Here is a 106,543-nt window from a genome sequence, read left to right on the forward strand (position 1 = left end):
AATGGTGCAGTTGCATCAATACATGAATGGATCAAAATAAAATCTAAAAAGAATGAATATCTCCATTTGAGAAGAATAAAATGATATTGAAAATTAAAATTCAAAATTTTGAAATTTTAAAATCAATGGTGTTGGTATCTCTAAAAAAAATATCAATGGAGTTATTAGGCAAAAGTGTGTGTGCCATTGCCGTGAAACTCAACGAGGTTGAAAGGGAAGGGATGAATTAACTTTAAACGCACCGATGTTATGCAATTCTCCTGATTTAACCACACCTAAAAATTATTAGTAATTAATCTTAGCCATTAATTATTATTAAGATGAAGGGTTAAGATTTGGAGTAATTCTTTTGAGTTACTCTTGGAGTCAATATATCCATCCTCTAGGTATAAATATGTAACCGTTTTCATTTCATTAAAAAAAAAATACTAAATCATGTAAAAAAACAAAATAGTTGCAACTAATATAAACAAATATGTTGTCACGACCAAAAAAAGTAATCTAGCACAAAAAAAAAAAAAAACAAATATGTTGTCATATTTTTTAAATTATGTGTTGTCTTGTAAAAAACTATCAACTCAAACCACACCAACAATTAATAATTGCTAAGCAACACTCTTGTTGACAATTTTTTTTTTCTTTTTTTTTTTTTTGCAAATTTGATCATTATTGTGTGACAGAGGATATATTAAAATGTATTAAAAAATATAGATGTATGAGATTGAATCCAATTTATGTTATTTATTTGAATAAAATAATTTGTGGTCTCACGTCAAAAAAGAAAAAGAAAATAATATGATTTTGAAGAAATGAAACTTAGATAATTAATGTTGCGTTTATGTTGCAAATCTAAATTAATATCTATTAATTTTTTCAGTGAATTAATATCTATTAATAAATAAATAAATAATCCTTCAAAAAATAAAAAATAAAAACAAATATGGTTTGAAATTAATATAATTTACTTAGCATTTATGTAGTGGATATCATTTAATATAATAGCTTTTAATTTATAAATAAATAGAAGATGAAAAATATGTAAGAACACAAACATTTTAATTTAATTTAAGGAATATGATTACAAGAATATAAAAATGTTGTTTTTGAAGTTGTGTATTCAATTTCTTAACAACTTAAAAATTTAAAATCGTTCTTTTCTTTGGTGGTGGTCGGGGTTTGAACCCTGAACCTTATATATATTATGTATTGTCCCTATCAACTGAGCTAAACTCACATGACTTAAAATTGTTCTTTTCGACGATTTATATTTTTCGATTATTTAACAAATGTTCCGAGGACACGTATTAAAAAGACCGGAAGGAAATTTCTTTGAAAAACGTTTATACTAGTTAGACAAAACAGAATTGACTCAAAGTTTAAATTCATTTTTTTTTAGATAGACGAAATGACAAAGTCATTATAAGCTCACACACATACGTGAAGGTACCGGGGTTCGAACTCCGGCCATGGCATTCGGCCTAACAATTTCGGTATTTTACCAAACTAGAAATTGTGGATAAGTTTAAATTCATTATTAAATATTAAAATATGAAAAAGTGACTTAAATTAAAATAATTAAATGTTTTAGATACTGCATTTAATAAAATAATAGCTTATTTGTCTGTCACTATTATAGAATTCAACTACCCCGAGTATTTTATTTGCTATATAAACACATAACTATAAGAACTACAACATCTCATAGCTTCTTTGTTCTTTCTTCTCTTAGCTTTTTTGTTGTATCTTTGATCTTATCTTGATTCAGAATGACCTCGAAGAGGACATCAAGAGGGAAACAAAAGCTAGATATGAAGAAGCACGTCGCGGAAGCAAAACATGAAAATTTGAAGACATTGGCAAGTTTTGGCTATTGGTCGATCAAAGAAGATGCTGAAAGCTACCAATATGACCAAGTAGAAAAGGTGGACACAGCTTTAGTGAATCTCACTAATAAGATTATTAGTCATATCCTCGTCAACGGAGGAGAGATTAATCATCAAGGTATGTGTATATATTCTAGATTTCATCTATTAATGATGTCAAATGATTTCATTCTATGTTTTTAAGTCTAATTAATTTAAGTAAATGTGGTTATAATTTTTTTGCAGCAATTTCTTCCATAGATGAGCTTAATGGAGTCAAAACAAATCCTCCTTGTGTCTTTGGTGCAAGTAAGAATTCTAATTCCAAGTTTTTGTTTTTCATTTAAAAAAGTCTAACATCAAAATTCACACACATCAAATATGTCGAAGAGGGGTATTGTGGGTTACTCTCGGCCCAACATAGTAAATATTTTGATATGCAATTATCAAATCAATCTTTTACAATCCGTGTTGCACTTACATGAGTTGTTTTTTTCTTTTGTATTACCACGAGAATACATGCAAACATTTAATTTGAATATTCCATGCGATGAACCTAACATATATTATATACAGTCTTTCCTCCCACTGAAGCCCTTGGATCGATCCAGTATGATCCAAAAGGTAAAGGCAAGGTTGTTACTGCTTCTCCTGGACTAGCAGCAAATCAAACACAAGGACTCCTCAACCTTGCTGGTGCAAGTGAAAGTGGAAGTTCAGAATTTTAAGTTCAATGTGGCCATGGATCCAACTATTTTCTCATTTGGATGTGTTCTTGAATTTTACTTACTTGTATTGTGTCTCCTATGTGTTCTTTGGTTTTTCTTTATTTAATTGCATTGTGGTCTTATTTTTAGTGTGGTTGTATTGTGTCTTCTTTTAAACTTTGGATATTGGATGTATTGCGTTTAAGTACAATCGTACTATTTTTAATATAAATTTTATGATGATGATGATGCATATTTTAATGGACGTTTAAACTTATATGATGACGATGACGATGACAATAAATTAATGGGCGTTGAGTTTTTTTTGTTGGTGTAATCGGGTATCTTCCGCGTGCAACTGCGGAGATCAATTCCTCGAGTATTGTGGGACCTAAATAGACGGCAAGCTCTCCATAAGAGTTTTAACGTTGCTGCATGCTCAAGGCTGGATTCGAACCAAAAACCTTGATTAAGTTAGAAGAGACCCGTTCCTAATGGACGTTGAGTTTAACAAAAGAGATTAGATTCCTACAATTTTTTTTAGTGTTTGACATGTTGAAAAAGTTGTTTAAAAAAAGAAAAATGGAAAATAAAAATCATGAATGCTTTAAATCATGGAAATAGTATATAATTAAGTTTTTTTCACAAATAAAATTGTTTCTTGATAAATATATATGGATATAAGCTAATATAAAACTTTGTTTTTAATTATTTCCTCGATAATTATTCTTATTTATTAAATATTATATAATTTAAAATATAATTATTCTTACTTCTTGGATATGCATATTTTAAAGTCCGAAACATGCTTATCATAAATTATTAAAAAAAAAATCCATTCTCTAGACAACTTTATTGAACTTAACGTCTACATGAAAAAATCAAAAATTAAAAATAAGAAGAATCTCATTTTACAGGTTTAAAATTTGTGTTTTTCCTTACAAAGTCAATTTTTTAGACGACGTCTATATTACATGATCAATTTGAACAATTAACTCAAAAAAAAAAAATTAGTAGATAGAAAAATAATAATAAATTTTTAAAAAAAAAATAAAAGATGAGGAGTAGAAGGAGAAAATAATAAATTATGAAAAAGTAAAATATCAAAATGACAAAGTTACCCTAAAAAATTGATTTTAATTAATTGAATGAAATATACTAATTTAATTATTTAAGTAATTAGTATTTTTTTTAATCATTTTTCCCAATGATTCATGTCATGGTCTCACGTTCAATTCCTTAGTGCCACTTTTCGTGGACCAATCTATATAGAGTTTGACTCTGATTTTAAATGGACCCATGCAAGTTAACGATTTGATTGGATCGTTTCGTTCCTTGGCTCAAATACCAAATGAGAGAGAGAGAGAGAGAGAGAGAGAGAAGGAGAGAGAGAGAGAGAGAGAGAATAACATGGTTATACGTTGATGGTTGCTCTTTTGATTCTCTATGTGGAACAATATGTGCATTCAAAAGTTATCTTCCAAAACCTTTTAAAACATAAAAATCCATTCGAAAGTTATCTCTGGAACAATTTGTGCATTCCTGGAGACTAAAAGAACAACATCATGTACTTTTTCTATTGGGCCGCTAAAAAATTCATCAAGGACAATAGAGTGTGATATGATAAGGATCCCAAAGGAAAATCTTTAACGCTATTTGTAAAACTATCAAACCCTAGCTGTCACCACCTTTTTTCTTCTTGTCTAACAAAAAAAGATAATTTAGTGTCAATTTTGATTCAAAATCAACTTTCTGAATTGTTTTTCCTTATTTTTAGTTACATAAATGATCTCCACATGTTTTCAATTTTCTTTTGTTTGTTTCTGTGTTTGCGTCGTTTTTGCACGACTTTATTTGTTTTGATTTCCCTTCTTTATGCAGTGTGTTTTTTTCTTTCTCGTCTTAGTGCAGTGTTTATTAGATTCAGATTGAAGGATTAGCTCTGAGCAAGTGCAGATCCAATCAATGACTTTGGCGTTGTCAATATTGCAGATCCGAAGACATGAGTATTCTGGAGACTTGAATATATGCATAGGTACTCTGTCGTGTTATGTTATTAACATGGATGTTGTGAGTTTGTTCGCATATCCATTTTCTTTAAAGAAGATTTGTCCTTTTTGTTTTTAACGACTTTGAATTTGTATTGCATCGATGTACTCTATCAATTGGAATGAATAAATATTGTTTATTTTTTTGTAAAAAAAAAAACTATAGAAATTATTGTTTGTTTTATTATTTTATAGTTTATTTTTCAGATGCTATTTTGAATAGTGTTTGTATTTATAATTTATAAATTATAGTTTTTTTTCCTTCTATATTGGGTTTTATTATTTTATCTAAAATGTATTTTTACCATGTATAATTTATTGCAATTTAAAATATAAAATAAGTATGTTTTAAATGTAGAGACAATAAATTAATAATATATTAAATTAATGAATTTCGAATTTAAATAAAAAATACCCATTATAAATTAATGATATATAAAAGATATGTTAAATTAATAATTTTAAATTACTAAATTTTAAATACTTAAATATTAATCGATATAAATTTATCAGTCTGCTGTACCGGTAATTTTACCAAACATTTGAAGAATATCTTTTTATATTATTTTATATTTATCAGTCCGTTGTACCGGTAATTTTACCAAACACTTTACTAATTTATCATATATCAGTTACCATCGATTATAAGATATTATCCATCAACCATAAATTATAAACTATCCGTTAGATTACAAGCTGCTGTTATTTTTACCAAAGAAAGAAAAACCTTAGTGCTATGAAATGATTTGAATAGTTGGTCTCATTGATATATTTAGTGCTTGTTGGTAATGGTACAAGTTACAAGCATGACCCTTTTTGAGGGTACCAAGGGGCGGCAACGCAATGCATCAAATAAGGATACAGCCAAACAGGTGCGCTGCATTTTGCATATTTTTTAGGGGAGCATTTTGCATGTCCTTATAAGTTAGTACTCTCTCCGTCTCTTAATATAATCTTTTTTTGTTTTTTCATATTTTTTAAGAAAAGTTATTAATAAAATTAATGTGTTTATTTTGTGTGTTAATATTACCTTATTATCATTTATTTGTATGTGTATTAATTTTGATTTCTCTTATATTTCAAGATAAGTTAGTAGTACTACCTCCGTTCTTAATTATAAGACTCTTTTGAGAATTTTTTTTGTCCTTTTTTATAGGACCCCTTTGCTATTTCCAACTACATTAATTATTTCTTTACATATATGCCCATATTAATTATACATCTTTTTCTTCAATTAGCAATAAATAACATGTTGAAAACATAAACCATTTCTCTCTTAAAGGATAAACTTGTAAAAATAATACTAATTACAAACATATTTAATACAAATATTCACTATCTTAATTCCCGTTATTTTTTCAAAAGAGCCCTATAATTAGGGACGGAGGTAGTACTCCCTCCGTTCCTTTTTAAGTGTCACTTTTGGAGAAAAAATTTGTTTCAATTTAACTGTCACTTTCAAAGTTCAATGCAACATTAAATGTTGTTTTACCAATATTACCCTTAGTTATTTATTGTGGAGAGAGAAATATATAAAATGAATAAGACTATTATAGTAAAAGTATGAAGTATTGTATCAAAAGTAGTAATATTTATTGATTGTATTGGTGTGTGTAAAATGTCAAAAAGTGACAATTAAAAAGGAACAGATGTAGTATTAATTAGGAGTATGTTTAGGAAAAAAATAATAAATACATCTAATAATTTAAAAAAAAAAAATTATATTTAGAGATAATTTTTTAGTCAAATGAGTAGTTATATAGGGACGGAGGGAGTATATTCTTGCTTTTGAACATTAACTCAAGAAAAAAAAATCAATATATTCTTGCTTGATAAGCTGTGCTCCTCATCATTCCGGAATTTTCTTCCAATTGTTTACGGTTCCGACACCTATCATTCTTCTATGTAGAATTTGATTAGGTGTAGTCAGCAATGGGGCAATCAGCACATCGGAACTGTTACATTAAGATTGGTCGGTTCAAATCTTTAGATAATTTTATATTTTTTTATATAAAAAATTTGAGGTTGAAATTTGGATCATCCCATCTTTACCTGACAAGTTTAAGCATGATGACGGCGTGACCTGTTTATGATCGCACACAAACTTGATCCGAGTAATGTATATATGTATGCAACTATATGCAAGCAAGAGCTGTATTTAATATTTATACAGCAAGCATCAACGATACTAGAGTAATCCACAAAAAAAATATTTGGACTACTATAATTTAGAAAAGAGTCTATATGAGCCGAAATTCAAGAACTTAAAACATGATAATTTAGTTGCCAAACACAATTTTGGTGGTTGAAAAATTGAAATTGCCAAAATCGCATGGGATCAAAATTTTCTATCATGAAGTCAATTTGCTTCTAAAAATAATGATTTTATCCAATTTTTATTTCAAAACAAAAAAATTGTGACAATCCACTAAAACAAAATATATGATTCTAATTGGTGTCTATCAATCAAATTGACAATTAATCCATAACAAACAAGAGCCATAAAGTCAGATAAAAAAAACGGAATTAGTTACATTATCTTTTTGAATTAGTTTCTTATTTTGGAAAAGTAAAAATATATAGAATTTAGAAAATAATTTTTGGATCAAATTTACAAATAAAAGATAATTGATATAATTTGAATCCTTAATTTTTTTGTAAGAAAATAATTAGATCTTTAATTTAATATTATATTTGAAACAAACTCAAACGTAAAGATATGTTTCAAATCAATAATAATAATAATATATATATATATATATTTGGAATTAATCTATAATTAAAGGAAACAATCTCAATCAAATAGAGATTTTTAAAATTAAACCAAAAAGATAAATAATAATTAAATCAAGTGATAATTTCAACTGAATCTTAAATCAATAAAACATGGAAATTTGGTGGAAAAAAAAAATACACACCAATTCACAAAAGAAAATGAGTTTTTTCAAGAACTTTTTCATGAACTACTCACAATCAAATCAATTATTTGTGCAATCCATGCATCACTATTGAATTCTTCAGGAATTCATGGAGAATAAAATTGGTTGATTTTTAAGTTCTTTAAGAACTATGCAATAAATTTAAACCATAAAATAATTATCCAAGCAATCCTTCCTTCATAGATTAACATTTTTGAATTCTTCAGGAATTCAAAGAGAAAATATTAAGTTCTTCAGGAACTATGCTGTTGAATTCTTCAGGAATTCAAAGAGAATAATATTTAGTTCTTCAGGAACTAGTGTTTTGAATTATTCAGGAATTACTAAGGAATTCACAAAGAATATTAGTGAGTTCTTCATGAACCACACTTTTGAATTCTTCCAAAATTCACATAGAGTAATATTGACTTCTCCAGGAACCATATAATAGATCTCTTTGATTTTATAATATGAGATCAATTCTTATGCAATACTTCATGATTACATATGGAATAAATAAACACAATAATATAATACAATTCACATAATAGTGGTTCAATTATAATAGTATAGTCTATAATCATCGATATGAAAATTAAAACTTATTTTCATATAAATAGATTAAAAAGAATTACATACCTCAGTTGGTTAGAGTCTCGTGCTGATAACGTGTTATGAAACTATTAGAATAAGAAGAACAAGATTAGAAGAACAAGAACAAGATTTAAGAGAAGTAGAGAGAATAGAGAGAGAAGAAAGATGATTATATTATTCTCTTGTGATATATAATTAGGTTACATATGAGCTCTATTTATAGAGAAATACAATGACTTGGGGAGCAACCAAAATATGGCCCAATAAGCTGACAATATGATCCAATAACCCAATTGCTATATGGACATCCACTTGTAATATTCATAACAGTTTTTGAGTTGTACGATTGTATCTAATCGAAAAAGGTTTTTATTCTCAAATTTATTGCTTAAATGATATAAATGTATCCAATTAACATTTAACTCACGCTTAATCAAGATTACTTTAAAAAATCAATTTATTCAAAATTAATTTTTGTCGTAGGAACAAACATTGTTCAGCTAATACCACAGCAGTAGATTTGATTGATAAAATCACGGCACTCGGTAGTACCATCATTTCGTATAAGTTTCAAAGCGTAGTTTTTTGCTAAAATCACCTTGATTTTGCTAAATTCACCCCATACAGAAAGAAAGAAATAGAAAAGCTAAGATATCATTACTAGTGATTAGTGAAGCTAATTTTTGCAACACTAATTTTGTTAAAAACTACATACATGGGTTGGTTGTCTTGTTTTTAACCAAATTATGGCTATGAAATCATAAGATTATTCTGGAGGTACAGATTACACAAGTCAAAGAAATAGAAAGATAATCTAATTATTAAGTAACTTTATGACATATGTATAAACAAAAGACTTAACAAAATCAAGATGAACCATTCATGATTTATCTACAATTCTACTAAAGAACACAACTCAGCTTAATTTGTTGATAGAAAAATTGAAAAGTTTAAATAATTAAAGTGTTACAAATATTAAATATCTACCAACCATAAACCACCTGTGAGTACTTGTTCTTAAGCCATCTGAAACTCTTTCTGAAAGATCCTTTGACTTTACCTTCAACAGAATACATTTTATAGCTAGCAACCCTCTTCTTCCTCTGAAGTTCAGGATCAGACAAACTCAAAGACTTTGAAAAAGAAGAGCCAGATGAAAAGCTTTTACCTTTCTTCAACTTCAAATCCTTAGGAGTTTGTTGTACATAGGAAGAACTATAGCTTCTAAGATCATAAGGCTTAGATGGTCCATAGTAGCTTTCTATCTGCATCATTTGGCCATTGGCATAAGATTTTGATCTCTGAAAATCTTCCATGGGAAATTAGGTAGGAAGAGATTGAAAGGATTTTTGTCTTTGTATAACTTTAAGGCTTAAACTTTTTTCTTATATTAAAACTAAAAAGATGATTAAAATTTATGGAAGTGGTGAAGTGGGGTCCAATAAAGACCTTAAGAGCTTTGGTCTATATGGCTATGGTTTTGAGCTGGCTTACTTTGAATGTTGAAATTTAATTTAGATTTTTGTGGGAGTATTAAATTATGTCCACTGTTACTGTTTTCTTATGGAGAAATTTGATATATTATTCATTGTCTTCTAGATGGCGTGTTTAGTGGGGAATCATGTACATTGTGTAATGTTTACGCTTTTGAATTTGAATTGCCAAACAAAAAAATTCTTGTGTAATTTGCTTTTGACCTAGACAAAGCATTCTGATCCCCACTGTTGTTATAGAAAAGGTCAAAAACCTTTTTTCATGGTCCCATTTTTAAGAATAGAAGTTAAAAAATTTCAACTTGGTGGTCCTTATGTAAATTAAACCGAAGAAACCTTCCTCTTCAAAATATTAAATACTTTCCCTTACAGTTTTTTTTTTTTTGTTGTTGTTGCTCCACCCATTTATGAGGGGTTCGTCTTTTTGCCATGCCCAAATTTGTCTTAATTACTTTTACTATATGATGATCTCTGGAAGTTGTGATTCTAAAGCTTCTCTTCATGATTGTAACCTCTCATTTAATTTCTCTTTGAACTCTCCAATTAGGAATCATGTGCTTCATTGTGTATAAGTACATCCACGACCAAGGCATATACATAAGAGCTAAAAGTTGAGATTTGATGCACTCCTATTGTTATTGGATATTTTTTTGCGATCCATCATACTCAAACTAGGTATAGCTTCTTCATACATATTTTTAATAACTCGAACATGAGCAACCTAAGAGCTTTTCTTTTATGGGACATTATGCAGAAACATTGATTTCTCAACACGCTATACGTCTTCTAACAATCAATGAAAATATGTATAAGTCTCACCATTTGTTGTACTAAGTAAATTGAATTGATAGTCAACTTCTTAAGCACAAAACCAAATTGACTAACAATACTTTTTTTTGAATGATTTTCTTTTCTTATACAGTTATGATAGGTGTGTGTTCACATGAGAAAGGTTAATCTTTTCCCACTATGGAAAAGTTGGATTCAATGATTAGATTAAGTGAATAACATATTCTTAACATGCTCTCTCAACACTAGATTTTTCTTCACACTATCTTCCAACAATTTAAAAATTATGAAAATTAATTTTCAGAAATTAAAAAAATCGAAAAAAATTCAGATAATTTTTTTTTAAAATTCTGTAATTCATTTATTGAATGTTAGAATTTTTTTTTTTGAAAAAAAAAAATATTTCAATAAAATTAAAATTTTGGAAACTAAGATAAGTTTTTATTTTTCTAAAAAGAATATTTTTTTTTAAATTTCGAAATAAAATAAGATATTCTGAAAAATAAAATAAAAATCCTAAAAAAAATATTTTGAAATTAAAGTTTTTTTATTTTTCTAAGAAAATAAAATTCTGGAAAATAAGGTTTTTGAAATAAAATTATGAACAATTTTTTTTTCATTTTTTCAAAAAAAAAAATTCTAACATTCAATAAATGAATTACAGAATTTAAAAAAAATATATATGAATTTTTTTATATTTTTTTAATTTCTGAAAATTAATTTTCAGAATTTTTAAATTGTTGGAAGATAGTGTGAAGAAAAGTCTAGTGTTGAGAGAGCATGTTAAGAATATATTCATCACTTAATCTAATCATTGAATCCAATTTTCCCATGGTGAGAAAGAATTAACCTTTCCCATGTAAAATGCCACCGTTGTGATATGTTAAACAAACTTATAAAACCCTTAAATCCAATGGAAGAAAAAGTTCGAGCGTTACTTTGATATTGCATTTATAGGTTTTATTCACGGATTATTTATTTTTAGTTTCGCAATATATCTTCTATATACAAGGGTCAGAGAGGTCAAATTCATGACCACATGTTTAAAATATGAATTGCTCACCCTCATACCACTTCAATTTGATATTTATATGCTTATATGATTTGAATCAAACAAACATTTTTTCATTATAAATATTTTAAAAATTGGGTTCGACCAATATCACATTAGTGTCTATCTCTTTTTGTGTTATCAATTTCCTTGAGAAATGGAGTTGATATCTTCTTCATTTCTAAAAAAAACAAAGAACACAATTTATGTGAGAGATAGACCCAAATGTGATATTGTTGAAACCCAATTTTTAAAAAGTGTTTATGCTTCTAAAAAAAATAGTTTAATTTCGCGAAAAGTAGTTTTTGAGACGAGTGAAATTACTTATATGATCACAATCATTTAGCTAGGCAGGTTGTTTGAACACACTCGCACAAAAATATAAATCACTTACTTTTTTATTTTTTTGAAGGAAAATCACTTAATTTTTTTAAAAATGCATATCATTTAATTATTTTATTTTTCTACATTTTTTTCAAATATGTGTATTACATCATATAGAAGAAGAGGATAACTCATCCAAAGAAAAATCATTGCTTGCAGCTCATGTTACTTAGATACATATTATTAGCTACACTAATGTGTATTTTAGCTTAGTGTGCTCTCTATCTGATGTATATATATTCCTTGTAACTAACATTTCATTCGATAATAATTCATTTCCTATTCTATTTTCTCTTTCCTAATATGGTATCAGAGCCCTTTTCTAAAGAGGGAAAGGTTGTTACGATCCAATCCTAACCGTTTTTCCGCGGCGTGTTCTTCACGATGATTCTTCATCTTGTTTGTTTTTCTTCTTGATTCTTTGTGTAAGATTGAATATTCTGCATTCATTTCTTACCTTTGTTCTTGATTCTCCAAAAAAAAAAAATCGATTCAATTTGTTTTTCGCATTTACACCTTGAATCTTCGTTTTCTCTGCACTTTTTCGCATCTTCTCTGTGATTGTTCAATTTCATTTCTCTTCATCTTCATCATGCCTCCAAGAGGTATTCCAGCACATATTCAACAAGATATTGATGCTGCTCTGTTTGTTCATCTGAGCGAAGGACCTCATTCTTTGGTTGTTACTCCAAAATTCAACGGCACCAATTATCTTGCTTGGAGTCGTTCTATGCAACGTGCATTAGGAGCAAAATGCAAATTAGGTTTCATCAATGGTGAAATTTTTGTACCTGATGCTGATGATTTGAATCGTACTGCTTGGAAATTTGAGAAAAAATGTCAAACGAGTGGAGAAGAAACGCTTTAATTACGAACTATTGAACAAGGAGTATATACAAAATTACACAAATCATAAAGGAATTAAACTTATGAATCATATCATGAAGTTATGATAGAGAGTGATTAAACAAACATTAAGAAAAGAGACTCGAGTTAGAGATAACTAATTTGAATTTAGAATTGGAAGATCATCTATAGAAGAGATCTACTTACCTCGACGTATGATGGAACGATAACAGACAAATAAAAAAAGACTTGCACTTAGTTTTCATTGATTTGGAGAAAACGTATGATAGATTGCCTAGAGATATTTTATGGAAAGCCCTGAAAAGGAAATAAGTTATAATTACTTATACTCGAGCTATCAAAGATATGTATGAGGTGGATTCAGCTAGTGTGAGGATGCAGGATGCGACCACCGACGAATTTTCCATAACAATAGGATTGCACCAAGAACCAACCTTAGGATCATAAATTTTTACTTTAGTTTTAGATGTACTTGCAAAACACATCCAAGAGTTAGCATCGAGATGTACACTCTTTGCATATGATGTAGTTCTGCATTGAGAGTCGAGAGAGGAATTGAATGGGAGGTTGAAGACTTGGAGACAAGCCTTAGAAGCACATTATGGTTTCCACTTAAGTAGAAGTAAGACATAGTATATGTAATGTAATTTCAGCAAAAGGTGTAGTAGTTCTATCTTAGAGGTGAAAGTTGAAGATCATATCATACCACAAGTTACACATTTTAAATATCTTGGATTCATAGTACAAAATGACAGAGAAGTAGAAGCATATGTAAATCATCGAATTCAAACTGGATGGTTGAAATGAAGAAGAACCTCCAATGTTTTGTGTGATACGAAAGTACTGCTCAAGTTGAAGGAATTTTTTTATTAGACGGCGGTTAGACCAGCGATGTTGTATGGAATAAAATGTTGGACGGTGAAGAACCAACATAATAATAAAATAAGCATATTAGACATAAGAATGTTGAATTGGATGTGTGATAAGATTAGATCGAATAAGATTAAAAATGATCATATTATAGAGAGAGTTGGGGTAGCTCTTGTAGTACTCATGTTCTGCTGGATGGTTGAAAATAATAAGATATATCTTTGGATTCGTTTGAACACGAAGTGTGCCCATATTGTCCGTAGAGATTTGGTGTAATGATTTGGAGTTTTAAGTTATTTAATATAATTTTTTGTAATGTTGTCAATTTGTGTATTGTTGGATTGTTGAAGAATTTGAAATTTTTGTGTATCACTACTTTAATGTTAATTTGTGTAATGTTATCGAATCATGAATGATGAAGTTTTGTTGCTGATTATGAGCGATAATTATTGTTGGATAATTTACAGTTTGTTGAATGGTGTTTCTGATTAACAAGTGTCTAAAAATGCCCTTTTGCGTCGTGGTTTTACATTCAACTTTTACAAACTGCATTTATCTCTGGAATTGATAGTTAGTTAACTACCGTGTCTAACAACGACAGTTAATCTACCTTAAGCCAGGGAACGACATTTAAATGTCGCTCGTAATGTTTTTATCAGTTTAAGATACCTGAAAACATATAGTCGATACCTAAATAGCAAGAAGATTGCTTTTTAGGCCCCCCCAATATCTCTTTAGGCCCCCTAAAAATACAAAAATAACCTTTATAATACATCCGGTAGTTACATACAGGTAGTGCATTTTAAATTTTCACATTTTACACCTTCGGTATGTACATACCGGAGGCATATTTACAAATTTTCACGTTTATCGTAGTTATGTTCTGGAGGAACATTCATTTTGCGATTTCTCAATTACACCTCCGGTATATATATACCGTACTCCACCCACGTTGTTATCTGTATAAAATGGTGCAGTTTTTTAAGAGTTATTTTCTAAGCTTCAATATTGTTCCATACCTTGCGTTTTTTGGCCAATTTTTGTTGTGTTTTCATTACAATTAATAGAACAAATTGCGTCAATCTTTACTCAATTGCAATCATTTAGAAGGTAAACCTTGCTTCTTCCTCTCTCGTATTGTTTCTGCATAATTTTTTTAGAGTTCTGTCATATTCAATGAAAAGTTTGATCCTTTTATTTCTGTAAATTTTATGCACCCTACCAAAAGTTTGTGAATTTTCCAACATAGCAGAGCATGTACATTTAAATAACATAATGCGATAAAAGCGAAAATTTGTAAATGTGCCTCCGGTATGTACATACCGAAGGTGTAAAATGTGAAAATTTAAAATGCACTACCGGTATGTAACTACCGGATGTATTATAAAGGTTATTTTTGTATTTTTAGGGGGCCTAAAGAGATATTGGGGGGGCCTAAAAAGCAATCTTCAAATAGCAATTACCATGTAGCTGGGCCAAAGAACACAAGGCCTACATATCTGCATTCACAAAATACGGGCCCTTTCGCCAATTCGATCATTAGTGTTATTCACCCTCTATATTTTTGGTAACCCCCCAAAAATTCATTATCAGAGTTGTTCCTTCTGCTAGTGTATTTTATCCCAAAATTACTTTTGAAAGAATTTTTTATAGTAGCTAATGAGGGTGAATTTAGAATTTATCTTGCTAACACCAACTATTTTATTCATGCATAATTTTTTCAGATGTAGTTTTAGTCCCTGCTGTTAACCCAACATATATTTTTGAATAATTTTTTATAAGCATATTTGAAAACTTTATAGAAAGTTTCTCTATAAAAATGAGTTTAAAATTTGATTTTTTAGATCCACATTTTCATTATTTTTATCTTGAACTCTTGTCGTTTGATTTTTTTTTTTATTTAGTTCATTTTTTGTTAAAAATCCTAATTTTTTAAGAGTAAATTACACTCCCCTCGCCTAAGAGATGCTTGAATTACACTTTCCTCCCTTCTTATGTTAAAATATACACTTCTCTCCCTCGAAAAGTAAAATCTATACTCCCATCCCCTTTCAGATGCTTGAATTGCAACCCCCTCCCTTAAAAATAAATCCATTTCTTTATAATTTAAATGTCAATGATAATTAAATTTAAATATTTTGTTATTATTTATAATTTAGAGTATAAAATTCGGTTAACCATACTTTATCGACTTTCATAATTTTTCGCATATTTTAATTTTATTTTTGGTTGATTCATATTTTATAATAGGGTTTAAAAATATATGTTAACGAAATTGTGAATAAAAAAAATAGCGAAAAATATGTATTCAAAATTTGATTATATTAAAATGGATCCACAATACTATTTTTGTTCAAAGTATGTTAGATTATTATTTTTTGCTAGATTATTAGAAATAAAAAAATATTGAGGGAGTAAAGAGTAGATTTTAACATAAGAGGGGAGGGGAATGTAATTCAAGCTTCTCTCAAGGGAGGAGAGTGAAATATTTTCTAATAGGTTTTGAAAAAGAGGGGAGGGAAGTGTATATTTTAACATAAGATGGGAGGGGAGTGTAATTCAAGCATCTTTGAAGGGAGAGGAGTGTAATTTACTCTTTTTTTAAAAGAACTTTTTATGTTTTGGATATTTCTGCAAAAAATCATTCAAAGATTTAAAAGTTGAAGCTACATCCTTGACCTACAACTGAGGTCATTTTTGAAGCTCGGATACGTTATACGAATGCTAGTGCAAAACAAATATGTGGATACTTGAAGTTTTAAAATTTATGATACCACGTTAACAAAAATTTTACATTAATACTTATACACATGTAAAATACTTGAACGAAAAACACTTTGATTACTCTTCACAATTTATGGAAAAAAAAATATACGTAATCAAAATAGAAAGTGTCGAGTTTTTTATTTTTATTTTTATAGAAATTAAAATCTATTTTCATTCTTATGTTAGGATATCAACAAAAACATCGTTAAAAATAATTCATTTAATATTGACTAATTGAGTCTCTTTTCTCTCATTCCTTCAACGAAAAAAACGTAACTTTTAAATCTGATTTATTGAAAATCCATAACATCTTCATTGCATTCTCACAACCTTATCTCACATTTTTTTCTTCCTTCGTGCTTTGTAGGATACGTACTTGTAAATTATCTTAAAAAGAGAGATGAAAGTTAAATATAATTTCATAATTAAAGACTAAAAAAAATGAAAAGATAAGAACAAAAGTAAAAGACAGTATAAAAAGAATACGAAAATATCCTCAGCTTCTAGTATTGGTGCACCGCCATAGTGATCCAATATCGGCGTGCACAGTTGACACACACAGCAAAAGATGTGAAATGTGTGACTCAAGCACATGGCTCCAAATTCTGTGGTAACATGCATGCATGCTTGCAACCCCACTCATTCACTATCTTTCTCTGATCACTAACCAAATAAAAAATTAAAACAAGATTTATACACATTCATTCATTTGTGAATCTGTCTTTGACTGTTTTTGTTTTGTTTGCCACTTCCCAATACACTGGAATGTGTTGTGCTAGTGACTTGGTTAGTAGTTGGAGTATCGAATTCCAAAGGATGTGCCCATTTCACCATTTGTGCTACTCTCTCATATGAATCAATGCCCCACCACTACTTTTTATTGGAATCAATAGTCATTGTAACATTTCCCCAGCCACAAAATATGTGCGAACTGAATAGAATATGTCCTAAATGATTAATGAAGCAATTATCAGTGGAACTGATAATCAATCCAACAAATGAGTAGTTTAATTTGATCCATGTACCAAATTAAATGAGTTAAATTTGAGAGGATGTGGACTTTCCTTGTCCACAACATTTGGTTTCTCCTTCTCTCGTGTGCACATGGAGTTAATGAGTCTTAACATTATCCATCCTCTCTCCACACACCAAATATGGTTAAATTCTAGAAACCTTAATTATACGGTTTATATATATTCACGGCCTTTCCTTATAGGGGAAACATATAACATTACCATTTGTTGTTATATACCCTCTCTGCCACACATATCATTGTTTTAATTCAAGCATTGCAAATTTCATTCAAATTAGGAAAACTTGGCAATTTAGTTAATATCTCAATTTTATATGCTCTTTGTAAATGTATATACTATTTGTGGTATTAAATTTACTATATACATTTAATAGGAGTACCATATAATCTGCCCTAAAAGGATATTACAACGATAATTAAACACAAATGCGTGGCAGATGAATACCACCAGCACAATCTAGCAAACCTAACACATGATACGAAATCAAATTGCAAAAAAAAGTGACGGGTCAAGCCGCTAGCCTCATCAAATCAGAGATGAATCTGAATAACTTTAAATCCATATTTTTAGAGATGACATATGCACAGATCATTAACACGGACAAATTTACGGAGCATAACGAACAAGTGAAGGACAAATTAGAAGTTTTTTTTAAGGTAGAATGAAGGACGAAGAAGATGAGCAATCAATTAATTTTTTTTTGAGAGCAACATCAATTTTATACTTTTCAATTTTAAAAAAAATCTTTAATACTTTAGAGTTTTGTTACGTGTCGATAATTTGTGAGAATTAAGAGCAAATTCAAGTCTTCAACGCTGGTTTTTTTTTCCCGGTCGTTAGAGTGTAGTAACACAATTTTAACTTTTGTTTGGTTCCTTGAATGGAATTCTCTAACTTGGACAGCTCATACTTCAGCAAGCAACACTCTAGAAGCAAAACTTCGTATACAATTTCTTTTTAGCAAACACAACTTGGACAGTTAACTTTTAAATATTATAATATTAAATATAAATAAAAAAGTTCTTAGGAGTTGTATCATTAAAATACAAATTGAGTAAGTTACTTTAAGATGATATGGGTTCAATAAAATTCACAAAATATTTTTGTATGAAGTTCTCCATCAAAGCCGTTCTAAGAATTCGAAGGACATAATGTGCCTAAAACTCAAAACACGTACGTATCTGCTGATAATTCCTTCTAACATAACATTAACGCTAATGATTTTACTTAACGTCAGTAATGTTCTTACTTTATTCTTTAAAGAAGTAATGTTCTTACTTAAATAAGGCATATATACTTTAAACTGTCTTAGCGGCGCATTGGATCTATGATGGGGTGTGTTGAACACTCTTGCGAATTAGCTCTTTAATAATACGACAATTCCTTCCTTTCTATCATTCCTCTTGCATAGTATTAGTAAATTAAATTAAATTATTCAAAGGAAGGGGACCTGCCATTATGGTTCCATGTGTTGGCCTTCAATTTGATCTGCAGCATATTATGTGCAAAAATCAAGGGCACCATGGATATTCCTTTAATATGATATGATGATACGAAATTTAGTTAGTTCTCGACACGATATCTTAGAACAAGATTCTTTCGTTCTTATATAAATCTCATTATTGACTCTCTCTCATTCATAAAAAAGTAGTGATAGAATGTTATCTATACAAAGTATGAATACTTTTCAAAAAACATGTCTTAAACAAGTTATCATTAGACACGATTCAGAATAGGATATTATTTGATAATTGGAAAATTAAACATGTTATGTTCTTGTTTTTGTTGCTTCAAAAAAAATGTTTTATGTTTTTGTTGTTCCTTTTGAACAGCCCAACTATTGATTGAAGTAAATCAAGAATAGAGTGCAAGGTAACCGAATGAAACGTGGTTGAAGTACAATGTGGATGCCGCATTTCATTACCGTAACCATGTTACATCTTTTGCGTGTTGTGTTAGAGACTCTCGCGGGCAATTTATTCGGGCTTAAACGAAACAGCAGTGGGAAAACATGACTGTATTGGAGTGGGATGCAGTAGCCTTACTCGAGACCCCATCACTTTGCTGATGTGAATGGATAAAACCGAGTTGTCTTTGAGTCCGACTCATCTACTCTAGTGCAAGCTCTATCTACTCTAGTGCAAGCTCTTTACATTCCAACTTCGAGGTGAAATTTGTTAGGAGACAAGCAAATATGGTTCCTCATACTTTAGCTAGGGCGACTTGTTCTTGGGTTATTCGCCATATTTTTTATTTTTATCTTTCTTGTATTGAACAATGGTTGATTAATGATAATAGTTAATTTTGCTTCGATGAAAAAAAAATCCAGAAAATATTGGTTGTTCGTTCATGTATATAATTGCGAAAGTTTCTTGTGCCTAAAAAAAGTTTCTTGGCCCCAAAAGTTAGGACATCTAAGCTAAAGCAAGGCATTGTAGACACGCAGATTAGTTACTGTGGTGATCAGTTCGATCGAATGATCCAAATCAATCCGTATTTTATTTGAATTCCATTTAAATTTGGATTCAATTCGAACAAATTTGTGAACTTGATCCGTTCAAATTAAAAAAAGAATTGTTAATGTTTAAATTTTGTTAATATAGTTTAAGACTTTTATTTAATTTATAAATGTTTCAATTAAATTCAAGTGTTAACATTTTGAATTGTAGAATTTAGTGCAATTGTTGAAATTTTCATGTAATAGCATGTTATTTATCAAATTAGCTAAGAATGTCTCCTTACATAATTTGGATACCGAACATTCATGATCTGGATGGAAATGAGTCGAATGACTTATCCATGACTCTATTAGTGAGCTCTCTCCAGGGATTCAAAAAGATCTTCTACCAGAGGCTTTCAATGGAGAATTGCTTCCTTACCTATTAAGTTTGAAGGTTGGGTTTGTACTTGATAATATAGGCTTCCTCCTACGCTTTTGTGGTTTTCAGGACCCAATCTTAGGTGTTATAAAATCATATTTTGAGAAATAGTGGGATAAATTGTATGGACTCTGATTTTGACAATGTTTTGGATAGTCTCAATGGTACAATTCAAAATTTTGGTATTAGCAGTTTTATTAGCAAGGACACAACATGTTTTGGCGAGTGTCCATTGAATAAAAATGTTCAAGATATAGAAGTGAAGTTTGACATAATCACGAGCTAGAAAACATTTTTTTTTTTATAGTGTGTATATATTATTTGAGAAAATAGCAATGAAAAATTAGATTAAGTGGGATAATAAATTTGACCAAGTGGTTGGGACCTAATGGAAAAGATTTTCGCTGATCAAGCCATTTTATTCCGAACTCAAGGATTAACATTACGTAATAAAAAAAAAATCTCCTAACATTTGGGCTTCTTTTTTTTTTTTTTTGAAGGGAACATTTGGGGTTCTTTTCCTGCTGCCTATATTAATCATGATAACTGCTTAAAATATTTTTTATGCAGTATAAATGTTATTATAATTAAAAACAAACAAAGGAATTATACAGTACTCCTTTTATACCAAAATAATTGTTGTTTTAGCTTATAAATGTATTACAATATAAGTCTCGTTTTGTTTTTTTTTTTCAATGTGGTGTTAATTATTTTATTTTGTTATGATTCTACTCCCTAAATTAATATTGTCTGCACCAATATCTAATCATTATATTTTACTATTCTTTTATGAAAATTACTAACAATCAATATTTTACTATACATTTTTTGTCAAAAAAACTTTTTACTATACTTTCATGTAATAATTCATGATAATAATTTGCAACCGTGCTACATAATTCTTGAAACATACCTAAAACAAGATGATTCTTATGATCTTGACGGTGAAATTATATTTGAATAATTAAAAGTCATTAGAGAAGTTTTAACAGATGAATCAAAATAAAGTTATATGATATTGAATTCTATAAAAACAATTAAGTATTTTCCTAATGCATGCACGATGTGTAGAATAAATTTTTCTAAATTAAAATTGTTATAATATTATGTTTTATTTAACGTGTCACAAAATAGATTAAATTGTCAAAAAAATAGATTAAATAATCTTCTTTGATTTATCTCTGTATAAAAAAAGTCTTCCTTTTATACCAAAACACAAAGAATGCCTCGAAATTGCACAATAGTATCAGCAAGGCAAACAGAATCATTAATGATTTTGCTAAAAAAAATGTAGGAAAAATGATCTTCAATTTTATTATTTTGCGCGCTCTCAAAGTTACAAGACAGCCATGAGTAGGATATATGAAAGCATGATTGTTGCTTTTTTTTTGGACTCTATTTGCTCTTTATCTTGAAAAACAACCTTGAAAAATTATCTTCTAAAACCTTTTAAAACACAAAAAATATCGTTCAAAAGTTAAATCTCGAACAGCTTGCGCATTTGTGGGGGCCAAAAGAGCAACGATGTCAAAGGATTGGAGGGTTTATGTTTTATTGAGAATCACAAGATGTGTTGGTAACAATGAATAAACGAGTCTATTACCGGGTTAATTGCATTTGGGCGGAGAGATTGTAAAGATAAAGTTTTCCACACTTTTCTCTTTTTCTCCTCAGTAAAATATTTATATTATCAAATAATGGCCAGTGGAAGATAAACCCACATTTATTCCTTACATTAGATAATGCAAGCAAATTCTTTTTGGGCTCTATATAAACCCTTCCACACCCTTCATCTCTTCACACATCTCAAAGTTCTCCTTTGTTACATATAGAGGAAACAAGGACTAATTAACTTGTTGTCTCCCCCATTACCAATTATCTCCCATAACATTCCAGAAATGAGGGTTAATTAAGGGTAAGGGTAAGGGTGGTGACAGAAGAGAGTGAGCACACATGGTGTTTTCTTGCACGATTATGTTTCCTGCTTGAAGCTATATGTGCTTACTCTCTATCTGTCACCCCACCACCATCTCTCTCTCTCACTCTTGTTCGTTTTATGTTTTCATACCTATTTCTCTGTAGTTTATGACACTAGTTTCACTTGCACAATCCACCGAGATTCAAAATATAACTTTTCAAAAGAAAATTAGTTCTTTTTATCGTTTTCCACTTTTTAATGGTTGGACTAACCCTAGATTTCAACTTGTGACTTCATTACTACTTTAAGGCAATAATGCTTCATATGATTCAAATCTCATTCATTTATTTCACAGGTATGTGCTTTTTTAGATTGTCTATGTTCCTGTATATATATAATTGATTCTTCTTAGCTCTCCGCATGCTACCTAAGGCCCTAGCAGTTAATCACTTCATCAAGGCCATACTGAATGTGTATTTGGTCAACTTTCTTCTACTATTTAGTTAAGTCTTTTTTTTTTTTTTTTTTTTTTGTTACGTTTTTAGTTAAGAGTCTTAGTACAAATTAATTAATTAAATTATCTGGAAACACCTATAGTTTGTCTTTGATCCACACTGCCAAGAAACATGGTTTGTTTTATTATATTTTATTGTTTGGAAGTGTATATAGAGTATAGACCACCCATCTAAAGATAAGAGAGTAACCAATTGGATCATTTGTCGGTTATGAAAAATCTTATCCTTAGGGCTTTGAGTTTTCACTGTTAAGAAGAAAATTGATCACCAAATTAAGCGATTTTGAGCACTTTTATCCTCCTTCAGATCTGGATTTCATTTTTATTTCAATTATCAAGCCCTTAATTTTCTTTTACATTATTTTGTTATTACTAATATAGCCAATCTGTTTTACAGAGAGTAAATAAATAAATGTTTATGTTTATTTTTTGTGTTTAGGTGATATTAAACGAAATAGATCTATATTATACAGATCAAATTAGCATTATGAAAATGGGTCCTTGTGTACAACCTTCCCTATGCTTGCGTGTATAATTTTGGTTGTTGTTGTCGGTTGTATTCTTCTAGACTTTTGTTATTATCTCTTGTTGCATTTTACTTTAAACCTTGTAATATATATTTGTACTCAGTTTCTTTCTATAGGAGTATTTGATTTGTCGTTAAAGAAAATAGCATTATAAGAATGATACCAGCTGTGTAGGGTTTGTTTATTTTGAATTTTGTTTCAGAAAATGAAAATAGAGAAATTTCATAGTTATTTTGAGGTGTACTACTATCATGCAAATTGTCAATGTTGACTTCTCTCTTGTTGTTTCTTTCATTTCACTTTCATCTTATTAATTTAATGCGTTTCTGTTTATTAATAATTAACAGATTTCTTTTTATACTAGTTCCCTTGGAACAAAAATTAAATGATTATTTTTCATCAAAAATATTCTCAAACACCTACAATTTTTTGTTCTCTAGCCTGAGAATTAAAAGATGTTTAACAAATAGAACTAATTTCTTCAAACATACAAAAAAACTAATGTACAATTAAAAGAAAGAAGACAGTAAAAGCAGTGTCCATTGTTGCAATCTTTTTTTTCTTAAGGAAAAAATAAATATTGCAATCTGATAAGAAATAAAGTGGTACTCCAACTCATTAATTTCATGTATATTATCTAGATAAACAAATTTTTAGACATGTTCACTGCTATTTTTTTCTTGCTTTACATGAACAAATAAGCAGAAATTGTTGTAAAATTAAATTTTATTTGGCCCAATATAAAGTAGAACAATATTCCATTTTTTTACATAAGCAAAATTAATACGGGAGTCGATACTTCAATTCATTACATTTAAAATTTCAATATGCATGCAAACTCCCTACAAATAAATCATTTGTACTGTTTGTTGTTTAATTTGGTTTGGATAAATTTTGTGGTAAAAAATTATATGATCTTAAAATAACATGTGGATCATATTAAATGTAGTTTGGATTGAATCGATTTATTCTGATTTAATTAACCAATTAATATTTGCTTTTGTTAAAAAAATATTAATATTTTCTAATTTAAATATGGTAAACATGTATAAAACATACATCCGAGACTCAACTCATCTAAAAGGACAATTCAAAATTTGAACACTTTTATTCAGAGAAAGGATATCTAATGGATGACTAATATTGGTCCGATCTGACGGTGGACACTCATATTTTTAATAAATTTTGATATAAAATTATTTTCATTTTTCATTTTTTCTTATTAAAAAAAAAGAGTAAAGGTCCACCTTTGGACTATTTTTGAGATCATATTAGATTACATCCAATAAAATTTGGTTAAGTGTTTTTCAGTTTCTTTAGATCAATTTTCAGTTTTTATTTATATGTGTGAATATACCTATTCGCTATTACATCTATCCTTAAATATAGAATCCCTTGAGTGAATTATGGAAATTAAGAAAGTTGTTTGTGATATTAAATTTGTTAAAATTGATATAGCTTTTACAAGTTTATTAGAGAATTAATAAATGTTTACATTAGAATATTAATTATAAATTGCATAAAAAGATGTAACTTAATTAGGGGTAAGTTAGTAATAAATTAATTAAAGTATTTTTTTTACTAAAAGAAGAGATACATTTATTCGTTTAAATTGGTAGAGTGCGTCATAAACAAACACAAACTTAACATTGCTAAAAATGAAATTATAAATATGCCAATAAATTTACAACATCTAAATTAATAGTATAAACAATAAAAAATTTAACAAAATCAAAATGATCGAAATGCACAAGCCTCCAGAATATCATGTTGACGATCTTGTCTTTTACTAAGACCCTCCACTTTCTGTCTAAATTCTTCCTTGTTCTTCATCACCCCGGATATTTGAAAAAGTTTATATTTAACGAAGGAGATTTTTTTTTTTTGAAGGAAGGTAGTATATTATTTTATTGTTAAGCTAATAAATTAATTAATTCCATATGATATCTCTATATATTGGTGAATGTGGAGAGTAATTCATCAACCTGTCCCCAAAGATCCCCTCCCAGCAGAAGAAAACAATGGAGTACTACGTTAATTAATAATTAGATGCACTATATAAGCATGCAAAGGCTACCACAAATTTCGCAGGTGCTATTGTCATGAAATCTTACATCTGTATTATTAATTTAAACGGATAGAATTTTACTCTCTTGAGTCACTGATAGATTTTCACATAAAGTTACTATATATATTTTTTTAGGATAAAGTTACTATATACTTAAAATACAGTACTGAGCTGTACTGATTTGAAATAATAAACTGCATATAGAATTTGACCATGTCTACTAAAGGTTCCTTTCTATGTTTTCCATGACAATTATAATTAACAAATGGAACATAAGAGTTCAACTTGATCAGCGTGTTTGATTCAATACCTAGGGTGGTCCTTGTTTGTTTTAGAGGCTTATGAGATGGATGTATAGAAGAAGTAGGGTTAGGTTCCACAAATAGTTGAACTGTTTCATTGACTGATCAATAGAAAAATTTCACAATCAACAAAACATGCTCCCAAGTCCTGCTAAAAGCAAAATAAATATATTAAAAAGCACATATTTTTTTGTGTGACCAAGTAATCATCCACCGGAAAGATTAATATTTTAAATCAGATAAAATCGCAATGGTCCACAAAACTCTCATTCAAAAGTTTTAACCATGAATGTTCATATAAAATCGATCCAAATTAAAATAAAAAATCAATACAAAAAATTGAAAGCTACAAAAAATTATTATTGGGTGTATTTGGATGTTCTTTTGTGAAAACTGTTTAAATCATATTGAAGTTCAAATTTCTTTTTCAAAACAGAACCAACAACATACATGAATTTTAATACTTTTAATATTTTTCATGTTCGTATGATATTTTGTATTAATCAATTATTTATTGAGTTTAAATTTTTCATTTTAGTCTTCCTAAAAATGTTCTTCGACTTTTAGTCCTTAATTGAAAAGTTTTACATCACCACTTTTGATCATTGTTTTTAAGTAAACTCATGTGTACCATTTAAAATTTTGAATTTTTTTCGCAGCCATGTTTAGTACATTATAGAATTGTTGTTGCAAAATTGTAAATTTTTTAACAAGAGATGGAATTAAATATAAATTGTAAAAGTATGGAACAAAAATAGTGATGAAAATATTTTAAAAATTAAAAGTAAAAGAATTTTTTAAGAGAATATTTTCTGTGGTGGTCGGGGTTTAAACTCCAAACCATGCATATATTATGCATTGTCCCCACCAACTGAGTTAAACTCTCGAGGACTTTTTCAAGAGAATATATTAAAAAGTTAAAATATCTACAGAGATAAAAAAACAGCTCAAATGTTATATTTTAATAAGCAAATTGGATATGATTTGAGTAAAGACAAAAGCGGGTACATATATGTAGCATCAAACCGTTCCTGCTCGAAAACAAGATAAGGCATATACCTATTTTTGTTGTATGCAAAGAATAAAGAATAGAGACAATTAATTGGAAACAGGAAAGCACGCAGAAAATATATATATAATAAGGTACACATTTAATTTGTCCATAGCAAATAGTATCACTAATGGAGTAGGAGTAGCGTGTTCCTCCACTCTTCACTTCTTCATACATGTCATGTCTTTGAACCGGAGACTTTTGTTTGATTCCCTCGTACGTACAAATTATTTGCATCTATCTATAGCTCTTTTGATGATGGGAGACATTGAGAGTAATGTTTAGCTTTTAAATATTACAATTTGAGTTAAAAAATAAATAAAAATTACAATATCAATCCAACCAAGTATATACAAAATACCTGCTTCACATTCCATGTTATGCACTTCACAATTTACTTCCTTTTCGATTTTCATATTTGGTTTTCTGAATTCCTTTCTTCGTACTATGTCCGAATTCTACAAAATTTTCCTTAGATATTTCCTCCCAGTTGGTCAAAATCAAATCCATATTATTTTATTTAAGAACAAAATAGCTACTATTATAGAAAACTATGCATTGAGATTGGCTCTCAGGTTGAAAATACATTGATAAATCTGAATAGTGTCGATTTTATTTTCAATACTCTCTACATGATGGATAAAAATCTAGCTGATCCTACGGACGGCCTTCAACAATTGATTTCAGGTAGGCATAGGAGGTCGTAGTGAATGGCTATTATTCTTAGTATCAGTAAAAACTTGATTATCATTAAATCCAAGGCCTCTTAATCTATTAAGCTCTGGAAGCACAACTGATGCAAGATTTGGCCTATCTTTCTTGCAGAGTTCTGCACAATTCAATGCTAATTTTGCAAATGATAGAGCCTCTTCAACTGGCCAATCAGTCACCGCAGAATCAAGAATCTCTGAAAACTGGTCCTTTTCAATTGCCCTTTTAACATGATGAGAAAGTCCCATAGGAGGCCTGGCTGTGATTATCTGCAGTAGCATTATCCCTAATGAATATATATCTGATTTTGGTGTTAACATTCCTGTTTGTTGATACTCGGGATCAATATAACAAAATGTTCCAGCAGCTGAAGTCATGTAATATTGTGTCACGCTGTCAGCTACAGAAGGAGGAACTAATCTTGCGAGACCGACATCAGCGACTTTGCTCACGTAATTTTTGTCTAACAAAATGTTTGATGGTTTAAGGTCTCGATGCACGATTGGCTCTGGCTTTGTTTGGTGAAGGAAAAGAAGTGCAGTTGCAATCTCAGCTGCTATTTTGAACCTTTTTTGCCATGATAGAGGCTTAGAGTTATTTTTCCGAAATAATCTATCTTCTAAGGTACCGTTTTCCATGTACTCATACACCAAACAACAATGCTCAGGACATGCTCCAAGGAGGAGGACCATATTTGGATGTCTAATACTGCTTAGTACCTCAACCTGTGCATGTAAGGAGGAAAAAGTATATTGTCATAATTGTGTAAACATATTCTTGTCATAACAAAAAGATGAGTGGCAGTCAAAGTTTAAGAAGTGGAAAAAGGTAAACAAACGTTGTCAATAGCAATTTGTTCAAACTCCGCTGCATAACAATGTTATAGCGTGCTGCTACTATTTGACAACATTTTACACTAAATAGCATATCCCGAAATAACAGTGATTTGTTCAAATTTCGCTATGTTATAGTGCCATAGCACCACTATAACCGTTATATTAAAAAAAAAAAAAAAAAAAAAAAAAAAGGGAAAATTTGCATTATTAAATGGTTAATATTTAGGGTACAAAGAAAAAATGTTGATGCATATGATTACCTCTTGGTTGAATTGCTTCCTGCCTTGAGCAGCTTCAGGATTTAAGAGTTTGACTGCAACTGGTGTGTGATGAAGGTGACCTTTAAACACAGGTCCGTATCCACCTTCACCTAGTTTCTTTGATGGTGAGAATCTCTCGGTAGCAACTTCAATCTCCATCATAGTGTATTTTCTATATCGATTATCATTTTGAGCCAATGCATTCAATACTTTATTCCTCTCTTCTGCCTCTTTCCTAGCCTTCATCTCTGCCTCCTTTCTTCTTTGTGCCTCCTGTTCAGCCTTCCTCTTGGCTTCCTCTGCTGCTTCCAATGCAGCTTTGGCTTTAGCCTTCTCCCTTTCTGCTATTGCTAGAGCTGCCTCCTGAGATAACCTAACTTCCACAACCTTTCGTCCCTCTTCCTCTTTCCATCTACGAATTTGTTCTGCCTGGTAACAAGAAAAATTATTGTTTTACATCAAAAAATTTGATTTCGAAAAAAATGTCATTTGCTTTTTGTATTTATTTTTCAAATCTGTGCAAGTTGAAGAAGATATAGAGATAAAACATATGGTTTCACGTACAGTGTCTGTATTTTGATGTTCGTACAACACACCTGTTTATCACACATTTTAGAGTCGTTTCATAATTTTCATTTGACAAACTTAAGAGTTCATTCTTTCCTACCATCACTTAATTTAAAGCATCATGATCAATAATGAAACTTATTTATGATTTTTATAATTACTTAGTATTTTGTTTAGTAATTGTTACTAGCACTTTGTTCCTATTGCATAATTCACATCACCTGATTTTTTGCTGATATTGCTTGTTTGCAAGCTGAGCTGTACATGTCCATAGTTTGCTTCAATTCAAGCCTCAATCTTTTCATCTCAGCTTCAAGTTCTTTCTGTATTGAATTAAACATTCAATTGTCAAATTCTTCATTACTTTTTTAATTGTCTTCATTTGGTCAAAGAATGTTTCTTGTTCTACAAGAAAGACAGTTCAATTTAAAATCTAATATAACACTTGGCCATCAGAAACTTATCTTTCTTTTCCACTTACCGAGGTGTGCGAGGTTGGATGTGTCCCAAAGGAATCTATTAGATACAATTCATGCCTGTTTACATCGACAATTGGCCCGAGTGCTGCAATTTCTCTTTCGTCCATTGATGCCCAATGTCTTCCACGACCACCAGATGGATCAATGTTGTCCATTGATTGATTACTTCCTGCACTCCTCGGCCTGTCACGTGCCGGTCCTTTTACCGTACTAATGCTATCAAAAGACCTTGATTCTGATCCTTCATTAGTGCCACTAGTTCTAGGTTGTATTGACCTGTTAATACAAGAAAATTAAACAAGTTGCATCAACAATCTTTTTTAATTTCATCTCAGCAAAAGACACTCATAAGTTTCTAATAATAAGTTTCAAATTTTTAGCACCTTATTCCACTTTCAAATTCAGGGGATACTTGAACAGCTAATTGTTTTGTTGGAATAATCTGGTTTCCTATTTCTCGTACCGCGGGTCGAGTTGATACAATCTTCAATTTGGAAATTATGTACACAGAGCAATAACCTGGTGCTGATTTGATTATGCTTGTTGGTATATCTTGAGAGGCTTTAAATTTTTTTAGACTGTCACAACATTATGAAACATTAATGATCATTAGATAATGAATAATAAATAACACAACTTCACAAGGGATAGAATCGGACCTTGGCATAAGGTTCTTAGTTGATGCACCAATAACAAGACTATGTACGAGATTTCTGTTTGCAAAATCTAATAGTCCTTTCACAACATCTTGATCATCAACTACAACTTCTTTCATGGTGACCTGAATTGGCCAAAATCAACCCCATTCAATAAAAATTCATTTATGGATGGATATATTTCAATGAAAAATGATTTAAAATAAATTACTTACCATTTTACTTGGACACAATGCACGTAAGTTATTGAAAATTTGAGCTACTTCGTCTTCATCTGGTGGATAAACATTTGTGCCCTCTGCGTTTAATAATGTAACTATCTCAGTCTTATATTGTAACCTCAACAAATGCAATTCAAATCATCGTGGTATAGTGTTGTAAAATGATTGCTAATGCAATTTAATTAATAATAATTCTTCCTTTCCCCATTTTTTTTAAAACAATGTAACCATATCAATAAAAAAAAAAAAAAATAGATCAAATCAATCAATCACTAACTACATACTTTTTTTTATCAATTATATTTCGTTACAAAGGAGTATGTATTGACGATGTAACTAAGGTAAGAGGGTACCTACGGTTAAGTAAATTTTTGTTTTTAACATGGACAGCAATAATGATAGGATTATCGATACATCTAATGGCCCAACGAAAAGCATATGCACTGCTCTTGCCTTTGTCAACAGCCACCATTGTTACATTTTGTTGTGGGGGACCAGATGGCTCTTGAAGAGACATATTGATACAATGTTGTTGTTATTGTTGACGTTAGATTGAGGGCCACCGGTAAATTCAGTTGCCGGTGGCACTCTTTCATAAAACAAGAGAGGAACGAGGAAAGGAAGAAAATGAAGATGGGCAAAAACAGAAATCCCATGGTGACATGAAAATTGATGAAAACTAAAACAAACACAACTAACGTTTCTAATGTGTCGTGTTCTATACCGTTGATTTTTTTAGTTTAAATTTTAATTTAGACATTTCTCGTTGTGACCAACCCTTGATGGTCCCAAATAAACTTTACCAACTACTACCCTTGAGATTAGATTTCATTTTTGCAAAGACTTATTTGTTCCACGGTGGTTCTTTAAAAGCAAATTGTACAATTAGACTCCATGGAACATTCGACCAAAAAAAAAAAGACTCCATGGAACATTCATCGACTCTCTCTTTCCCAAGGATAAAATTTACGTCTTAGGTTTTTTTATGGTAATAAACTTACAGAAAATTATAGATTTGAATAAATTATAGGTAGTTCAATTAAAAAAAACAACTCAAAAAATGCACATAAATGATCATTTTTCTAATTGTAACTAGATATTTGAGTCATCGTGAGCTAACGCTCAATTGATATATATAATGCATAATAATATGCAAGGTTCGGGGTTCAACCCCCGACCATCACAAAAATATGCAAAGTTCCGGCCACAAAAAAAAAAGCCTAGATATTTGACTTGTGATGTATGGAAGACAAGCTAAATAATTGTTTCTAAAGTATAAAAAAAAAAAAATAGTAATTGATATTATCGAATAATCAAAGAATACACATACGTACATACATACACAAACAAACATATAGATAAATTACAAAATGTCAGTTTGCTCATAAAATATATTTATAACTATACGAGAATATACCCTTTTAATGGACTGCATCTATAACAATATATCGTAACAGGTATCTAAACGGAATTTTGGGCTAGATTTTTCATTATTTTCATTGTACCCTTAAATAAATTTGTCTTTTTTTATGGTGGTCGAGGTTAGAACATGCATTGTCCCTACTCACTGAACTAAACTCATGAGGACGAAATAAATTTGTCTATAACAATGTTAATATTGTTGGTGCTATTGAAAAATATAAGAAATCATATTATATTTATCATATTGTTGGTAAAAGATAAACATAGTTGTTACAATTAAAAAGTATTGCTTATTTAATTTAATATTCCCTTAATGAAATAAGGCTTGTGTATTTTATATTAAATATATCTTTCTAATAAATAAATGTTTTTTAATAAAACTTTGCTACTTTTAGTTTCTTTAACATGTGTAATATTACACATGTTAGACAAACTCGTGTTGGTCCGAAATGTTTACTCAATTTTTCAAGTTCTTAACACGTATGAATTGGTTGATCCAAAGATATTAGAGAAATGTTAACACATTTTTTAACATATTCTATTTTATTGATAAGAATTCACATGGAACCCATCAAATTTATATGGAACCCACATGATTTGGTGGATCCATGTAAATTTTAAGTAATCAAAGAGAATATGTGTCGCTAAATGTTCACTTCAATGTTAATATACGAATTTCATTTTGTCTTGCAACAATTAACATAAACACAATATACAATACATAGATGAAGGGTAGAGGAGATAATTAAATTTTACAAGCAGACCATCTTTGTACACCCCCAACCAGGTGTGCATATTATGCTCTGATTGAACATCTTTCCTATTAAGAAATTGGTCGTTTCATCTCCAAACGCATGCATCTTTAGTTTCAGACTATTTCAGTACGATGACGTGTTGGCAACATGCATAAGACCAACAAAGTTCACATGGAAGAGGATAATCTCACATCCATGAGTGCGGAAGAACGAAGATCTTAACTTAAAATTTGTTACAAATTCTAGAACTGTGTTATAAAATCTGAGCAAACATTTTACACCTTGATATTGGTCAATTCAAAAGTGTAAAAAAAACCGGAAAATTTTGAAGTTTACTATAAGATGTTAGACTTATAATCTTCTAGATTGTGTGATCTGGAGAAAATCAAAATTAGCAAACAAAAAACAAATGATTTTGGAGGCTTTTGAAAAATGAAGGGGGGGGGATTTTCTTTTATTTGAAGGACCATTGTGGCCAGTGACCACCAATATGCAGGGTCCATTAACCTCTAAAATAAATTCTAGTTACTCTGAGGAATTAATCTTCACAGTTGTGCCTAAAAATACCTTGATTCCCTATCAGCATTAAAAAAAAAATTAAAACAGGAGAACCTGGATTCTACTCAATAGGGACGAGCACCAAGGAATTTATATAGGTCTACCAAAACAACAATGGGTGTGTTTCTGTGTAGGTCTACCAAAACAACAATGGGTGTGTTTCTGTGTGTTGCGTTGCGGTATTGCCTGTGGTATATAATGCCAAATATGATGCCTGAATACACATTAAAATAACAACTGACCATTTTATTTTATAATACACAACAACTCCCTGCTTGAGAAAGAAAGGGCGGCGCACTCCTACCGACGTGGGATTTACGACAGATCAAAACTCAATGTTACAATGCCACAGCCTAATTCCCAAGATCATGAAAATTCTAACAAAAAAATTCTAGATTTAACAGCCAGGCCTCGTCTAAAATTTTGAATCCAAAAGCAAATTCTCCATCAGATAGAGTTCATCTGAGCAGCATCAAACTTCACAACAAAGAAATACAATACCAGTCAGCACGAGTCTGTCATACTAATATGCTTATTGTCCGTCATCAGTTGGTGGGCGGAAAGGAAAGTGTGCAAACTTGATTTTTAAGGTTGGTGAATCGGGCTTTTTATCATCAAACTTGTAGCCTGCATAAAGTTACACATGAGATTGTATTTTCCACACATTCATAACATGACTACGCATCTACTGATTTAAATTTGGCTTACATAACAATTTTGTTCCTCTAAATATACCATTTTCTTTATTTTACCAATATATTTTTTCAAAAACATCCCTTAGTATATCTTTGTTAGATGTATTGGTCTTGCTGTTAAGTAGTGACATCAGACAAGTAACCCTATCAACTTGCAGTCATCACATGCCCAAAACTTATCCCGTTTGTCAATCAATGTACCAACTCAATCACTTATCCCCATCTCTCCTCTCCCAACCATATCCATCTTCCCCTCCCCTACCCTACTCCCCCAACCCTCACTCAATCTTACCCAGTCTCTCATACGAAGGAAGTCATTTGCAAAGCACATAGCCAATCATAGTCTAAAAGGAGGCTTCACAATACATCATAAAGGAAACACTTTCGGTTAATAACAAACCCGAAAGAATCACTGTTATTGCAACAAAACAAAAAAAAACTACAAAAGCAGCTTTTATTCACCCTCTCAATGTGTCCAGAACCGGTTATGTAGCACTTCTGAGTTCATGTCCAGAAATAAATTGTTTTAGTAACTAATTGCAGATGAGTATTGTAGTCTATGTACAGGACTGAAATCTCATGGTAAACACATTTTGCCATGTTTGCATATGAAGTACACAATTTTATTGTCTAAGGTAATAAAATACTATATCCCATTAATAAATAGTAACACTATAAAAGTGATAGATTATTGAAATGAAAGTGCCAAAATCAAGTGGTGGATCTCATTATCTCACATTTAAACACGCATGAACAAAATGTTTCGGACGGTGGGCGTGAGGGAGGGGATGAGGCCAGAGGGTAGGGTTGGAGGAGAGGGGGGAAGAGTAAGATGATGGGCCGCATATCACTTGACATGTGGGATGTTTTAGACAGGTGGCAAGGACGAGTTCACATTTCAGGTTTCACATCACCACTAAGAGAATTTAGATGTGCTGACCAAAACAACCGAAAGAGATATACTAAGGGATGCTCTGAAAAAATTGGAGATGACTAAAAGAGATATACTGAGGGATGTGCTGAAAAAATTGGAGAGTAAAATAAAAAATAGGTATAGAGTGATGGAAATGTTATTTAAGCTTTTAAATTTTAACTGGACAAGATAAGAGCTAAAGCTTCAGTTTCTGTGCTCTGTAGCATACCTTCTTACACAAATACTGTACACCAGGTTTATATTTATATTTATATTTAAATGTGAATACGATACATAGCAATATCGTATATTTACTTCAAATGTCAAACTGTTTTTAGGGGGTTTCTTTTGGATAAGAATTAATTAACTACATAAAGGTAGTTATGACAATTCACTTAAGAGCATATTTGGAATCCAGTCCAAAAGCTCAAATGTGAGTTTCGGCGAATTCACCAAGAGAGATTGATTTCTGTTTGCAAGTTTTGAAATTCATGCTGCTGCAAATATAATCACACATACTAGCAAAAGCAAACTAGGTGATTATGCGGAATTCACGACCACATACATTAGATTATCAGTTTCTCTTCCCAATAACATCACAAAAAATATCTAAAATACAAGTTGCTAGAACCTAGATTCTTAAAGAGATCAAGCATCAGAATAATAATATTATCTATTTGTAAAGAGTCTTCGTAAGTTAGTACCATATCAAGTTTGATATGTACTAGTTGTATTGCAGTATAGGGGTGGACAAATAATCCAACCCGAACCGTAACTGACCAAACCGTGTGAAAATGTGGGCAAATGGGTGGGTTGGGTCGGATTGTCGGGTCAGCGGGTGGCTGTTTTCGGTTTTGGGTGGACTACAATGGTCAAGTTCAGATATTTAGTATTCACCCGTTTCCAAACCAAAACCGTCCGCATACACCAGATATATTGATTTTTTATTCGAAATATAAGGGATATTCTACCCATTGATTTGATGAGCAAGTCTTTTAGGCCCACACCATCAGTCCTTGAGACCTACACTTCATCTTGGAAAGTGTCATTATTTTATACTAAAAGTTTAAGTGCTTGACCTTGGAAAATGAGATGAAATATAACTACACCACAATCAAGTACTAGAAACTAGCAGACTACCACCACTGATTCACTGTACTAGCTTCAATCTTCATTCTTCTCAAATTTTTTTCCTCATTAACACTGAAGAATTGAAGAAAAAAAAATGTATAGTTTCAAAGGTAGTTCCATTCTTAGCCTTCTAATTTCTTCTTGTCTTGATCGAATACAAACATACATATACCCTTGTAACAGGAAACTCAAGCAGAACCTCACCTTGGTTATATGCAAGGTTGCCGGCGACCAAATTCTAAACCGTTTCGATTCTGTCACCCGATTCAACCCACCCGATCAACCCATAACCCGCAAGGCCCACCATCCGACCAAACTGAGAACATTTACGGTCGGAGACAGACTGCAATTTTCCGGCCGACGGATTTACTCGGATGGAGGCTTACCACCTGGGACCGCCCGCATGTCCACCCCTATAGCAATGGTACTTAGAAACTGGTAAACATAAGTGTCAGTGCTCTATATTTTGATACACATCTATAATAATCAAATCTCGTATTATTTGGAGGTCTTCTATATTTCCTAATTTTCAGACAAATCCCTATGATGTACCAAGCAAGCATTAGATATACTTTTTTGACGACCTTGTGGGTAGACATCAAACTCAGTTATATTTCAAAAAAAGAAGCATTTACCTTGTAGAGCTTCCATTGCGGTGAGAGCACATTTGGGTTCAGTAAACTCCACAAAACAAAAAATCATAGCCTTGTCCCCACTCTGCAGCAGGATTGGTGGTTTAAACAACAATTAAATATCCATAGTAAATCCAGCAAAAAGAAATGGTGTATATTAACATTCTACGCTAAACATGTTTAATAAATATTACCTAATTTATTACTAGAGGAATGGCAAAACAGGTGTGGAAGCAATATTACGTTGCTTAAAAACACGCAATAATCACATCACAATCTCATATATATTCATTCTTTCTTTTCCAGAGAAAACTATAATAGTGTTAGATGGATTGTACAATATTGGAATTTTCCAAAATAATCAGCATGAAATGAAATTCTTAATCAACACACTTACTCGTCGTGGCTCCTTGTGAACAACCTTGATATCTTTATAGCCAATAAAGGGACGGAAAAGATCTATGGTGATAGGTCAAGGACTCATATATCAACAGAACATTGAAATACACTTAATGTTATTTAGACACCAAGTTCTTTCATTTCCATAAACTGTTAAAAAGCAAATTATCGTGATACAGTTTTTGCTTAAGTTGAAATAAAAAACAGTCAGATAGGATTCATTCAGTAAAAACTAAAATTCCTACAAAATTTAAAATTTGAAAACAATTTTTCCCTATCCATTATTATCCACACTTGAGAATCAAAAATAGATATACCAAAGCGTACAAGCAGACATACAAGTGGCAAAGGATACGCCCTACTTCCCTTCTAGTGCAGTCTTTTGGAAGCCCACCCACAAACAAAATGTTTGATTCCGCAGCTGAAACTGGGAGGGCATCGTAATTGCTTTTAGAGATTGATCTTTCGTTATTTGCAATTGGATCAGGAACACCCGTACTAACGCCCAACAGAGCATCTCTTTTCGTACTTAAATCTACATCTTCAAGAGGATTATAACTTGTCGCGTTATGTTCGGAGTGAACTCTAGATCCCCTTGTATCATCAACACCATATGGTTCCATCCGAAACAAACTTACCTGCAGATAGTCCACATGAATAGCCAAAAAACTAAAAAATCTACAATTCCATTTAAAAACAATCAACAGTGATTAAAAGTTTACATCTTTATTAAGGTAATCTGATCCATAACCCGGAAAATCAGTGGATTTAGGAAGAGGAGAAGCCAATGACGGTGCCTCAGATGGAATGTAACCTGCATAACTACTTCTGGCAAAGCTTGCTGAAAGAAACAGTCCAAATATGAGTTTTGTGATCATTTGTAAAGCAATAAACATAATGTTACTACTATCAGCTAATATAACTTCGAATAAAACATCAATTTAGTCCTTCAACTATCACTCTCTCATCAATTTGTAAGGCAATAAAATAAGTGGTATATAAAATTCATCAATTTAGTCTCTGTTATTAAGATATTAGGGACTATATTAACGAAATTTGGATGAGAGTGATTAAGATTAATAAGAATTAAGAAGGAATGAATATGATGGAGAGAAAAATAGAGACGAGGGAATACCTCCGTCAGAAGGTGCGGGAGTTGGGTATGGATAGTACGGATCCGTCATCTACGGCCGTATTAGTCTCCCGCCGGTAACACTCAGAGAATCGCTAACTGCTCTGATTTGATTCAGGTTATCACCCCCCGTCTGGCGTAGTGCAATTAGGGTTTCTTTTCCTCTTTTGGTTTGATTAAAAGGACTAATACTATTGGGTATGAAAATAAGTTGCACGAAAAATAACCGTTTGCATTAGGTTCTGTTTTTCTTTTTTCCCCTTTTCTAGAAAGAGTGGATATAGGTGTATTGCAATCAATTGCCCTTTGTTTACACATTTGATAAGGCTGAGTCATACGAGTAAATGATATTTTTGCCCCCTCGGCAGTTAACTGCTGAAGTTTTAGAAATCCGGCTGCAGTTAACTGTCGAGGAAAACCTCGGTAGTTAACTGCCGAGGAAAACTGTTTATGCAGACAGTGTGTGTGCATAATTCTAAACATTTTCAAGCCATTTTTCCGGTCAGTTTTTACCTGTAATTAAACCAGAGCATTTTCAAAGGCAAAATAATTCATAAAACATTGAAACTCAGACATAAGCAATATAAATACAATATCTTTTACAATTGTCCATAATTAAATTAAACCGACATTTGGTTAAAATTACACAAACTTTTGAAATTCATCAAAAAATTACAAAGTGTCCATAATTAAACAACTCATTACACATCATTAAATTAAATCCCTACTTACATTCAACGCAGTTGCATATGGAACAAACATACATATATAATATATTATCTTCCACCATATTCCGAAACATAAATCTGACGTCGCCGTCGTCGCGAATAAGCCAAAGCATATAGCTTGTCGTTTTCCATGCGTATTCATCTCTATCTTCTCCTAGGTCTATGCATAGCATTTGACCAAACAAGTGACGTGTATATTGATTTTCACCAAGATGCTCAAAATAAGTGTTAAGTTGTGCCTTCAAATCGTCAAGAGAGTCTGTCGGCGTTATCATAACCTTAACCGTCTTTTTAAACGCGGAGTATCTAACACACCCTTCAATTTGTGCAACCTCAAACATGTCTCACTTGAAAAAAGCTTTAAGAAAACAATCATAGATTAGAACAAAATTAAATGGAATGTAATAACGAATAAATCAAATGCGTAAACATTAATAAGCTATAAATAAGTATTGCACTGACTTCACCACATAAAAGTCATTATCATATATATATATATATATATATATATATATATATATATATTACATAATGTTACTTATATATTGGCCACAAAAAATTGGCGTTACAATTTCGACCCCAAAATATACGTCGGTGTAATTTCTACAAAAAAAAAAGGACTATCACCGACAAAAAAAAATCACTCATTAAAGACCAAGTGATTGGAGAAGATCAAGTGACATAGAATCTTCCTCATCTTCCGCAATAACTTCAAATTGTTGCTTTGGTTTTTCGGAAGTGTCCAACAAAATAGACGCCGCTTTGTTTGACTCCTTTTGTGGTTTGGACGGTTTGTTTCCACTTTCAATAGCCATGAGCTTTCGGAACAACTCATGTTGATCCAAATACTCATCTTCCGAAGTCACTGCATCTTATTTCTTGTGATTGTGCCACTCCGTAGATGATGGAGGTAGTGGACAATCATTCTTCAAGGAAATAAGCACGAAATGATTCGGAATTGCCCCAAGGCACAAGATGGAAGTTTTTTTATTACCCGGCGGTGGTGGCCCTCTTAGTGGGAAAAAAGATTTCGAGTTTCCAACTTCAAGATTTGTCAAAACGACCATCTACATTTTGTAATAATTTGCAACAATGTGTCCCATGTCCGGAAAAGTCAACCACTTATCAACAAGATGTGCACAACTTTTTGTATTTGTGGGAGGATGTAAGCCGTTTAAAATGTAGTTATAACGATCCTTACCCGCAAATACTTCAACATAATCATCTCTATGATCTATCAACTCTTGAATAAGATGTGTATGGATCATGAGATGATTTTTTTTCGGTCAAGCCCATGAACTCGACTATAGCCCGGAATCCACAATGTCCATCGCCGATAACATCCACCACTTTTTCAATAAATGGAAGCATGAAGTGTGGCATATAATCAATAGGACTCATAACCGGGATAGCCTTAGGCTTTGGATACCGAGTAGGTGGTGGAAGTGGGGAAAGTGATGTTTTACCAAGACGAGCACCTTTTTTTCTTTTATATGATGATGTTGTTGGTGATGGTGACGGTTGGCTATCCGGATTTTGGTAATCAACAACCTCCCACGAAGAAGGGATCCGACTAGTCCATGTAATTTTTCCTTTAGATTTCGACTTTTTTCTTTGCTCCCTTGGCTGGTACTTTTCGTGGTGGTGGAGACATCTTGGTGGTTTCAGGAAATGCCAACTGCCGCAAACCCTCTTTGACCTCAAGCTTCATTTGGAAAGGGAGTTTCTTTAGACGTTCTACAATAGCCTTCAACTCAACCTCGACACAAAAAGCAACTTCGTTACTTTCTTCGCCCATACGTAACCTAAGTCAATGGTGGTATATCTCATCCAATAAAATTGGCTTATGTTCAAGGAGCTTAGTAGCAATTTCGCATGCACATGGTAGCCCGTAAGATGTCCTTTGAACACAACCACAAATGTCATTGTCTATGCACAATGTTTTCCTACAACGTGTCTCTTCCAAAGCAATGTTGTCCAAAGCATATCTAGACACATAACCACCTAACCCCGAGTACAAAATGACATCTTTGAATCTATGTTCCAACACGCTAACGTTATGACTAAAGGATGTTTGTATAGCAGTGAACTGAAGCAACAACATGTCATGTATTTTCTCCCAACAAGTATCCAAATCACCCACACTATTGTCCAAGTATTTCTTCAATAAAGCATGAGCCGATTCGACCTTGTTCGTGGTCCTGCAACCAAGATGCAACACATGGTATGTCCATGCCCTCACAATTTTGTCCTTCACTTCATTCAAGGTGGTCATGGCATAATTTTTGAAAATTGGGAAATCACTACATGAATCTTGGAACTCCACTAATGCATTTGCATATAACTGTTGAGTGGGTGATTCAACCATAGCTTTCCATGCCCTCATTATCTTCTTGACAACATCGCGATTACTCACCTCTTTCCCATCCTTTTTTCCCAAAGGATATTTACAATCTAAGACACACCTTTGTTTAACATTTGCTTGCACATGAAAGTAACAATTCATTGCATAACTTTCGGGAAAAACATTTGCAACCGCTTTCATCAAAGACATATCCTTGTCGGTAACAATCACCTTAGGCATATTCATCTTTGATGAAAGAAGTTTACGCAACATTTTTAAAACCCAAACAAAGTTTTCCTCTTTCTCATGTGTCATAAATCCAAACTCAACCGAATATGTCAAATTGGTCAAAGTGACCCCCAACTACCTCAAACATTGGCATCCTATACATGTTGGTTTTGTAGGTGGAGTCCATAACCAAAACCGTTGGAAAATTGTTAAACAACTTAACGGATGTTGGATGAGCCCAAAAGATATCTTCGATTGTAGTACTTTCACTTTGTGTTCTTGAGTGATAAGTATAGTTGTGCTCATCCAACATAGAGATTAGATATTGCAACGGCTTCTTGTCACCTCTATTTGCCTTCCATATTTGTTGACGTTCATTGTACACTTGCTTCACATTTGTCATGCAATGTGGTCTTTTGTTTTTCAAATGTATCAAAATATTTCTTGGAAGCATCTTGCTCTTGGTCAAGTCACGTACAGTCTTCTTGTCGTCCTCCTTTAATCTACCGGCAAGAATGTGTCCTTATAAAGCCGGCTCCATCGCATGGTTGTGAACTCCATTAAGAATGTTCAATCCCCATTCCTTTGTTTGCTTACTTTGATATCCACTAATCATGAACAAGCACCCACATTTTCTTGAGCCCGTTCTCGCATGCTTCGGTTTTTTTTTCGGCACTTTGTGAGCTCCACTCCTTTCACACACTAGCCGGAACATTGGATTGATCAAGCTTGATCTTTGTGTAACAATTGTAAATCCCGCCTTATTTGCTTGACGACGCACCCACTCAAGCAATTCATCTCTATCTTTCGACTTAACGTCGTCTGAAAAAAACCTAGCCGTGTCGACCTCGTGGGCTTGAAGTGGGAGGACACCAGAACCGTCAACATACATTGAAGCTTCAACATGGACGGAAGCTCCATCAATGTTTGGTTTCACTTCAACCTTAGGCGGTTTGACATCTCCGGAAATTTCGACAAAATTTTGTTTTGTCTCTTCTGGAACATCTTCTGTGTTCTCTACCATTACTATAATTATACAATACATAAATATGAATTAACAACTAACTAATGCATAAACATCAATGCTATAATGAATTTTAAAAATAAAAAAAAAAGAATTTTTTTTTCTGAAAAAATGGCAGTAGCTGCCAATTTTCGTTGTGAAAATTTTTTCACAAGAGTTCCTCGGCACCTTACTACCGAGGTTTTCCTCGGCACCTAACTACCGAAGTTTGCCTCGACAGTTAACTGTCGAGGATTCCCATGACAGGGTTCTACGTAACTGACGTAGAAACCCATAAAATACCCAAAAAATCAATCGAATAAAATGCCCAATACCTGTTTTTTTACGTCAAAAGTATGTTGATACCTCCTATGCTTGATGCTTGAATGATTTTTGATCAAGAATTGATAAAAAAAAATATTGGATTTTGGGATTGAATGGAGGTGTAAATGAAGTTGATGAAGAAAATAGTGTGTAGGGGGAGCAGGTGGCTGTTTCATCTGATGAAACATTTTCTCGGCAGTTAACTCCCGAGGTTTTCCTCGGCAGTTAACTGCAGCCGGAATTCAAATTCCTCAGCAGTTAACTGCCGAGGGGGCAAAAACGTCATTTATTTATGTGGCACAACCTTATGTAATGTGGGAACAACAATTCTCATTAACCTTTGAGGTGTCCTGCTGCTATGGGTTGTGTTAGGTCTTGTTCTTGACAAGGAACATGAAACCTTGTTGAATGGGAAAATGTAAACTAGTGCCCCGTAACATAAATATTCGTTGTTGTATAGTTTGGGTTATGGATGGCAAAAAAATCCGCATATGTGCATATCCGCGGATAAAATCTGTCACGGATACGGAGCAGATACTTTAATGGATATCTATGGATAAAATAAATGGATATTTTAATTAACTGCTAATTAATGGATGCAGATACGGATTTAATGGTATCCCTACCCGCGTATATCCATATCCGCTATTAAACCGAGTAAATTAGATAAATAACCTTAATACCATTAAACTTCCTAAGCAAAAAACTTCGATAATGCGGGTGTTATTAGTTATTATACGACTGTTCAAATTTGTATCACGCTCCTCTAAAAGGGAGTGAAAGTGGTCGGGATTGTTGAAGCATGAAAAATTTGTTTTTGTTGAATATGATGAGCTTTATTTATGCTTTTGTTAACTTAAAGAACTTTATATTTATTAAATGTGAGGAACTTATCCCTGTGAGCTTAGCTCAGTTGATAGGGATATTGCATATTATATGCAGGAGCCGGGGTTAGAACCCTGGACACTCCACTTCTCCACAATTAAATTGTGTGAGCTCTAGCCACTAGGCTACTTGACCAAAAAAAAAATATGTGAGGAACTTTATTTATGTTTTTGTTGAATCAATGATCTTTGTTGTTATTGTAATGTATGGATATTATGTTTTGCTAAAAAGAAAAGAAAATGCATGTGATGAATTTAGTTTTTAATTTTCATATTTTTTATTTTTTTTTATAAATGTTATTCATGGATATATGTATAAACCAGTAGATACCTCAAAATTCGTGGATTACCTGCTAAACGGATATCCACGTGGATATCGATAGGGTACGAATTTCATATTTATCCAACGGAACGGATATGGATATCACACTATCCACATTCATGGATATCCATTTACATCCCTAATTTGGGTGCATTGTCAAATGAGTATGTGTCACAACATCGCCGCTTAGATGCAGTGAAAAATAAGCAAAGGATCCTCACATATTTGAAAACGAGTGTGTGTAATGAGGTTAGTTCATCATGGTTGGATTTACATTAGAATATGGAATACATGCACTTTTACGGAAAAATCTATGCAAATAATGGAAAACATGACTAGTGGGATGATTAATTTTAAGTTCTTGTTAACCAATGCGCTTAGGAAAATGGTTAAGGAATCTATAAATAAAAAATTTATCTTGAAAATATAAGTTTTGACTTTTGAGTAAATAATAATGACATCACTTTTTCTAAAAAGTTACGTGTTTTGATTACTTAATGAATGCCCCAGGGGCATTGTTTAACATTTTCCTTAATTTTATGTGCTTACAGCGAACTAAGTGGGTGGTTGAGAAGCATCATTGAGAATTATGAGCAATGGCAAGGTGGTCAAGTTAGGCAACATACCTATTGAAGTGTGGAAAGGTCTTGGAGATAAAGGCATTGGATGACTCACCAAATTTTTAACGAAATTATGAGTATAAAACAAATGTTAGGACAAGTAGAAGGATTTTGGTTAATGAACTGAGAGAATATTTCATTTCTAAAGGTTCATCATTTGTTATATCCTAACATTCAATTTGACACATAGCCACAAATTTTATTATGGATTCCCCGCATTCACAAAAAGAACTCAAAAATTAAGAACTTTATATCCTCGAGGAAGTTTTGATTGTGAAATACCGGTAAGGAATGAAGACGCAATAAATATATATTTTTGTATTCCACATTAAGCCCATGTCTATTTAAAACTTTTTCGACTTGATGACCCCCAACATTTTGGTCGACAACATTATTTTTATCTGATTTACAATGGATATATTTTAGGCTTAATGCATGCTTTGGTCCCTTAACTTATTCTTTGTTTTTATTTTGGTCCCCTAACTATAAAGTGTCTCAATTTGGTCCCATAAGTCTTCCTCCGTTTACTAATGTAGTCATCTCCGTTAGTTTTTTAATGTCTAAATTTTTTGATGTGATTTTAACCATTTGATTGCATGTCCATTGTATCTAATAGTGAACTGTCAACACCTAATTTTTTTCATTTTTCTTCATCTTCTCTCTTCTTCTTCCTCATGTCTTCATTAACTTTTTTCCTGATTTTTTTTCTTTCCAAAAACTTAAACCACAACATAGAAGAAAGAATAATTCATCCTAATCTTCTTAACCCCTTTAAATCCCCCATTTTCGGTTCTGAAACCCCTCAATCAACCACAACAGCCGTAAACTCAACCACCACTGTTGCGACAACAACAACAACAACCACCACCACCGTCGTTAATCCTCCAACCAAACCACACCTCCACCTCCTGTGATAGTTATGGATTGAACGAATCGGAATCAATCAAGCAATAATCATTTATTCTTCTTCTAACAAATTGATTCAAAACCCAGAAATTCAATGATCTAGAAGCTTAGATCTAGAATCCAGAAATTAAATAATTCAAAAGCAAGAATAAATTAAATGAATTCAAAACCCAGTAAAGGAAAGAAAAAGGGAAAGAAGAAGAAAAGAAAAGAAAAAGAAAGAAATGAAGAAAATTAAGGAAAAGGAAAGAAGAAGAAAAGGAAAGAAAGGAAAAGGAAAGAAGAAGAAAAAGGGGAAAGAACGAGAATGAGGGGAGGAGGAAAAAAAGAAAGAAAAAGAAGAAATGAGGAGAAAGAAGAAATTTTTTTGGGCTGGTATGAAAAATGGAGGAAAAATTATGTTGAAGGATGATTAAGAAGAGGATGAAGTGTGTGTTTGGTTCAGCTTTGGATAAAATTGATTCTAATAGAATTGATTTTGATAGAATTGATTCTGACAGAATTGATTTTGAGAGAATTGATTTATGTTTAGATACAATAATGCAAAATTGATTAAACAAACTGAATGTTGTTTGGATAGTTTTTATCAAAATTGCTTTTGAATGTATAATTACTAAAATGGACATAGCTAAATTCAAGTAAATGTGCTTAGTCGAATGTATATGTAGATCAATATTAAATGTAGATATATTATTTAATTTAAATAAATAAATTTTCTATATATTAATTTAAAACATAATAAATACGATCACTGAACTAATCGTTTTTACAAAATATTTGTTCATATATTTTATATTTTTTGATAAAATATATTTAAGTTAAATAATAGTAGAGTTAGTTGCCAAAAATGATAAAATATAGCGTAAATGAAACGTAAAAGAAAAAATACAGTAAATTTGAATGGGGACACCGTAAAGAAAAATTCAAAATTTGATAAGTCATGACCATAAACATTTTTCAAGGGCTAATTTAATTCCTTAAGTTTTCTAATTAAATTTGGTTCATCAAATTAAATTACAAAGCAAAAAGAAAGAGAATTGATAAAGGGCAATAAAGAAAAATAATAGGTTGTAATAATCAAAATAGAAAATTTAATATAGAATTGATTCTAGAAAAGCTAGAAGCTAGGATTTGTAGCTTTAAGGATAATTGCTTTTGGAGGATATAATCAATTCTTAAAAGTCAAACCAAACACCATTAAAAGCTCAGTTTTTCACTTTTGAAGGTTGTAGAATCACTTATTGGTGTTGAAAAGTCAAACCAAACAGGCTCGAAGAATGGAGGAAAAATTAGTTAATAAATTGTACACTATAAAAAAATTAGTTAATAAATGGTACACTATAAGATAGAATAGGCATGCACAATCCGACGATCCTCTTTTTAACTAAAATATCAAGTGGTTAAAATTAAAAAACTTAGTAAGGTTTATGGTGGACCACCTATAATGTTGGTCCACCTTAGACATTTAATGTTAAAATTAGACGGAAAAAACTAAAATGGTAAACGGCAGAAGAGTTATGTGACCAAATGAGACACTTTATAGTCAAAGATCAAAATAAAAACAAAAAATAAGTTAAGGGATCAAATCATGTATTAAGCCTATATTTTAAAAATCTATTATTAGAATTGGAAGAGTTGGTGAATTTGAATCCTCCTAATGGTTTTCTTCATTAACCAAGTTATGATTTACTTTCATCATGTGCTCAAAATATATATGTTATTCGACCCATTTGTTTGATCAACACCTAACAAGTGACAATGATATTTTCAATCGTTAGATTGAAGATAGTAGTTATTTGACTATTAATGATATTCATCATTTCATGATTGTCTACAAAAGACTGCAAGTGGTTTAGCAATAGAAGGATTGACATGATTTCCTATATACACATATACATAACCATCATGACTAGTTCTTATACGATTTAATCGAATACCACTGTCTTTCATCAGAGAAAAGAATAATAGGAGGAACAAAATCTATATAGACATGTTGTGGTGTTGTGTTTTTCATTTAAATTGATAGATTTACCACAAAACCATATTCAACTTGACTAATAAGTGATTTCAGTTGAAATTCCAAAGGTTGAATAAGGTTTCCATGAAATTACAAACTTTTTTTAATTAATGAAATTACAAACTTATCACTAGCATTTTTCATTAAAAAATGTAGTACTAGTATTTGATTAAGCAAAAATCGGCGATAGTGGGACAACTCATATCCAGAAGAGGAAGAAGTATACGGCGATTAACGTACTAAACCCAAGCAGAAAGCATTGGAACTGAATACAATACTACAATACAACCAACACCAATGAAACATGCACTGTATTTGTAACAAGGAAACGTCGAAAGTGTAAAACACGACCCAATCAAATTGTGGGCCTTACCTCGTTGTCTTCATGTACTACTAAATTGACAGCGACGCTTTCTCCTACCACAACGCATTTTCTTTCGCACTCTCATTCTGAGCGCGTTATCCTTAATCACACTTTCCCGTAAAAATACCGTTCGCCACGTTTCCCTACCCACCACCCACCGTAATTAACTGCACCACCTCACCAGATTCCGCCACGTGAGCAAAAACCTAAAGACTATGTTACGTGGCTGTTGATTATGTTTGTAATGTTGCGTAGCATTGGATAACGTTGTTGGATTGTGGCATCGTATCCTCGTTGTTGCAATAAATAAGTGTTCCAGCCAGGTTGTTTTTCTTAGAGAGAGAAAATTGTAACACTGTGTTCTTTTTCCTAGAGAGAGAAAGCATAAGAAGAATCATATTTACAGGTTAGATTTATATAGATATACAAATAGATTGTAGATACACATACAGTGTGAGTTGGAGTTACAAGTACACATTATTCTCTCTCTCTCACTCACACTCAACACACAACACTTCAGAGAGAGAGAGAGAGAGAGAGATGGAGGATCTTCAGGAGGGAGAGAATGGAGGAGAAGAAGAGGTGCTTGGTTCAAGCTTGACTATGGAGAAAGTAGCAGCTGCTAAGAAATTCATTGAGAATCATTACAGGGCACAGATGAAAAATATTCAAGATCGGAAAGAGAGGTAAAAAAAAAAAATCAATTTTAATATCTTGATTTAATTAGCAAATTTTAAACCCTTGTTTTTTATTGAATCGAGTACAATGTAAACTTTGACATAGATCTCACAGTTTAATCACTGTATTTAGGGTTTGATAGTTGGATAACTGACAATTTCTGGATTTAGCCAAACCTAGTAAGGATTTTTTAGGTTTAATTAATGATTTACATTTTCTGTATTTGGAAGTTATGATTCCTGTGTTGAAGTAAATGCTTGATGTACTGTAGTTGCAGTAGTAGTACTTGAAAAATTGACTTGGTCATCACAGTACGGAAGCTGGTAATTTGTAGTTTAGTAAATGCTATTTTGAAAGTAGTTACTTGATTCTTGTCTTAAAAAGTTGCACAGTGTAACTTGCTACATTTGTACAACTGATAAATTTTTGTGGAACCGTAAATTTGTAAATAAATTCATTACCTACTCTTGTTGTAGTTAGGTTCTTTGAATGGAGCATTTGGGGGGGTGGGGTAACCATCTTTGTCATCACAATTTGGTTACTTGACTATAGTGGCAAAGTAAGTTTATGAAAAATATTGGACCAGGTTATATTGCATTACTTAATATCTTATTCCTGGAAATCTTATTCTTAGGAATATACTAGGAATGTAGTTTCATACTATGTTGAAACAAACACACCCTAAAAGTTATAACTTATAAAACACATCAGAACTTCTATGTCATTATTAACTGCAGTTTCTATCATTCTTTTAGAATTTCTATGTAGTATACCTTATTATGTGATGTGTCAAAATTTCAAAATAGCGGACATCTCACTGTCAGCTAGTGCACTACAGCGTATTTGGGATTGGCCACTCGTTCCTATATCCGGGATCGGCAACACTATTCATTTCTATCATGGTTGTCTTTCCACTTTCATGCCATTGGCAAGTATAGCAAATAGCAGCACAAGCACCAGATTTGTTAATTTGTCGGAAAGAGCTATATGAACAGACTAAAACGGAATGACAACATTGATGCAGTTAATAGACATGTATACTAAATAGGGATGAATATGTCTAAGCTTACTTAAATCATAAACAGAGATAATGATGTGTTCTTTCCACAGATTGAACATTCCTTTCTCTGTTAGGAATATTTGAAGTTACTACTTCAGAATTACCCATATGCTATGAATGGAAAATATTATACTTATCCAATTCTTATATGGGACGGTATCCTCAGTATAACATAATTCTTTTGTAACAACTAACGGGGTATTCATCACCTTGTTTTAATAGACATTATGGTTTGTTCTAATTTGATCAGGGTGAAACAAGTTCTTCATTTTGTGAGCTTCACCAGAAAAGAAAATTAAATACGCGAAGCTTTTTATTGAACCATCTGCTAGAAGCCATGCTTATGCACTTTCCTGAAACAGTATCTAGTCTGATGCAGACATTTTACTTGGGCTTTGGAACTTCTGATTCTCACAGATTTTTATGGTTTTGTTTTGTAGGCGTTGGGTATTGGAAAGAAAATTAGCTACTTCGGATGTGCCAACTGAAGAACGGCTCAACCTCATCAAAGATTTAGAGAGGAAGGAAACTGAATATATGCGATTGAAAAGACACAAGATTTGTGTTAATGATTTTGATCTCTTGACCATCATTGGAAGGGGGGCTTTTGGGGAGGTCAGAACAGACTCTCGCGTGTTTATTTTGTGCATGAAATAATTCATGTTGGACATGCATTGATGGATCATTATTTTTTGTTGTTTGGAAATAGAAAATCTTTGTGCATCCTATACCATATAAATGTTATTTCTGATATTATTATCTGCCAACTCATTCAATTACAGGTTAGACTGTGTCGGGAAAAGAAATCTGGAAATATCTATGCCATGAAAAAGCTGAAGAAATCTGAAATGCTCAGGAGAGGCCAGGTGAGATATATATAAACACGCTGACTAGAACAAAATTTTGAAATTACCAGTGGCTGCAAATGTAGGCTGGAATTTAGGATTGTAGTACTTTCAAGTTCAATGTTATGGTTGAAATCAATCTATTCTAGACACATTAACAGCTTATACTGTCTCCGTCTAGGATGGATCATCATGTCATTGGATGTCTTGAAGAATGCTTAGTTGCTATTTTGCTTACAATATAGATCATTTTGTTCCTACAGGTAGAACATGTTAGAGCTGAGAGGAACTTACTGGCCGAAGTCGCCAGTCACTGCATTGTGAAACTTTACTACTCATTTCAAGATACTGAATACTTGTATTTAATTATGGAGTATCTGCCCGGGGGTGACATCATGACTCTGCTTATGAGGGAAGACACCTTAAGTGAGAACGTGGCTAGATTTTACATGGCACAGAGTGTTCTGGCCATAGAGTCTATTCATAAGCACAATTACATTCACAGGTTTAGTTTGGCTCTGCCTATGAAAGCTGTTGGATTTTTTAATTTTTTTTAATAATTGATGATGGTTTATTGGATGGCGTGGTCCATTTTAACGTGCCAAACAGCTACGTTATTTTTCATCTTTCAGAGATATCAAACCCGATAACCTACTTCTGGATAAAAATGGTCATATGAAGCTCTCCGATTTTGGCCTCTGTAAGCCTATCGATTGCATTACCTTGCCTACACTGCATGAAAATCAGACCATGGATGATGAAACTTTGGCAGAGCCAATGGATATCGATAGTTGTGTTCCTGATGCGGACAATCGGAAAAGCTGGAGAAGCCCGCGTGAGCAGCTTCAGCATTGGCAGATGAATAGGAGGAAGTTGGTATGCTGTCAAATTTACCAATACATTATTGTAGAGATTGGTATAAAAATATGTTGTCAAATGTCAATCATGTTTCTAAACATAATTGGGCTCATTCTTAAAATATGTCTTAATTCATCAGTCCAAAAAACTGTGTATTTGCTTCAGAACCTAACTACTTTCTTCCAGCTCTCATTTCTGAATGCAAGCTATTATTAATTGTTACTTGAACCCAAAAATAAATTTTCACAAAGATGGTCTGAGCTTTCATTAACATGTATCTGTTTGGTTTAATGATCTGGCTTTGCACTCTGCTACATAAATCAAACCTAAATTGACAGTGTTATACGATTCCTTTTCTTTAAGTTGAATGATGCTATACAGATGTAGGATCAAAACCTTTCTTTTGGTGAAGGGGAGATTACAAAATGATTCAGAGTACTTTAAGGAAAATAGTCCTTCTTTGATGGGTTCAAACATTTATATTGTGAATGTAGGAAATTTGAAAAAAATTAAAAGTAATTCTATCTCTATATGCATTCTTGTAGTAGCACATAATATAGAACATGATAGTGTAACTTGGGCTACAGTACTACAAATCTATTTTAGATGAAACCTTCGTCCAGATCATAGATTCTTTTGTATCCATTGTACGCAAGTAATGCTTCTCAGTGGCATCGTCATACAATTTTGCTGCACTTGTTTATATGCTAATATGCCGACCCCACTTAGTGGGATAAGGCTTGGTTGTTGTTGTTGCTGTTGTTTATATGCTAATATGGCTGTTAAGATAAGAAGGCCTTTCAGTTCACAGAGTTCCTTGTTTCTTGTTGCAAGGCATTTTCAACAGTAGGGACGCCAGATTACATTGCTCCTGAAGTACTTTTGAAAAAAGGATATGGGATGGAATGTGATTGGTTAGTTCTTACCTTATGCTTTAGGCGTTTTGATCTATCAGTCATGAAGGTTCATTCATTTAATTTTCTTGCTGAAGTCCAGACTAAAGCTTAGTCTGGACTCTGGAGTAATACTGAACATTTGAAATTTGAACTTATTTTTTGTGAGAGAAAATTGTTCAACTATTAGTTTGCTTGTTAAGTTTTATAATAAATCTATTGTCTCCCTTTTTGTATTATTACATTTGTGACACGTACTTATTTTATATGGACAGGTGGTCACTGGGAGCGATAATGTACGAAATGCTGGTCGGTTACCCTCCATTTTACTCTGATGACCCAATAACCACATGCAGAAAGGTAGCATCTTTAATTCCTTTAATGTTTCTTCATTAAAATAATCAAGAAGTGTTCTTGCATCTCAATCTTTTTGTAGTCTAAGCTGACGGTAACTCATGATTACTACTATTGCCTTTGATATCCATAACCATATTATTTGAAGCCATTCTAATTATGTTTCCCAGAGTCAGTGTTCAGACTTTTTTTTGTTGACACTAAATTCACCATGCTGTCAGATTGTTCATTGGAGAAACCATTTAAGATTTCCAGAAGATCCCCATGTAACACATGAGGCCAAGGATTTAATCTACAGATTGCTGTGTGATGTTGATCACAGGTTAGGTACCCGAGGGGCACAAGAAATCAAGGTAAGATGTTCATCTTATTATTACTTTCTGCTGTATTGTTGCGCCAACGTTCAATTTGATTGAAATAATACCGAGAGATACAGCAACATAATATAGGAGCCGAAATGAAATAAAGTTGACTCTATAATCTTATCAAATATCAGAAATGGTATTGAGACAGATTTGATATCATCCTTATTAATTACTAAGGATAAAAGGAAATACGTAAATAGGAATTACAAAGAAAGAAATAGGAAAGGGAATTGGATATTTGGAGACCTAAACCAGGGTAATATTGATAGAGCAGAGCCAATAAAACAGAATAAACAATAGAAACTAGAGAATAGTGGTGAATATTAAGTAGATGGAATAAAGAAAAGAGTTACAAGTTCCAGTGCAAAGCTCCTCAGCAAAGTCTCTTGCTGCCGGCCCTAAAAGGATACTAACAAATAATCTAATTGCTTCCACTAGAACTCCTCCCCACCCTTACTTATATAGAAATACTACTAAGGAGATATTTTCGGAGAATATCTTTACTAAGAAGATATCTTCATAGAATATCTCTATTGTAAATTACTAATAAAATATTGCTACTAAGGAAAGGAGATATTTCCAGAGAATATCTTTCATAGAATATATCTATTATATAATACTAATAATCTTATTACTTAGACACCCTACTAATTACTTAAATACCTTCTTACCCCAAATCCAATATCCTATCACATACTGTGACAATCTTTTCATCATCTACTTATATACATTCTATATACTCCAGGCTCATCCATGGTTCAAGGGTGTCGAGTGGGATAAACTATATGAAATGGAGGCAGCATTTAAACCACAAGTCAATGGGGAACTGGATACCCAAAACTTTATGAAGTTTGATGAGGTATAAATATGAAATCACCACCTTTTTTTATCTATCCACATTGTTTTCCCTTCTATATATCATTTTGCTATATGAGTTTTCTTGATATTATGGTTTTCCCTTGTTAATTTTAGAGTTAAATATGTTTGAAGTGCCCTATAAAATGACCATTTTTTAATTTAAGTCCCTATAAATTATTTTTTTATCAATTTTTAGTCCTTATCTTTTATAAAACTGGGTGTTTTTAGTTCTTGGAGGGACTAAAAGCATCAGTATTTTTATAGAAGTTAGGGACTAAAAATGTTAATAACTATACATGCTAATGAAAGGCCCGTTACTTTATAGAGATTAAAAACATATCTAACCCTTCTAGATATTTCTCGGCTATATATATTTGTAAATTTTATTACTTGTTGTGGCCCATACAGAATTTTCAATACAATAAATGGAGATTTCACCTTCCTTTTTTCCTCTGATAATTTCTAAAAGCTATACTTCGATGATATACTGTAGTTTGTGAGAATCTTGGATATTTTTTCTTGTTTAATCTTCATTCTTCTTTAATGGTATTTATTGACGTGTTGTTTATTTAGTATGAAGTCCCTTGTGTGATAAGCTGTTGAACCTAAGGCATGAAACTCTCTCATTGCTTTCTTTTGTGAATTTGTAGGTAGAATCACCAGATGCGGCAAGAGCTGGATCCGGATCTTCAAGAAAGGTACACATACTTGTACTGGTTCGCATGCCATTATATATTTTTTTCATTTAAATCTCTCACTATGAAATTTTAAATGTGAAGATACAAGAAAATGTTTTAAGGTTATCTCAAATTATAGTGTTTGTTTGCAAGACATTATGGTGTTGTTTTATTCCTATAACCAACATTCATACTTAGATGGTGTCTTTTTTAAGACATCATTGTGTTATTCGTAAGACATTGTGGTGTTTTTTATCGTGGCCAGTTTGGTTATATCTTGATATGCGATACTTTTTCAAAACATAGTTTTGATAAGTGATAACATGTAAAGATTGTTGTTTGATTCATGTAACTGATCAGATCTAGTGGGAGAAGGCTTTGCTTGTTATTATTGTTGTATGTTGTATATTAAAACAATAAAATGACAAATTTCGCTTCAATAAATTTATCAACCAAGCTACCCTTTCTGCTTCCTGAGATTTATTTACTTTGTGTACAATGGCTAAGAAGTTAATTAATTTTTAACCTTTTAAAAATTAGGTGGGTTGTTTTCAATTAACTTTGTTTACTTATATCGTGTCCAAGGTGATAATAATGACAATTTATATTTATATATGTTGAATCCGGCTGCTTGTACCAAGGCTTTATCTATGTTCCGCCAGCCTATGAATTGCTTATTTTGACTTTACCAAAAGCTGGGAAACATAGAGCAATTTATTTTGAATTGCTCTCCTTTCTTACTATTGATGAAGACAAATGCATGGTTGTTGAGCCGCCTTGTTATTTTTGAATAACTTTCCTTTCCACTTTTGATCTTAAAAATTGAACGATTCTTCCCAATCTGTTTATTTTTCCATCTTCGGTTCATTGATGTTGGTTACACAATGGGAGGTTAATTCCCTCTTTGGTGAATGCGGAATTTGATCCCAGGTCCATATAGTCACTACAAAATACTTTACTAGTTGATTCAGTTGATGCCTTCGCAGTTTGTTTTGCCCTTGGGCTTTGCTGTATGATTTGTGAACATAACTTACAAGAGTCAGAAGTCTTCTAAATTTATTTAATTATTTTGTTTGAGGATAGAGTATTTTCTCTTTACATCCCTTAACATATAATATCTGTTGTTTATATCATTTGTTTCTATAGTTAGCAAAGTGGTGTATTTTTCGTTTTTTAACTTTCATCACATTCATGCAGATGCTTCTAACTCCCAAAGATCTAAACTTTGTTGGTTACACTTACAAGAACTTCGATGCGGTTAAAGAAGGTCTTCGTCAATCTTTGAGTAAGTAATGTGTCAACTTTTCATTTCTTGCATATGATTACAGAGTTGGGAATCTAGTTATAGCATACTGTAGCTATAAGAACAGTTCCTTAGTTATTTTCATGCAAGCAGCCATCATTGTTTTATTCTTTCATGAACTTGTGCATTTAAAAGTTAAACTGAATTTTTGTAATAATTTCATACCTGTCTTGGGCTTGCTGAGTCAAAGTACTTGTAGTGTTTCTGAATAATACAGTGGCATGTGGATCAGAATAATTCTGCAGGATGAAATTTTTTTTTTTTTTTTTTGTGGTGTCCGGGGTTCGAATCCCGAACCTTGCATATATTTATGCATTGTCCCTATCAACTGAGCTAAGCTCACAAGGATGGATGGAATTTTAGTTTGGAAACACTGAATTGGGTGCTGACACAAAATAAATTGAATAGAAAATTAAATAGGAGCTAGACAAACTCAACAGTTATCAACGTTGAACATATTGATCATTTAACAATTTTGCAGGTGAGTCCATGCAAGATTATGCTTCCAAACGAACAACCGATGAAACTGGCTTGCAAATGCTCGCGTCGTCTGGAGATCCTATGCTACCATAACATAAAGTTCATGCAAACTGAAACCCGTCGTGTAGAGTTTGAGTGCTAGTTTTGGCTTTAAATATTTAGCCAAAAACATCCGTTAGAGTACTTCAATTCCCATGCAATTTGCAAGAACAATGTGTACAGCAAGTAGTTGAACAGTGTGTGTGTATTTGAATTTACAAATTAGGAACTGAATCTTGTGCTACTGAGTGATCCTGTGCTGCCCAGGTTGGCTGTGGAAGACTTGCCTTCTCTAGTGGCAGTTGCTGGTTAAATGTTAGTTATGAACAAATTATTAAGGAGCTACAAAGCATCCTGGTAACATTCTGTGATGTGTACATTTATTGGAACATTGCAAGAAATTTAACTCTAATAGAAAGACTGCTTGAGGATGGATTATGACTATTGTGCATATTTTGAGTGCAATTGGTGATTCCACCCTAGCTGTGTTCACTGGTTAATGCTTGAATGATATTTTCTTTTTTTATTATTTATGAATTTACCATGATTGTGTTCACTGGCTAATGCTTGATTGTGTATGTTTACATATTTGAGCATATAAGGGACAGTCGAACAATCACGCTCTCTTATAGTAAGACCAACTTCTCTTGAAAACAATTAGAATAGTCTCACATTCCTTTAAGAAACACAGAGGCTCAGGGTTTTCTTTTATAGGCAAACAAACCTATGCCAATTCATTTGCAATATCGTACATAAATGTGGGATTTTTTAAATTTTTTCTTTAAACTTGGTTTCCAATCCAAGAACCGATTAATCCGAGGGGTCCACTGTCCCCTGGCGGAAGCCCCATTTTAAGCAAGAACATAACTTTGTATGACTTGACCCATTGAAATTGATATCAGGAGGAACGGAACCTGAGACATTGAGAAAAACACAAAATCTCAAGCTTAACACAATCAAAAAAATTTAGCACAACAACAATAATTATTGTGAAAACAGGTTGCTCAACAACAATCAGTGAAATTTAGGTATGATATGACTGATAATAGAGACAAATATACACAATTGCAATTTGCAATTATATGTGTTGAACTGATGATTCTCTTGTTGCCTTTAAAATATCTTTGGCGTTTAGTTTTTAACATCAATCGTTTTTCATGGAGTCTCATTGCTCACAACCTTCATTAATCTAAGATGTTCATGTAACTTGTGTAATTTTTCTAAAAAAACTGGAACAACTTAACTTTGGGAATTTTTCATGTTAAGGAACATATTTTGTTTTGCAGTTACATATATATACCTTTCTTTATATGCATCAAAGAGTCCATAAAAGAAGAGCAAAATGAATAATTATATTGTTATTGTTACATAAAAATGAAAACACATAAATTTATTTACGTTTTTTTGGACTACCATGAAAGTGATACAAAGTTTTCATCAATGTTTAACAATGACTAATATCTATCGAAGAATCTGCGAAACACTTAAAATGAGTTATCACTTTCCAACCAAATAACTTTTTTAATTTTTAATTGTAGAGTTTTACGTATCTTATTATTCTTTTTTTACATTTCTATTTGCTTTTACTTTTTCATCACTTCATATATTTCAGCTCTCCCTTTCCTTTTTCCTTTTATATATGTTTTCACTTTTGATTACTCTCACAAACTTTTCTAAGAAACAAAGGAAGAAGGAGGAAATAAAAGAAGTGGTGTGTATGATACTTTTTCATCACTTCATATAAAAAAAGATATATGTGAAAAAAATGAAAACTCCATAGATTAGATTAGATAGTACTATACAATTTATACGCTTGATATTGACATTATTAGTGATGCTATGTTACTGTAATAAATAGAAGTATTAGGGATAACATAATATAATGCAGTGTTGCGTTGCATATGATTATGATTCCATTTAGAGTTATCTATCTATCTATATTTATATATATTCTAAGCTTCATTTTTCTTATGTGTCACCTTATCTATGCCCCCCTTTCTAACTAATCTCATACTTATGTCATGTGGCTATCTTTTCTTCTTGATTCTTTACTAGTCATTCCTTACTATCTATCTTTCATTTTCCATCAGTTGCAAAAACTCTCCATTTACTTACTTCATGCAAGTTACACAATGAATGCATTATAATCCATTTTATTAATATTGAGGGGTTACATTTTAAAATTATTCATATTCTTAATCAATCCTCTTACACACACAAGTTTATTACTATAAAGCTCCTCATTTTTTTCTAAGCTTATATATATGTTGCTTATGTTATCCTCTTCATTTCTTCTTCCATTTTATTTTTTGATAGTTTTGATTTTCTCTTCAAGCTTTGTGTGTGTGTTTCTATTTCTATAATTTTTCATATTCTCTAATGGATATTTTTTCTTTGATTTCAAATACACAGGTTTTGGAAAAAGAGAGAGTTTTGTTGAAAGGACACTTCATATATAAAATGGTGATTGTATTTTTTCATTGAAATTGAAGTATTTTTTCATTATTATTTTTTATTTAACATTCTTATGAGATCAAGAGTTCACTAAACATGTGGAAGGAAACATATTAAAAATGCATAAAAAATAAAATTATTCATTTTTATTCCAAGCCAACATGTGGTTGTTGCTATAACTATTAGAGATTTTTCCTTCTCAACTAATTGCCATAAGATGGAGGAGCATTTGGTTTGATCTTACAAGAAACTCAAAACTCTCAACACCAAAAATCCTAAAGGGTCGAACAAGAGAAAGTAATAATCTTTATCCATAATTTGATCAAGTATATGTGTCTTTGTAATAAGTGAAAATACTCTTATTATATTTTTAATTGAATAGGTTCTTAGAAGATCAAGTATCCTAGGTAACTAATTGTAGAAGCACACATCTATTCAAGGCCTAGGTAACTAATTGTAGAAGCACACATCTATTCAAAATTCTAATGGAATGTTCTTGATCTTCGTGAAATTGGAGAGTCAAAATCATGTTTTGATGATTTACATGGAAATTTAACCTTTGATCATGGAATTGGCTGACCTTCATACTTTCCATCAATTGAGTTTCCTACAATTAAGAGTAAATTTGGGTGCATCTTATGAAATTGTCTAACTATACTCACATTCTTTTGGGGAAGTTTTATTATTACTTTATTTTAAGGATAATTAAATGGCATTATTGCCATTTAGTTGTTTTCTTTTAATTAAGGTTATTTAAATTTATTTGCAATATTTTTAGATTTAATTTAAGAAAGTTTATATGGATTTTATATATTTGAAAGTATGACGTTAAGGTTGAATGTATAAGTGTTTATATCAATTATATATTTGTCTTCTATAATTTATATTGTAAAGTAAGTTTGAGTTACTCTTGATCTAGCATTGTGATGATATGGTACCTCAAAGATATTTCCATAAATTAAATTTGACTCATTATTCTTAAGCTATGATTATGCATATGCGTCACCTCTAAAAAATCATTCTCCCATGTAGTATAATAATTTCTCACCCTTTCTTATTCTATCTAATCTATCTAATCTAATAATTATAACAGTGGAAGTAATTTTAAGTTACAAAACTTATCATCCTTTCTTAATATATTTGTAGTTATTATTTACCCTCCATTAAAAAAGGCCTAGAGAGTAGAAAATGCGAGAAAGAGTTAAAAAAAGAAAAGGAAAAGAGAATGAGAAATGAATTAAAAGAAGTGTTGGGAATGATTTTTTTGGAGTGTAGTGATTTAGAGGAGGATGCGAGGTAATCATGTAGCGTATAATTGATGAGTTGTAAACAAATAATTTTGAGGTCTATTTTAATATATTATAAGTTATGGGAAAAAAATGTGTGAAGATTAGGAACCACATTAAATAAATTATTATTTTTTACTTGAACCATTTGAAATACAATGTAAATCAAGAAAAAAATTATAAGTTGTCATATTTTTCTCCAATTTAATTGTTAAACTTAAATTAAACACTATGAAACTTTACCTATCTAAAAAAATATTGTGACATTTTACCGTAAACACATTGAGACAAGGAATCACGAGATCAAGTAAATAAAAGGAGACTAAAACTGTTACATTGTCCTACTGCTATATATGAAGCAGACGTTCCAACAAAATTTGTGAAGCATGACAAGTTTAAGGAGCTGAGGAACAAGATGAGTGTCGCATCTTTGGAGCATCTATCTATTTATCTATCTATCTATCTATCTATATCTTCTTATCTTTAAACTAAACTTGACTAACTCTAATGCTAGGATTGTGCCTATGTGACACCTCTAAAAAAATGTTTAATTTATATTCTCTAATCATTCTATCTAATAAACTAATCTAATACTTAACCTCTCACATTTTTTTTTCTTCACAATAATGCTAACTCAATCATACAATGCATTAGAATACAATGGGTTATGATCTTACTCTAGACAAAAAATAACAAAGATGTTACGTTAATGAACATAAATGTCATTGTTTTTCTATAGCCATGTTTTAAGAATATAATGGTAACGGTTTATGCATCTATCAAACTATTCAAACGTTATGTAATTTCTTACACCATCATCATTGGATGTATCTTAACATTCCTTCAATTATAACCTACAAAATGGAAAATTTTAAAGTGTATTTTTTTATAATTCCCACTCACCGTTTATAACCACAACTTATGCCACATTCATTTTCAGTCAATCCCGGGATGTTTCTACCATGCCTTCTATTGATATCAATTTCACAACAAATACTTCTTTACACTTTTGTTGAAAATTGGTTGGTTATAATTTTAATTAGGGGCTATTGTCCTATCCTTCTGTGTATAAATTTTGGTGGTATTGTTTTGGTTTTGGATCACCATTATCACTTTCTTCAACCAACTCTTGGATGATATTCTTCAATTTTGTATCTTTATATATTGAAAGAGCACATTCTTTTTTTAACAAGATTGTTGTTGTGTTTTATTTTTAGAGAGAGCACATTATTATTTTTAACAAGATTGATATTGTTTTTCTTTTAATTTTGGTTTTAGGTTCTATACATGACAAGACAATACGAGAGAACATTTTTGGTTATAACAAGTCATTTAAAAAAATTTAAGCAATTGGTTTGATTGACAACAATATGGTGCATTTAAAATATCATAAACAATATTATATTTCAAGGTGGGATGAATAATGTGGAAAAATTGATGGATCCAATTAAAAATATTATTTGGGTATGGTTCTTAGGCAAATTGCAAGCAGTATTTTGATTAAACCCGTGCAACGCACATGTTATATACTGTACCTAGTTAGAAATTTATTTAAAAATAAAAAATAATAAGTTAGATTGGGAATGGATGGATGGGTGGAGATGCTTTGACATGCTCCTCATGATTGACACCTGTCCAACCCATTCATGCCACATTTCTCTTTTCAACCCATTTTCCTTTCATTAAAAAGTTTCTTTTTTTTTATTACTTTTTTTTGTCATTTTTCTCTCTCTCTTTCTTCTTCTTCTCCAATTCCTTTGTTTCCGGTGCTTCTAACTCTCAACAACACCCACTCACCCACCCAGGTATTAATTACCATATCATAGAGTATATGAAATAAAAATAAATAAAAAAGAGTACATCAAAGCTATTATTTTTGTTCTTTTGTTTATTTAATAATGTTTAGAAAATTAAGGAAAACCCATATGTTGTGTTTTTTGTTGATTCTCTGTTAATAAAAAAAAAAAGAGGGTCTCAGGTATAAAATTTAGTGAGAATAAGTGAAGATAAAGAAGAAGCAAAATTAGGTAATGAAATAGTTTTTCTTTCTTGAATTTCCTTTCATTCGTTGAATAATTGCTATCACTGGACAAGACAAATATGTGTTACCTCAGATCCAGGTAACTGGTGGTCGTATGTGAAAAAATATGTTTGATTTTTTATTTTATTTTTTTCATTTATTAGAGGCTTCTCTTTGATTTGATTTGATTTGATTCTTGAGACTTTTTCATGACCCTTTTTTGTTCCCTTTTGATTTTGTGTTTAGTGAATGTTGGTCTCTATAATTGTTTTAGGATTTAATCATTTTTTTTGTACAGATAAACATTTGTTTCAACTTTCAAGCCTCTAGAATTGAGGCAAATAGGCAGATAAGAAGAATATACTAGTGTTTGGAAAGGTTGTAAGGTGGATGCGTCGATAAATGGAAGTTTGGATCTGTTGTTGGTGGCAAGATCTGATTTTCACTTTCATCACCTTTTAACTAGCCTATGCTTTGGATAATTGAATTTGCTTCCTCCTTTAGTTTTATCTTAGACATGGAATATCTTTACATTCTCGGATCATTTTCAATCAGAAAACTAAGTTAGGAATCAATGAAAATATGAGTAACTATTTAACATCAGAATGGTGGGAGTGTAGTTTTTTGTATTACCTAGACAAGGATTTTGATGGAGGAGATGTCAGTTGCAGTGCCATTAATAGCAGGTAATTCAGTGTGTGATAATCAAACCATAGCTACTCACATGGATGTTTCGGCAATTAAGATGATGGCCAATGCAGAGCTGATATCAAATGCTATAACTACGATATCCGCTGATACTACTTTTATTAGTTCTGGTGAGGATCATATTGGTGACAATCTGGACGATGTGGTTGGTGTTTCAGCAGTCCCACCGCCTTTGCATGGGAGAGAAGGGGAAATTCTTTTGTTGAATATGATATCTCAAAGTAGCGATGAACTTTTAGTCCCAGAAGTTGACGAGGATGATTCATTATCATTGGAAGGGGATCCAATTATTTATAGCACTCTATCAGTAACTAGCGAGAATGGTAGTGTTTGTGGAGATGAATTCTTCAGCGCTGAAGATAATTCGTATTTTAGGGCAAGGAGTTCGATGGACATAGATAAGAACATATCCTCTGTCGAAATTGTTGCTAGGGCTGCTGTTATCGACGAGTCAAATGTGGAGACAGATATTATGAGTGAACCTCTTGCTGTAGCATTGAGCATTGGAGACGAAACAGGAGTTAGATCAGTACCGTTGCCTACTACAGTTGCTCTTCATCAACTGCCTCTTAAAAAAGGGGTGAGTGGAACAGTTGGTCGGAGTGTTTTTGAATTGGATTGTACCCCACTTTGGGGGTTTACATCTTTATGTGGAAAGAGACCTGAGATGGAAGATGCTGTTGCGATTGCACCTCGGATGTTGAAAATTCCTATTCAAATGCTAAATGGTAACAGCAAATATGATGGAATGAACAAGGATGGAATGAACAAGGATTTTAGTCAGCAGACAATTCATTTCTTTGGAGTCTATGATGGCCATGGTGGCTCTCAGGTAAAATTTTATTTTATTTTTAGAGTCTGGTTGGATTGGCTTGTTTGAGCTTATCTGGTGTCATAATTACTTTTGAGTCTGTTTAAGGGAGCTTATATAGACAGTTCACGATATGCCCATGAGTTGTTTTTAACTTATTTCCATAAGCTCTGTAGGATTGCTTATGGAAACGATTTGACTTTATTTTACTCCCTCAAAAACCAAAAAACATCAAAATCAATGCAGTTATAAATTGTTGTAGCTTTTGAATATTTATACAAATATACCCTCATGGAAAGTTTTGAAGCATTAAATGCACATACTAATATTAAAAAGGACATGTTAAAGGAGGGATAGGAAGGTCTTTTAAGCAATAATTTCATTTTAGAAGTTGTGACATTTTCTTATAAATATGACCAAAAAAATCTCTAAATTTTTGTTTATAATAAGGGACCGGAGGTAGTATTTTTTGGTCATAGAAGCAGCTTATACATAAGCACTTATATGTTAAGTACTTATGTTTTAAGCTCTTAATTAAGCTGTTTATCTAAACAATACTTACATGTGATTCTTTTATCCAATGGTTTGCATTTTTTGGTTGGTACCTTTTAACATTGAGCTTGCTTTTCTTTTTTAGGTTGCAAATTATTGTCGAGATCGTATGCATTTGGCCTTAATTGAGGAGATAGAATTGTTCAAGGAAGGTCTAATAATTGGAGGTACCAAGGATGATTGTCAAGATTTATGGAAAAAAGCTTTCACTAATTGTTTTTCAAAAGTTGACGATGAAGTTGGGGGAAAAGTTAACGGTGATCCTGTTGCACCAGAAACTGTTGGTTCCACTGCCGTTGTAGCTATTGTTTGTTCATCCCATATCATTGTTTCAAATTGTGGTGATTCGAGAGCGGTTCTATGTCGTGGAAAAGAACCGATGCCTTTATCTGTGGATCATAAAGTAAGCTACCTTCAGTAATAGTTTTGCACATTCTTTGAAAAAGATTTTTACTGATTGAAAAGAAATTGATTTCTAATTCTGATATGGTAGCCAAATCGAGATGATGAATATGCAAGAATCGAGGCAGCTGGTGGCAAGGTGATACAATGGAATGGTCATCGTGTATTTGGGGTTCTTGCAATGTCAAGGTCTATTGGTATGTACTTAATCCTCGTTTTAATTGTATTTTCAATGGTGATAGTTACAGTGACTTCCTGTTCATTACATATGTATCCATCTTAGTTTATGAGTGATTGGAAAATGTGGCCACCGGTTGCATTGTTTATATATTTGATGGCAATGGTGTCGGTATCACAATTTTGAAAATTACTAACTTTGGAGTATTTTCATGTCATTGTGATGTATATCACTTATTTACACAAGTCATAATTCTTCGAAGTTTCAATTCAGAATAGTTTATTTTTATCAGGATTTAAGAGTTCAGTTAGATATTTCTATCTTATCAATGCATTGGCTTGGCTTGGCTTATAAAATCTTTTTCACCATTATATGACCATAAAGCTAGAAGACCTAACTGTGACTTCCAATGTTCTCATCTTTTTTACTTCTCCTAAGCTTAAATAAATTATTAATCTCTTAATTTCAGCTAAAATGTTTTTGCTTATCATTGTTGTGACTTTCAGGTGATAGATATTTGAAGCCATCAATTATTCCCGAACCAGAAGTTACATTCATCCCTCGTGCAAAAGATGATGAATGTCTCATTTTGGCTAGTGATGGCTTGTGGGATGTCATGACAAATGAAGAGGCATGCGACTTAGCTCGTAGGCGCATACTTCTTTGGCACAAGAAAAATGGCTCAAAGCTGTCCTTAGTAAGGGGAGAGGGAATCGATCTTGCCGCACAGGCAGCTGCAGAGTACCTATCAAACCGTGCTTTGCAGAAAGGAAGCAAAGATAACATCACTGTCGTCGTAGTAGATTTGAAAGCTCAGCGAAAATTTAAGACTAAAACATGATTGTTTAATGAATTGGGTGTTTGAATATATAAAAGCTGAACTCAATCGAATATAGTTTGGCTCAGTAATTTTTCATCTGGGCACATGGATCGAGCACCCTGCACTAAATGACAAATTCCCCTTTCATTAGAACTCTCGATTGATGAAGAGTTTCATTGTACACTGCTGCATTGGGGTTATGTTAGTAAGTCTTTGCTGCTTATTGTAGATATAGGATTATGTGCCTTTTACATGTGTCGGCGACTCATAGTCAGCATATTGTATTTGTTTTTATGCCTCCTAGAGAACAAAGACTCTGCGAGGTATTTACTTCTTACAGTTTTCGTCTATGCTGTTTATAAAAAGGTGGTAGCAATTTGGCATTGGAGTTTTCAAATGTGTTTTTCAGTCATAATCTTGTTATGCCACACATTTTTAAAGTAAACTCGTATCATTGTGTTTTTTTGGATATATGAACACAAGAACGCATATTTTAGCCAACTTCTGATGTGGATTAATATCATTGGCCGTGACTTGAATCCGAGATTGTGCTGTTATGGAGGATAGTTGTGGCCAAAGTTTTTTGTAAATGGACTTGTGGTTATTGTTGGTTCTCCACTAAGTTCTGAGAGTGACTTGTACTTATATGAACAGGACAGGAATGTCACATATCAAAAGCAGGTGAACCTTGTTGCATTCTTTCTTCCTTTCTTTCTAACAAGTAAAAATATCCTTGGACTGAAAGATAACTTCAGATATTTTCTTAACCAAAATCTCAAATATTCAGCAAGTTTGTGGTGCAGCTATATTTTTCGCAAGACTTTTAATTAAGTTTTAATGTGGTCATGACTCATGACTGATGACTCCATAAACATCCAAGAATGTTGTTGCTGTTTTGATTCTGATTGCCGCAACCATGACAAGATAAAAAGGTCCTACGTGTCTGGCTCTGGCTGTGTGATGCCTTCATGTTTTGCAATACAATAAAGTGGATGAAAATGACTCTTGAACTGTCATGACAAGAGTTGTCATTTAAACTCTTACTTTATTGTTGCATCAATTAAAAAAGATAACCATAATATGGATTTTGGTCTTTAATTCATTTCTATAAATAAATCATTGAAACTTGCCGGGGTAAAATGTACTAGTAGGACCATACTTTGCCACAATAATGCTATTTTGCCAGTAGGAGTTGAAACTATGACCTCTACCATTTAACTCTTAAGCTCCTCTCCTAAACCATCAAGTCACCTTATCACTCAATGATAAGGACAATTCTGGTGGGTGAGCTATGGATTTGGAGAATTTTAATTCAGAAACTTCGACAAATTGAAACGCAAAATAATTGCAGATGGGAAAGTGAGTGTTGTGAATCTCCTTGTCATTCTCTTGAACAGCAGCAAGAATGAGACATAACATGTCCTTTTCTTCATGGAATAATTTCCAATATTGAAATACAAGCATTATAACATTTCAATGGGTATTACAGTTATAAATGATGACCGTTAGCATTATTCTGAAAGTGACCCATCAACCTTGAACAGACTATCATATCATGTTCTACAAAATAAAACTCTATTCGTTTTTTCTTTTTTTTGACGAAATTCTATTTGTTTGTTTAACGGTTGGCTAATTGCAACTGCCTTAAAAGTGCTATAACGTTTTAATTAATATTCAGTTGTACTATAATTCAAGCTTACAAACAACAAAATTCTTCATTATTTTCATGCACATCGTTTTGTCACTTCATGATTTTCGCTAACCTTAAGATTCTAGGGAGGAATGTTAAAGTATGATGAGGTTCAAAACATGCAGTACAAGTTCTAAATGGGAGTTGTCTAGAGCTCATTTCAAGATGGTACTCGTGAGAGTGTTAAGAGAATGGACATAAAGGAGGTAGAAGAGACACACATGAGGTACCATTATCTTTCAGAATTATAAATTGGGCACTTATATAACAAGCAAAATTCGAACATGTGATATATATTTAACCCATGATCATAGAACAGCAAGTTCCTGGGCTTTCAAACGACACAGTCTGCCTCGGAAAGGCACAGAACGGAAAAAGTCACAAGGTCACAAACATTATTATTATTATATGAAACTACTCTTCAAATAAGGGGGCATCAGAGCCTAGTAATTTCTGTATGCCAACTCCTTTACAGCATCAGCAAGACTCTTTTCATTCTGAGCACTCTGAACCCAGTTTGCATTTATATTAACTCGTTCAAGGCTCTGCTTCAAAGTTCTAGCAATGGCGGGCATAGGATGGCTGGCAAAGAACTCCTCTACTTCCTTCGCCTTCTCAAGGGAAGCAAACTGTACCAGCCAAAAACAGAGAAAAAATGGAATTATGTTTGAGCATTCTGTTGCTATAACCCAACATTCCAGAATGAGGGGAAGCTTGCTAAGAAAACCAATGGAAAATGCGCATAGAGATGGTGCAGGAGACAAACCGGTGAGACAACACTACTGACAAAGCGGGTTATTAAAAATCCAGAGCCATAAGTTTTTACGATCTGTGCCCAGTTTTCCTGTATAATATTGAAGTGTAAGAAGATAGAAATGAAAAACGGTTAACAGAAAATAAACATCATAATCTACATCAGTTTTTGTCTTCAAAATCAAAGCCCGGAGTAAATCATAGCATGCTCTCTAGGCTTAGAGATAAACTATCACATATGAGAGGCAGTCTTGGGAAAGAATTTAATAAAGTATTCAAACTCCAGTTCTATGATCAAGTTTTCTCCAAATAGCAACAACAAAACGAAACTTTGTCCAGTGATCAATTTCCTAAACCTCAAAGGAATCTAATATTGATAAAATTAAAACAAAAATATAGTACACTTCATTTCTATTCAGCGACTACTGTAGTACTGTGATGTGTTATATACCTTAAGCCATGCCCAAGCCACATCTCTTCCTTCCCGATTGACAGCAAGTCCGAAAACAGCATCCTGACTTCGAACCTTGTCCACGGATAACATCATATCAATCACCAAACTAATAATAATAATATGCAAACTTTTGTATGTCATTATGTTTGTGTATTATGTGTTCAAATAATATCTGAAAACGAGATACCTCTGAAGATAACATAAAGTTAAGAACTTCAAGAATTAGATCTGGATCGGATGAATAAGCCAGTGAGCCTACACGCATAGAAAGTATTAGTATGCAGACTTAGAAATACCATGTCATGCTCTCATTGAAGATATTTCATTACCCAGAATACGTGTTTTCTCCTGACTTAGGTCAGTTTCTCTGTATACTTTCAGAAGGGATTCATAACCCGATCGGTTAGATTTGGTTGCCCGTTTCATTACAGCCACATAAACTGCCTGCCAACATTTACAATAATCATCAAAATAAGAATTCATGAGATTTTGAGCATTCAAAATTTCAAATGATGCAGCAGCAAACCCTTCTTATATCAGGTGGAAGAAGTGGAGTATTTCTGTCTGCTAAGAATGCCTGGAATCTCTTGCTTGCTTCATCCAATGTCAGATCATGTCCAAATTCAGCAAGAGAAGTCAAAATTTCTCCTCTCAACAACGCATCATCATGACTTTCTCCTGGTTTAGCATCCCAACCAAGCCTCCTGCAAGGCAATATAAACAGGAATGTTACAGCAGATACACTCTAATTCCTAAAAAGATTATTAACTGCAATATAAACCAACTTACTCCGCAGAGTACTGGAAAACTTTAAAAAAGAACAGTTTGAAATAATCTAGTAAGTCTGGAACTGCATCAGCTGCAATACGTTGAACTTTATGACTTACCTGTAAAATAAAAGAATTGAAATTAGATCTCCAATAAATAACCTATGTAACTAATGAGCAATATTGGGAAGATAGCATTACAGTAAGCAGGTTAGACACAACAGTATAATCATCTTCCTCCCTATAAGCTCCCATCAAGTTAATCAAGGAGGTTAATGATTCTTTGCGAGCCATACAAAGTGCATACGAATCATCCAAAATTCCTGTCAAAGTAGTAGCTCACAAGTTATCAGTCTTTTCCTCTTCTACCATTAGAAAAAATTAAATTGTCAAGAGATTATCTAATTTACCAAACCGGTCAGATGGAGATAATAATCGTTTCTCTACTGCAGATCTAAGTTTAGCTGCAAGCAGCTCATCATATTTCACCCTGTAGAAACCAGCCTGATCGACATTAAGCTTAATCCAAGAATTTGCACTCTTGTCTTTAGTAATCTCAGAACCCAGTAACTCTTTAACATCACGTGTCTCGGATTTCGTTTCCAAGAGGAAATTCTTGCGGACATCATATGAGCCAAAGCATAATGTTATTGGGATAATCCAATGGCCTTCCCCTTGAGCACCACTTGACAAGAATTGTGACTGCCAATAAACATACAAGGATCACAAGTTACAATACATATAATGGCTTTTCTCTCTGAAAATAATCACAACAAGGAACTAATAAAAAGGTTGGATGCAATGGTACCTGATCAAACTCTAACTTCTGATTATTGACTTTAACAGATACAACAGGGTATCCTTGCTGCTTTGTCCACGAGGTCATTAACTTATTCACAGGTTCACCGGATCCTTCTTCAAGTGCAGCCCATAGATCCTCAGTCTTGGCATTTGAACAAGCATGCCTTTTTATATATGAAGCTAGTGATTTCTGGTTAGACAAAAAAGCAGTGTACAATTTAATCACAAAAGGTGAAATATATAACTCATCCATATTTGCCTCATAAAATAAAAACTCAGCCATATTCTAGCTAATACGTAATTTAATACTATACACATATTCTGAAACGTACATCTTAAAACCTTATACGCCCTATTAAAAAGTACATCTGCCTATGAGTCATTGGATAAATAAAAATTGCCTTGTTAACTACACTGTATTTGAGAGAAAACTCTAAAAACTGCCAATAATAGTTTACTTATGCATGATTCATTATCACTATATGAGCAGTTCACCGTGGGTTCTCATTCCATAAAATTTGGCATTGAAAGTACAGTTTTTCATGGAAGTGGTAAGAGTCCAAGTACCAACCTGAAAGCTTTCAGCACCAAGATAGCTTTGCAGCATCCTAATAACAGATGCACCTTTTCTATAACTTATCGCGTCAAATATCTCATCAATCTCGCGAGCATGATTTATCTCCACCTGCAAAAACAATTTACAAAGATTAAAATAGACAATATAATGATAAGATAACTTATTAACTTTCAATTCGTTTATCTCCTTTAATTTATTTTTTTCTTATATATGCTAGAAATTCCTGTATGAAAAAAGAAAAACAAAAGACTGGGGGGGACATAACCTAACCCAATAGAATAAATTTTTTGCATACAATTGATATTATATAACCAATGGTATAAAGAATTATATTGCATAACAAATTAATCTGCATAAAACTCCAGATCAGAAAAAATGCGCCAAATCCCTTATCAGAGGCAAACTGAATCCATGAAAAACTAAAACTAAACATTACCTCGATTGGGTGGGATTCTGCAAGCCCATCAAGCTTAAGACCCTCAGTGGATTCATTAAGAAATTGAGCCCATATTTTCCACTCAGGAAACAAGCCATCAACTGCTAAATAACTCACCTGACCACACCAAAAGAAGATGTAAAACCGAAAGAAAACTATCACTTAGTTATAGATAAAATATAAAAAACTTAAAATGTGTATTCCAAAATAAATAAATTAAACAGCACAGAATAAACAAGACTCTAGTTAGCAATATGATATGCGAGTCAAACAACTTACCCATGTTGCAAAACCCTCATTCAGCCATAAATGTGTCCACCACTCCATTGTAACAAGATTGCCAAACCATTGATGTGCTAGTTCATGGGCTACAACAACAGCAACCTTAACAGCAACAAAAGAATGTTAGAAATATTTTATTTCCTCCAGTTAGTAATAAAACATACTAGTTTTGAGATTGAGATTGGGGAACTAATGCCACCAAGACTAAAACAGTTTTATGAAATAGAAAACTACCCTCTGTTTGTTGGCAGCAGCAGAATGCTGATCATCATAGAGTAAAGCAGTCTCCCGATATGTAACCAACCCATAATTCTCCATGGCTCCAGCAGCAAAATCAGGAATTGCAATCATATCCAATTTTGGCAAGGTGTAGGGAGTGTCAAAGTAACTGTTGATAATCAGTTAGTTGACTAATGAGTGAAAGATTATACAAGATGAAATGAGCATTTACATATATAATCCACTCATCTTGCCAATGCAAACCTAATATACGAAAGATGGCGATGTGATATGGTAGTAGAAAGAATATATATAAAAAACCACGGATAATTTTGATAAATATAAAAAGAAGGTTTACTTAATAAGGATTTACCCATTAATATTAGAGCTGTTAATCTTTGGTGGTGGAGGGTTGTAATATGGAAACCAACCACACCAAAGAAGGATTTGATGTGCCATAAACTTGTAATGAGATGATATAAAACCAAACAGTCCCTCGAAACCTACATGGTAGAGTGACGTCCAAGTCCAAGGTTCCCCTCAATAAAGTGAATTATAATGTAAGATCAAATTAATTCTGATTGCCAATAATTAAAAGAGGAAGTATTTTTGTTGGTAATAATATTTGTACCACTCTTTAAGCATCTCTTATCTGCCTGTTGTGGAGATGTTACTATGTCTTGTATCAATTTTTCTCTTCTTGAGACTCCACAAAATTTAAAATTTATTATATATTTTGCCGCAACAAGGTGGATTAATGGAATGGAATTGGACATAAATGAAGTCCATAGTTTTTTATTAAAAATTTCCTGCCTGTGAAAAAAGGGATTGTTATAGGCCCATACTTACTCCTTGTATAGTCCCAAAGTTTTGACAGCAACATCAAGTGCAAATTTCCCCTGGTTTGCCTTACCAACTTGACAATACACTCGGACTTTGACCCCTGTAGAGATGTTGAATTTAAATAAGAAAACCGAAAGTCAGTACTGATAATAACGTCAATACCTAAAATGTGCATAGCAAACATGATTTTACCATCGGGGGTATGATCTTCCACATAATCAAACAAACCAACAACGACAGCAACCAAATATGTAGACATTATTGGTGATTCTTGGTATGAAACTGTTTTGATATTTCTATCTATTTTTTCTTCAGCAATTGGCATGTTGGAGAGAGCAACAAGGTCCGAAGGGACATCCAATGTGATCTTGAAAGTGGCCTGCAATATTAATCACAGTGAATAATGGGCTCAATCTCAAGGCATTCATCATTAGTTAAAGTAACTAGAATGTTATGTCCTTGCTACCAAAGCCATGAACCAAAAGGAAGCTTATTATTTGAATATTTTATTGTGTCTACTCTTGTGTGTGCCAAACAAAAGGTTCGTTGAAAAGGGAAAAGAGGGGAGTAGAAAAACCTTGCAAGCAGGTTCATCCCAACAAGGAAAGCATCGCCTGGCATCAGCTGGTTCAAACTGTGTAACTGCCATATTCTTCTTCTCACCGTTATGCTCATATTTGCTGCATATACATACCCATATGATACATAGTAACCAATAGGACTCTCAAACAAACAATTTAGAAACCGGTTAAATAAAATATGTTTTATTTTTTCGCTATAGAAATAGCTTATGTGAGCTTATACATAATTGCTTATTCCCAATAGAAATAGCTTATCATGATAAGCACTTACGAATGCTATAAGCTACAGATAAGCTCTTTACCAAAAGAGAATCCAGAAAAATATTTAGCTTTGGAATTCTTGATGGAACATTGAAATCAGCTTAAAAAAACAGTTACCTTCTGTAAAAACCTTTCATTCTATCGTTCAATATTCCTTCAAACTGAATAGCCAATACACCCAATCCAGTAGGTATTTTCTCAGAAAACTCCAACACCAGAATCTCATCATCTTCAAACAATTCAACTTTTGAAGGTTTAAAAACCTACAGAAACATTCATCGATTATAAATAAATCAGAAAGAAACATGGTAACAAAAAACACAGGTAGTACCTTTGAGGAATCGCGATTGGTGAAAGAAACGGCGTCGTCAGAGACAGTGAGTTCAGCGGCATTGAGAACTATGAAATTGGTAGCGGTGACGATGTTAAGGTTAACGGAGACAGAACCGGAAAAACGACATTCGTTGAGGTCTGGTTTGAGTCGAATGTCGTAACGCTTTGGAACAGCGAATTTGGGGAGACGAGGTTGTCCTTTGAATTGATCCATTTTCTTGATGCGACAGATTCACACCCGCTTTCTTAAAATCGATCGATCGATCGAAACAAAGATAACCGAGGCTCTTTAAATAGATTGCTTCATTCACTTTCACTAATACTTATCACCCTAGCTCATACGACGTCGTTCCTACTGTATTCATTCACTTTCACTAATACTTTCTATGTTGGTATTTGCACGAAAACCAAAACAATAAATATATAAAATAGAAAATAATTTGAGTATATGAAAGAGAAAGTTGTCACAAAATATATGTTCAAATATCATTTCTAAATTTTGAACGTGAAGTGACAAAAAATGCATTTAATTGCAAAAGTATTTTTTTTTCTTCTAATAGTTAAGGTTGAAGTCAATAGTATTGTTCCTAGGTAAAATCAATCTAAAATAAAACTGTAAGCCAATCTAAAAGAATGAAAAGCTTAAAAAAGAAAAGTCGAATATTTTTTAAAACTATTTGATGTTGTTTTGTAAAAACCGTTCAGATTGGATTAAATTTTGGATCACTATTTTTAAAACTAAACCAAACCCAAAACGAAATTTTAATCGTATTTTGTTCCTTAAAATTTAATTGCAATTTTGGTACTCTTATTTTCATTTCTCTGAAGTTTTTCTATCCATATTTTAAAATTCAGGTTTTTTGTCCCCCGTTCAATTTTTTCTAACTTTTGATCTTCATTCTATTTTGGGGTCAATTTAAATGAAATGTCTAAGTTGCCAATGACGATGTATAACATACGTTGACATATTGAATGTATTGATGTGTTAACATGTGCTTTGCCAAATCATTAGTGACTTTGACACGAAATTAAAGTTGACTCCAAAATGTTGTGTGAGATCAAAAGTAATATAAAATTGAAAGTACATAAAGTGACAAACTCATAACATCTATGTAATAACATAATACAACAAAATATGTAAGCCTACAAATATGACTATATTCATGTGTATATAATACAAATGGCATCGGATCTATAAGGTTGACGACACAAGAGTAATTGATTGAATGAGCATTGGATCGAAGTTGATATGACAATTTCAACCAAACAACACCATAACAGGACATGAAAACAAAATCACGAGCGAACAAAGACGGGAAAGCAAAACAACGTCACATCAAAACGACAAAATCACGAAAGAAAAAACTAAATATATTTAAAAATCACCTATTTAAATGAAAATTATCTTGAGGGGTGATTTCATGTCAAAAAGTAATCCTAAATCATCCATATTTAATGGACATAGGAGACGGCTCGTAAGAGAGAGGGCTGGTTTTTAATCTTATATAATGCACAATTCAATCTATATTATTAATATTCATATGTTTTGAACATAATCAATATTATTTTGTGTGATGGTAACGATAATAAAAAAAATGCACATGTTGCATTTTGGATATTCATAAATTATTTCAAATTAAATCGTAAATGTTTGAATCGGATCAATTTTTTTTAAAATAGTCATTCAAATCGAACCATATTATTTGTCATTTTTACAAATTTCAGATTATTCCCTGCAATTTTATTTTTATTCCAACATTGTAATTTGATTTTTTGTTGTTGATTTAGAACTCGTGAATCGTGACATATTACATTTGTAAATGTGATAATTTGACACAAAATTAATGCATAAAATTGACGAGGGTGCACACTTAATTGGTTTTTAAATTATTTCGAGCTTAACTCAATTGTTTTAAAAATTTTAATGTACATCATTTCGAAGATAAATTTTTCTGCTTCTGTGTTCTGACGTTGACATTGCGTACGAAGTTGGTTCGTCTTCGTCCTCGTCCATGAGAGAGAAGAGAGGTTCTAAGCCGGCTTCACCTTCAACCTCTCCCTGTGCTCTTCTTAGAGACGCATACCACAATTGCTTCCACAGGTAATCTTCACCACTCTTTCTCCATTCTTACCCCCCTTTTCCCTTAAACCCTAATTTCATTATTTCTGAAGGTGGTATACTGAGAAATTCGTCAAGGGTCAATATGACAAACAAGAATGTGTCTCCGAATGGCAAAAATATAAAGCTTGCCTTTCTGTAAGTCCTTACTTACTTCTATGCCTTTTATTCTTTCAGCCTTTCATGATAATATATATATTTTTTAACAGGAACATTTAGAAGATAAGCAAATGATTCGTATATTGGAAGGTGAAAATGCTTTTCAAGACAGTGCCTTTACTTCTCAATAATTTGGATGATAAACATATCATATGATCGGTGATCAATTTTGTAGCCTCAATGCCTAGCTATTTGTAATGTAACATTGTTTAATTTAAATTATAGAATCATAGAAACTTAGGGTGAACCCTTCGTATTAAGAGTGGCGAACCAAGGTTATTGACAGAGTTGAATGTCAATGCCTAATTTTTAATCAAGATTGAGTAATTACTCCTTGACAACAATAATTTACTTTTACTTTGTATGTTTGAGATTGGAATCACATTTGATTTTGAAACTTTCCTTTTTAATTGTGATAGATAGAGAGAATATGAAAGCTAACCCGACATAATGCATTTTGTGTTTGCTTATGATTTGTTTATGATTTTATGGTTAACTTTTAGTTCCATTCCCGAGTCTTGAATGCTCATATAAAGGATAGATTTCTTACTCTATTAGAAACGAAAATCAAGTAAGTTCAATGAGACAGAGGAGTCAAATGAAAGTTCTTTTCATACAGCCCTGCACCCTCGATGTTGTGGCGTTATAAGGCCAAATTCAAATTTCTTGCTTATATAAGTATCTATGGAGGTTTATACATCAAACTTGTTAAGTTTGATGAACTTTTGTCAAACTTCATAAAACACTTGGGTGTTTGAAAGCTAAACCTGCGAGAGCTCAACTATGAAAACCCTGTTAAAATTAATTGTAGACAATTGGTGAAGGATCCAAATCCTAAACCAAAATCAAGTCAGTCAACAATTCGCAAAACGGGTTGGAATAACGAGACACAAAGTTCAAAAGGAAAATAACAGAACACAATGAATTCAGAGTTCACTACCCCCTTCCCTCTTCGTGTTCAACCTAGAGCTCTAGCAGAAAATTCAATTTTAATTTTCTTGGCAACCCTATCATTCTGGCAACTGGGAGCGGATTCCATACTTTGTTTTTAAAATTGTTTGTTTACTCACCCATATAATTGTAAGTTTGTGTATGTTTGAATGATTCCACCTGAGTACACTCAAGTCTTTAAAATGGATTCTTCTTGATTTTACTTATAATTTTGTGTACTGTATCAACCACACTAAAATGAAATTTATTCATTCACCTTTCGTGTCAATTACAGAGGCCATTTGGCATTGATCTGTTTTCCAAGGGAAGACTTTGTGATAAAAAATAGGTAGACGACTACATAAAACTAGTTCATCAATCAATAAAAGCAAACAAGAATTATTGAAGTATGCAGCCTCGTTGAACAGTTTATTCTCTCTCTCTTTAAATCCCGACTCGGTTTGCAAATCAAGGGAAGAATGGTTTTAGTTTTCTTTATTTCTTTTTGAAAAGAAAGTGTGCAACCATCCATTCTTCACCATTATTGTATCCAAAAAGTTCTGCCACAGCTATGAAAAATGTTCTCCAGTAGACAGTCCATTTGGTAGCTGAATCTTTGCCATATGTTGATTCCATAATTGGCTTGATGGAAGTCTTGTTCTTATCCATTCTTTTGAGCCATTCTTCACTGCAAAATAATTTTGCTTTTGATTCAGGAATACAGTTCAAACTTGCTTTGTTAACAAATAGCAGTAAACTATGGATAGAATAGGACTTATCTAACAATTCAGCATATTCTAACCTGGTCTGTGCGTAGTGTTTCCCATTTACCAGCCAATGGTTGATGACAGTAACATCATCCTTCACACATCACCAAAGAATTCAATTACAAGTGAGCAGAATCATGACGAAATATAAAGGCTTTACACAACAAAATTATCGGTACTACTGCAATACTATTGGGAAATAAAGAGCTAGTACGAACTACATAATTCAAGCTTACTTGGAAATAAAGAAGTAGATTTGCTGCGGGCATAGTTCCTCCGGTAAAGAAGTATCTCGTAATCCAATCATCTTCATTTTTGTCCTACATGTATAAGTAGCAAGTAACAGTAAGTAAATGATTAGTATCTTTGAGAACTCAATCAGTCTTATTAGGTATTGACTAATATCACAAGCCAAACAACTAACTAAGGCATTATATGAAGTTTACCTCAAAGTGGTAGGCAAATGCTTTGTGGCAGAAATGATGAACGAATAAAAGGCCATCCTCTTTCATCCAGATGGATATCTTCTTGAGAAGATCTTTATAGTTCTTCATATGCTGTGTCAAGGTTAAAACTGAATCAATTTTAATAAAACAAAGCTTCAATGCAGATTATTTACCCGCAAAATCTAACCTCAAACATTTCTATGGAAAATATTCTGTCATAAGAAGCTTCCATTTCAAATGTGCTAATGTCTGCAACAATGATATCCACATTTTGCAGCTGCAGCTCCCTGACAAGAGGGCAGTGAAAAAAAGTGATTTTGATCATCATAATATGCATGATTTGCAAGACAAGTATTGGTGTCATGTAAGAAGAGCTGTTTGTTCAATTAAATAATTGTAAACTATATGACATGCACAATGGTTGAAGCAAACTATACAATATCAAGAAATATACCGGCATTTCTCCTCAATAAAAGCTTTTTGAGTCGTGGAATTGCAGATTCCTGTAACCCTGGAACTACTGTAATTCTTGGCAATGAATAAAGTCAGTGATCCCCAACCGCATCCGACATCAAGAACTGTATGACCATCTTTCAGGTTCGATCTCTCGCAATATAGTTTCAACATTTCTTCTTCAGCATCTTCCAATGTCTTTGAGGCAGAAGAGAAATAACAAGAACTGCACCAGTTCATACATACGCGAACGTCACATAAATCATAAGGTTGTGCACATAATTTTACTATTTTCCTTGTGCAAATCTTTTATATTACCAACAAACAATCATTTTACATCGTATCAAGGATTTGTTTATAAAGAATCTTTACACTTGTATCTACTATAGCCTTTACCCTACCCCCATATACCTCAATGATAGCATGTTTGAATTGATTTATTTGAGCTTATCTACGGACAAAAACACCTTTGAGACTATTAGGGAGAACTTATGAAAACAACCTACGACATGTCCATAAACCGTTATCAGCTTATTTCTATAAGCTCTACATGATAACTTATGAAAACAGTTTATAACTTATATGGAAACAATTTAACTTTATTCTATCCCTTATTAGAAATAACTTATACAAAAGCTTTTTATATGAATCAGTTCTTAAAAATACCTGTATTTGAGATTGTTTCCAAGAACGAGCTTAAAGAAGGAGGTAGGTAATTCATAATGTTGAGATTTAGGGACATCAGTACTGACAGCAATAGGCATATCTTGTAAAGCTGAAAGGAAAGAATATCATATAAAGCATTAAAACAAGAGCATATTCTATAATATATATATATATATATATAACAAAAATGGAAAGGTGATGAAGGAGAAAGTACAATGAGCAAATTGGAGAAGATCAGAAAGCTGAAGTTCAGAGGAAGGTTTGTAAGAAGAACGAAGGCGAGTTGATAAAAGCAAACGTGTGAGTCTTCTGATGACGGTATCAGGAAGCAAATTGCGTTCAAGTGAACCAAGCATCAGCTTCACCGTCGTGTTGTAAGGTAGATGCATCATCTCTTCCATCTTTTCCATCAACTACCACACCACACTTCTGTGGCTGCGTTCTGATAACAATAAACAAAGTCAAAGACACGTGGTAGTAGACGTAGTCTTGCTTTCACAATACCTTATCTTTTTAGGTAAGGTTTAATATTTGCTATTAAAAGAAAAGTAAGTTTTGCAAGAGCCTAGGATGATCAATTTTGATTTTAATTTCTAGAAAATATTTTGTTATTTTTCATTCCCTAAAATATTAAATTTTTTACTACTTTTTTAGCATATAATAGAGCTTAGTTTAAGGTTGCATAAAAAAAAAAAAATTAGAGAAATGATATTTGTACAACCATTTTATAACAACTTTTGTGATAATTTTCTTTCTCATTCTCACATTATATTTTAATTTTCTCTCTCTATTACTTTGATTTTCGTGCTAATACATATTTTTCTTTGTAAAAATATCGTTATCGCATAGCTTGTCAAATAAATAGACGTTCAAATAACACAACTCAAAAAAATATATCACACACTCTTCCACTCAAAGAAATCACATCACAAGTGTTGGCAAGCCTTCAAAGAAATCACATCACAAACAAGATTCTCGTGGATTGACTATAACTATTAACTAGTAAACAATTACTCTCACCGGTCTCAAATGTAAGAAATTTTTTACTTTTTAGGTTCATTCAATAAATGATGTATGTGCCACATCATTAACTATTACTTTTTCAAAAATTCAAAAATAATGATTTTTTTTCGATTTTTCAATTTTTTTTCTTCTGATTTTTAAAATAATTTTAGCTTTTTAAAAATTAATTAAAAAAGATTTTTTGTTTTTTTTTTAAAAATATAAATGACATGCAAACTCTTTTTTACACCTGGCATGCAAAAAAAAATTGAAAAATAAAAAAAAATGTCACGTCAGTGCCACATCATAGATTCTGTTGAGTCACAGGGCTCAGGAGGCGATCCTGAAGAATCTTTATTTTACAAGGACGGAATCTATAATTTTTTTTTACAGGGGGTAAAGCCCTATTAACGCTTTTTAGCTCAAATTCATTCCGAAACTTAGGGACATAAAGAATAAATAGAGAATGAGAGAACTTCTAAGAAAACTTGTTTTTGTTTGATAAATTAATAACAATTAAATGTAATAAAAACAAGTTTCCTTAAAAAAAAAAAAAAAAAAACAAGTGGTGTATTCACCTTTAAATAAATAATAATCATAGTCAAAACTCAAAAGTGGTAAACCTGGTTCTATATATTATGAACATGATCATAAAGCAACCAAAATCCGATCTTTTGTTTTTGTTCTTGTAGAAACAAGAAACGGTCTTCATATTCTACATGAGAATTTACCAACTCTTAACACTCATGCCTCATAACACTAGGCAACGTAGTTAGGGTAAATAGTAGTAGCTAGTTTTGGTCCATGAAGATGCCAAAACTTGATCTAGTGAGAACTTGGATGAGTATGTGTGCCTTCGTAGGTTGTTATTACATAACTTGGATCGTCCACATCTCTCTCAACTCTCTTTTTCACTTGGCATCCATCCGCTGAACACCTATAGTAGTTCCTGTAATCAAATTGGAAATTCTCTCAATTAACATAAAATCTAAAGAGAGATCTTACTTACTTAGACTTAAACTATATCATATTCATATGTAGATGTTACCTTGGATTGGGGCTGTTTTTCACCATCTTCTTTCCGTACTTCCTCCATCTGAACCCATCATCCAGAATTTCAACCTCTGACTTGGTTTTGAATGCAACTTTATGATCTCTAATTTCCTTCTTCTCACCTTCATTGCTGACACCTCCTATATGACGCAAATCAATGGCATAGAAGATAGATATAGAAATAAATTAAATTATGAGGAGTTAATTAATTAGCATGCTACTTATATTACTCGTAAAAAGTGGCTATAAATATCTCAACTTTCAAAAGTCGCACGAACATTTTTTTTTTTACCTTATCAACAAATCATGTGTGTGCAACTTTTTAAATGAGTATGATTAAAATCAAATATTTTTATATGAATTAATTTAAAAATACAATTTCATTTAGGAACACTTGGCTTACTACTAGAAGACCCATCAATTTGGCTTCCACTTCCTCCAAAATCACCTACAAATTCATTAGCTTGTTGAATGTCACGGTTCGGGACATGTTCAGACACAAATGGCTCAGTATCATCATCTGGCCATATATCATCGTCAAATTTCAAGTACTCAGAGAGTTCCAAAGACCACTGATTGGTGAAATCGCTGTCAGGTGAATTTGGTGATATTGGATTTTTATCTGTCATATTTTTTTTTGCTATTGGTACCATTATGAAAAGAAATCATTGAACGTGGTATATATATATACATAAATATAAAACTCCATTGGCTTTATATTTAATGATATATATGCAGCTTCATGGTAACCTTCCTAGGAACTATGTTAGGAAACTTCGATGGGTCTGATAAATACATAAAATTAGTGGCAAAAAGTATGATATTTAGATAGAGCAACCTGAGGGTGGGGCATGCATGGGAATGACTAATGACTAATGGAAGACATTCGAGTGATTTTAATATTGTAGCAAACGTTCAATTCTACCTTACCACTTGACCTATATAAAAAACTTTTCAGCGTGTATATAGTTACTAAAATAAATTTTAGTTGGTACATATTTTATATTTAAATTCTTCTTGTTAGACATCCGTCCAATCATGTTTCATCATGTAAACTATTTTTTAAGAATAAAATATAACAAATTGTGACATGAGTTGATAAAAAAAAATTTGAAAGAAAAAAAGACATGAGTTGATAAATGATTAATGCACATCGTATAATCAAATATGGGAAATGCTAACTAGTGCCCGTGAGCATTAGTTAAGGAATTATAAAAAGAAATATTTTTTTTTTGGAAATTGTGTATTTTACTTTTTGAAACTTGAAAAAAAAGGTTGTTTTTAATGTCATTTCTTTCCATTTTTAGTTAGTTAACCAATATCCCCAGACCACTGACTAACATGACCCTAACTTTTTTTATTCAAACAAATTAAATTGTAAAACTAATCAAGCTTTAAAAAAAATTATAAGCTAAGTTTGCAGACTATCTTTTTAATCTATACTATATAAAGATAAAGACTCAAAACTTAGTTGGTGGATAATATATAAGTACAGCATATTTTCTCTAAGTTTTGAGATTTTCTCTCTAAATTGACCCTTGCTTATGGCACCAAATTCACACATGACCACATGCTTAAAACGTTCAAATTTCTTACTATTTAGATCCATTAATTGTTGAGGGTATAATTCTTAAATTCATAAACTAACTATATGATTGGTAATATGATTTTCAAAGTTGTTTTGAATTCTATGTTTAAATGTTAATGGGGGCAGCGAGTCTCGTGGTTAGACTTGGACAAACCCCATCACAATTGAGAATTGTGTAAGTCAAGGGTGATGGTGATTTCCGGACTGACCGAGTTCCTTCCAACCACAACGTTTTATTTATTGCATTTTTTTTAAGGGGTTTTGTTGCCATATGATAAGTATTTAAAATGATATAAGAGAGTAACCAAAAAAAAAAAATGATATAAGAGAGTTACATTTTTTTTAAGGATCAAATTACACTTAAATGTTACTATAAAATCAACTGTTGAATTCTAAACTACTATCATATATATTAGTTTATCAGAGATTTATAACCAGAGCAAGTCTTACATAATCACAAATATATTTTTTGAAATAATGATCACAAACATTTGAACACGTCATTTAAGCGCATACACAAATATACATATATACATATCAATTAATTATTTAAAACATAAATATTATTTAATTATTTTTCAAATTCTACATATTCTTAAATATGTGTGCGCTCAAATAAAGTGTTTAAATACTTGTGAAAAACCAAATATTTTTCTCTTTACTAACGTAAATTATAAACACTTTAGATTGATCCCGAGAATTCATATCTAAAAATAATTTATTATCTATAAATTTATTTATATCATGTATGTGATCCATCTATGATAGTTTAATAACAACTTGTATTTTACCCATAAATAATTTTAGGGTCAAGCTAACTATGCCTTTGGGGCACTAGCAGTTAACAAAAACAAAAGTAGAAAGTTTTGTATTACAAAGAGTATTTTTTACACTTTTAAAGGTTTGACCATACAAATTTCAAGAAATTTTTACCATATTAATCTCCTAAGCTAGTCGGTGTTTTCCATAATTTTATTCGATTTTATCTTCGGTCATAGAAAATAACCTATATCAAAGTAAGCTCTATATGATAAACATTTTTTTTTGTCAAGTAGTTTGGTGAGTATGAATTCTCTATTTTAAGGAGAATAAATGGGGAGGTTCAAATTTCGGCCTCTGCATATACTCCATTCGTCCTAAATTATAAGCCAAAAAAGATCAACTTTTATCATATTTAATTATGTTTTTTCAAAAAATTATCTTTTCCAAAGGAAAATTAAATGGAAAGTGCATTCAATTTGCTCTCTTTTTCATTTTTTCTGTAATCAACTACCAATGAAAATTATTTTTACACCTTCCTATAAAACTTATTTTAAAGTGTGATTTTTTTGTTTGTTTATAATATGGGACGGAGGGAATATTATGCAATGTCCTTATCAACCGAGCTAAATTTATGGAGACTAAACACTTTTTAATTAACACTCTATTGACATTTATATCCAAAAAAAAAAATACCATTATTGATGAATGTTTAAAGAGCAAAACTATTATGTTTTCAAAAAAGCAAAACTAACACTATTAGTAGTATTTGCTAAAGTACCTACAATCTTTAAAATTGAATAGTTTGCAATTGAAAAAACAACAATTTTGTTTTAAAAATTGCAGGGTGTTAGTAAATATTGAGGGGGTGTTAAGTAACCCTAATTTTGATCTGAAATGAAACCCAGAAGGACAAACGAAAGCCAAAGACACGAAACATAACACGAATGTCACGAAACATAACAACAACATCAACATACACAGTAACCCATGTCGTGTGAGTGTTCTTTCAGCTGAGAAAAAGCAAAACCCCTAAACCCTGCAACGATGCGAACGAAAAGTATGAGGAAGAAGAAGAAGGGTGATGATGCTTGTAAAGAAAATGAAGCAAAATCGTCGAAAGTGTTGAAAGGAGCAGAAAGATCAGCATATTTCGCAAGAAGAGAAGCAGCGAAAGTATTGAAAACTGTACTCGAAGGAGATGCTAAGCGCCGTGCACTTGCTTCTATCAAAACCCTTGTTTATCATCCTTCTGTTAGGAACAAGAAAGCCACTTTTGCTCTCATCTGTCAAACCCTCAAACGTAACTAATCACCATTCTCACTCTTTTTCTTTCTTCTATTCAATTATATATTCATTCATTCATTCATTTTGTTTACATTCTCAGATCTTCCTTTTATCAACGATGTTTTGCAAGCTGCTAAAATTCTTAATACTAAGTGGAAGGTAATTAATAACTGCATTAACTTTTACTTTTGCTCTGCGTAATGTTATTGTTTTATAACACAAAATTGATTTCTCATACCTTTGTTTTTGCAGAGGCAACAAGAATTGATTTATATCATTGTTTATGATATCCTTTTCGGTCAGGTAAATGAATTGAATTTCTGTAATAGCTATTTGTTCAAATTTCTCTACCTGATATTTAACAACATTATGGAGTGTTTATCTAACTCAACTAGATTGAAATTTGTAGGAAGTTCCACTGGTTGGTGATGCAGAGAAGTACCTCATGCGCCACAAGGAAGCCCTACATTTACATCTCAAAAAGATTTTGTTACAGAAAAATGTGAAGACTGTTAAAGAGTTGTTTGCTCTACATGAGGTTCCTGGTCAGTCTTTACATCCCAAACCCCACCAAAAAAATGCCTCTTTTATATTTCTTTTTGTATTATACTATTGTTTTGTGGATTATGCACTCTTTACCGTTGATGCACTGCTATGTTGTGATTTCATGACATAATTTATAAATGATCATTTTTCAAATTTGATACATTCTCAATGGATGATTTTTTCAAAGTTATTATTCTTTAACTGTGTGAGTTGCTGGCTTACTGCTCTACTGTCATAATGACTTGGAAGTTTTTCAAAATTTTCTTCTGCAGATGTTTCTGTACCTCGAAATGTTCGTGTGAATACACTTAAACTGGATGTTGATTCTGCCTTAGTTGAACTTCGGAAAAAATACTCGGTATTTTTGTCAAACTATTTCTTATTATCATTACCCTCAATTACATTTTAATTTTTCGTAATGGAAATGAATTTGTAGAAACCTCTCAGAGTGTACATCTTTGACTCAAACTAGTGATCTACGGTTTGGTTGACGAGATTAAACTTTTGGTGTGACAAATAGGTTCAAAAGGATGATTTACTGCATGACTTGCTGATACTCCCTCCAGGAACTGATTTACATGATCATCCTCTTGTAAAAAACGGAAGCATATTTCTGCAAGTAGGCATCAACCCTCCTTTTTTCTTTTCTCTATATATAGATTCAGGGAATAAAAAAGTGAATTTTGTGCTATTTAATATAACAACACAGTTCTTGCGGCTACTTATTCATTATTGGTAATCTTTCACTAACATTGAGACAAACTTAGGGTAAGGCGAGTTCAATGGTGGCACCGGCCCTTAGCCCTGAACCAGGATGGGAGGTGAGTTATTTCTGCTTTATTACATATGGTTTAAGATATAAATCTATTTCATAGGCGTTCTCAACTTTAGTTCCTAATTACCCTTGTAAACATCATCTTTTGTTCTCTCATTTCTGATTTCTTTATTCTTCTGGTTCTAGAGCCTGATATTGTGGCCTGCTCCATTTTTTTTTTTTTACTTTGGGCAGTATGTTGTTAATTGATACATTGTGGATTCATTTCTTGATGTCTTTCTAGTGTTTTCAAAGTCGTTTGGTAAATCAAATAAGTGGTATGGCAAATAAGTAGAAAGAAAATTAGGATTAGTATGGTCAGAGCACTTACCCTTTGAGACCAAAATAATGGTGAAACTAGCATATTTTATTCATCGTTGAATATATTGTTCTTTTATATGGATCTGTTCCTTCTGAGATTACTAATCATATGCTATGAAAATGGTGAAATGAAACAAGCATGTATACTATTGGGAATATATAATTTATATTGCCTTTATGCCATTTTTTTGTAAGGGTGAAGCACTGACATAGACCCTGGATGTGACACCGACACGGAGACACTTGTAATAATTTGAGAAAAGAAAGCGATTGTATATTAAAATCCAATATGAGAGGTTGTTTTAAGTAATTAGTAGGTGGTTAATTAGGTTTAAGTAGATTATTAGTAAGTGTCCCATTGGGATTAAATTTTGAGGCCCATTAGGGTTAAATAATAGTATGTTCTCTTTATTTGTATATAAAGAGGAATTCTTTGGAATATTAGAGTAGGACGGAATAAGTTTTCTGTTTAGGACCAGAGTAGGATTCCTCTTTGAGTTACGTCGGAGCTTTGCTTCGTGAGGAGTTAGAAAAACCCTTTACTATTGTACCAGAAAAAGAAAAACTTTACTACCGTCGTTCTATTCCGTTGTCAATAAAATGTTATTGTTTATCCATTGCTTTCTCTTATTCTTGTTATTGTTCCTTACTTGATTTTGAGGTTCTCATCATTGTATGTAACCACACGTGTCATGTCGGACACACCTTCGATTTGAAGTGTCGATGCTACATAATATTGCTTTTAATTAATGTTACCCTGATATATATTTTTTTCTACATTTTTTTAACAACCCTCATGAATGATTAACTTTGAAAGACTGCAAGAAAAGATTAATAGTTACATATGTATTTAATTGCTAGAAGATAAGCAAGCAACTGCTGTATGCTTGCATGGTATCTGGCTGATGGCTGATTTATTTTATTTGTTAGCCGTCGTGCTATGAGTTCTCAATTTATAAGTTAAATCATAAAATGACGTCGTTGGAAGTTGAATGGATATAATGAAATTTTGTTTTACTTATCTCATTCCTTAATAACTTTTTTCACTTTGAATGTATCTCAAGGTTCTTGATGCATGCGCTGCACCCGGCAACAAAACTGTCCACCTTGCTGCCCTTATGAAGAGAAAGGGTAGGATTATAGCATGTGAGCTGAAAAAGGAAAGGATTAAGCGCTTGAATGACACTATAAAGCTATCTGGGGCTACCAGTATCCATTATCGTGTTTATAATAGAAGATGCTTTTCAACCAATTGTTAATTCAGTATTAAAATAATCACAAACTTGGATTTTATGTTATCATATACATGCTAAGCAGTTGTTCATATCTCCTTTCTGCAAACTGTACCATGGTGCCTCTGGAGGAGAGGAGTCCACTATAGATTTTGATACCATTTCTTTGGTTAACTTTCAGTTTGTGTTGCAATGTTTCAAACTTAACCCCAAGTTCAGACATACAGGTTCTCAATGAGGATTTCTTGAACATAAATTCCAAAGACCCTGCATATTCTAAGGTAAAGTATATTTATTTATCTCTTGCTGTATATTTTAATGTTTCTTGGGGCTTACTGGAGTGGCTAGTTAACAGTTTGACCGATTGTAGACTGTAGTTATCAGATTTTAAGATTAAATTCATCAATTATGTTTTTTTTTTGCAATTACCATTTCTTAAGCCACTTTATTGCTTGAGCCTCTTAATAAATGTATTCTTGCACTGCAATAATGGATGATATGGGGGCTGGTGGATTCTGGCATTTTTTAATGGTCCCTGTATCTTGCAATCTGCTGAATGCTGTTGGGTGTTGAATATTTTGTTACACCGGTTATATGATGACTTGGTTTCTGTTGAAAGTTGTTTGCACAGTTTTAGAAAGAAATATTGTTTTCCATTCACGTTTTCTCAAATTTGAGTACTTTGCCCTTTTACTAAATGACTAAACCCCGTCGTTGTAAGAACCCATATTGATTTTTATTTCCTAGGTATGGCATATGTGGTGGCTATTTGTGACTTTGTCTACTGGATTGTAATGTTACTTTGTTCATTTTGTGTGTGTAATTGTTATCAGATTTATCATTGCAGGTAAAAGCTATTCTTTTGGATCCTTCCTGCTCTGGTTCTGGTACTGCTGCTTCTAGACTAGACCATTTGCTCCCATCTAAAGCAGCAGGTTATATTTTAATCTGCCTTCTCAATTGTATATTTATCGATCTGGCTAGCAACTTTTGCGCATAGCAAATTTTACTGTAGTATTTAAAAAATGATTAGTGTATAGCATGTTAAAAATCACAGTTGGGACATTATAGCACACAAATCGAATTCAAATAAATATCGTGACACAGATCAAACTTGGATAATCCTTTTCAATTTAAATGGAAATTAAACATGATCATATTTTTCATTATCACCTTTTGTTGTTGTATAGGTCAGAATGTGGATATGGAAAGATTGAACAAGCTTGCAGCTTTTCAGAGAAAAGCTCTTCAGCATGCCTTCCTTTGTGAGTTTATTTGTTTCTCATGGTTAATTCTAGTTTACTTTGTTTCTAGATTTTCTCTTAATTTAATAACCTTGTTTTTTTTCCCCATATCTATGAAATTATGAAAATAGGTCTTGACATTTTTGTATCCATTTTAGATGTTCCCATACAGTACTTAAATTAAAAAGAATTGTTAATTTTTGCAGTTCCAGCTCTGGAACGAGTTGTGTACAGTACATGTTCAATAAACCAAATCGAGAATGAAGATGTTGTGAAATCTGTTTTGCCAATAGCCGAGTCATATGGATTTCAACTTGTAAAACCCTTCCCTGGGTGGCCGTGTCGGGGTCTTCCGATATTTGAAGGCTGTAAGTATATTATTATTATTCTCACGTAGCTGGTCTATTTCTACCATATTATTTTTGGCAGATTTGAATGCTTTTTCTTTTTACCTTGCAGCTGAAAACCTGGTTCGAACAGATCCTGCCAAGCACGGCGAGGGTTTCTTCATTGCATTGTTTGCCAAGAAAGATGATGTTAACCTGTCGGCGAGGTCAAATAAAAATGACAATAGGACGCTCCACAGTTCTACCAGAACTAGAAACGTGCGAAGGAAACAACCAATTCACACTAATATGTTCAAAATGTGGTTATCTGGTCAACTGTGCCGGCGTCACCGTCACATGCTAGACAATTCCTGCTGTGGTCGAAATTGAGGGATGAAAGAGCTGTCTAAGATAATTATTTTTTCTTGTAAGTGTAAAACAAAGCCCAATCATAAAATAGAGTAAATCAGTTTTGTTTGCAGCATTTTTACAGTTTTCCTTCCCACATTTTAGAAATGAAAGGGATAAAATTATAGTTTTCTACTTTTCTTAAACTCTGTACTAATGAAAGAAATTATGAAGACCAAGCCTCTCTTTGCGACTGCACTGAATATTTTTTTGTTCACAAAGACCAAGCATAGGAGTATATATCCAGACCATCCACATTATCTTTCAATACATATGCTGTTTTACTTGTATATAGTACTATATTATATAGGTCTCGTTTATGCTCTCTTCCCATATGTAGGATGCTTTATTAGTGGGTTAATATCCTTACTTAGGAAAAGTTCAAGCTTTGATATGTAGTTTCAACTAACATAACACGTACTCTTTTCCCCTGCTAAATACACTTGAGTTAGAATATGGACCCAAAATTTTATTTGCAGGTTATTGCATGTCCCAAACTAGCTTGCCAAGAAATACTATGTTTGCCACTCGATTAGCTCTGTTACTAACTTATAAGTCTTCTTTAGAAGAATTTTTTTTGTTCATAATTAATAGATATACTCATCATTTTTCTCTACAAATATACCTCTTAGTTGAATACCTATACAAAAAAGAGTATTTTAATAACATTCATACCCAATTAGGTCTATTGGTATGTATGCCTATAACTCTTATCATAAATCCAAAGTTGGCCTTAACCTATCTGCCTTTCAGGGTACAAAATCCAAAATACTCATCCATCAGTTTTCTAAACTGTCGTCCTGTTTGCTCTAACCTTTTTTAATCAACAATTTTCCGCAGGAATACTATTAAACTAGTTTAACCTCAAATTTCATCAAACACTACACTCCATTAGCTTATCTGCTGTAAACTATCTGCTATCTTTTTACCAGACACAGCCTTTGCAAGACACATGATGTTGTACAACGATTAAACAAACGTAGGGAATGATAGTTTTGATTGACATATTACAATTTTAAGACAAAATTATTTTGATGTGTCTCCTACAATAGCTATCATAGGCCATAAACAAACTTCATGCAACCGTGATACAGAGTTTCAATTCTTGAAATTCATTGTGTAATTAACTTTGTTGTCTTATATGGCAATGGCATGAAAGGCTTGGTAGTCTAATGTTTATCACAAGGTACCACACCATTAAGAAAAATCAAAAGGCTAGACTCAAAGCCATGTGATGTGCCATCCATTTAGAACATATGACAAAGTAGGACACAGATGAAATAGTTTTCCTGTGGAGTTATTTGAATCACTTGACAGATTACTGAATGCAATTTATACACCTTTCCAACCAACTAATGTAATGTATACAATTGATATTATGCTAAAAAAAAACTCAAGGATAAGGAATATGACTCATCACTTAGTAAGTGAAATTTACCCAACATATGTACAAAAACTGTATTAGAGAATACTCTTTGAATAACAAAGGTGATCTAGGTCTATATGCATGGTTTTATGGCTCAAGTAAAAGTGCCCTCAATATTGCCTCACACATGCCCTTATAGCATAAAATCAGATGGCCACTATTTGGAACTTCATGATATTGTATCCAAGGTAGCTGCCATGAAACAAATCTTTGAAGTTCAAAGGGCACAACCTTATCTTCATATCCTTGCCAAATATGAAATGAACTTCTTTTGTGAGGGAATGGATTCCTTATCTTCACTGGATCAAATTCCCATTTTCCAAAAGCCAATCTCCAATCATCACAAAGAGCGTAAAAAACAGCGCGTTCCCTTAACTTGTCCTATAAGTAGGTACATATCATGGTTAGTAGAATTATATTTAACATCAGAAATTAATTGTAATATACTAACTATGTAAAAATACAGAGATGTTTAATCAGATATAATATGGTAGTATCATGTCCTAATATTGAATTTTAAGCACTTGTTTATATATTTGTTTGAATTTTCTTTCTTGCATCACAAGGTGGTTTCGGATGTGAACTTGGTCAAGCTACAAATAGTAGCTTGCGGATGTCCGCACATCAGAAGCGATCTAACTGTGGTTCCAAATACACACTAAGTGAGATATGATTAAACATCTCTCTAATATTTTTACACTATCGGTAAATAGTAATTAAGTTTTCATATGAAACATGTAATTTTTTACCTTTGTAAACATTGGGAACTTAGGAAGTGTCTTCAAAATATCAATATCATTTTTGCTGAAGAATGCTGGGTTCTTTTCAACGGCAATAGTAGCTGACTGGAGCCAGTTTTGAGTCACATAGCGATGCAATAGTCTAGGACAGTAATTTGCGAGCCAACGTGTCCACAGAACAGGTTTCCTCCTATAGTCATCTCTTATTAGACTCCTAGGGAGGGAAGGCCAATTGTAATTGATAATTGGGGATACCAATGCCAACCCTGCAAGCCTGCACAAATTTATGCATTTGTTAGTGTAATTTTTTGTTATATCGTCAAAATATACATTAAGCGTGACTTATTAAAAATACGTATTGAGTATTGTAACGTAATTTACCTGTGAGGAAAGTAGTTTAGACAACTCCAAGTAGCACAGGAGCCCATAGAGATTCCAATTACATAAAACTGTTCTCCAATTTGAAGCTGATCAGCAAGTTCTTGAATGTCAAGTGCTTCACTTTTCATTGAACGTTTCGGGTTTGGATCACTTTCTCCGCATCCAGCTCGGTCATATTGCACAAAATATATACCCAGTTCTTCTATTAATCCCTATGTGAATGAACCATATTCATGTTTATTCAGAAGTCAGAACCAATAACTTATTTAAAAAAGAGAAATTAAATAACCAAAAAATTTCATGCTGAAAAAGAATATACTAATAGACACTCATGGTTTCTTCTAATTCGTGCAGTTCTTGATCATTTATAAATAAACAGCTTATGACATGTGTATAAGCTATTTTCAACTTATTTTTTCAAGATAATGAATGAAAATAGATTATAGCTTGTATGATAAGTGCTTATATCCAAATAGAGAGCATAGCATGTCAATTTTTTTTCAGAAAGAGACAGAGGTTATTACTTGTGTTGCAGGAAAATGCATTCTTTTAGTGCTTCCAAAACCATGCACAATGATAATCTTGTATTTTGCTTTGTCCTTAGGGACGCCTCTCTCAATGTAAGCAAGGTGCCTCCCGTCTCTGAGTCTGATTCTTGTCAAAATCTCTTTTGAATCATCATGGTTTGGAGAAATATGAGTTCCCTCATGAACCTTTATCTGAATAACCAATATAACAAAAAAAGCAAGGTTTAGATAGCATGTTTTCAGCACAATGATCACGTAGATATATGCAAGAAAAAGAAGGCTATATAAAAGTGAATAGTCTTTACATTGCAGAAACTTTTGCAGATTTTCTGAGTCTGACGAACTTGTGGAATCAAAGTTAAAAGCTTCAGATAATGACTTATTCTTTTCATCTTGTATTTTGCTTTGTCCTTAGGGAAGCCTCTCTCAATGCAAGCAAGATGCCCCCCATCTCTGAGTCTGATTCTTGGTAAAACCTCCTTTGAATCATCATGGTTTGTAGAACTCTGAGTTCCCTCTTGAATCTTTGTCTGAAAAACCAACTGAAAAACCAAGATAACACAAAAAAAGGGTAGGCTTAGATAATATTTTTTCAGCACATTGATCATATGGATTTTCGAATGAAAAAGAAAGCTGTATTAAAGTGAATTGTCTTACATGACACAATCTTTTGCAGATTTGTTGAGTCTGATGAACTTGTGGAATCAAAGTTAAAAGCTTCAGATAGTGACTTGTTCTTTTCATCTTCTTCTGTATTATGGATCTTACACGAAATTTGTATTCACGTCAATAGAATGAGGGAAGAATTTGGATACTTCAGTACTTCATCTGTTGAAAATCTTGTCAAGGAATATCTATAAAAGTGTTCATGAAACAACTATCAGTATAACTAATATAGTTAGTTAGTTGAGCTGTTATAGGGGCAGTTAAGTAGTTAGTTTGTTAGTTAGTTATGTTGGAAAATGTGTGCATAGTTTCTCTATGTGAACTCAAAATAGGCACTAAACAAAAACCTAAAAATGTGAGCAAGGAAAAACCACACTACCCATAGGCCTCTTACGAATTGTCGCACTATATTTCTCCCAGAACTCTTTTTATGAGTGAGGATCGTGCTTCACTTCTAATTGCTCCAACTTGCTTTGCTGAAACAACAGAAGAACTCAAGCTATATGGCTGTGCTATGGTAGAATTTGTTCACCTTCACATTTAATGCACCTTAAGGAATTGGTTGGACAATGCAAATTGTCTTTATGTGAATACCACAAGTTAGTTATTTAGTCACTACTCATTCGTCCTTATTTATAAGATCCTTTGGTATTTTTTACGCACGCATATTAAGAAAATTTAATAACTAAATTTTGATAAAATGTATTGAAGTTGGTTTTTCACTTTTTAAGGAAATCAGTATCATTACTAGAAAATATATTTGGGAAAAGAAAAATAAGTGTATCTAGAAAATTGCACAGGGTTTCATATTAAGACGCAAACAAATGTTTCAAAATGGTCATATAATAGAAGATAGGGGAGCATAATATAAAGCAAAAATATTAAAGTCTTTTTCGCATGACATTGTGATATTCAAGCAATGATAAATCTTCTTTTGCTCTGTACAATTCCACATTCAAATATAAACACTCAACTCAAATACATGATACATGAATTCCAAAACTTGGAATAGGTTTTCAGTTTGAAAGCTCCCATCATGTAGCAATCTCTTACTTTCTATCTATTGCCAATTGCTAAAATTTTATATTGGTTTGTTAAATTATGTTTGAGATGTTTGACAATAATTTATAAAAAGAGAGAGAGAGACAATAATCATCAACACAAAAAATACTATGACAATTTTACTGCCAGAACGAATATGTCAGCAAAAAAGTCTGAAGTGATAGCTAGAATGGAATCAAGATAACTACAAAGCTAAGAATGTTTGTTAAATTAACTTGTACTGAATTGAATGTGGAAATACAATGAAAAATAGTGAAAAAAACCGGAACATTTATTATCAAAACTGAACTCAAATAGATATATTTTATTTAGTCATAGGAAGTTGAAATTCAGTTACCGTTAATCAACTCAAGTTAACAAACCAAAATTAAAACCTTTTCGTAATAAAAACACTAATATAGGCAAATCAAAATTCATTCATACTGAGATTATTACACATTACTAGTACATAGCATGATAATCGGCAATTACAAAAGACAAAAAACCATTGCCACACACGCACAAACAGACTAAAACAAAAAAGCAGACATAGCCCTTATTCTCCAAACATTGATTCATTCTCAAGCAACCTTAACCTGAATAGTTTTAGGCTTCTTAGGTTCAGGAGGAGGCAACTTATTAACAGTAACAGTAAGAACACCATCTTGACAAACAGCAGAAACACCACCTTCAACATCAGCATTCTCTGGTAACACAAATTTCCTCATAAACTTACCAACCCTTCTTTCCATCTTCAAATATTTACCACCTTCTTTCTCTTCTTCTCTCTTCCTTTCACCGCTTATCAGAAGCACATTCTCATCTTCAACCTGAACCTTGATGTCACCAGATTTCAACCCTGGCATGTCCACCACGAACACGTATGAGTTTGGATACTCTTTCACGTCTGCTGGTGTTGCAGCCATTGCTTTTGCGTCGCGAACGTAGGTTCGTGTTGGTGCGTTTAGATTCTTCTCTGTTGTGTCGTCTGTGAGGTCCATTATGTGGTGGATGGTGTTGAAGAGTGGTGAATCCAAACCCATCAACCTGAAATCCATTGTTGTTGTTGTTTTGGTAGAGATTTTATGTTTGATGATTATTTTCGTTATGCGTGCTTCGTGGAGAATGCGGGGTATTTATTAGCGTGGTTGGAAGATTATGGGAGGAAATTCTAGGAGTTTCGATCATAAAACTCAATGTTTCTAGTAGCATCCAGAAGAGGACAGAATAATGTCGATGATCCCTCTCTCGTAGATTATTGGGCCTCAAAGGCCCAAATGAATGAGTGAGCCAACAACTTGAGTTCAAGCCCATTTCAAATTTAAATTTAAATAACATAATAATTAACTTTGAAAATGAACATTGAACATTATGCAGTAATGAAAATTAATATTGTGCAGTAAAATCCCTTGAACATTGAAAATGAAAATTAACTTTGGCTAAATAATTAAATTTAAGTAAATATTATGCAGTAAAATCCCTTGAACAAAAATAAAACCTAATAAAATAAAGAGTATCACTTTTCCCACCCTATAGAATTCTCGCGCGCCCTGCGTTTTTCTCAAAAATGCCCTTGAGGTTTCCAGATTTCATAATCCGGAATGGTGTTTTCCTTTGTTAAAGGGTGAAAAAATGAGTTACGGATTTTTCCGGATTTTGTAATCCGGAAATCTCAAAAAATAGGGTGTGTTACATGATTTTTTCAGATTACATAATCCGAAAACCCCCTCAACACCATTTTTTTCATGGTGGTGATGCAATCCGGATTACGTAATCCAGACAGCACCATCACCAATTCTTGTGTAAACAGAGGGTGTGATGGCTGGAGCTAAGGCAGCTGTTGTTGCTACTATTGCCACTGCCATTCCAACTGTAACCACTCCTTCCAGTTGCATTTACTTCTAGAAGTATTGAGTCCTTAAAAATTCTGCAAAAATTAAAATGCATCTAGAAGCCATTAAAATTATACGTAAAGAAGTGTTGGATTTAAACTTGTATTGTCCCCTTTACCACTTTGTAGCACATTATTCTTTTTTTTTTTCTTCCTTTTTTACTATTGTATATATTTTGCTCTAATCTTTCTTTCTCTTTGTTGCTTCCTAAATCTTTCTTCCAATCCCTGTTAAATGATCCCTGTTATTGATAAACAAAAGACAAAGTAAAGCATCATTACATGAGCAAAACCCATCTTTAAAATGGTGAAAACGGTTTGTATCTCTTGCAATTTTTTCATGGTGCTGATGCAATTCGGATTACGTAATCCGGACTGCAACTGGGCATTTTTGAAAATTTTACAGAGCGCGCGAGAAATCAACAGGGTGGAAAAAGTAATACTCTAAAATAAATATACAACGCATGCATTAGTAAGACAAGGCTTCAACATTTCATTTCATTTCGCAATCAATGAAAGCTAAAAAAAAAAGTAAAACAAGGCTTGGGCAAATCTGTTTCTTTTCAAGATAGTTAAATCTTGGATTTACAATTTTGTTCCACATTTTATTCATTTAGTTTCTATTATATTTAAATAGTTTAGCTTAGAAAAATAAAATGATAGAGTGAAAACCTCCTTGATAAGGATTAAAAGTTTGTTCTATAATGTTGATAAGGATCAAGAAAATTCGAGTTAGGAATGAGAACATGTTGCCGCTCAAAAAATGGCTGAATTAATGCATACATATCTATGGATCAATGTAACAGGGGGTGTATTTTTTTTTTTTTTTTTTAAATTCAAACATCTTCATTAGATAATAGAAGTGTTACGGACAGTAGGAATCGCAATGACAGGAAAAGCATATCCATTCCATGACTTACAACCAACTTGCATAGCATAGCCAACAAGCCTATGTGCTAATGCATTTAGATCTCTAGAAACATAATTAATAGACACACTATTGAATTCATTCATAAGTACCTTACAATCTAGAATTATCAAAGCAATACAAGCAAGTAAATTTGACGCTCTACAACACTCAACAACAGCAAGAGCATCAGATTGGATAACGATGTCATGAAGGCCTCTTCCTTAGCTAAATTGAGTCACCAACGAATGGCTAAAGTTTCTGCCATGACAGGATCTGTTATCAGCTCCTCTTTCTTGCAAGCTGAGAGACAAATGTTATCTGGAGCAGCCTTAAACACGCAGCCATAAGTGGTGTATCCCTCCGGAAAACAACCTGGATAATATGAGCATTCTGAACAACACTAGGAGCAGCTGCAATTAGACATGACAACAAAATCCATACCCGCGGTTACCCACCCGAACCAAACCCAATCTGACGGGTTTTCCCCATTTTGACTGGGTTTGGTTATGGGTATGAGTTTTCCCCAATTTCAAAACACGGGTATGGAACGAGTATCGGGTATATAGGTACCCACCCCGAACCTATACCCAAACCCGTTCCAAATGTAAAAAATTACTTTATGTTGATTTGGGGAGCCCCTAATATGATCCCTAATTTTACTGGTCCACCCATGCTCCTTTTTATTTGACTGCCAGTAGCCGGTTACCCTTTATTTGGGTTTTAATTTTAGTTTTACATTGTAAAAAAAAAAAGCAATAACAATTTGATAAGTGATATAGGGTGGATCAACATCTTCCACCATTAGATGTAACTAGTCTATATGTTATTAAGGTACAACCTGTGCATCTAGTGTTTGTTCTTTCTCCTACTCATCCATGCTCCATCGACACATTCTCATCCTCAACCATCTTCAAGGCATAACTTTTGTGAGATTTCCTTCGAAGAGGTATTCGAATCAGTGAATCTAACCTAGCTTAAGAGATTTTAACTGTTAGATTTAGTCTTGCCATGAGAGTTTATAAATCTATGTGGAGGCTAATAATACAAGTTGGAAAACCTGATATTTTTAATTCTTGGGAAAAGTATTTTCTACTTTTTCTTTCTTTTCTGGAGAGAAAGGTGTTTGTGGAAATTGAGGGATTTTTATAGTGATGGTTTTGTGAGTTACAGTGTTCCATTAATTGATTTTCTGGGGTTATAAATTTATGGTGATTAGATGAGTTTGAAATTTTGGTTACTAATGACAAATCAGAAAGGGATTTTGATTGTGTCTAAGTGCCCAAGCAGTAACTTGAGGAAGAAGAACAACACAAACTGAAGTAGAAAACAAAATTCGATCGGAAGATTTGGCAAGACTACCATATCCTACAATTTACAAGTATATGGTCCACCATAAACTATGTTGGGCCATCATCACCCTTGCTTTCACATATAAAAATCGTAACTTGCTATAGGAAGTCAAATATAGAGGTCCACCGATGGACCTTTAAATATGAGGACCATACTAGGGGCTCCCGTTGATTTGTCATGTTAATTTGTTTGATAATTGTCATGTTAATAAAAACTATCATTGATATTTAAAGTATCAACTAAATCATTCCGTCTAACAAATATTAAAGTGAGCGTATTGTTCGATAATGTATTACAACGTTGCGCTTGGGAAAGAAAAAACTTTTATTTTTTCATTAAAAACAATTATTCAATGTGGGGACATGGATGAGGCGGGGATACCTGAACCCGTCGGGTACGGGAATGAGATTCAATTTCTCATTCCCGTTGGATATGAGTAGGGTAATGGGTAAATATATAAGAATCGGATATGGAGACGGGGAAGGTAAAACCCGTCCCCACCACACCCCATTGCCATGCCTAACTGCAATGGGGTTCTGCCCCTTGGATTTCTTAGCAGGTACTGTTTGATTAAAATCAACAACAAAATCAAGTGCAGCAGTAGCAACATCAGGGGGAAAAGGTATTAACTATTCTGAACACCATTTGATTCTTATAAAACCACATTTTTCACAAAATATGCAAAATAACTGTGAGCCTAATTTATCTTTCTTTTCTAACCAATTAAGCTGGAGAAGCTGTCGCATTTCACACATATCATATGATATAAATGGAAAAAGTGATGATTGAATCTACATGTCTTATGTCATATGATATAAACAGAAAATTATATTTATTTAGTAGTAACACATATCAGAGATGTACAGTGACACTCAAACAAGAAAAGAAAATACATATTCAAAGAAGTAAGCACCCCATCTACATAACAGGTAGCTGAAATTTCTTCCATCCTTAGATAGATACTTATACTTAACCCTTCTTTCTGATCCTTATCTTTATCCCTTCTCCTCTCTCCATTGTTACATTTATTTGTTCAGATTTCATTAGGGTAATCAAGTATGTCGTCTGAGTATCTGCTAGCCGTTGTATCTGAAATATCTATGTGGTCCAGCAGTAAATCTACTAGACGATGATCAAAATCAAATTGCCTCAATTGCAATTGAACTCTTCTATCTATATGATATGATATGATATAAATGGAAAAAGTGATGATTGAATCTACGTGTCTTATGTCTTAGGATATATGCCATTGTAATTTCGGTGACCAAATAATTTTTACATGGATGATGGATGATTCATCTCCACGTGCCTCAGTTTCATTTTTTATGGAAAAGAAAAATAACCTATTTAATAACTAAATATATATGTTATTAATAAATTATTTATACATGATCAACATACATTACAAATATCAATTTCAACAAAAGTTTGTTTTTGGAATAATGAGAACCTAATTGACCAAACATATGCTCGTTGTCACATTCTCTCTTTTCGTGTATTAGGATTAGGATTACTATCGAGAGGTTACTATCAATGATTTATTTTTTCAACGATATTCTTAATAATATAATTTGATAAATCAACATGTCTTGTATCAATATTTTTTAATGACAAATGTTAGTAGTTAGTTGTTAGATTAATATTTAATTATTTACTCAAATTTTAATTTAGAACTTCCGACTCATTAACTCTTAATTCAAACAAGTTGAGTTACTCAACCCTACATTGATGAATTATTAATTCCAACGTCATCAAGTTAATTTTAATTTTTGTCGTTGGGTCACAAAAGGCATCAAAGGATCATTATATTGAACCCGTAGCAACCACACATGTTCGTTGAACCATCAATTTTTTAAACAACGTGGAACTTATAACTCACACTTATAGTCAACCCATTATATAAGACTCACACTTGCTAATGTTACATTCTGCTAAACATTTCATTCTATTTTCTAATAGTATCATATCCTTATTCTATTTTCCTTGCTAACTATTTTTTTAAAATTATTTATTCTACAATATGGCTTCTGTTGAAATTTCTCAAGAGTCTTGTCTATTCGATGTGGGACTTGGATTTTTCCCAATAGCTTCTTCTATCATTACTAATCTATAAAATGAAGGTTTTAACTCAAACTCAAAAGGATTAAAGGTAGTTATATGACCCAAATCTGTTTGAGTGTAAACTCAAAACTAAAATGGAGAGAGGAGTTCCGTGGCCTAACTTCCCGACCCTCTTCAATTCAAATTCAAATAATATCGTAAACATGTGGCCTCTTAAGACTAAGTTTAGATAGAGCAAACATGCGCATGCGATAAATAAAAATGAAGAATTGTGACCTTTGAGGCTTAGCATAAGTTCAAGTGAAGGAAGAACAATGCAAGTACTAGAGTAAGAAGATCAGTTAGAAGCTTTAAACAAGAATGACAAAAAGACTTAACATGCAACTAATGAGCAAGAAAGAGTCTTCGTTAGAATTCTTCAACAAAACCAACAAGGAGACTCACATTCAACTAAGGAGCAAAAGTTATAATTATATGTTTTCTTCAACAAGACTAGCAATGAGGTTCACTGACGCAACTAAGCAAGAATTGTCCCACATAGAAGAAGTCTTAAAGACAAAGAGATAAATAGCAACTATTGTAGCAAGAAGCGTGAAAAAGTTACTGCCATGGTGGCGGTAATACTTATTAAAATCAATTATGATATCTAAGAATATCAATACAAAAAGAGATTTTTTCACCAAGTTTGGAGGAGTTTCCGAAATATGAATTAAGGAGAAGTGTTGAAATTGATGCATATTTTTAAAATATTCTAGTAAAAATGAACAGTGACGTATTCGAGAAAACTATCTTTCAAAAAATAAATGTATTTGAGAAAACTAGAATCTATAGTCTAAAGTTGTTATGTACTCCCTCCGTCTTTATATATAATCCCTTAACCTTTTTTTGTTTTTTTTTCTTCACGTTTCTTAAGAAAAGTTGTTAGTGCAATTATGTGTCTATTTTGTATGTTAATATTACAAAATTATCCTTTGTTTGTATGTGTGTTAAATTTGACTTTTCATATTTCAAGATAAGTTAGTAGTATTAATTAGGGGTATGTTTAGGAAAAATAAATAAATATATCTAGTAATTTGAAAATTGGTTTAAATTTAGGGACAATTCTTTAATCAAATGAGTAGTTATATATAGGGACGGAGGGAGTATTTTTTTAATTGTACCTATAATGCTAAGATTAAATTATAGTCTATAAACATCTATGTCAATAGTCAGTTAAGAGTTAGATTATTAACTCTACTCCGAGAAACAACTTGAAGTATCTATAAATAGACAAGTTTTTGCGATATAATGTCAATAGAGAAATTATATTTGTACAATAATTTTCTTATAATTTTTGGGACAACCATCTCTCGTATACATTCATTATGCTCTTGTATTCTCTCTCTCTATTGTTTTAGTTTTCGTGTCAAGACATACATTTCTTTTTATATTCTTAGTTGGTCCCATAAATTATGCAAAAAGTGGTTGTTAAAATAACATACCTCGTGTCAATAAGTTTGAGGGTTTTACCAAAGCATATATCTCCTTGCGCAATAAGTTAATTACTAAAGTGCTGCCTCATGTTCCATTCTATTAAATATTTCACTGCTATTTTACACTATATTTCACTACTATATTTTCTAACCATTCTTTATTTATTATTAAGTGATATTTTTTTATTTTATTTTCTGTTGGAAGATTTAACCGTTTTCTGTGTGAGTTTTACTTTTCCACTCAACGACAACGGATATCTTGTTATCTTATCCTATGCATGTTGATGTTCCCCAACAAGAGAGTAGTATTTTATTGTCGGTGTTAAATTTCATGCGGCAATATGTCCCTTTCTAAGGAAAAGACTGTTTAAACTTGCCGAATCTCATGCCTTGGATAAACTGTATCTTTGCATGGGATCTCTGATTGGAGATTAGCACACTGTTTTTGCAGCACAATGTTCCACACAAAAACAAATTCATTGTGCTAACATCTAATTGGTATAAGTGGTTAAGGACAATTGATTACAAGTTTAATATATGGATAAAACACGGTTGAGAGAGGAATGAATGATCACTTGTGTGTTTTGTTTAATCGAAATGGTTTTACAGAAAAGAAATAGACCAATTGGCACACATTATTTGGTTAATCGAAATGGTTTTTCTCTCATCAGCTAGCACCTGGTTTTAGGAACGGCACACATTATTTTAGGAACGCCACCATTAATTTATCTAGGATTCGTTTTGAATTTGCCTATACCAAATTAAGAAGTTTCTTTTTCAATATCCATAATAAGATATTTTCATATTATTGTAAAAACAAGTGTATATCAAATTTATTTATTAGACAGTTGTATATCATCAATTAAGAGTGTCAAACATTGTTCAAAATTTATTTTATAAAGATTAAAATCATTTTCAACTAATTAATATGTAGTTAAAAAATATTACATTTTGTGGAAGTATATCAATCTACTTTTTTATGCAAACTTAGAAGATAAAGGAAGCATGAGCCAAAATTAGAAAACCCATAATTACTTGAGTCAATGAAATAAATAACCAACATTTTTACTAAAGAATATAAAAATATATTTAAAAAATAACTCTTCCTACAAAGAAATATTTTAAAAAATAAACTATCACATCGTCCAAAAGTATCCTACGCAACAAATTGTGAGTGACTTTCAAAAATTCTCCAATAACAATTGATCTTACAATACTTTTCAAATTTTTACCAATTGTAAACGACATCAATTTATAATTTTAATACAAAAATACAATCACCAAAATCAGCAATTTAACTAAAAAACAAGCCAACAAAAAAATTAAAATAAATTAATAATGATAATTTGATTTTGTCTTAAGGTCATATTTTGGAAGGCCTTAATAATGACCTTGTGAGTTGTGATTCATGTCACATTGTCTACATGACTACGTCCTTTGAAAACCGCAAAAGCCAGAGTCCTATCCATCTTACCCTCACACTCAAGATATGAGTAATCTAAGGAGCAATACCAATTTTTCTAAAATACGAATGAAAGACAAACTTCAATTATAGGAAACACCTATGGTAACTTTATATTAGAAAAGCAAAAGAGTTGAAGAATATACAAGCTCATCCATCATATCAACAGCAGAACATAACATACTAAAATTTAGAAAGAACATTCCAAAAGAAAGAAAAAACGATCTTAATCCTAATTCCTATAGTCCTTTGCATAGTTTGAAATTGTGTCCTGCAACTAAAATTATGACCGGAATGTAACTGCATTTGCAATCGCAATTTGAAACCATCATCATATGTACATATATCATAAAATAAAAGTAAATTGAATCAATCTTGCCTCTTTGTAGACATGCGTTTCAAAAACTCGTAAGTAGTAATCATAGTGGTAGCAGACATAGACATTGAAACCCACCTTGGTCCCAATCCTCTGTAACAAGCAAACAAACCACCTTCATTCACCAAATTCCTAACTGTTTGCACAAAAGTTAAAGGCCTCCTTCTACCATTCTCCTCTGTATCCAAAACCTGCAACCTAGTCTTAATTGTATCAAAAGGCATTGTTACAATTGCAGAAACCCCACTTGCCACAACAGCACTCAAACCTTGTACACCCACCACTGCCTTAGAATTAGGCCTAAAACCAACACACCCATTATCCAAATTTTGTTCCCTATTACCCAAACATGAACCAAAACTACTCCAAATAAACCTATGAACCATACTATAAGAAGTCCACCAAACAGCATTAGAAGGTGCATAAGTCAAAATTGAAATCCCAAATCCTCTATAAAACCCTCTTGGTCCATCAGCACAAAGAATTTTCCTAAACACATCAAAACCATTTCTATAATTCTCAGAGTTAAGATTAGACAAAATACTCTTCCCTCCACTATTACAACTACCTTGAACCATAAGTCTTTGACTAACAACATCAATTGGTGTCCAAACCAATTGCGCGGACATAGCAGAAGCAACACCAGCAGCAGCACTAGCCACAGCAGTAGCAGTATTATCAGAAAAACCCAATTCAACAAAAGCAGTACCAACGTTACTCTTAGTAACTTCAAGTGCTGTCATATAAAGTGCTCTAGCAGGGATAGTACCCATTAAAGAAGTACCAAAACCTTTATAAAAACCTCTAAAACCTTCGTAACGCATAATAGCACATGACATGTTGATACAAGAGTAGTGTGAAGAAGAAACCTGTTGTCGAGTTTTCAACACAACCATTGGATAAAGGGCTGCTGAAACACCGGAGAATAAGGCGGCGCCAAGGAAGAAAAACTTAGATTTATCAAGCATGTGCCAATCAATTTCAGCTGGTATGTGAATTTCTGAAGATGAATCATCTTGTTGGGTTGTTCTTAAACTCATCTTGATGGTGAAAGATAGAAAAAAGGAAGAAAACCCTTTTTGCTAAACGACAAAAAAAGTTGATAAATCACAATCGATTAAGATTATGATAAACTGAGGGTCCACTTTACTATGAAAATGGGTAAGGTTGGGTATGTTTTGTCTTTTCCTTTGTTTGAAAGGAACCCAGATAGAGAAGAGGTTAGAAATGGAAGAATAAAGTTATCAAGTAAATGGGTGAAACATTCATTAGTTGTTGCAACAAAAAGAAGAAGGTTGTGTCATGGTGGATAAAGATGAAAGGGGGAAACTAAACTTAAACCTAATGAAAGGAGAATGAGTAGGAAAACAGTAGTAGCATCAAGATAAATTTGGGTTTTTCATTTGGAGGTGTTGTTAGTTAGTACCAGCAGACAGAGTACAAAAAGCATAAGCAGCGTGAGGAAAAGGGTAAGGTAAATGGGATGGGACAAGGTAGGACTAGGTTAGTATGGATTTTAGGGATCAAAGCCACGTGTCCGTTGCTATCTCGGTGGCTTTTTCGGAATACTTGTTTTTTTTTTTTTTATTTTTATTTTCTTTCCCTTTATAATCTCTCTTGTTTTTCCCCTTTTCTGCTGTATTATTTATTTATGACTTAATTAAGTTTTTAGTCTTTATAAAATAAAATTATACTTTTTAATCTCTGTGACATTTTCCTTAAATATTTTATAGGACTAAAAATATTGATGGAAGAATTTTATAGGACTAAAAATGCTGATGAAAAATTTTATAGAGACTAAAAATGTTGATGAAAATTTTTATAGGGACAAATGTGATTTTATTTTGTAGGGACTAAAATTAAAATTCTGAATATTTATAAGGATCATTTACTTAATTAATTATTTATTTATTTATTTATGATTTCGATTTATATGCAGTTTTTGATCTCATATTTTTATGGAAAATGTTAAAGATTGTCTTTGGGGCATTGATTAAGATCATAAAAATAGAAACATTGTATTGGGAAATGGTGAAAAGCGAAAAATTTGACTTTTTAAAAATCAAAACATTGTTGAATCTCTTATTTATTAAAGTTAACCCGAACGCTGACTGTTTCATCCTATAATCGTTGCTCCTATTTTCAACTCATCGTTTCTACTTTGTTTTTACTAAACGGAGTCCATCCTATAACAGTTTCCTCCTATTTTGTTTCCTTGCTCCTACTTTGAGGTGTGGCGGTACTTGAAATTTTTAGAAATTGGAACTTTAGAATATAATTGTTCTTGAATGTATGATTTAGGGTATCTCTATCACCCCTAATTTTCCAAACGTTGTTGGCTTCTACTTGGAAATAGGAATAAAACTTAATAGACTGATCAATTCAATATGCTATATTTATTATTATAAAAAAATATGAGTGGATAGTAAGAAAAAAGAGAGCATGAGTGGACCTTTAATTAAAAAAATAAAATTTAGTATAAGTGAACCAAGTGGATATGAAAGCATGGGTGACGAACGGTTAATATGCACATGAGTAATATATGGGTCCTATATATTTCATGGGTGGCGGGGCTGCCCCTTTTCATTAGTCCCTAGCTCCGTCCCTGTACTTAACCTATAATGTTACGTTACGGTATCAAGGACGATGTCATGGAAAATTATGTTATGGTACAGTACCAACGTCTATGCTTCTTAATATTATGAAATACTATATGACAATCATGACATTCAT

The 106,543-nt window shown here is 32.3% G+C and overlaps 14 protein-coding genes across 16 annotated transcripts; 5 read left to right on the forward strand and 9 right to left on the reverse strand.

Annotated features, from left to right (window-relative positions):
* Positions 1-1,697: 1,697 nt before the first annotated feature.
* LOC11435223 (uncharacterized) lies at positions 1,698-2,824 on the forward strand. The gene is made up of 3 exons (XM_003603121.4): positions 1,698-2,001; positions 2,109-2,171; positions 2,439-2,824. The coding sequence occupies exons 1-3, from the start codon at positions 1,767-1,769 to the stop codon at positions 2,588-2,590; spliced, it is 450 nt and encodes a 149-aa protein (XP_003603169.1). The 5' UTR covers positions 1,698-1,766; the 3' UTR covers positions 2,591-2,824.
* Positions 2,825-8,767: 5,943 nt separating this feature from the next.
* Positions 8,768-9,592, reverse strand: LOC11429868 (uncharacterized). Its single transcript, XM_003603122.3, has one exon. The coding sequence runs from the start codon at positions 9,443-9,445 to the stop codon at positions 9,113-9,115; it is 333 nt and encodes a 110-aa protein (XP_003603170.1). The 5' UTR covers positions 9,446-9,592; the 3' UTR covers positions 8,768-9,112.
* Positions 9,593-26,842: 17,250 nt separating this feature from the next.
* Positions 26,843-30,889, reverse strand: LOC11421455 (U-box domain-containing protein 52). The gene is made up of 8 exons (XM_024778578.2): positions 30,730-30,889; positions 30,367-30,449; positions 30,155-30,276; positions 29,879-30,073; positions 29,498-29,771; positions 29,238-29,339; positions 28,450-28,878; positions 26,843-28,078 (listed from the first exon to the last, which is right to left on the reverse strand). Exons 1-8 carry the CDS (start codon positions 30,887-30,889, stop codon positions 27,326-27,328), a joined length of 2,118 nt encoding a protein of 705 aa, XP_024634346.2. The 3' UTR covers positions 26,843-27,325.
* A 2,385-nt stretch (positions 30,890-33,274) lies between these two features.
* LOC11429869 (uncharacterized) lies at positions 33,275-38,289 on the reverse strand. Its single transcript, XM_003603124.3, has 6 exons — positions 38,013-38,289; positions 37,600-37,718; positions 37,233-37,515; positions 36,876-36,937; positions 36,482-36,563; positions 33,275-33,734 (listed from the first exon to the last, which is right to left on the reverse strand). Exons 1-6 carry the CDS (start codon positions 38,059-38,061, stop codon positions 33,640-33,642), a joined length of 690 nt encoding a protein of 229 aa, XP_003603172.1. The 5' UTR covers positions 38,062-38,289; the 3' UTR covers positions 33,275-33,639.
* A 9,786-nt stretch (positions 38,290-48,075) lies between these two features.
* Positions 48,076-56,659, forward strand: LOC11420927 (serine/threonine-protein kinase tricornered). Its single transcript, XM_003603126.4, has 12 exons — positions 48,076-48,435; positions 49,928-50,102; positions 50,270-50,353; positions 50,596-50,837; positions 50,965-51,208; positions 52,025-52,104; positions 52,359-52,443; positions 52,659-52,790; positions 53,548-53,661; positions 54,311-54,358; positions 55,535-55,622; positions 56,122-56,659. The coding sequence occupies exons 1-12, from the start codon at positions 48,290-48,292 to the stop codon at positions 56,211-56,213; spliced, it is 1,530 nt and encodes a 509-aa protein (XP_003603174.1). The 5' UTR covers positions 48,076-48,289; the 3' UTR covers positions 56,214-56,659.
* A 4,892-nt stretch (positions 56,660-61,551) lies between these two features.
* On the forward strand, positions 61,552-65,859 carry LOC11425747 (protein phosphatase 2C 53). Of its 2 annotated transcripts, none has more exons than XM_024777763.2 (5): positions 61,552-61,704; positions 62,218-63,459; positions 64,076-64,393; positions 64,484-64,589; positions 65,077-65,859. In XM_024777763.2, the coding sequence occupies exons 2-5, from the start codon at positions 62,569-62,571 to the stop codon at positions 65,409-65,411; spliced, it is 1,650 nt and encodes a 549-aa protein (XP_024633531.1). In that variant the 5' UTR covers positions 61,552-61,704; positions 62,218-62,568; the 3' UTR covers positions 65,412-65,859. The 2 variants fall into 2 exon arrangements, with proteins under 2 accessions (XP_024633531.1, XP_003603175.1); XM_003603127.4 differs by lacking the exon at positions 61,552-61,704 and adding an exon at positions 61,819-62,019 and having other exon boundaries at positions 65,077-65,411.
* A 1,443-nt stretch (positions 65,860-67,302) lies between these two features.
* LOC11423248 (aminopeptidase M1) lies at positions 67,303-73,683 on the reverse strand. Its single transcript, XM_003603128.4, has 19 exons — positions 73,386-73,683; positions 73,172-73,317; positions 72,790-72,892; positions 72,405-72,591; positions 72,219-72,312; positions 71,385-71,538; positions 71,148-71,252; positions 70,869-70,985; positions 70,427-70,540; positions 69,863-70,045; positions 69,465-69,756; positions 69,256-69,377; positions 69,077-69,174; positions 68,814-68,991; positions 68,617-68,731; positions 68,475-68,542; positions 68,285-68,359; positions 67,847-67,924; positions 67,303-67,709 (listed from the first exon to the last, which is right to left on the reverse strand). Exons 1-19 carry the CDS (start codon positions 73,599-73,601, stop codon positions 67,524-67,526), a joined length of 2,631 nt encoding a protein of 876 aa, XP_003603176.1. The 5' UTR covers positions 73,602-73,683; the 3' UTR covers positions 67,303-67,523.
* Positions 73,684-75,303: 1,620 nt separating this feature from the next.
* Positions 75,304-76,075, forward strand: LOC11425748 (uncharacterized protein At4g33100). 2 transcript variants are annotated; one of them, XM_024777765.2, is made up of 4 exons: positions 75,305-75,488; positions 75,560-75,644; positions 75,716-75,796; positions 75,834-76,075. In XM_024777765.2, the coding sequence occupies exons 1-3, from the start codon at positions 75,400-75,402 to the stop codon at positions 75,794-75,796; spliced, it is 255 nt and encodes an 84-aa protein (XP_024633533.1). In that variant the 5' UTR covers positions 75,305-75,399; the 3' UTR covers positions 75,834-76,075. The 2 variants fall into 2 exon arrangements, with proteins under 2 accessions (XP_003603177.1, XP_024633533.1); XM_003603129.4 differs by having other exon boundaries at positions 75,304-75,488; positions 75,716-76,075.
* Positions 76,076-76,837: 762 nt separating this feature from the next.
* LOC11431842 ((S)-coclaurine N-methyltransferase) lies at positions 76,838-79,401 on the reverse strand. Its single transcript, XM_003603130.4, has 8 exons — positions 79,142-79,401; positions 78,928-79,036; positions 78,263-78,487; positions 77,996-78,095; positions 77,809-77,919; positions 77,599-77,682; positions 77,398-77,456; positions 76,838-77,283 (listed from the first exon to the last, which is right to left on the reverse strand). Exons 1-8 carry the CDS (start codon positions 79,335-79,337, stop codon positions 77,091-77,093), a joined length of 1,077 nt encoding a protein of 358 aa, XP_003603178.2. The 5' UTR covers positions 79,338-79,401; the 3' UTR covers positions 76,838-77,090.
* A 1,126-nt stretch (positions 79,402-80,527) lies between these two features.
* Positions 80,528-81,655, reverse strand: LOC11431843 (probable WRKY transcription factor 50). The gene is made up of 3 exons (XM_003603132.4): positions 81,386-81,655; positions 80,978-81,122; positions 80,528-80,878 (listed from the first exon to the last, which is right to left on the reverse strand). Exons 1-3 carry the CDS (start codon positions 81,633-81,635, stop codon positions 80,755-80,757), a joined length of 519 nt encoding a protein of 172 aa, XP_003603180.2. The 5' UTR covers positions 81,636-81,655; the 3' UTR covers positions 80,528-80,754.
* A 2,556-nt stretch (positions 81,656-84,211) lies between these two features.
* On the forward strand, positions 84,212-89,775 carry LOC11431407 (25S rRNA (cytosine-C(5))-methyltransferase NSUN5). The gene is made up of 13 exons (XM_003603133.4): positions 84,212-84,632; positions 84,717-84,775; positions 84,869-84,919; positions 85,026-85,161; positions 85,435-85,520; positions 85,683-85,781; positions 85,930-85,983; positions 87,362-87,506; positions 87,749-87,810; positions 88,377-88,464; positions 88,720-88,794; positions 88,980-89,141; positions 89,233-89,775. Exons 1-13 carry the CDS (start codon positions 84,377-84,379, stop codon positions 89,487-89,489), a joined length of 1,530 nt encoding a protein of 509 aa, XP_003603181.1. The 5' UTR covers positions 84,212-84,376; the 3' UTR covers positions 89,490-89,775.
* Positions 89,776-90,583: 808 nt separating this feature from the next.
* LOC11431844 (uncharacterized) lies at positions 90,584-93,424 on the reverse strand. Its single transcript, XM_039831812.1, has 6 exons — positions 93,239-93,424; positions 92,887-93,123; positions 92,579-92,773; positions 92,055-92,266; positions 91,683-91,947; positions 90,584-91,314 (listed from the first exon to the last, which is right to left on the reverse strand). Exons 1-6 carry the CDS (start codon positions 93,323-93,325, stop codon positions 91,021-91,023), a joined length of 1,290 nt encoding a protein of 429 aa, XP_039687746.1. The 5' UTR covers positions 93,326-93,424; the 3' UTR covers positions 90,584-91,020.
* Positions 93,425-94,707: 1,283 nt separating this feature from the next.
* On the reverse strand, positions 94,708-95,463 carry LOC11425749 (17.1 kDa class II heat shock protein). Its single transcript, XM_003603135.3, has one exon. It carries the CDS (start codon positions 95,344-95,346, stop codon positions 94,870-94,872), a length of 477 nt encoding a protein of 158 aa, XP_003603183.1. The 5' UTR covers positions 95,347-95,463; the 3' UTR covers positions 94,708-94,869.
* Positions 95,464-103,521: 8,058 nt separating this feature from the next.
* LOC11420929 (solute carrier family 25 member 44) lies at positions 103,522-105,273 on the reverse strand. The gene has a single exon (XM_003603138.4). It carries the CDS (start codon positions 104,848-104,850, stop codon positions 103,804-103,806), a length of 1,047 nt encoding a protein of 348 aa, XP_003603186.1. The 5' UTR covers positions 104,851-105,273; the 3' UTR covers positions 103,522-103,803.
* Positions 105,274-106,543: the final 1,270 nt, after the last annotated feature.

The sequence above is a fragment of the Medicago truncatula genome, chromosome 3, assembly GCF_003473485.1.
Source record: "Medicago truncatula cultivar Jemalong A17 chromosome 3, MtrunA17r5.0-ANR, whole genome shotgun sequence".
Classification (NCBI taxonomy): domain Eukaryota; kingdom Viridiplantae; phylum Streptophyta; class Magnoliopsida; order Fabales; family Fabaceae; genus Medicago; species Medicago truncatula.

What these genes read in the sequence shown, in the direction of transcription:
- LOC11435223 (XM_003603121.4), top strand. Translation starts at nt 1,767, where the DNA reads ATGACCTCGAAGAGGACATCAAGAGGGAAACAAAAGCTAGATATGAAG. An exon ending in AGGAGAGATTAATCATCAAG is followed by an intron (nt 2,002 to 2,108) that starts GTATGTGTATAT and finishes ATTTTTTTGCAG; the next exon opens with CAATTTCTTCCATAGATGAG. An exon ending in TCCTTGTGTCTTTGGTGCAA is followed by an intron (nt 2,172 to 2,438) that starts GTAAGAATTCTA and finishes TATTATATACAG; the next exon opens with TCTTTCCTCCCACTGAAGCC.
- LOC11429868 (XM_003603122.3), bottom strand. Translation starts at nt 9,445, where the DNA reads ATGGAAGATTTTCAGAGATCAAAATCTTATGCCAATGGCCAAATGATG.
- LOC11421455 (XM_024778578.2), bottom strand. Translation starts at nt 30,889, where the DNA reads ATGTCTCTTCAAGAGCCATCTGGTCCCCCACAACAAAATGTAACAATG. An exon ending in AAACAAAAATTTACTTAACC is followed by an intron (nt 30,450 to 30,729) that starts GTAGGTACCCTC and finishes TATTAAACGCAG; the next exon opens with AGGGCACAAATGTTTATCCA. An exon ending in CAATATCAGCAAAAAATCAG is followed by an intron (nt 28,879 to 29,237) that starts GTGATGTGAATT and finishes TCTTGTTACCAG; the next exon opens with GCAGAACAAATTCGTAGATG.
- LOC11429869 (XM_003603124.3), bottom strand. Translation starts at nt 38,061, where the DNA reads ATGACGGATCCGTACTATCCATACCCAACTCCCGCACCTTCTGACGGA. An exon ending in CAGATTACCTTAATAAAGAT is followed by an intron (nt 37,516 to 37,599) that starts GTAAACTTTTAA and finishes GACTATCTGCAG; the next exon opens with GTAAGTTTGTTTCGGATGGA. An exon ending in CACTAGAAGGGAAGTAGGGC is followed by an intron (nt 36,938 to 37,232) that starts GTATCCTTTGCC and finishes CTATCACCATAG; the next exon opens with ATCTTTTCCGTCCCTTTATT.
- LOC11420927 (XM_003603126.4), top strand. Translation starts at nt 48,290, where the DNA reads ATGGAGGATCTTCAGGAGGGAGAGAATGGAGGAGAAGAAGAGGTGCTT. An exon ending in GAAGGGGGGCTTTTGGGGAG is followed by an intron (nt 50,103 to 50,269) that starts GTCAGAACAGAC and finishes ATTCAATTACAG; the next exon opens with GTTAGACTGTGTCGGGAAAA. An exon ending in CAATAACCACATGCAGAAAG is followed by an intron (nt 52,444 to 52,658) that starts GTAGCATCTTTA and finishes CCATGCTGTCAG; the next exon opens with ATTGTTCATTGGAGAAACCA.
- LOC11425747 (XM_024777763.2), top strand. Translation starts at nt 62,569, where the DNA reads ATGGAGGAGATGTCAGTTGCAGTGCCATTAATAGCAGGTAATTCAGTG. An exon ending in ATGGCCATGGTGGCTCTCAG is followed by an intron (nt 63,460 to 64,075) that starts GTAAAATTTTAT and finishes TTTCTTTTTTAG; the next exon opens with GTTGCAAATTATTGTCGAGA. An exon ending in CTTTATCTGTGGATCATAAA is followed by an intron (nt 64,394 to 64,483) that starts GTAAGCTACCTT and finishes CTGATATGGTAG; the next exon opens with CCAAATCGAGATGATGAATA.
- LOC11423248 (XM_003603128.4), bottom strand. Translation starts at nt 73,601, where the DNA reads ATGGATCAATTCAAAGGACAACCTCGTCTCCCCAAATTCGCTGTTCCA. An exon ending in ATCTCCATCTGACCGGTTTG is followed by an intron (nt 69,378 to 69,464) that starts GTAAATTAGATA and finishes CTACTTTGACAG; the next exon opens with GAATTTTGGATGATTCGTAT. An exon ending in GTTTTCCAGTACTCTGCGGA is followed by an intron (nt 68,992 to 69,076) that starts GTAAGTTGGTTT and finishes ATTGCCTTGCAG; the next exon opens with GAGGCTTGGTTGGGATGCTA.
- LOC11425748 (XM_003603129.4), top strand. Translation starts at nt 75,400, where the DNA reads ATGAGAGAGAAGAGAGGTTCTAAGCCGGCTTCACCTTCAACCTCTCCC. An exon ending in TACCACAATTGCTTCCACAG is followed by an intron (nt 75,489 to 75,559) that starts GTAATCTTCACC and finishes TTATTTCTGAAG; the next exon opens with GTGGTATACTGAGAAATTCG. An exon ending in AATATAAAGCTTGCCTTTCT is followed by an intron (nt 75,645 to 75,715) that starts GTAAGTCCTTAC and finishes ATTTTTTAACAG; the next exon opens with GAACATTTAGAAGATAAGCA.
- LOC11431842 (XM_003603130.4), bottom strand. Translation starts at nt 79,337, where the DNA reads ATGGAAAAGATGGAAGAGATGATGCATCTACCTTACAACACGACGGTG. An exon ending in TTTATTGAGGAGAAATGCCG is followed by an intron (nt 78,096 to 78,262) that starts GTATATTTCTTG and finishes CCCTCTTGTCAG; the next exon opens with GGAGCTGCAGCTGCAAAATG. An exon ending in CATTTGCCTACCACTTTGAG is followed by an intron (nt 77,683 to 77,808) that starts GTAAACTTCATA and finishes TTATACATGTAG; the next exon opens with GACAAAAATGAAGATGATTG.
- LOC11431843 (XM_003603132.4), bottom strand. Translation starts at nt 81,635, where the DNA reads ATGGTACCAATAGCAAAAAAAAATATGACAGATAAAAATCCAATATCA. An exon ending in AATTGATGGGTCTTCTAGTA is followed by an intron (nt 81,123 to 81,385) that starts GTAAGCCAAGTG and finishes TGCGTCATATAG; the next exon opens with GAGGTGTCAGCAATGAAGGT. An exon ending in AAAAACAGCCCCAATCCAAG is followed by an intron (nt 80,879 to 80,977) that starts GTAACATCTACA and finishes ATTTGATTACAG; the next exon opens with GAACTACTATAGGTGTTCAG.
- LOC11431407 (XM_003603133.4), top strand. Translation starts at nt 84,377, where the DNA reads ATGCGAACGAAAAGTATGAGGAAGAAGAAGAAGGGTGATGATGCTTGT. An exon ending in TTCTTAATACTAAGTGGAAG is followed by an intron (nt 84,776 to 84,868) that starts GTAATTAATAAC and finishes TTGTTTTTGCAG; the next exon opens with AGGCAACAAGAATTGATTTA. An exon ending in TCTTCAGCATGCCTTCCTTT is followed by an intron (nt 88,795 to 88,979) that starts GTGAGTTTATTT and finishes TAATTTTTGCAG; the next exon opens with TTCCAGCTCTGGAACGAGTT.
- LOC11431844 (XM_039831812.1), bottom strand. Translation starts at nt 93,325, where the DNA reads ATGAAAAGAACAAGTCACTATCTGAAGCTTTTAACTTTGATTCCACAA. An exon ending in TCTGCAAAAGTTTCTGCAAT is followed by an intron (nt 92,774 to 92,886) that starts GTAAAGACTATT and finishes TTGGTTATTCAG; the next exon opens with ATAAAGGTTCATGAGGGAAC. An exon ending in TGCATTTTCCTGCAACACAA is followed by an intron (nt 92,267 to 92,578) that starts GTAATAACCTCT and finishes TCATTCACATAG; the next exon opens with GGATTAATAGAAGAACTGGG.
- LOC11425749 (XM_003603135.3), bottom strand. Translation starts at nt 95,346, where the DNA reads ATGGATTTCAGGTTGATGGGTTTGGATTCACCACTCTTCAACACCATC.
- LOC11420929 (XM_003603138.4), bottom strand. Translation starts at nt 104,850, where the DNA reads ATGAGTTTAAGAACAACCCAACAAGATGATTCATCTTCAGAAATTCAC.